Here is a 144,179-nt window from a genome sequence, read left to right as displayed (position 1 = left end):
TAAACTGGAGAATAGAGAGAGAGGAGAAGGGAAAAGAAAGGATGAACATGATGCTTAAGGGCCACATCGTTTGACCACTTCATTTCAGGGGCTGCTGGCTTCAAGCCCTGCTTCTTGGACAAGGATTGCTACTCCTTGCACAGACAGATGGAAGGTGCAATCCTGCTCATGTCTACTCAGAAGTAAGCCCCATTGAGTTCATTGGGACTTACATGTACATGTAGAGGACCATCCTTTTCACACTTAACTTCAGCTCGATGAGGCTTACTTTAGTGGGCATGTATAAGACATGTATAAGTCCATATAAAATATTCTCCATGTTGCTGTCACAGATGCTTCCAGTTCAGATTACTTCCAGATGAAGGTGCATGACAAGCTACACCTGCTTAAATGGTAGCTTCTGAATGGCTACGAAAAGCACAGGAGTCCTGTTCTCTTTTGCATCTGGCTATCCTATGTATCACTTCCCCTCCAGCTCTTGGAAGGGATGGAATTAGTATGTGCGCCAGTATGTTCAAACTGAAGCTTGCATTGTGCAGTGTTCCATCTAGGAGGCACCTTGCCAGAAGCACAAGCTGTAGGTCTCTTGTTTTGTGGCTCTTCGCCTATGAAACAAAGCCTGTGGCATGAAATGAAAATACATGAGCCCTAAAGTTCTTGAGGGGAGAAGCAGTAGAGCAGTTTCATCTGTGTTCATCTGATCAAAGCACTATATAAATGCTACATATTATTTCCAGCAGTCACTTAATAGTGGTAACAAATACAAAATATTTAAGATTCCCAGCAATAATTATTTATAAATGAATAATCAAACTGTGGCAAACCCCATTAAATCTGCACTTAAATAATATGTTTTCTCTGTTTGAAAAACAAGAGAGAGAGAGAGAGTATACAGATGTTTGAGAGTCAAACCAAGAGCAGTAAGAGACAAACAACAATTGCTTAAGTAAAACAGATTGAATAACAAGTGGGGGAAATGTTATGGCAGGAAACTACTGCAGATAGGAATTCCAAAGCCCAACAAGTGGGGGGGGGGGAAATGACAAGAGAGGAAGGAAAAAAAAAACCCATCAATTTCCTGAGACTTAAAATCAGGCTCATAGAAAAGGGGTGGGGAATCTTTTTCAACCTGAGGACCACATTCCCTTCACGGCAAACATTCAGGGGCCACAAACCAGTGTTGGGCAGCAGAACTACAGTGGTGCCTCGCAAGACGAAAATAATCCGTTCCGCGAGTCTCTTCGTCTAGCGGTTTTTTTGTCTTGCGAAGCAACCCTATTAGCGGCTTAGCGGATTAGCGCTATTAGCGGCTTAGTGGCTATTAAAGGCTTAGAGGCTTAGCGGCTAAAAGGCTATTAGCAGCTTAGCGGCTTAGAAAAGGGGGGGGGGAAGCGAAAAAAATCGCAAGACTCGCAAGACGTTTTCGTCTTGCTAAGCAAGCCCATAGGGAAATTCGTCTTGCGAAGCGCATCGAAAAACGGAAAACCCTTTCGTCTAGCGGGTTTTTCGTCTTGCGAGGCATTCGTCTTGCGGGGCACCACTGTAATGTAAATATTACCTTTGTACAGTAGGCTAGTTTCTTCACACACTCGCACCCAACTCTCTCCAGCATCCAGTGAAACAAGGGACATTATTAGAATTCAGACTAAAAGAACAAACAAACCCATGGCTGTGGAGCTTGCCAGACATGGGCACCACCACTGCCGGAACAGGACTGGTGTTAGGGGCATGTAGGACTGTGTGGAAAGAGGAGTGGCGAAGTTGGATGCTTGATCCATCTGCTGTCTAAAGTGGAACGGTTTGGTGTCTCATTTTTCAAAGCTGATTGGATAATTCTTGGATTTGGGAAATCCAGATTTACAGAGGGAAACCAGCAGAATTTTAGGGGAATGACATGTGAATGACACTTTTTAAACGGGAATTCAAATAGCTTCAAATACACATTAAACTCAGTTGTGGACAAGTCCTAATCTTCTCCAGTGTACCTATCGCTCTGAAAGTTGGCTGATTTCATTGTCCCAGTAAATGCAGGCATGCCTGCCAGTTGCATCTGATTGTGACCAAAAATAAAAAAAAAGGTTAGAGACACTTTCTTTAAAAAACAAAATACAAAAAATGATAAGGGTTGCCTGCATGAACACACCAGATGGATTTGCCTGCAATTTGGCAGGAATAATCCATTTGGAGGCACTTCTTTGCCTGCAAATTTTATCTGCTTCTGTGAAAAGGAAAAATGGTATAGCAATTTTTAGTTTTCACATAATCAATTGGGCAAAGGTGGGGAAACAGAACTTTTGATTAAACAGATTTGATCTGGTTCCAAATAATAAGTTGAATCAGAAAGTCGCAGAGCAAATCTAAAATAGATTGAGTTGCTTTCCAACACTACCTATGCGAAGTGAATTGGAGGACTGGAGACAGCCAATTCTCATAACTAGTACAACGGTAACTGCCGTTAAGTATTTTCAGTGTTTTCATGGGGCTTTCTTGTATATTGGGGCAGTAATTGAATAGTCATGAATGACAAGTCATTGTGTACCAATTAATTTCTGGGAAGCCTCTTGTTGTTGACATGGGCAAAACAAATATTACAACCATGCAACATTCTACTAGATGCCAGTTGCATTTAAAGAAAAGTTTCTTTTTGACAGTCCTTCAGGCCTTTTTTTCTTTTCTTTGCATTTGCCTTCTGACTTATTTAAGGGATGAGGCTTAATTCACATGGATGCTCATAGACAGCTTGCTCTCCTGCCACACAAGTGTTTGCTAAGGATGCTGGCTGCCTGGCAATCCAAGGGTACAAGGATCATTAATCCCCACAAGACAGCAGAGACACAAGCAATTAAATGAGCCACACAAGGACGTGACTTTGTGTTGTGCAACTGGGACCACGGCGGAGCTGCTTTGTGAATGAAATGAGACAGATTTATGTTTAAAAGTCTCTGCAAAGCTGGTTGTGAGTATCAAGCATTTCATTCATATCAGGGAGTATAAATCAAACTTCAGGAGGCAACTTCGTAAAGTTCCAAACAAAATAAATAAACACACTGCTTATTCTATACATCTGTGTGCCAGTGGCTGCACTTTGTACACATATCAGTTTGATGTACCAATCAACAAAACATCTTCGTTAGGTAAAGGTAAGGGTCCCCTGGATGGTTAAGTCCAGTCAAACACAACTATGGGGTTGTGGCAGTTGTCTTGCTTTCAGGCCAAGGGAGCCAGCGTTTGTCCACAGACAGCATTCTGGGTCATGTGGCCAACATGACTAAACTGCTTCTGGCGCAACAGAATACGGTGACGGAAACCAGAGTGCATGGAAACGCCGTTTACCTTCCCGCCACCATGATACCTATTTATCTACTTGCACTGGTGTGCTTTCGAACTGCTAGGTTGACAGGAGTTGGGACAAAGCAACGGGAGCTCACTCCGTCATGGGGATTTGAACCTATGACCTTCCGATCAGCAAGCCCAAGAGGCTCAGTGGTTTAAACCACAGCGCCACCCGTGTCCCAACATCTTTGTTAGCCACATATTGAACACCTAATTCTCAGGTCCAGAGATATGCTGCAAATATGCTTAATTTTGTGCATGCTGCTTGCAAACAAGAAGAATGGAAAGTCTATCCCATCTCAAGTCTGTGCATCTCTTTTTTAAAAGGAAAAATCCCTTTTTAAAAAACCACCAGTTTCCTATATTTTCAACATATTTAAATTACTTTGGTCTCCACCGTAGCATTTCCACCCTAAAGATTTCTTGCACTCTGCAAACCTTGAGGTACCCCCCCAAACATTATGATTCCTCCTTCTTTTGCATGGTCAATGCCTTTTTGCCTACACTCTCCCTGTGAAGACTGCAGATGGAGGGAATGATACAAGGTGCAAAAAGATCTGACAGTGGAAAGTTCATGGTGGTGGTAGCACCAGGTGGCAGAAGCAAGCTGGATCTGCTGACTCTTCCCCTTTGAGCAGGCAAGAAATTTCAGATGTTCAGATGCACCCTTCTGCTTTTCATGCAGAGCTCTTGAATGCTGAAAAGGCATTCTCATGGGCAGTGGGGACGCATAAAGATTAGCACAGGGATGATGAGGGACAACACTGACTAGAACTGACTGCCAGTCTGGGTTCATCTTAAACGGCCGTGAATGTTCACCCAGAGGTTTTGTCAAATTTCAGGCAACTGGTCACCTCTTGCAAAAACTGTACCTGCATTTCTTCCCTCGTATTGAAGGAGTTTGTCATGTAAACTTGCCCAAGAAATCAAGCCTTCATCACTTACCGTATTGGCCTGAATATAAGCCTCACTTTCCCCCCAAATTCCAACCATGAAAAGTTAAAGTGTGGCTTATATTCGCGACCTTATGGTATGCAGCCAGGAGTGTGGGGCAAACAGCACCAGAAGCATAGCAAAGTGGCGTCTGCCCCACATGTAGTTCCCTGTCCTCTCCCCCAAGGCTGGAATGGGAGAGAGTGAGGAAGGAAAGGGGAAAGGCTGCTGGCAACGCAGCGTGTCTCCCTGCCCCCCCAGTAGGCAGCCAGGAGCAGCAAGGAATGGAGCAGCTTATATTTGGGTATTTTTTCTTTTTTTGTCCCCCCCCCCCCAATTTTAAAGGTGAGGCTTATATTTGGTTGTGGCTTATATTTGGGTCAACACGGTACATTTAATATTCCAGGATATCTCCAAGAAGTACCACCACACACCTCCAGCTGAGGGCACAATTATTTCCTTACAGTCGGGGAGCTTCACAAAAATGCTCCTGGCACTGATCTTCTGTGCTGATACACAATAATTGAAATGTTCTGGATCTGAGATTAGTTTTCTGACACTTATTATATGTTAGCTGTAGGTGACAGTGATATCTTAAGGCATGTTGGATTCCTCTTCCTTTATGCTAATGAGACAACTTTTTGTTTGTTTGTTTGCTAGCCAAGTAACGATCAGGTTTCGGTTTCTCAGCATGTTCTTTTTACGTTCCAATTTTTATCCATCAAGTGAATACGTTTTGAAAGTTTACTTCAGCATCGGAAGGTTCTGAGAAGTGCTTAGCAGCAAGACAGCTAGGCTCTTTCTCCCCAAGAGTCCTCAGACATAAATTAAAATGCAAAGGGAAGTGTATCTACAAAGAAATACAGGAGGTGCTTAAAATGCATGAAATAGATAAGCACTGCAGCTTGTGAAACCTAAGAAAACAATTATTGGAGACTGGCTGTCAGGTGCATCTTATTGCCTTAAGTAAAATTGCTTTCTCCTGCTCTTACTTTTCAGCTGGCGTTCTTGAGATGCCTTCATGACATCCCCCTTTCCAAACATACTTGAGTTTTCCCTTGCCAAATGGCTCATACCTAGTCTTACTAATTAGCTTTACGGAAACTTTTGCTGGCAACGAAAGCCCCGAACGTTGTGAATAAGATATTGTTCGTGCAGGACAAATTGTTTTTGCCCTATGGCAAGAAGCATGCCTTCATGAGCTGTCAGGTCGTTTGCATACCCGGTAGGGAGAATTTTGTTTTGCTTTGTTTTGGGCATTATAAATTCAGATTACTCCCACCAAAACATAACTCCTGCTTGAAGCAGAATAAATGATGGAGAAAGGGGCCAGAGGGCAAGAGCTGGCAGGCACTCACTCCAGAAAACATTGCCGGTGGAGAGGTTTGAGCAGGGCTTCACAACTATGCGTCATTCTAACTCAGAGAATAAAACCGAGTGTAACTAGGATTGTACAGGGACTCCTCTGTTTTTACCCAACTGCAAGGCAGGTGGAAGTTCAACCAGTGCAGGATTCTTCCACACAGAGAGGTGCAGTGACTGGAAAAAGGGTTACCTCCTTACCGGTAATTTGTTCTGTAACTCTATGCATCCTTTTTTAAAAATGCATTTTATTCTTTGTAGTATGAACCTGTCAGCCAACAAAATTGATGTTAAACGCCTTTTCGTATGTACATTTTCTCATCCCTTTTTAATTCCTTAAGCCCTCTCCCTCTTTCACTCAAGATACCCTTTTCATTCTTCCCAATTAAAATGATTTTTACACAGACACCCATCATTTCAGGGCTGGCCCAGCCAAGAGGCAAAGGGAGGTGCCTGCCTCAGGTGGCAGGATCTACCAGGGCAGCAATCTTTCTTTCTCTCCTTGTTCCTGATGTAGATTTTCTCTTGCCCCTTCTTCCGTGGCAGGGGAGAAGGGATGCTATTTTGGGGTCTGCCTCAGGTGCCAAAATGTCTTGGGTGGGCCAGCCTTGAACCATTTCCACCACCACATATGCTACCAAGAGATAAATGGGCAAATAAACAAAATGGAGAAAGAAGAGACAAAATGGTGGTGTTGGGGTGTGTATGTGAAGAAAGATGGACGTAGAGAGGGAGGAGGGAGGCAACAGGTAAATAAAACAAGTGCATATTTGTAAATACTCTAAAAGGAAAAGGACAGGTAAAATTATCAAATGCTTTACAAGTGTCTAATAAGACAATCACTATCATTTTACTCCCTTCCATGGTTTGTGACATTTAATATTCCTCAGAAGGGATCTGATTTTCTTTTTCAAATAAATCCTACCTGATATGTACATATATATATTTGGGGATCATACTGACCAATCTCTGTAGCAATATGTTTGCAGACAATTTTGCATAGATTGAGCCCACTATTTCCCCATTTTTATCTGGTTGTGTTTTGTTTTTTAAAAAATAACAACTGCAGTTGGGGTGTCCTTCTATGTAAATGGAATACACCCTCTTGTCATAATGACATTGGTCATGTGAAATGGGTGGTTTGGCTATTTTTAGGCAGATGCATCCTGCATTTCCTCAATTGGGATGAGACTATTATCACCTGATATTACTTTGTCTAAATATTTATGTATCCTGAGTTAGTTGTTGCTGGTGAATATAGCAGCTGGCAGGGTCCTGATGACATAACGGTTGCACTAGGTCTGAACTAGGATCACCCAAGAATGTAATTTGGTGATAGGAATGACAGTGATGGGGGCATTTTGCACAAAGTGAATAATTTATATGAAAAATATGCTGAGAACTGCAAGAGAAAACAAAAAGAAATGAAAGGTAGATCTCTGGTGATCTCCTTGTTCTTCCAAAGAGGCTTATCAAAGCCTAAATGTAGTTGTCTTGAACTACATTACAACATATTTTACATGCTCTTAAAATGCATTGCCACATACACTTTTAAAATAATAGGTTTCTCTTACGTTGTACATTTTATTGAAGATTGGGTTTACAATGCTTTATTGCAGATAGTAATGGAAGGGTTTTTCCAGATAGTAAGCTTCTTCAGGTCTCTTAGGAAAAGTGGGGTAATTCCCCCCCTTCCCAATAATAATCTGTTCTACCTTAAATGTCTTCTCTGTTTCCTGCCATGCCAGTCCTGGAAGCTAGTGCTGTTGGAAGGAAGCAAAGAGATAGGCAGGCACCCATCCATCTTGGCCGCCTGTGATTATCCATCTTTATACTCTTTTTAGAGCAAGCGACTGTTCCGGTGAATGATGCCATGTTGCTGCAGGTTGAGGGGCTTGAAACAGCCAGGCACATTCCCCTTCCAAGCCCGTCAAACAGTTCATCACCGTTGCACCAACATAACAAAGTGCTTTTTACCTCCTTAAAAAAACAATCCCATTCTCTTTTTGTAGCTTCCCTTTGGCCAAATTCAATTTTCCATAGAGACTATTTACATTCTGTTTCTCCCATACTTTATTCACTTGATTTCGGTGTATTTTTGAGGAGCTGCAGCAGCTCCACATTTGCATTTAGAAAAGAAACCATGAATGGACAGGAAATGCACATTCATGAACAGTTTCCCCCCCTCTTGCTTCACCCAAGAATCAGTGTTGACACACAAAAAACTCCACACACAAAAAAAGCATTTTCAGAGACCAAGTCGCAGTTCCAGTCATAGTCCCACCCTTTCTGTGCAGTGACTATAGCTATGCGTTGCTGGTGGACCAGAGTGGAAGTATCCAGATCGTGGTCTGCCAGTGAGGCTCCACCCATTGGTGAGCTCCTGATTGGCCCATTCAGATTAGAGATTTTGGGGGGAAATACCACCCTGCAATGTGGTTGGTTTGATAGATTCTCAACAGTTGGCCAAGCCTGTGCATCCCGGCTGTTGAGGATGGCGGACGATCCGTGAAGGGCCACTACTGCCACCCACCCGGAAAAGGAGCAAATGGCCATTATAGCTGCTGAGACACCGTTCTGCCCGGACACTGAGGTCCAGCGCCGAGGGCCTTTTGGCGGTTCCCTTGCTGCAAGAAGCCAAGTTACAGGGAACCAGGCAGAGGGCCTGTGGAGCGCCCTCCCACCAGATGTCAAAGAGAAAAATAACTACCAAACTTTTAGAAGACATCTAAAGGCAGCCCTCTTTAGGGAAGCTTTTAATGTTTTAATAGGTTATTGTATTTGAGTGTTTTGTTGGAAGCCGCCCAGAGTAGCTGGGGAAACCCAGCCAGATGGGCGGGGTATAAATAATAAATTATTATTATTATTATTATTATTATTATTATTATTATTATTATTATTATTATTAAATCTTGTTGAAATGCTATATTTTAAATGGTTAATCAAGATGATGTTATTCTCCTGGAGAAGGGCTGTAAGATGTTTTGCACACAAAAGGTCCCATGAGTAGAACTCTCACTGGCAGACAGAAGTAGATAATAATTTTTGATAATAATAATAATAATAATAATAATAATAATAATAATAATAATAATTTTTATACCCCGCCTATCTGGCTGGGTTTCCCCAGCCACTCTGGGTGGCTTCCAGCAAAATATCAAAATACAATAGTGCGTCAAACATCAAAAGCTTCCCTAAACAGGGCTCCTCTTTGTCTCAATAGCCTACTCTGCCCCTGAAATTCTGCTCCAGAAAACTCTGTAGAACAGCCAAGGAAGTGGTGTCTGGGGTTGCATGGGAAATCAGAAAACCTTATCTTTTTCTCCCTTCTATACCAGCAGCAACCCCCACTGGATTCACCGTATTTTTCACTCCATTAGACGCACTGGACCATAAGACGCACCTAGTTTTTAGGGGAGGAAAACAAGAACTAAGAAAGCAACGCAAAGCCTCTTGAGCAAAGAGGGAGCGCTCCTCCCTCTTCACTCAGGAGGCTTTGCGGGGCTATCCCTGAAGCCAGGAGAGCAAGTGGGATCGGTGCGCACTGATCCCTCTTGCCCTCCTGGCTTCAGCGAAAGCAACCCTCCTGGCTTCCCCCCCACCTCCCGCAAGAGCCGCACGCTCTTTAAAGGGGGCTTGGGTGGGGGAAGGGACAGAGCCGCACGCTCCGTCCCTTCCTTCACCTCCCACAAAAGCCAGGGATAGCCGCGTGAAGCCTCCACAGGGGAGCGGGATGAAGGCTCCCCACTGCCCTGTGGAGGCTTCGCACCACTAAGGCAGAAGCTAGAACAGCGAGAGCGAGCGCTGCACAGCACTCCCTCTCGCTGTTCTGGCTTCTGGGATAGCCTCACAGCCTGCATTCGCTCCATAAGATGCACACACATTTCCCCTTACTTTTTAGGAGGGGGAAAGTGCATCTTATAGAGCAAAAAATACTGCAGGTCCATTCTGTGAGTGGAAGGGTCCAAGCCCAAGATTGCTGGACAGCAGGTTAGGAAAGAGATGCAAGAGAAATAAATCAAACCTTTCAGATCACACATGCCATGATGTGATTGTAGCTGACAAAGCAGCTAACACCACTTGGAAGCGGAAGTGCTTTGGGTTAAGGTCTGAGTTTATGAAATCCAAACTGCACCATTTCTTCAAATTTCCCTATGAGAGTAATTTCAAGGATCAGGGCAAATATTTCACACAGCCTTTAAATTCAAAGTTGAAAGAAAGTGTGTGAATTGTTCTCCAACTGCATCTGCTGTCCAAACCTGAAAGCTATCCAGAACGGTGAAATGGATGAATCCAGGAAAACAAGTTAAGAAATAAGGACCAGCTGCTTATTATTCAGTTGAAAAGCATCGTCCAGCAGCATTGAAACCAGATACAGGAGATCATGAAACTTCATAAAAATGGCTCACAATAATAAAGGTTTAAAAAACCAAAATATAACAAGACTCTGTGATGCTATTAGGGAAAACAGCATCAGAAAACTGAGTTACAGCTACTCAGAAGCAATCCCCACTCAGTTCAATGAGATTTACTCCCAAGTAAGTGTGTATAGGATTGCAGCCTAAAAGGTTTCTTCATGGCCAAAATTTCCATTATTTTTGTACCACTGAACTGTGAACTATTTCTCTCAATATAGTTGACTCTGCGGTCTTGTAGCTCCACTGTAGCAAAGCAAACCCTCTCTCCCGTCAGTTCTCAGCCATGGATAGACTTTTCACTGTTTTAAAAATGCACCTTTTATTTCCCTTACAAAGGAAGCTCTTGTCTTCAAATATGTGTGTATATATGTTAAATATAGAACGTGCGCGTATGTAGATCTCACCCAGGAAGAGAAAAGCAACGAAGCATTGTTTTCATTATCTAGAACTTAATAAATGCTTGTGCCAAGTTAGTATTATAAATAGCTTGTTGCAATTGGAAATTGATGTAAATTTTTCCATGCTGTGCACGCAGCAACTGCTGGTTATGGGTTAAAAAATCAGGCAGAATGAGATGCCAGGCATTGCTTACCATGGCTTCTGGTCAGCTAGCTGAGCATCAGTTATACAACAATTGGGCCAATGGCAAGAGACAAGTAATTAATCATTTAGCTCTAACAGAGGAATGCCTGGCAGCAGAGAATCAGTAGGCTGCAGACCAGTAATCTACGTGAGATTAGAGATCAAATACTAAGCAGCAATCTTCCAAGAGAAGCCCATAGTACTCAAGATCAATTTTAGAATGCAAAATGTGTTCTGCTCTACTGAGAACTGTTACTACCTATTAAAACATGACATTGTGGGGGTAACCCAATTGGTTTTTATTCCTGGCTTGGTGTTGATGTGGTTGGATGCAGGATAAACTGTAAGAGAATCTACCTACCTACCTACCTTCCTACCTATGAATGAAAGAGTCTTGTGCACCTTAAAGAGTAACACCTTTATTTTTATTTTAAATGTATTCATTCATTTTTAAATTATTAATTTATAATATTATTCGTACATTCACTTTAATTAATCATTAATAATAAATGTATTATTATTAAAAGTGCCACAAGACTCTGTTGGTTTAGCTGCAACAGAGTGACATGGCTACCCCTCCAGAAAATACATGTGTATCATTGTTATTTTAAGAAATCCAATAAAATAATGATGATAATAACAGTGAATAGTTTTCACTTCCTCCACTGATTTGTAGTCTGATTGGTTCATAAAATGAAAAGAGAGTAAGTAACGTGGGGGATGGACATGAAAGAGCAAACCTGTTTTTTTGTTGTTTTTTTAAAAAAAAATATGTTTTTTTAGGTCACTGGTGCATTGATTGTGGTTCGAGGACCCGATCCCCGCATAGTGGAATGAAACACAAGGACACGTGATATAAGGTTAATGGGCAAGAAAAGGCCACAACTTTATTGATTACAGCAAGTGAAAAGGTATTGGCTTAGGCATTGGATTACGACAGCTGACTCCACCCCCTCGGAGGGGGGGGTGAGTCTAAAACAGGGGGGTTTATTCACCAGTAGGTGGAGCCTGTTGATGCTAATCCAACTATAAGCTCTCCCCTGATGTCACCGAGGGTCGTGCCATGGCCTCCCGCCAAGCAGGCATCGGACAGAATACACGACCGCCGGATTCCTTTAACGGAATACCCAAAAAATGAAGGCATAGGCAATGGCCACACCTAGCCCTTCGACACCACAACACATTATTCCAATGCCTAACCGCCACCCGAGCCCAAAAGGGCTCGCCGCCAATACCCTCACAGCTGTAACCAATCCCTAATGCTGCTGATAACGCGACGGGACGACGAGGAGTGAGGCTGAGGAGGGGCTGGCGCCGCCCTATTAAGGCTGCTATACACGCCCCCTCGGAGGCACCTGGTTGGGTGCCTGCCGATGGGCGTGGGCACCAGCCAGGTAAGTGGGAGGCAGGGGGCTAATGCCCCCTGCTAGAGGCGGGGCTCGGGCTCCCACCCACAACCCCTCCCCTCTCTTCAGGAGGGGAGTCTTTCCCCCACTCCATGATGTAAACAACCCACAAAAGTGTGTGTTTTGAAGCATACTGCAATATACCACACTTGTTAGTCTCCCCAACCAGACAGGATTTTTAAGCTTTAAAGATTTGGCAGACAGTGAGAACTCCTTGATACGGATAAGTAACTGTCCAATAAAGAATATGGGGCTAGACAAATGTTATAGTCAGTATATCGAAGAAGCATTAAAACAGACAAACTAAATGGAACTTCCAAGCATAAGGCTTAAAAAGTGCTTTTTCAACAAAATAAAAAAGTAAAGCTGCTGGACTTACACAAAATACTTTACAAACTTTGGAACTATCACCAAGGAAAGTTTGTTCTTTATCTGTCAGCAAAAGTTGGCAGCTGAGCTATAAGAGAAGGAATCTGGCACTAAGGTGAAAAAAAGGACATCTCTTGCACCTCTAATTGTGTGGAAGATGGGTTTGTCAGGCAGAGTAAACCTGCTTAATTTCCTTAGGGTAAGGAAAAGGACCTAGAAAAAAGCTAGAGGCTTTAGTCAAGTGGACAGCCATTCGAGGAAGAAACAGTTCTAATAGAAACAGCTCTGTTGTCGGGAACTGTAGCTAAACTTTTCGTCTAAACCTGAAACAGCATTTCTGACATAAAAGAAGCACTGTGACCCTTAATAGTGAAACTAGCAAGCTTTATCCCTCACTGAGTGTTCATTAATAAAATACAATTTTGGTTTCTATCATGCCTCGGCTTTAATTTATACCTAGTTCAGAGAAGAAGTCTCAGGAAGCCCAATACAGCGGTACCTCAGGTTACAGACGCTTGAGGTTACAGACGCCGCTAATCCAGAAATAGTACCTCGGGTTAAGAACTTTGCTTCAGGATGAGAACAGAAACTGCACGGCGGCAGCGGGAGGCCCCATCAGCTAAAGTGGTACCTCAGGTTAAGAACAGTTTCAGGTTAAGAACGGACCTCCAGAACAAATTAAGTTCTTAACCTGAGGCATCACTGTATCAAGAGTCCTTGCTGCATATTTGTATTTTTCTCCATCACATATAGAGAACCCCCAAATTCTCAGATATAAACGGGGTGACCAAGGATCAACCACCCCAGCTTATATTCTAATGTCAATAGCAAGTGTGCAGGAGTGAGATCCAAATAAAAACCAGGTAAAACAACAACCACCACCTACACTCTCCCTGAAGTGCAAGGGTTCTGATGAAGATCAGGCTTCCTGTACACCCTTGTTAGAATTCCTTTTAGAATCTGTTCACACAATCTCTAATGATCAGCAATTGCTAATTGCGTAGATCGCATCTCATCTAGTCTGGCTTTTTCAGTGGGATGCCTGCCAGCTAGCAGCTGCATGGTAGTTAAGCATACTCAGAAGTGACAGAATAGTATTGACTGCTCTCGCAGAAAACAACTTTACTAGTTTAGCTAGACATTAGGCATCTTTAATGGGCTTTTGGGAGACTGTTTACAAAAAAGAAAAAGAAAAGAAAAATAGCTGAAGACAGCGGATGAGTAACATTTGGATCTAGGCATGAGGGTCTGTTCTGCAGTGAGACCAACAAGTTATTAACAGCCCCTTAAACCAGAGGTGGGGAAACTGTGGTCTCTCCAAATGCTGTGAGACTCCCAACTCCCATCAGTTCCAGCCAGTATAGCAAAGGGTTAGGGAGCTGTAGTCCAGCAACTTGGATAGCTCAGTTGGTTAGAGCTCGATGTTGATAGCGGCAAGGTTGCAGGTTCGATTCTCATATGGGACAGCTGCATATTCATTCCTGCATTGCAGGGGGCTGGACTAGATGATCCTCAGGCTCCCTTCCAACTCTACAATTCTATGGTTTTATATGAAGAAAGTAAGAAGTGTAACTTCTGGAGGGCCATAGGTTCCCCATTCCTGGTAAAAACAAAAACATGATTTTGTCCCAAGTATAGTTTTTATTATTTATTTATTTATTTATTTATTTATTAAAATATTTATATACCATTATTCAGTTTAAACAACAACAACAATACCAGCGTGGTTTACAACACTAACCATACAATAAAAACCACACACACACACACACAGAAAATCAGTTCACGATTATGGAAATATGTATTCTTAATTGCCTGCATGGAACAGATACATTTTCAGCAGGATGTTTGAAACAGTTGAAACAGAAGGCACCTGCTGAATCTCTACTGGCAGAGTATTCCACAAGACTGGGCTGGTGATACTGAAGGCTTTATTCCTTGTTATGATGATAGGAAGGTCTTCAAACACTTCTTAAGGCAAGCACTCCCCCCCCCCCCACTTCAAATGCAAAGGTGTAGATCTCAGAGCATACTGTATTACGGTTTTGAAAAACAAAACAAAACAAAAGCCATTCCTTGTAAAATTTGATATTGGTGGAGAAAAGGATTTTTATTTCTCCATCAGATAAAGAAAGCAATCCCAATGAGCTAATTTGCTGCTTTCATTTAGTGTGGCTGAAGAGAATTAGTGCTGATAAGTCTAATGGAACAAGCATTACTTCTAGACAAGTGCTAGTGAGAGCAGGAATGAGGGTGTGCATTGGGTATAGATCATGGGTAGGCAAACTAAGGCCCGGGGGCTGGATCTGGCCCAATTGCCTTCTAAATCCGCCCAGGAATCAGCGTGTTTTTACATGAGCAGAATATGTGCTTTTATTTAAAATGCATCTCTGGGTTATTTGTGGGGCATAGGAATTTGTTCTCTCCCCACAAAACAATATAGTCCACCTCCCCACAAGGTCTGAGGGACAATGGACTAGCCCCCTGCTGCAAAAGTTTGCTGACCCTGGTATAGATAATACAATTTAGTGATCAAAAGCAGGTAGTTGTGCTGGTCATTAGGAAATGTACAGAGAGCATAAGATTGTTCTTATTAGGACAAACCAAGGTTCATAATGGAGTATACAGATTTTCAGACACATCCTGTGGATTATTACTTCAGTGGTAAGGTGAAAGGGAAAGGGAAAGGACCCCTGGGTGGTTAAATCCAGTCAAACATGACTATGAGGTGCAGCGCTCATCTCTCTTTTCAAACCGTGTGCATGGATAAATACGTGCACAGCTGGAGTGGTGTTTTTAAGTTTCCACTGCTGCCAAACAGCAAGACACTTCTCCATTTAAAAACCAATTTGCCAATTCGGCTGACAAGTAGCTGTGGTTGAAAATGCAAAGGCATCTCCAGTTGAAGTAGCAATTCTTCACTGGGTACATATACCATGGAACCATAGAACTGTAGAGTTGGCAGGGACCCAGAGACTCATCTTGTCCAACCCCCTGCAATGCAGGAATCTCAGATAGGTAAAAGGTAAAGGACCCCTGGATGGTTCAATTCAGTCAATGGTGCCCATCTCGCTTTTCAGGCTGAGGGAAATGGTGTTTGTCCACAGACAGCTTTCTGGGTCATTTGGCCAGCAGGACTGAACAGCTTCTGGCACAATGGGACACCAGGACGGAAACCAGAGTGCACAGAAACGCCGTTTACCTTCCCAATGCAGCAGTACCTGTTTATCTACTTGCACTGGCATGCTTTCGAGCTGCTAGGTTGGCAGGAGCAGGGACCGAGCAACGGGAGCTCACCCTGTTGTGTGGATTCGAACCACAGACCTTCTGATCAGCAAGCCCAAGAGGCTCAGTGGTTTAGACCACAGTGCCACCCGCTTCCTCCAACTTCAGTGGTACTTGCTACCAAGCAATTGCAAACAGAATCGCAGCCTTTGAGTCACAGGGTGCAGTGAGAGGTCCAGTCCTTTCTCCATTCTCCTTGCCCCATTATCTTTTTGTCCCATCCCACTTCAGCAAACCTGCCCCCCCCCCATTATTTTCCTTGGTTTTCTCCACCCCACCTTTCTTGATAAAATTATTCTAGCTCAGGGGTGGGAAAAAGTTTCTTTTCCTGAAGCAGGCCAGATCTTCATCTGCCCTGTGCTTTTTGGGCCACATTTGATTGGTGGTTGTGGCGGCCCACCTATTAGTCACCTAACACCACAATGACACCAGGTGATGAGCCTTTTTAAAGGTGAACTCCCAGCACACCTTGAAATAAGGTTTGCTCTAGGATCAGGAAGTGTTTGCACTTAACTCCCGGCTGAAACAGTTGTTTCCCTGTGTCATGACATTTAGTTCACAGCAGCACCTGTTTGTAGCCACACAAACTGCAGCATGATGATATTCTTATACTTTTATTATATATACAGATATCTGAGAAGCATCTGTTTGCATGTAAATGGAAAGCAGTACTTCCAACTGTCTTTCAGTGTGAAAAGAAACAAAATGCTGAAATAATGAGTGCAAAAAATTGCCGCTGCCTGCTTTATGTGTCAAAGATTTCAACTTATATCAACTTACAGAAGTGTGTTGCCTTTAGAAAAATACTTCTGCAAGAGATAGAATATTTAGAAAGTGACAAGTTTGTGCATCCTTCCAAGTGGAGAAAAACAGTGTACCTTTAAATGTGACACAGTTTAACACCGAGATTGTGAGTACGTAGTTTGGAAAACCAACCTGACATCTCATGAATAAAATGAATACTCTACCAGGCTTACATGAAGCGGCTCAATCCTTTGATTTATTTCTCTTGAATGCATAAATTTCTCCCATCTAATTGGCCAGAATGATAGCATCAGTGTTACAAGAAAAATGAAAATTCCTAATAACATGGGATGATCCCATGTTTTCCAGTTTACAGTTTTTGGCCCTAAAGTACTTACTTCAGAAAAACCTTCTGAAAACTCCTTACTCCTACCTTTTGCTGATAATTCAGTAGCTAGTTTTTACACCTCTGCTACTCATCTCCAGGTGATTACATCCCTCTCATTCAGGGATAACTGTGTGATGATGGTATGCAATTAATCAGATTTGGCTATTTGCCCATTTATAATGAGGGCAATACTTCAGGTCTCTGACAGTTCTAGCCTAAATTGACTGAAATATATGTTAGTCATTTAATAAACCCATAGTCTAAGCTATGGCCTCTGAAATGAGAGGTTAATTCAACAACTCATGAACTTTGGCAGTCTTGAACAGTATGACAATGATTCAATATTTGAATATAATCACTGTTAATTGATTATATCATTGCTGAAAATGTTTTTGTGGGGGCTTTTTGCCAACAGCCAAGTGGCAGCCAAGTGGCCATTCTACAAAAAGATGTATTTCCTTGGCAGGCCATTAGCATTCCAAATAGGAGAACTAACCCAACATTAAACTTGAAAAAGAAAAGTCAGTTTTGTAGCTCAGATTATATTTTTGATCTGACATGATCTGGGAGGAAATTTGGATGGCAACCAGCGATTGTCCCTTTTTTCTTTTTTCCTTACTAAATAATACAGAAGTGTCTCGGCCACTTCCAATCCACAGTCTATGCATGATGAACAAGAATATGGAACCATCACTGCAACCATGGTCATCCTGTCTGGTCCTTGGCACTTACTGATCATTCTGAGAAAGAAATCATTTGCTGCTTCTGCTGTTGCAGTCACTTTGAAAGCAGCTACTGTGAGAGTAAATGACAACAGCAGCTTGCCTGCTGAGACAGGTGCAGCTGACTCTTTCTAAATCAGACCACTGGTCCATCTAGCCAAATACCAGCAGCATCTCAGTCAGGAATCATGTGGCCAGTGTAATGATGGAAAATTGCACATAGCCCAGTGATAAGAGTACTTGCTTTGTATGCAAAAGACCTGTGGCTCAGTCCATGGTATTTCCAGGCAGGACTGAGAAAGAGTCGGGTCTGAAACTCTGGAGAGCCACTGTCAATCACTGCAGACAATACTGAACAAGACTGAGCACTGGTCTGCCTTGGTATAAGGCAGCTTCCTATGTCACCACGCTATAAAGCCAATCATATGTTGCTATGTGCTGAATCACCAAGCCTCACTCTTAGATGGCTTTGTGACAACAGCATCTACCTAATTAGATATTGACATGTGATGACATCATGAAGCCAATTCAGAGCTGTAGCAATCTGAGTTGGTATAAGGAAGGGGCAAACATGTAGGTGATTACTTCCACCCATGTATGCAGCTCTACCCCATGTCATAATATGCTATTCCCCCCCCCCCATGGAATGTTTGCAGATATAGCTGCATAGAGTGTACTGCCTACAGGCTACAATAAAGGAAAGCTGGTTCCAATGGACATTTATGTTGCTTTTTTCCAGAAATGGCAGTCCTCCCCTTCCCAGCCCGCCATACACACACATTTAGAAACAAAAGAGAGTTTTAAAAGCACTTTAAGCCTGCTATTGAAAGAATAAAGGGGGGGGGATCCACTGTGCTAGCCCACCTCATGAGCCTAAACAGCTTTTTCGTTCCCAGCTTATGATTCGACGTGTGCTTTTATTTGAAAAGGTCTGGGCATGCTGCCAAGTCCATATGGCTCCGTGAATAATGGCTCCGTGACTTTGTGAAGCTAAGATGTGTAGGATATGGATCAGGATTAACATTATCTTGCTGTGTTTAATATGAGGAGGACATAATCCAAAAGGCTTGGCAGAGCTACAACGGAGTTGACACAGAAAGCCATTGGTACTGACTATGCTAACTTGCATAGCTCTCCAGGGTTTCAGGTAGAAATCTTTCCCCAGCTGTCCCTGGAGATGAAGGGGAATAAACTGGGGACCTTCAACATGGAAACATGTCCTCTGAGTTACTGGCTCTTCTATGTATCACCCCTCTGGGGAGGAAGTACTTTTATCTATTTAAGTAGAAAGGTACATCCATGTGCTTTGACATCTGCTGTAGGCAACAATAGGTTTCTGCCAAGGTACAAGGACGTTCTCTTTGGAGCTCTAATTTGCAGCCGTCCATTCTTCATTTGAAAAGTGTTAACCCTCTGGTACAAACTCTACGGGCTGACTGTGTTTGTAGGCTCTTTCCATTTCTGATGACCCCTGTGGATCTGACTGCATGAAGGGTGACGTCTAAAGGGGTTTGGGTTAGGGGCCCCTATGGTACAGGCAGTCGGCCAGCAGTAACATAATGTCCCTCAAATGGTTCTCAACAGAATGAACTGCTTTACTGAGCAAATTGGAAAACTGGGGAGAACACCTTTCTCCGCAGAGCAAATAGCAATATTAGAACCTGTGACATTAATGTAATTTCCTATAAAGCAAAGAGCTAATTTATTGTGGAAAGTAAGAAAGGTCTTTCTCTTTCCTTTGATATAATGGATTTAGGATCAAAAGGAGAAACTATTATATTTTGTAGTTGTAATTGAAACACTCGGGGATTAGAATAAAAGGTGTTGTTTCATACTTCTAACTTCCCCAGGTCAGTTGGGCATTCTGGGATCTCTTACTGGTTCAGAGGTTTTTTTTTGTAAGTACAGGAGAGACTTTCTGTAATATCTGTTTGCAAATTTGCAAGTTAAACGTGGAGGATCAGGCACGCAACCAGGCAAGCCTATAAAGTATTGCTAGCTCCCTTCCTCCTGAAAAGAATGCGGCATAACCTTGGCATTCCCATCCAAATATCCTTTTTGCCAGCTACCTTCTAAAACACAAGATAGGAAGAGGCCATAGGTAAGTGGTGGCATGCTTGAAAAGATCCCCAGGTTCATGGTGCTCCCTTCCCAGAGTCCATTTTTCCAGCTTCCTTCTAAAATAGAGGTTGGGTAGAGACCATAGCTCAGTGGGGCAATGCATGCCAAGACTCCCAGGTTCAAACCTAGGTTCATATCCAGATAGAACCATGTGAGGCCCATGCCTGAAACTTTGGAGAGATGCTGCTAGTTGATGCAGTAGACAATACTAGGCTGAATGGACCAATGGTCTGATTAGGTATGAGGCAACTTGATGTGGATTGTTTCCTCCCCTACATACATTCTAACTGCCAGCTGTTAATCTCTGAGCCGGGTGGAGCATGGTGTTGTTTAGTCGTTTAGTCGTGTCCGACTCTTCGTGACCCCATGGACCAGAGCACGCCAGGCACTCCTGTCTTCCACTGCCTCCCGCAGTTTGGTCAGACTCATGTTTGTAGCTTTGAGAACACTGTCCAACCATCTCGTCCTCTGTCGTCCCCTTCTCCTTGTGCCCTCCATCTTTCCCAACATCAGAGTCTTTTCCAAGGAGTCTTCTCTTCTCATGAGGTGGCCAAAGTATTGGAGCCTCAGCTTCACAATCTGTCCTTCCAGTGAGCACTCAGGGCTGATTTCCTTCAGAATGGATCGGTTTGATCTTCTTGCAGTCCATGGGACTCTCAAGAGTCTCCTCCAGCACCATAATTCAAAAGCATCAATTCTTCGGCGATCAGCCTTCTTTATGGTCCAGCTCTCATTTCCATATATCACTACTGGGAAAACCATGGCTTTAACTATACGGACCTTTGTTGGCAAGGTGATGTCTCTGCTTTTTAAGATGCTGCCTAGGTTTGTCATTGCTTTCCTCCCAAGAAGCAGGCGTCTTTTAATTTCGTGACTGCTGTCACCATCTGCAGTGATCATGGAGCCCAAGAAAGCATGCTAGTAGCCACCACCTATGCAACCAACATTCACTTAAACAAATATCTGCCAATCTTCAATGCTTATCAAGGAATCAGCTGCAATAATCTTATAGTGCAGCTTCCTGGAAAGGAGAGAATGTGGCATAATAAGAAAACTGCATGGGCCCCTTACATAACAAACCAGCACATGTTTCTTGGTTGTTGCTGCTTTGTAGTGTTGCCACTGGTTGCAAAGAGGCTGAAACACGCTTCCAAATCTGACTGCATCACAATATACACAGAAGGAACAGCATAAGGGCAAACAAGTTCCATTGAGCTGGGAATACGAAGTACTCTTACCACCAGCAAGTCTTTAGTCCTGCTAGTTTTCAAACAAAGCATTAGTATTAATTATAAGAATTAGAAAACTTGCCAGAGACTAAGAGGAAAATAATTTCCAAGTAAATTATAGCCAAGAGAATAATTTGAATAAGGTACTAACTATTAACTGAAAAGTTTGCAAATATTATGGTGCCTACATGCCCTATAAGGGTATTGTTAAATGTTTAAAATTAATCTTGCTCTCTCTTTGGCTCTTTTAATTCATTTTGAATTAAATAAACCAGCTTGAAGTATGCCCCCTTCCTGGAATGCAATCAGGCTAGTATTTTTATAATATGACTACCTGCAGTGTAATATATGACAGTACAAAAAAACATTATGAAAACTGGAGCCCAGAGCCATTTGACTCCTGGGTTCAGAAAACACTTTCCCCTTTCTTTCTCAAAATGAGAGGAATGCTTGTCCATATGTGCATGCCCATACATGCACAGATTTTGTGCTGCTTTAAAAAAATAAACATCTCACATAGCCACAGCAGGGAAAACTGCCCTTTGCCACATTATTTGCTTTTAACCCTTTGAAGCTTATATGCCAGAAATGCAGTTTCTCTTCTCTCCCTCTCTTCTATCTTCCTTGTCTGGGAGGCATTGCAGGAAGTGAAACATTGACATTGGATGATGGGCAACAGGCAGATGCGGGGACTGAGGTTCATCCAATATTTTTGAAGAAAGTGTTGGCCTTTTGTTATTTGGCCCACTTATGAGTTTCATTAATTGTAGTAACTGAGTAGTCAATAGTGCATGAGTGGAGATGTTGTCATAATATTAAGTGTGTGCACCACTGTGGTTCTGACACAGATTTGCTGCTTCACCCTGAGGCTACCCAATTCACTTTTGAATACATTCATGTTTGGTTTGTTCTCCCCACCGACCCTTTTCACTATTGGGAAATTTAAAAAATGACTAACATTTCCCCCTTTTGACAAATGTGGATGAAATTTGCAGGCATGCTAGTTTCTCCAGGGTGGATAAAGTCTGGAAAATTGCAGACAAACTGGTCTTGGGATGTTTGTGCTTGGCCATATGTCTATATGCCATATGTCCTCTTTTCTCAGGACACGTTCCCTTTTTCATGATGAGAGTCTCCATAGAGAGCCATAGTTAAAAGAAGAAGTCAGCATGTATGTCCTCTTTTTTGCTCTTCAAAATATGGCAACCCTAGATGCACACCTTTAACATTTGATTGATTGGGGTGTTGTTGTTTTTAAGGAACTAGTTATAATTCTTACTCAGAGTAGACCTATTGAAATAATTGAACAAGACTAAGTTAGGTTTATCAATTTGGATATGTCTGAGTAAAACTTAGTTGAATACCATCCAATCCCCTATTTTAAAAGAAGTGCTTGTAATTTTCAGTCATACCATGTTGGATAAAGCCTGTCAAATTAGAAGCAAATAGTTTTAGGGACTTTAGTTGTGGACACCTTTAATTAACTATAACTTTTCTACTTCTAAGCAGAAAGATCACCTTGTCATGAACAAGGTTTTTCCAGAGAGAAGATGCCACACAAACTCCTGTTCTCTTATTATGACTGTGTTTGGAACCTTTAATAAAGATTTTCAATCATTCCAAAGGGAAAGTGGTGGTTAAGCTAGAAGCACCACTCTTTGGCTACCCTCCTCCCTGAAAACATTTGAAATATCTTTTATGGCAGCATTCTGACATATATCCCTTCATAGATTTGATTGTGTCAACGAAATCCTGCAAGAAAAGAGAGAAAACCCAAACAAACCAAGTCTTGATGTTATGTCAAGGAAAATGTTGCTTTCTTCCCTCATCCTCTTTGTCCATGACATGTGCAACAACTTTGAAGAGTTTGCAGAGAAAACGAGTCGTCAAGTGGAACCCACACATTCAGATAAAAGATCCTCGCAGTGTAGAGACACAAATCTGTTTCCCCAGATGGAAAAAATAAGTGACTGCCTGCTTTCTGGAGGAGACAAATCCAGGTTGGAAACATTCTACATTATCTTAGACAAACTTCAAGTGCTTACAGAAAAGTTGTGGATTTATTTGGGTTCCTAGCCATTATCGACCCATTCTTCCCAAAATCGTGGTACACTGAAAAGTGATGCAGAGTGAGAGCATAATGTATGAAACATGAAAAGAGGATCCCAAATGCAGAAGGATTGAAGGGGTGCTGCTATACTGCAAGCATATTCAGCAGTTCTTTGGTTTTCAAATTTTAGGCACAAAATCTTAACATACTGCTTCTGGTGTGAAATACAAATTTTTTGGACAGGATTATATGTATATATTTACTATTTCTTTCTACAGCTGTGGGGGAGGGCACCGTACAAAGTGCATTGAGGGGAGGCGGACTCACATGAATATTTCCCCCCTGGCCTTCTCAGTCTTTAAAAGGCCCTGCATGCAGCTAAGTGCTTCTGGAGACCTGCGGAGGTAATTGGTTGCCATTCCCAATGGCTCATTGCATTCAATTCATTCAGAGAATTTGTCTGTTATTATACCAAAAGGAACATAAGAAGAGCCTTGCTGGAGCAAGCTGAAGGCCAATCTCGTCTCATTTCTCACAGTGGTTAACCAGATGCCTATGGGAAGCCTGCATGCAAAACCTGAACCCAACAGCACTCAACAATCACAGCTATCTCGTTTGGTAGATGAATTTGACTGTACTGCAAATTAAACACAATTTCCTTGAGAACTTCTCTCCAGCTGAGTATGTTAAATTCTGTACACATGTAGGCAGTGTTCGGTGGACCAATGGCCCAAGCCAGCTTACTTGCAGGTGAATGCACCAAAGTTTTTAAAGGTCAAGTCCTTATCCTTGCTGAAACATTTGTAGATTGCTATGAACTATGTGACTGGACTACCCAACCAAGCAGTATTTTCCTATCTGGATTAATCACATCTCTTGCTTTTTGCAAATATTTTATGTAATGATCAAACTCTTCCACATCCCACCCTGCCTCCATATCTAACACCTGCTTCTATTCGAAGGTACGCTTGTTTGGGGGATGAATTTCTAAACAACACTTCACTGCAGGTGAAATGAAATGGCATTGCTTAGTGGGCAAGATGATAAAATGCATACGAATAGCACCGTCAGCCTCACATACACACAACACCATGTTAGGAGTTGAGTCAGGTGCAGGGACTCATCTACTATGAAAAGCTTAAGCTCCAGGACCCCTAATTCCAGAGGTGCCCCAGAAGCTAATTTAGTCCACGTTGCTTTTTAAAAAATGGGTGTAGTAGACCCGGTTTGAGTCACACAACTCGAATTGATTAATGTTTTTGTTGCATATATGTCAACAATCCTAAGGTTTGAGAGTCAGTAGCACAGATGTTGTACAGGTGTGGTGATCTGTTGTGGAACAATCCAGTGTGGTGTAGTGGTTAAGAGTCGTAATCTGGGGAACCGGGTTCGCGTCTCCGCTCCTCCACATGCAGCTGCTGGGTAACCTTGAGCTAGTCAAACTTCTCTGAAGTCTCTCAGCCCCACTCACCTCACAGAGTGTTTGTTGTGGGGGAGGAAGGGAAAGGAGAATGTAAGCCGCTTTGAGACTCCTGAAGGGGAGTGAAAGGCAGGATATCAAATCCAAACTCTTCTTCTTCTTCTTCTTCTTTGGATAAGATAACAGTGGCTACTCAGACCTTGTTGCAGGTTGTGAAGGTGCCCCCATAACAGGTTGAGCTTCAGGACCCCAAGAATGAGGGTCCGCCACTGGTCAGATCAGTTTTTTTCTTAAATGTTTGTCAAGACATTTCATGAGTACTGAACTGATTCTGACTCGAGCTGAGGAGACTATGTGCCCACCATCCTCTCCCTTCCCAAACAAAGCACCTGGCTGCTATTTTAGAAGGTCACATGAGTTCAATTTGGTATGTGCACATGACGTTTACCTCATACAGCCAGAACAAGCCAGGATCCTCATTAGCACCAACTGCTTCAGTGCTAGCTGAATAACAACTGCCGGCCTATGAATTTGTTATTTTCCTGTCAGATGTCAGGCATATCAAATGCAAGAAACTTGGTTTTCAGCAGCAGAAAGGAAATTGCTAACAAGTCGTCCCAAAGAGAAATACTGTGGTACTGGAGTTAAAAAAAAAAAGGGCACTTAAAACAAGATTTGCAGGGAAACAATGTGGTATTCTACTGAGATACAGGGCCTAGCTTGAAGAGAAACATGTATAGACAAGGAGGAAAAAATGGAGTGGGTGGCGGAAATGCACAACCCAAATCCCAAACCTCAGAAAAAGGATAAAAAGAAGCCCTGGCAATGAATCACCAACTTAGAGGATTGGCTGTTTTTGTAAACAAGGCAGTCAACTCTAGGGACACTGAGACATCATTCCAACAATATCAATAACTACCTCTAATTTACTTGAATCCACCAGACACCCATCCACCCCAACTGAAAGAATGAAAGTGATCAGGCTTTACAGAGGAGGCCTGGCTTACCATGAGGCAAACAGAGACTCTTGCCTCTGGTGGTAGATTGGGAAGGGCAGCAGAATGAGGACACCACCTTCTGCCTCCTACCTATGCCTCCCTGCATCACTGAAATGAGTGTGCCTTCTTGCCAGCTGCAACTTTCAGCCCCTCCTGCCAGTAGACTTGTCTGGTCTAGCTAGAGCCATCAAGGAATTGTAGAGTTAGAAGCGACCCTGAGGATCATCTGGTCCAACTCTCTGCAATGCAAGAATACACAGCTGTCCCATATGGAGATTGAGCTCACAACCTTGACGTTATCAGCACCACGGTCTAACCAACCAAGCTATTCATTAAACAAAATACAGATGCTCAAGTTTGTTTATTATAATGATAGCCCACCTTTTGTCCAAGGAGCTCAGGGTGGCATACACTCTGGCCACTCACTTCATTTTATCTTCACAACAACCGTGTGAGGCTGAGCGACTGTGACTGGCCCAAGGTGACCCAGTGAACCTCAAGGCTGAGTGGGGGTTCAAACCCCGGTCTCCCATATCCTAGGCCCAGCATGCTAGCACTCTAGCCATGATGTCTCACTGGTCATGTATTCTACTTTAAAAGGACAGGCCCCTATCTGAAGCACTGTCAGAGGACATTCCTCCATTCAAGAGCGATCTGGCTCAAGTTTAAAGGTGACAAGAAGAAAAGCATAAGAATGGAGAGCAGGAACCTCCGGGCCCATCAATAGTTAGTTACCTGGACAGCAGACTAGCCATTCTTCCCCACTGTGGTGAGATGTACAGTCGTACCTTGAAAGTCAAATGGAATCCGTTCTGTAAGTCTGTTTGACTTTCAAAACATTCGGAAACCAAAGCGTAGCTTCTGATTGGCTGGAGGAAGCTCCTGCAGCCAATCGGAAGCTGCAGAAGCCACGTTGGATGTTCAGGTTTCAAAGAATGTTCGCAAACCGGAACACTCACTTCCGGATTTGCGGCGTTCGGGAGCCGAAACATCCGAGTACCAAGGTGTTCAGGATCCAAGGTACGACTGTATTTTGATTTAGCATGTTCTCCCTCATGGAGAGTGCGTGTTGCGGTGGGGTCCGCCAGGCCACCCCTCTGTTGCCAGGCAGGATTACTAAGGAGGCTGGTGGCAACGATTGGGGGGCTGGGTTGCTGGGGTAAATTCTATGTTGCAATTGGGTGGGAGGGATCAGTGGTTTTAAATCCTGTGCACACTGCTTGGTGCTTTCTCTTTCGCTGCGTGCAATGGATCACTCACCCTAATTTTATGGGTTTTGTGTTGACCTTGCTATGCCTGTCATGGGGTCGTCTACCGTTGGGGCAGGGGCCTGGTAGGAATTTTGTCCATCTGGCTGATTGGCTGGGCCATTTGATTTTTGCCTACTGCATAGCAAATCGTCACAACTTGTAAGGTTGCGGTTAGGCATTGGTTATCAATTGGTTGGAGGAGGGCTTAGGATTGGCTGGGCCTGCCCCTCCATGGTTGCTTCGGAAAGGGAATTCCGTTAAAGGAATCCAGGGGCTTGCCAATTTTTCGTCTGAATCCCTGGAATGGGGCTAGGGCCGGCAAGCCCTGGGGAGCATGCGGGGAGATGTGAGGGCCTGTGGCTCAGCTCCATTTCTCCCCAATATTGTTTTCCCTTACTGACTTTCATTGGTGTCTGGAAGTCAGTTCTGCCCCCAGGCGGCGGCGGCGGGGGGGGGGGCAGATAGTCTTAACCACTCACATTTATGCATTTCAATAAAGTTGTGGCCAAAATTATGCCAAAAACCTTAAACAAAAATTATGCGTGTGTTGCGAGTTATTTGAGGGGTGGCTTGGGGACCTCAACACGCAAAAAAAATAACCTCACATTCTTGCAAATCAAGCTTCTGGCTTGGGTATTTTGAATATGAAAATCTCACATCCTGCAGGAGCTGTATCTTACGTTTATTAGCTCAGGAAAAATAATAAAGCAGAAGTAAAAGGGCTTTCCAACACAACATGATATTCCAGAAAATATTACTTTGTAAGAGGTGGGATGCATAAACGTGCAGCAGGCACACAGAAAAATCCTCAGCCTTGTTTTTGTACAAAACACCTTTTCTGGGTTTGGTGTCAATACCGTATAAGTCTGAGGTTGCCATCACCCCATGAACTGATCTTGTTTTATTTATTTGTTAAATTTATATCCTGCCCAAGGACCACATTGTAGTTTACAATATAAAAAACAAAAAATGCATCACATAATAACAAAACAAAAGAACAACACTCCCCCAACACATTTAAAATGCCATAGATTGTTTTATGGGGAGAAGAGGAATATTTTCACCTGGGAAAAGCATGTTCCACAAGCAGGGAGCTACCACTGAAAAGGCCTGTTGTGTTGTCAGCCTTTCATGGAGGGGGCATAAGAAGAAAGGCCTCAGATGATGATCACAGGGTCCAGGTCGGTTCATATGGGGAGACATGGTCCTTGAGGTATCGCAGTCCTGAGCCATTTAAGGCTTTATAGACCATTTAACTGGGCTATGAAACTAACTGGCAGCCAGTGCAGTCTGGCCAGGATTGGTGTTATATGCTCAAACCATCTTGCCTCAGTGAGCAACCCGGCCTCAGCAGAAGACATTTCTGAACCATCTTCAGATATAACGTGTTGCAGTAACGCTTTGCATGCCTTGCTTCCATGACAGGATGAGAGAAACAGCAAATTGTGCAACACCCTTGCCCAAAAGAAAAGAGAAGCAATGTTGTCCCCCCCCCCAATTGTCTGCCAAGCAGTGAAAAGATTCCAGGGAGTCCCAGGCATTCCCCTAGGTTTTGTGGTTTCTTTGGAATTGAGGCACAACAGATACTATAGTGTAATTATGAAATATGGCTTACTTACACGCAAGCATTCACATCTCAAGAGGGGCTTGCCCCCTGCAGCAACATAGAAATGGATTCAAAGGCACCCCAAATGCTATCTCCATGTCTCCCTCCTAGCTTGTCTCAGGAGGCCCACCAAGAGTTCTGTTGTTGTTTAGTTGTTTAGTCGTGTCCGACTCTTCGTGACCCCATGGACCAGAGCACGCCAGGCACTTCTGTCCTCCACTGCCTCCCGCAGTTTGATCAAACTCATGCTGGTAGCTTCAAGAACACCATCCAACCATCTCATCCTCTTTCGTCCCCTTCTCCTTGTGCCCTCCATCTTTCCCAACATCAGGGTCCAAGAGTTCTACTGGCCCCCTTTCTCTTGTGCTTTGAATCCTCTCGCAAAAGGCCCCATTTTTTCTTGCTGCCTATGTCATTCCTCATGGTAACCCTGGAAACTCCTGGCTTTCACAGACTCAAAGATCTTCCCTTGATGGGTTGATGACTAGCCATTAGCACCCTTGTTCTTCTTAACATCTCTCAGGGAAATGCCGGAAAAAAACAGCTTCGACTGCATGTTTACACTACTCAGCTGTCCAAGTGAAGACTCCAAGTATCTAGTCATTTCTAACCTATCTCTGGGAATTATGGAGAGAATCAGGTACCCAGGAATTTTAGGGGATCTGCTGGGATCCAGACTAATTATTTCATTCACTTTTGATGTGAAATATCTTTTTACTTTGTCATTTTAATGCACATAATATTTCTTTAGGAGTGTTGCTAGTCTAGTCACTATGTTAATGACTCACAGCTTTAAAATAGTCTTTGGTGAGTGCAAGGATAAATATGAATTTGCCTGTATATAGAGGTTGTATAGCTATCTTGAATGCAAAACCCTCATTGAGCCAGAGGTGGAGGATTCCAAAGCAAGCCCAGAGTCCAAAGTACTGTGTTATTCATTTTGTGTCCAAGACCTTTGGACCTCTCTTCTCCAACAATCAGTCTCTTGCTTCCCCGTGCTCCATGGCAAAGTGTTTCTGAAAATGAGAAACTAATTGGTGATACAGATTGGGGTTTTGCTGTTCAGAGGAGGTGGGAAGTAAAGGGGGGAAAATGCTTTGGGCATGTTCGAGCCTTGTGATCAAATACGGTAGTGCTTTGCATTCCAGTCAAAGCTATCCTTTGCTTCTGAACGTATACTGAAATGACTCTTGCCTTTTCTTTATCTGCTTTGGTGAACTCACCTTGATCCTTTCTGCTCACCTGGGACCATAACAGGCAGCAAGAGCCGGATCTCTTTACCCCCCCCCCAGCTGATGCTGCTATTTACATTTTATTTTAGAAACGATGCGTGTTAATTCCAGTCACATGATTAACCTAGTTTGGCCTATAATGAATAGTTAGTACTTTGTTTAATATCCTGATTTTTCAAAGGCCAATTCTCCCGGCAAACTTTTAAAAATATACAGGAAAAACTGTTAACAAGATTGCAAAGGAAAATGAGTAATCTTTCTGGAATGTGCCCTGTACGAAGCCATGAGCGCAAGGGGACGGGCAAACTAAATGTTGTGTTTTAATAACTCTAAAGGGCCGCTTCAATTCCAGAAGAGACTAAGGCTTATCACAGTAAAGACCAAACAGTCCTTACTTAAAGGCAGTTCACGTACAAAAAGCCAAAGTGGCACAAGACGCCTCTAAATTCCAATAGTAAGCTTGCCCTTTACTGCGACAGTCAATAATCACTGTGCCGGCCGATAGCCTACCATGTCCTTTAGTAACATAAAGGACAAGTTTCATGCATTCATACCTGCCACTGCTAAAACTCTTCCATATTCTAGAACCCGCTACAGTTTCACTTCAATTGATTGGGCAGCAATTTATTCCAGCATCCTCACATTCCTCTGTAAATGTCACATTCACTTTGCAGATAGATTTGCCCTCTTGCTTTCTCATTGCATATATATATATATATATATATATATATATATATATATATATATGAAATAAAGATAGAAAAAATAGGTAATGTTAATACGCAACTTTACTATGTATATCTGTTTTAAAACTTCATGTTACTTACATTTTGATATACTTGGTTTTAACATTTATCAGTATTTGCAATTGCTATTTTATATCCTTTCATATAAACTGCTTAGAGGTTTTCAGTTGATTAAGCAGTAAAAATTTTGCTAAATAAAAATATTAAATTTTACCCTTTACCTACTTTGAAGCTGAAGTATGACCATGGTTTTCTTGTCAGTTTCCCCCCCTTTCTTTCTATAAAGAATTTACACCATTAAAACAATGTTTTTGCTTGGAGTTTATGGAAGCTAACCTGTTTTCTATAGAAAGGGCTGGATAAGTCCCCCTTCATGGTGATTATCCATCAAGGAAGGTCAGAACGACAGGCAGTTGTCAAAGGGTGTTATTCAGAATATGGCATGAAGATCAAAGAGGGATGACAAAGCAGTGAGGGGGTGTTGACCCTTGTAGGGACTTGAAAGGGGCAAAGGAAGGAGATTCAGTTTCATGGGAGAGCTGGCAGAGAAGGCGAACTGGGAATCTCTGCATTGTTTTGTATTCTGGTGGATAAGCGGCTTGAAGCTGATTTGAAAAGCTAATGGAGGCCAGGCAAGAGATTAAGCTTTTGTGGGGGGAAAACATGGTGTGAAATGCAGCGGATGAAGCTGCTCTTGGCAGTAGGATTTGGGAGGCAATTATAGTTGCCAGATTCAATACACAAACGGAGCTCTTGTGCCTTTAACGAAATGCAGGCTGTAAGGGAGAATTTGCAGAGGCAAGAAAACTGGACTGGCCAAAATTTTACCCAGTCATCAGGGGAATCCTGTCCCACACTGAGTCTGGAAACCTTCCAGTGATGGAGAGCAAGTTGAGAGATCCAGACTCTGGAAACAGGGATAAATGGAAATTGAAACTCTAAGGGGCTGATACCAGATAAAGCCTCATTGAAGGAAGCAGCAATAAGCTGATCCTAAATTTGCTGACATGGAATCTGTCAGAGAAAGCCATCTAAAATGAAACTGCAGAATCAGAAGCAATTGCTCCCAAAACAGCAGAGTATTGTGTGGCACTGTAAAGACTCTACAAATTAGTCACGGTAAACATTTTCATGGGCAAGAGAATCCACTTTGATAGATGCATATTTTTGCCACAATAAATGGGTTAGTCTTTAAGGACTCGAAATAAAATTGCAGTTTTGCCATTAGCTTTGGCAGGTGTGCGTTGTACCCACTGAGTGAACTCCAGTTCTCATCTTGCCTTGCCTGTCTGTGGCCTCAGATAAGTCGATCAAGAGCTCAGTGGGCATCTGATGAGATTTGTGATGCATGCCCTGCATGTTGGGTACGGACAATAAGGACTATGGTTTGTATCAAACAAATTCCTTCCATATGCACAAGGATTTCTGCTTGCACATGGATCCATGTGTGGATCTTTGCACCTCGGCGCTGCATATGCTAAAGGTGGCCCTGATTTTTGTCACATGCGTAGCAACAGCATGATCATGAAAGCCACATGGAAATCACAAAGCAAACTCCCACAATTTTGCTAGTTAAGGGATTCTTTTCTGGAAACAACGAACATGGAAAGGAGTACTAAACTTCTGCTAGATGCCATAAGATTCCCAGGAGTGGTTTTCAAACTGTGCGAAAGATCACATACAACACAAAAATTAACAAGTAAGGAAACACTGGGAAGATGGAATAAAGTGCCTTCTGAACTCAACCTTGCTAAATTGAGAAATAAATGCTTCGAGATTAGGGCAATGTGTCTATGACTAGAATGATTGCACAGAATGATTACCGACTGCTTCACATTTGCAATGCCCCATTTTGTGTATGTATGGGGGAAATCATTTGAATATATTGTTTGATATGGACAGATTTTTCCTAAGTTTTCTGGCAAGAGCCTTCTCCCTTTCACATTCCAATCAAGATGATCATAAACACTACTCTTCAGGTCTTGGCTTCTTCCCTCCCCAAAAATAAATGTATGGTGCCATCAAAACCTGATGAACCATGAAGGTTGTGTGCTTGCAGATAAAACCAGGAAAATACTATTTGCATTCTCACACCAGAGAATGAGACAAACCTTGAGAATATTAAAGAGTCTGAGGAGCGTTGGGTTCACAGAGTCGGCACAGTTCACTGCCCCAGAGAGAACTTCAGATGAGCCAGTAGAGCACAGTCAAAATGCTTTTAGGCAACAGTCCACAAACCAATTATGTGAGGGTTGATTTCAAAAACTGGACCAAAATGCATTAAATACAAGTACTCTGGATTAGCTGGTTAGTGGAATGCACTGTTAAAATGCATTATGCAGCCATTCTGTAAGACGATTCTATAACAGATGTGCAGTTGAGTCATTTGATCTAAAAGGCTGGTTTTATAACCAGTACATCCAAGTAGGGATGGGATAGAAATTTGGCTTGGTTAGGATTTTAATGCAAACCCTAGTACCTATTTTGCCCTTTCTGAAACAATATGTGAACCGAAACATAGCTAACCTTCAAAATTTGCGCTTCCCTGAATTTTGTGATGAAGTCCTTCCCCCAAATAATGTGTCTATTTTTGTGGATAGACATGCATAGATTAGTGAAAATAAAAGACATAGATGCATTATATTAAGGGACATCGCTTGCAAAAATTATTTGTCAGGCAAAGTTGCAAATGAAATGTGTATATTAGGAGACATCTGCACTTGAAGGAATGGGTTTCCAAAACCCAAAAACTGACTGTGCAGGCAGTTTTTAAACTGCACCAAAATCCCTATTTTTCCTTAGCTAAAATGCATAAACTCAAGCCATTGAGTAAATCCATAACAAGAACAAAGCTCTCTCCCTTATCAGTCCGTGGCGGCAATGAGTGACCTTGCCAAGTTCCAGTACAGCAGGGATGATGCGTGTGTGCCTTATCTTATGTGCTGACCACAAAGACGTGCAGACCCAATCTGGGAACATCGCCAGAGCATGTTCCCACAGATGATGACCTATTCTCCCAGATAAGAGTAGGAAGAGGAAGATCCTTTTATGGTCAGGAGTGCAGGAAGGAAGATCCTTTTATGGTTGAGAGTACCAGTGCAGGAACATATGTGATGTCAACCTCCGTATGTAGGCCGACGTGGTTGGGCTCCTAGGGGAGGAGTGAGAGGGTGCCTAGAGGATATATAAACTGCATGAAACCTGTCATTTCTTTGGACTTGCTGGGAACTAATCACGCAAGTGCCTTCTGCTATCCGGAGAGCAGCATAAACTCTTTCTTTCAACCAACCTCGGTGTCATTTTGACTTCCTTCCTCCTGTCCCGGAGCAACGCAGACCCAATCAGTGAACTCCAATAAGGCTACACACTAACATTTTATTTTGTGTTTTTATGCTGTGAGTCACCCTGAGTACTCTGGATGAAGGGCAGTATACAAATTTTAGAAATAAATAAAATTACATGCTGGTGAATTATCGTAAGTATTTCCTCCCCTGAAAAAATGCAAACAGATGTTGAAATACAGAGAACTGAACTTGAGACTGGAAAAACGAGAAACTGAGAGAAATGAAAATGAGTGGCTCATTCACACACATTTTAGATTGGGGGAGGCATACATGCTTTGCTGGAAAATGGTCCTAGGATCAATCCCTTCTGGTAAAGACTCAGGTGATGTTCTTTGTCTAATCTGAAAGGAAATCTATTTTAGTTGCTTTTTTATTATTGCTTTTATTGTTTTATATGTTGCTAGTGTCCCTGTGTGTGATGAGGTACAAATATGAAAATTAGAGCCCCTTCTTCAAATTGCCACAGCAGAGATAGAAGTGGCTGTGTTTCTTTGATGTTAGCTATGGCTCCATAACTATGCTGATTTATACTGGCTGAAGGCCTGGCCTGTTTCTCTCACCAGCCAATTGCCCATGATTGATGAGGGTTGGCTTTTTACAAATAAACACTTTTCATCACACCATGGAGCCTTGGAGGATCAACATATTCTCCAAAGTGTACTGTTGATTGAGAGAAGTATTGCTGCACAATTATCCACAGACTGGCCTTTTCAGTTTTCATTTGCATATCAGTGGACCGCTGAGATTTTTTCTTTCTTTCTACACATCATGCCTCCCTAAAATTTAGCAGCAACTCATTCAGTGTGACACACCAGAAATGTCAGCTCCAGTCTGGAGCTTTTTGAAGGCAGCACTACTGCGAATAACTCAGGATACCTCTTCCTGCTTCACCTCCATGTCATTCTGCCTGTTTCTCACTTCTAAGTAAACAGAAATGAGACTTGCTGTATTCTGAAGGACAGCTTGAGAGTGTTCAGAAAAAAACAGGGAGCAATATAGGATTAGAACCGCTTAGTTCAAACAGCACAAACCCATCTTCCCAACAGGAACTAATTTGTTTACAATCTCCTGTCTATGCAAAATGTGTGACAGATAATAGCCAGAAATTGGAAATCAAATGACGGGGGCATGAAGCAAGAGTGGCTTAATATAATTTGTCAAAGCAAATAAGAATAGCAAGACAAGAAAATGCAGAGGATGATTTCTATGGACAAAGGTATTGGATCACGATAAGGATTATTCATTTGTTATTACAATTTATTAATTTCATATCCCACCCTTCTTCCAAAGGGGCCCTTTCTTCTGCAGTATGGCTCCCTTTTAACCACTCTCAGCTGGTTCCTAGTCCAGGGGCAAAACTAGGCTTTATTTTACCTGGGTCAAAGATCCAGTTTGGTACCCTGCCACGCACATTTGTGTACAGTGGTACCTCGGGTTACAGGCGCTTCAGGTTACAAATGCTTCAGGTTACAGACTCCGCTAACCCAGAAATAGTACCTCGGGTTAATAACTTTGCTTCAGGATGAGAACAGAAATTGCGCGGTGGCAGCAGGAGGCCCCATCAGCTAAAGTGGTATCTCAGGTTTAGAACAGTTTCAGGTTAAGAATGGACCTCCAGAATGAATTATGTTCTTAACCCAAGGTACCACTGCGCGCGCGCGCGCGCACACACACACACACACACACACACACACAAAGACACAGGCTGGGAGCCTCAATGGCGACCCTCTGGAGGCTTCAACTGGGTCAAAAAACCCAGGTAGCTCCCTTATAGCTATAGCACTGCCTAGTCATCTGAGTAGCACAAGGGGGATTGCCAGGAGAGGTGCAAATTTTCCTCTCCCACAATTCTGTTGGAAATCCATTCCCCCTCACTCTTGGTGCTGCTGTTAAATGCAGGAAAATGCATTATTGGTGTGGGCATCACAGGGGAGGGAAGATTTAAATTTAATAAATCATCCTAATAATTAAATAACAGCACTCTTTGTCTGGTCGCAGTTCCCTTCCCGAAAATTCCTTTTTTTCATGCATGGTGCCCCAAAAGGCACTGTTTTGGGGCACTGCGCAAGATCCCAGCCTTAAAAAAAAACAAAACTTTTTTGGGGGGGGGATCATGTCACAAAATCATGTGAGATCACAGCAACAAAATTGCTGCTGCTCTTTCGTGACTAAAAATGGGATGTCCCAGTTTTCTTGGGATGCTTGTGGGGTCTGAGCTTTAGACTACCTAGTTAAAAGGCATGGCTGTCTGCAGTTCTGAGCTCTACACCTTTCTGATTAGAAATAAACCAGTTGCTTGAGAACTACACCTCAGATCCCTTCTCCATCGTGACATGGCTGAGGGAAAAGCAACAAAGAGGACTTCTGACAAGTAGAGCACTGTGACAATCCCGTCAGCAAACCTTTTCATGGGGTTTGCCAGCGCTCCTTTGAGCCTTGTAGCAGCCCATCAGCTTCAAGGATTGAGGTTTATTTCAGGCCTAGGATCTTTATCTGCTGCAGTGATTTACAGGAGAATGTGTCTGTATTTCTGGATTCCTATAGACCTGAAAGGGACGCGGGTGGCGCTGTGGGTAAAGCCTCAGCGCCTAGGACTTGCCGATCGCATGGTCGGCAGTTCGAATCCCCACGGCGGGGTGCGCTCCCGTTGCTCGGTCCCAGCGCCTGCCAACCTAGCAGTTCGAAAGCACCCCCGGGTGCAAGTAGATAAATAGGGACCGCTTACTGGCGGGAAGGTAAACGGCGTTTCCGTGTGCTGTGCTGGCTCGCCAGAGCAGCGATGTCACGCTGGCCACGTGACCCGGAAGTGTCTCCGGACAGCACTGGCCCCCGGCCTCTTAAGTGAGATGGGCGCACAACCCTAGAGTCGGACACGACTGGCCCGTACGGTCAGGGGTACCTTTACCTTTACCTTTTATAGATCTGAAGAATGCAGTCAACCTCCACTATAGAGTGGAGAAGGTGTTTTTTACTCAGGCACAGATGTTAGCATCTTAGCTAGCAAATCAGAATAGCTATTCTATGAGCAATTAATTAATTACCAAAGAGACCAAATTACTTCCTCACGTCTATTAAAGCCTCCCTTTATTGCCCAGGAATTTAATCAGCGTGATTTATTTCTTTATTATGCAAAAGTTAAGTACTGAATGGAGACAATAAATCGGATTTCCAGCAGGCAATGCTGACACAAACAAACTTTTACACATAGGTGCTTTCAACCTGGAATGGGGTTTGTTTTTAAGATAATGTAGAAGGGGAGATCCTTCTCCCCCGCTCCTCCTCGCTTTGACTTTGATGTTTCAGCAGAGAGTAATTTTGAGCTCAAAAAATTACTCATTGCAGTAAAAATCAGGTAAAAGGATATGTAAATGTTCTTGCTATTTCCTCGTAACATTCAAAAAACTAAATAAAAATAAATTAGATGTAGGAAAATGCACAGTTAGGGGGAAATATTAAAAGCATCAAGGCACATTTTTTTTCAAGGAAGAGAAAAAGCAGCAGAAGCCATGACAGAGAAAATGATCTTAGCAAATATTAACAGGGTCACAATAGGATATATAGTACAAACAATAAGCACAGTCACAAGACACAGATTGATTCACTTCACTTGCCAGAAGAGCTCACAGCAATTGCTTTTCAGGCAGAGAATGCAGTGGGGAGCAATGATGCAGCCTGGCCTTTGATCCGATGTGATTCTCCTCAGGAGAAGCTGTATCTCTACTTATTGTGAAAGTATATATATATATATATATATAACCAGAACAAATGCTCTAACTATACTGCTTTTGGGCTATTTATGGCACAATTTTACTCAGAAGTACTCACTGCAGCTTTATCAGGAATATATCCAAGGGTAGGCCTTTGAAAGGTGCTGTGAAATATATTAATATTATATTAATGCCTGATATGATGCCTGTGATACATGGCTTGCAATAAAACAGGGGCTGACAACCTAGCACCCATGGGTGCCCCAGACTCTGAGCTTTCATTTTTTAAAAATGTATCTGGCACTCCTAGGAAGCAAATGAGGGAGCAAAATTTGCAGGTACCCTGTGAGCATGTCCCCTGAGTGGATCCCTGATTTTTGTCTCTGTGGAGGAACTGCAAGGGTATAAAGGAGAGGGAGGGAGCGGAGAGAGAGAGAGAGAGAGAGAGAGAGTTGTGTACTGAAGTTCTCACCCTGGGCCAGCAGGGGGATACTGTAGATAGCTTTCACTCAGGTCCACATATGCAAATAAGGAATTGAAAGTGACATTCAGTGATTGGATAGTTACAGAAAGTTGTTACTGTTGCGTTCTAGTGGAGCTCTATATAAGCAGGCTGGCTGAACCCTTCAGTTCAGTTCTGTTCTGGCCTGTGAATAAACAAGAGCTGTCTGAAGAATTGCTGTGTCGTCTGATATGTTCACCCACAACTTACCAGAGAGGACAGCAGGAGAGGGCAAAGGATCTAATGTGGAGAAAAGACAGCAAAGTTAAAATAATTTGGTATCAACCTACAGAAAAGACATGCAATGGAAAGTGCAGCAAAACACATCAGAAGTTGCCTCAGGTTGTCATGTTTTCAAGATGGGTACCACAGTCTGAGGGATAAACACTTGATTATCTCCCAGACATTCTGAAGCTTTTGTGTGCAAAGCTCTTTCTAGAAATGGATGGGTCCAAAACAGCTGGCTCAACTGGAGAAAGGACAATGTGCAGCCATGACCTATAATAGCTCCTCTACAGCTTGTGCATTATAATCTGAGATCAAGTTAGCTGATTGATGCGGTTCATTAAACTGATTGTTGCTCATCATACAATGAGGTGTGTGTGGGGGGGGGGAACCCCTGAATGCAATACTGTCACTGTTATTGGTACAGTAGTACCTCGGGTTACAGGCACTTCAGGTTACAGACTCCACTAACCCAGAAATAGTACCTCGGGTTAAGAACTTTGCTTCAGGATGAGAAAAGAAATCGCGTGGCAGCTAAAGTGGTACCTCAGGTTAAGAACAGTTTCAGGTTAAGAATGGACCTCCAGAATGAATTAAGTTCTTAACCCGAGGTACCACTGTACTGATTTCACTAATACACCTGAGAGTATGTCTGTTGTTCTAGCTGCAGAAAGTGTAGACCATAAACATGCACACTCTTGACAGAGAAAATACGTATCATGGGATATGGATTATTGTCATGATGACACTTGCAGTGAAAGCAGTGAGTGTTATCTCCAGGCATGAGAAATTTGATAGGGACATAAAAATTATGGTGAACGTTGATATTTATGAGTACAGAGCAGCAAAACGTTTGTTGAAAAATATAAAAGATTATGTACTCCCTCTGCTGCTAAGCACTACCAGGTCAGCCTGCAGCAGATGTCATATTTGTTCAAAACATCAAAAATAACAAATTGGTTCAGAATAATGCAAGCCATTATGATCATATGGGAAAAGCTATTGTTGCGTTTCCCCCAGTCACTCATAAGACCACATGCAACATATCCTGTATCTTCTACGCACTGTCATTTCTGGAGAACCTGAGACATAAACCACCTGTTATTGCAGAAGGCTGATTATTCGAAATCCTTTATCACACCTAAATGTTTGCCTCTGACAACAGCAGCCACTCAAAGTCTTCACATATACTTCCAAATCTTACCACATAAGCCAATGCAACACGTATACAAGAATTGGGGTTAGTATGTGAAAGATCAGAAGCATTGGCCAAAAATATCTGATATTTCCAGACAGTTCCAGCTCCTGAATCACTTCTGAAACTGAATCAGTGCAACTTCACAACACAATATTCAAATAGCTTGTGGTAATTGCTAAGTCAGGGGATATGACAATAGTTCACAGCAGAGTATGAAGTCAGTGATTGTGATGAATAGGTTCATTGGAAAGGTTTTGCCTGGAATAAGTTTTATTATTTAACTTAGTTGTGTTAATTTAATATTTATTACCTATTATTATTTATTTTTATTATGTATAAGAAATGCAATACCAGGTTTCTGGATCCGCAGTGGTTACTTCTTAGACCTTTGCAAATTAATGACCAGCCACTGAGGCATTAAAAATATAAAACAAAAGTTTAACAGGAAATTACATTATTAGCACACCACCTTCATTTTAAAATGTGAATTTTAGGATGTCCCAGTGCTTCGATTTTCTTAGATTTTAGATATGCTAACTAGTGGTCATTTCCGAGTGGAACTGTTTCAAATTTTCCCATGTCAAACCTGTTTTTTTTTAAACATAGAATTGTTTTAAAAACTGCTGGTTTTATTTATATTTTCATAAAATCTTATGTTTACTTCTTTTCTGATGTTCGCTTTCATTGATGTCTTTAATGGATATTTTAGATTGTCCTAGAGGCTTTTGTTGTTTAAACAGGAGATAAAAAAGGTAAAGGGACCCCTGACCATTAGGTCCAGTCGTGATCGACTCTGGGGTTGCGGCGCTCATCTCGCTTTATTGGCCGAGGGAGCCGGCGTATAGCTTCCGGGTCATGTGGCCAGCATGACTAAGCCACTTCTGGCGAACCAGAGCAGCGCACGGAAACGCCGTTTACCTTCCTGCCGGAGTGGTACCTATTTATCTACTTGCACTTTGACGTGCTTTCGAACTGCTAGGTGGGCAGGAGCAGGGACCGAACAACGGGAGCTCACCCCGTTGCAGGGATTCAAACTGCCGACCTTCTGATCAGCAAGTCCTAGGCTTTGTGGTTTAACCCACAGCGCCACCTGCGTCCCTTAAACAGGAGATAATTTTTGTCAAATAAAAATATTTCCTTAGATTTTTCAGTACATTGTCCATTCCATGGTTGTTGATTGTGTACCCCTCTCTGTACAGACATCTCAGAAAAGTAACTCGTCAAAGACAATTGAATCGTATTTCATATCTGTGGGGGGTGCCTATGCCTCATGTTACTATTTGGGATGCTTTGGTCTCCTTGGCCTTTTAAAAATAGCATAATGGTGGAGGGCAGCCAATCCCTTGGTTATTTGCTACATGTCTGACATAAATCATCATCACATCAAAAGAAATGACATTCACAAGTCAAAGCTGCATGTATTGTCTTTACTCAGCCGCTCGAAGTTACCAAAATGGGTTTTCCTGACACAGCACTGAGCAATTTATTCAGGAACACAAAAAAGAAAGAAAGATAAAATAGAATGCAAATTGTTCACGAACAGGATGTCCACTATTGCTTTACTTGGATAAAAATAGGGCCCAATACATACAAAAAAGGGCATTCTATTGAGGTAACTACAGAGAGGGCAGCCTCTAAAGAAAGGTTAGTGTTGTCAGCTCTGATAATATTAAGCATATTTTAAGGTGGGGAGTCTGATTCTAGGAGTCCCATTTTCCTTCTCTCTGACAAAGCCATCAGCAATTTCAGAACTAGCATTGTGCTTATTATGTTCCCCTTATACTCAAAGATCACTGGATCAGGACCATTGTGGTAATACACTATGTGACAGTATTCTCAACCTTTTTTGTGTGGAACATAATGCACACATAGCCAGGCTTGCAATGGATTTATGGAGACAGAGAGGTCAAAAGAGATAATCGCTTTAAGGGTGGGTGGGGGGAATCTACATAATTTAGTGCTTCTGCTGAAATGATTTGTAGAACTAATTGACACACTTTCTCAGGAATAATTGAACATGAATTTATCTGCTGCCTTTAGCTTTAGCTAGTAGCGTTTTGCCGTCACATTATTCAATTTGACCTCATTACTTCATAATCATTGTCACATTAAACAGCTGCCACAATCAGTACAATAGTTAATGTCAAAAGAGAACCTCTAGCCCCATGATCATGTCTGAAGTTGGAGGTTTAGAGACCAGCCAATTTTTACTCACCTTCTCTCAGTGAAAATGGTGCTGGCATCTTGAGATCTCTGGAGCTGTAGACTGGTACTGGTGAGTAAGTGATACTGAAATATACTCAGAGTCGCAAAGTGATTTCATGCTCTTTATTCAGCTCATAGTGGTGAGGAGGAATGAATGAATGTCCCCTCAAAGTATCTGCTTTATATACATTATTTACACAATGGGCTGCACATGATTGGCTAATTCCGGAATTCTACTGTAAGCCAATCAGCTTGTGGATTCACTTCAATCTGGAGCATGATTGGGTGGTTCCTTCCAACCAATCATACTGCTGCATTGTTCTAGGACCAATCAGACTGCTGCATTCTGAATCCTATTGTTCTAGGACTAATCAGACTGCTGCCTTTTGGATCCTATTGTTCTAGGACCAATCAGACTGCTGCAGTTTGGAGCCTATTCAACTCAGTACATAACACCCCTCCCCTCTAAGTTCCCGTCCTGCCCGGGAGGTCGCATTCATAGTCCTCGAGGTACGCTGGCGGCCTACATGTGCGTTGCGGCCTGGGGTGTTCCCTGGTCCGGGGTTCAGGTTCTGGCTCGTGTTCCAAGGATGCTGGCTGTGATGGGGCTGTCTGGTCTGGCGCAACCGGCTCGCTCAGTCGTGGTTCTGGTTCCGGTGTCCTTTCGGCCTCGCAGGTCCTCTCTGTATTTACTGATTCTGCCTCTCCTGCTGGCCCCTCGTGCTCTATGGGCCTCACTGCCCCTCTGTTCCCTTGGGACTCCTCTGACCTTTCCTCCTCCTGGTTTTCTCCCGGGAATCGTCGCCGTATCTGGTCGCAGTGGCGGCGCCAGCATTGCCCCCCATCTGTTAGCACCTCGTACGACACGGGGCCAGTGACCCTGGTGACTGTGGCGGGTACCCATGCTGGGCCTGCCCCAAAATTCTTTGCGTACACTGGGTCCTGGGCCTCGAAGGTCCAGGGGTTCCTGCCTTCCCCCACCACTACCTCATCCTGAGCTCTATCGGGGTGAAGGCGGTCCAATCTGATTGCAAGGCGCCGACCCATTAGTAGTTCAGCGGGGCTCCGGCCAGTTGTTGAGCTGGGGGTGCTGTGCTGTGCTAGAAGGAATGTGGCAAGGCGGTACTCCCAATCCCCTTGCGTCATGCGGCGAAGGGTGTCCTTGGTGGTCCGCACCATGCGTTCTGCTTGGCCATTGGTGGCAGGATGGAATGGCGCCGAACAGATGTGGCGGATGGCGTTTTTGCGCTGTGAAGGTTTGGAATTCTCCTGACGTAAATGCAGTCCCGTTGTCTGAGACGAGAGTGTCAGGGAGCCCGTGGGTTGCAAACAGCCTGCGTAGTACCCGGATGGCTGCGGACGTAGAAGTGGACGGTACCAGTGCGACTTCCAGCCATTTGGTGTAGGAGTCCACCACTATGAAGAATGTTTTCCCCTGAAAGGGGCCAGCGAAGTCCACATGCAGGCGTGACCATGGTGCTCGGGCGGACTCCCAGGACTGGACTGGGGCCCTTGGGGGATCTGGGCAGGATTCTTGGCAGGCCTGGCAGTGTTTGACCCAGGCCTCTATCTCTCCGTCGATCCCCGGCCACCACACATAACTCCTGGCAAGGGCCTTCATTCTTACTACCCCTGGGTGTGTCTCGTGTAGGGCTGTGAGGACCCTTTTGCGGAGGGGCTGGGGAACAACGACCCTGCTTCCCCATAACAGGCACCCCTTGTGGGCCGACAGTTCATGTTTGCGGGTTGTGTAGCCGGTGAATTCTGGCCCGGGGCTGCTGCTGGGCCATCCCCTCCACACCCAGTCCAGGACCCGGGAGATGACCCTATCTTTCTTGGAATGGTGTGCAACTTCTTGTGCCTGAATGGGGCGGTCGGGAAGCAGCTCCAGGCTCATAACCTCTTGTGCAGGTGCTGGGTCGGGGCCTGTTTCCGGTAGTGGTAGCCTGCTGAGGGCATCCGCATGGCCCATCGCCTTCCCCGGACGGTGAATCAGTGCATACTGGTAGCTGGCAAGGAAAATTGACCACCTGAGGACGCGAGGAGACAGCACTTGGGGGGTCTGCTTTTCAGGGGCAAATAAGCCAAGCAACGGCTTGTGGTCAGTCACCACGGTGAAGGGCCGCCCGTACAAGAAATCATGGAATTTTTTTACTCCCTTCACGATTGCCAGACCCTCCTTGTCGATTTGCGAGTAGTTCCGCTCGGTTGCGTTGAGTGTCTGGGAAAAGTATGCCACCGGTACCTCTCTTCCATCCGGGAGTTGGTGTCCCAGGACAGCGCCAATTCCATAGGGCGAGGCATCGCATGCTAGCACCACCGGCAGCCTCTCGTCGAAGTGTGCCAAGACCGAGTTTGAGACAAGCAAGTCCTTGACTGCCTGGAATGCGGCCTCCTGGCGCTGGCCCCACACCCAAGGGGCCCGCTTGTCCAGGAGTCTGTGTAGGGGCTCTGCTACCGCCGCCTTGTGGGGAAGGAAGGAATGGTAAAAGTTCAATAGTCCCAAGAAGGCCTGAAGTTCAGTCTTGTTCTTGGGCGCTGGGGCATCACAAATGGCCCGTACCTTGTCCCCAGTCGGGTGGACCCCTTCTGCGTCCACCATAAATCCCAGAAAGTCCACCTGAGGCACTCCTAGTAGACATTTTTCCCGCTTCACCTTGAGACCCGCCGTCTGGAAACGGTGCAGAACGGTGCGGAGGCGGTCCTCAAACTCCTCTGGTGTGGGCCCGGCAATCAACACATCATCGAAGAAGGGGGTGACGCCAGGAATCCCTTTAAGTAGAGAGTCCATTAGATTCTGGAATATGCCTGGTGCCACGCTGACACCGAATTGCAGCCGCTTTACCCTGAATGCTCCTCTGTGCGTCACAATCGTCTGTGCCTCTGCTGTGGCCTCATCTACTGGCAGCTGTTGATATGCTTGGGCCAAGTCCAGCTTGCCAAAAATTTTCGACCCAGCCAGGGTGGCAAGAACATGGCTGATCACTGGCACTGGGTATGCATGGGCCGTGAGGGCCTTGTTTATGGTACATTTGTAGTCTGCGCAGATGCGGACTGAACCATTAGGCTTGACGGGCGTGACGATTGGGGTTTCCCAGGGGGCATTAGGCACCGGCTCCAGCACTCCTTGCTCCACGAGCCGGTCCAATTCCTCGTCTATACGGGGTTTCAGGGCGAACGGGACCCGGCGGGCCTTGAGCCTGACCGGTCGTACTGCGGGGTCAAGCTGTAGAGCAATGGGGGGGCCCGTATACTGTCCCAATTTCCCATCGAAAACCCCCGGAAATTCCTTGCATATGGCGTCCACGTCCACTTGTAAGCTAGTGTGGTTCACCCCGGTGACGGCTAGCCCCAGTGGTCCAAACCATGCCAATCCCAGTAAGCTAATGTAGGGGCCCTTGACCACAAGCAAGTCCAGTTGCCGCGTCCGCCCTCGGTATTGCACCCTGAAGGTCCCCACCCCCATTGTGGGGACCTTACGTTTTTGGAAGTCCCGGAGGGTGAATGGGGCCGGCCTGAGTTTGGGACCCCCAGTAGGACACAGTTTCCTTAAGGTCCTTGCCGAGATTATGGATAGAGTTGAACCCGTGTCAAGCTCCATGCGGCATGGGGCCCCCTCTATCTGTACGTCAACATAAATTTTCTCTACGTTGGGGTGGGGCAACTGGTATACCTGGAAGTCCGTGAGCTCTGTCGAGTTGCCTTGGTGCGTTGGGCCCCGGGACCTGGGGCTCTTGGATTGGTCATCTGATGCCTGGCGTCGGGTGGGCCGAGCCCGACACACCCGGGCGATGTGTCCCAATTTTCTGCACTGCCTGCACTCTGCGTTGCGGAAACGGCAGGTCCTCCTCTCGTGACTTTCTCCACAGCTTGCGCAGCTCCCTCCTTCTCGTCGAGGCAGCTGTGGTATGTGGGCTGCTTGAGTGCGCTGCTGTACTCGGTGCACCTCCTCCCTGTCGGATCCTGAGTCGTCGGTGAGGTCTTCGTGGTGGACCCTCGGTTGGGACAGCTGGCTCGGCCGTGCCTCTTGCGTCGACCTCTCGGCAGCTTCCGTTGCCAGGGCCTCCTCCAGAGCGACCTGGAACGTTAGGTCCTTCTTAGCGTAGAGGCGTCGTTGCAGCTTCTCATCCTTCAGGCCACCGACGAGGCGGTCACGAAGCATGTTCTCCAGCTCTGAGAAGTTGCAGAACCGGGCGGCTTGGCGGAGAGAGGTCACAAACCCAGTTATGGTTTCCCCAGGGGCTTGCCGCTTTGCGTAGAAGGCATTTCGACGAGCCACCACTGAGGGCTGTGGCGAAAAGTGCCCCTTCAGCTGTTCCATTATTGTTTTGTATGGAACAGTAGCGACGTCTTCAGGCGCAAGGAGGGCCCGGGCGATTTCAAACGTCTCCTCTCCGCAGACGCTGAAGAATATCGCCCTCTTCTTGGCGTCTTCTTCGTCGGTGACCCCTTTGGCTTCTAGGAGGAAGGTGAAACGGGAGGCGTACGCTTCCCAGTCTCCCGATGCTGGGTTGAACGGCGAGAAGCTGTTGTCGGTTGCCATTCTGAGTTCCTTGTGTCCCGGAGCTGAAGCCTGGATACACGGTGCGAGGCAGCGGTGCGGCAGGTGGCGGTGCTGCGGTGCTGTGTGTGGCAGTCAGCTCAGCGGGATCCCACCTTCGTCGCCAGTGAAATATACTCAGAGTCGCAAAGTGATTTCATGCTCTTTATTCAGCTCATAGTGGTGAGGAGGAATGAATGAATGTCCCCTCAAAGTATCTGCTTTATATACATTATTTACACAATGGGCTGCACATGATTGGCTAATTCCGGAATTCTACTGTAAGCCAATCAGCTTGTGGATTCACTTCAATCTGGAGCATGATTGGGTGGTTCCTTCCAACCAATCATACTGCTGCATTGTTCTAGGACCAATCAGACTGCTGCATTCTGAATCCTATTGTTCTAGGACTAATCAGACTGCTGCCTTTTGGATCCTATTGTTCTAGGACCAATCAGACTGCTGCAGTTTGGAGCCTATTCAACTCAGTACATAACAGATACACTTTTGCACAACCAGGTGCTTGTCATGTAAATTTTCTCGCTTGTCCATCAAAGTGTTGGGAATGGTAACAGACTTCTAACCACATAGCAAATGAACTCAGAGCATGAGATTGCAAATATTCACATATATTTATTCATTCAGATTTTAAGGCTGTCCCATCTCAAAAGCTTGAGACAGATCACAATGCTTGAAATATATACATATATATTCTATTTGTAACATTTCTAGTTCACCCTTTGGCTAGACAGCTTAGAGTAGCTATGTGGTTCCTCCCAATGTGGCCAAGGCAATTAGGCTGAAAGATGGTAACTGGCTTGAGGTCATCTACAGATGCAGAAACTTGGAGAGGGGTGGACCAAAAATGGTTGGGGTTTTGTGAGCATTTCTTTGAGTACTAGCAAAAGCTCAAGACTTTTTATTCCATTGATTTGAATAGGTGAATCTAAAGATGCAGAAGCTCTGAAAAAGCTCTGGAGGGGGTCAGAAACCAATTCATTGATGAAGATCCTTGTGCCAAGTGTCTTCAGCAATAGGTTGATATTTGTGCCATTGCAGCCATTGTTTGATGGCTTTGCTGCCACATATCTTTAGCATTTGGCGATCAGCCAGCAGAATCAAGGCTGGAGATTGTTCAGCATGTGCTGTGTCCACCTTGATTCTGTTGGCAATAATTTAAATGGGGATATTTGCCCAGTCTCTAAGATCAATTTGTGACCTACTTGGTCAGCTGGGAATTTAAAGCCAGGTCCCACTGGCTCTAAGAGTATACTAGTGCAATGTGTCCCTTAATATTCTGACACAACTACAGATTTTGGACATTCAGTGAAGCCTGCCTCATTATAGTCTAGTTTGACTAATTCTACTGAGGTTCAACACAGCAAAACCTTAGAGTGCCTAGGAGAGATTGAATCCCAGTGGTTTAACTGACCATCATTATTCCAATCTTCTATGAATTTATTATCTGCTGGCTTGGTGAATAGCACTCACTTGTTTGTCAAACTTCTCCAAAATGGGAAATTGGATGTCAACTACCTACAAGCAGAAGAACAGACAGTTCAGCACCTTGCTTTCACCAGGGTGTTCTGATTGTTGCAACATGCAAAGGGGGCTCCCCCCAAGCATGCTTTCAATAGCCAGGATGTTCAAAGGCCCACTCACATCTGTGAGCTTTTTGTTTTACCTGCTAAAATTGCCTGAAATTGATCCAAACATAGACCGAGCCTCCCTCCCCACCTCAGGTGATGAATTCTGCAAAACTGGAGAAACAGGTGTATTCTTCTCTCCCCACTGCTCCAAGCAATTGCAATTTCCCTTGGAGTTTTAGCCCTCTCCCTTATTTCTACATAGTGCAATCATTTCTTTTCAGGACAAGCGATAAACATCGGAGTTGATGTAAGGATAAGATCACTGGCTCTTATCAAAGATTTAGAAGAGGGCTCTGCATAAATAACAGACACTCTACCTTTGATGATCCCATTCCTAGTCCTTGCTGTCTGTCCTGTGAGCCTAAGGCTGACTGCCACATGCAAATTTCATGTACTCCAGGGCTTACTGTGTGATACATGCAGTGAGCCATGCAGATGGAAATCTGGCTAACGGAATGCAATCAGAAGATGAAAAAATAAACAGAAGCACAGTGAAAACAGAAACTAGCTGAAAAATGTATTGCTAGTGTGGTTAATAGGACTGTGCTTAGCATTTAGATAGTTTAGAGGTTTCAAAGTACTTCACATGCATTATTTTCTCAGAACCCTGTAGCAACTCAGAATGATATGCCAGTATTATTACTCCCACACTGTAGATGTTGGAAGGAGGATGAAGCTCAGAGTAGCATTTCTAAAACCACATTGTGAATTCCTGGCAGAGGTGAACTTTGAATCAGGGACATTCTGATTTGTCACTCAGTCTTTTAGCCATGTTTATATACCACCTCTAAGAGTTTACACCATTTACCTAGTCATTAATAATATAAAGATTGAAATCCAAAGCATACAAATGAAAATTGGATGAAACTGCAGTGGGAGAAACTAAAAATGAAGAAGAAAACAGATATTCAGGAACGGTGAAGGCAGAAGTGGGAGCTGCCCATAAGATAGCACCATAAAATAGTAGCACCATCAAAGATAGCATCATCAAAGTAGCCCCAAGAGGCAATCCAAAATAATAGGAAAGACTAGAAAGATGCAGTGTCCAGGCAAACAGAACAAAATTGACCTGGCTCTGGAAGGATAACATTCAGCACCAATCATAGTTCTATGGCTCAGTCGAGACATTGTAACCTGACTTCAGACTGCAGATTGGCATGTGTGTCGTGTTTGAATGCTCTTCCACATTTAACTTCTTGCAGGGGAAAAAATAGCATCTCAATGCAGCACATCTTTTCCACTGACTTGCTTGTTTTCTATGTGCAGGAATATTTTTATCATTTGATAATTAACACTTATAGTGACTGTGTTAACCGGAACCAAGTAATGTATGCCACAAGCAAAGTTTTAACACAATTCTTATAGACTATATATAAACAAATGGGAGATATATTGCAATAAAAAGATTGTAGTGGGGCATGGGCAGGGGAGTCAGATAGACTCACAAAGAGCACCATAGAGGTACACATTTACCTCCCTGGTTAAAAGAAATAATCAAAAGAAGGTTGGGTAAAAAAACCCAAAACAGCATTAATCTTACAGGATGATGCACTGACATCTCAGAAAATGTGTAGCTTCTCCAATTCTTTCCAGCTTTATTGAAATATTGCGAAGGAGTCAACAAGAAGTGTCAAAAACGCTTACTCTTATGTACTTGATTGACATGTGCTTCTTTACGCTGCCTGCTGCAATTATCACCTTAAGTGACTCTTACACTATGGTGCAAATTCATTTAAGAAGATTTCCCTTCCTATTTTGAGCAAAGAATTAGAAGTGTCAAAACAAACTCTTCAGGATTAGACTTGAGTCATTTCACTTCTGGCTATTTAGTATCTCAATTTTGATGGAATTCTTTAGTTGGGGGAAATGAAAAATGAAAATGTTCTCCTGCTCTGGAATATCAATAACATTTGCAAGAAAAGTTTATTCTGTGTTGTAAAGTGTATATATTTGTAAAGGTATTTAAATACCCCGCCTCTGCATGGCACTTACATAATTCCCAATGTTTTTGTATACTGAACTCAATACATAGGCCAAGAATCTTCTTACAGCCCAAGCATATTCAGAAGCAACTCCCATTGTGCTGAATGGGGCTTAACCACTAGTTACTATTCATAGGATGGCAGTCATAATGGGTTGGTGTCAGTAGGGCAACACGGAACAAAAATATGCAAATTCACAGGAGAGTATAGCTTCAAAGAATGAACTTCAAAGGTAGTAGAATTGAGGGCAGGGTCTGGAACTGGCACTTGAAGGATTTGGAGAGGAGGACTGCCATAATGAGGAACGTGAGAGGAATGACTCCCTAGACGAGGGCAGCAACAGTAACATTACTGGAGTGGAGAAGCCAGGTTTCAATTATCCTTTGGCTGGAACAATTGGGCGAGGAGAATATTGCGAAGGGATTTTGCTTTTTGAGTGAAGGAGTGCCAGGTCCAGAGGAAGCCGGAAAAAGGAAACGGGGAGGGTGGCAAACAACAGCTGGGGTTGAGATTAGGAGAATTTAAGAAGACCCCTGCTGGACCAGAGCAAAGGCTTATCTAGGTCAGCATTCCGTTTCCTACAATGGCCAACCAGATGCCTATGGGAAGCCTGCAAGCAGGACACAAGCTCTTCTGCTCATGATATCCAACAATATAGCCATTATGCCTAGGAGCCATGGGTAGCCTCATCCTCCATGTCAGACTAACCTGATCTCGTTTTTTGACAGAATTACAAACCTGGTAGATGAAGGGAACGCAGTGGATGTAGCCTACCTTGATTTCAGCAAGGCATTTGACAAGGTGCCCCATGATATTCTTGTAAAGAAGCTGGTAAAATGCGGTCTTGACTATGCTACCACTCAGTGGATTTGTAACTGGCTGACTGACCGAACCCAAAGGGTGCTCATCAATGGTTCCTCTTCATCCTGGAGAAGAGTGACTAGTGGGGTGCCACAGGGTTCTGTCTTGGGCCCGGTCTTATTCAACATCTTTATCAACGACTTGGATGATGGACTCAAGGGCATCCTGATCAAATTTGCAGATGACACCAAACTGGGAGGGGTGGCTAACACCCCAGAGGACAGGATCACACTTCAAAACGACCTTGACAGATTAGAGAACTGGGCCAAAACAAACAAGATGAATTTTAACAGGGAGAAATGTAAAGTATTGCACTTGGGCAAAAAAAATGAGAGGCACAAATACAAGATGGGTGACACCTGGCTTGAGAGCACTACATGTGAAAAGGATCTAGGAGTCTTGGTTGACCACAAACTTGACATGAGCCAACAGTGTGACGCGGCAGCTAAAAAAGCCAATGCAATTCTGGGCTGCATCAATAGGAGTATAGCATCTAGATCAAGGGAAGTAATAGTGCCACTGTATTCTGCTCTGGTCAGACCTCACCTGGAGTACTGTGTCCAGTTCTGGGCACCACAGTTCAAGAAGGACATTGACAAACTGGAACGTGTCCAGAGGAGGGCAACCAAAATGGTCAAAGGCCTGGAAACGATGCCTTATGAGGAACGGCTAAGGGAGCTGGGCATGTTTAGCCTGGAGAAGAGGAGGTTAAGGGGTGATATGATAGCCATGTTCAAATATATAAAAGGATGTCACATAGAGGAGGGAGAAAGGTTGTTTTCTGCTGCTCCAGAGAAGCGGACACGGAGCAATGGATCCAAACTACAAGAAAGAAGATTCCACCTAAACATTAGGAAGAACTTCCTGACAGTAAGAGCTGTTCGACAGTGGAATTTGCTGCCAAGGAGTGTGGTGGAGTCTCCTTCTTTGGAGGTCTTTAAGCAGAGGCTTGACAACCATATGTCAGGAGTGCTCTGATGGTGTTTCCTGCTTGGCAGGGGGTTGGACTCGATGGCCCTTGGGGTCTCTTCCAACTCTATGATTCTATGATTCTATGATTCTCCACCCCCTCCCTTTAGACTTATCACCTTTTTTACAGCCTTATTCTTCGTGAGAGTGTGAGGGGAGGTGTTGTGATGTTGAGAGCAAGTACCAGAAAGCCAAGGAAGTGGCTAGGGCAGTCAGGTGTTTCGGACGGGGAGGAGAGGAACTCACCAAGGGTAGCAGCCTGGTCAAAAACTAGCACCCAACAGGCAGAGATGCTGTGGCTTGCTGAACATGTGCTAAAATGGGACTCCCTCCGATCTGACCTCAAATGAAGCTGGGAAACTTACTTGGAAGCAGGAATCCCACAAGCAAACACTCATATGCAGATGGAAGGTGGGAAATCATCTGGCTGGCTGGCCACATTGATATGGAAGCTTGAGCTAGGCCCCACTCCCAAGATGATAGCTTACATATAAGATGCTATAAAATCTTTTGCTCTTTGCTTAAATTCAGCAGAGCTGTGGAACTTGATTTAGCTTTTTTCAGAGGCCATTGATTGATTGATTGATTGATTTTAAAAAAGTGTATTCCATTTTTGGTACACTCTGTTCATCTCTCCCTGTCCTATTGGTTGTTACTGTTATATTAAAAAAATACAGCAAGTTTCTAGAGTGTTTTACTTAAGATGAGGGAGACCCTGGTTCAACTCTTTCATCCACCAAGCTTACCTTGAGCTGCCATTGAGCCTATCCTACCTATACACGAGCTCTTTGGAAGAAAGTTAGGGTAAAAATAGCACCCTGAATAATCTGTGACTACAACATACAAGATACAGATGAAGAACTGGCACTTAAGGCTGGGAAGATGAAGAGTTCCGATGCTTAGTCTGCAAATCTATGTACATTTACTTGAGACAAGAATCCAGTGGGACTTACTTCTGAAAGGTTGCAGTCCTGCACATAGACTGCTTAAATTCTGCTGTGGGATGGATGGCTTCCGAAACCACAAAGTGCTTCCTTTGTGTGAGGAACCTGCTCGACGGGCAAGTTTCTTAATACTGTGAGCATTAACAGTGGCATACATAATAGGTCTGTTGTAAAGCCTAAGTGGTTTTAATAACAAACCAAGGACTTTCATTCATTCTTTACAAACAACACTTTTAAAGTTTAAAAATGCTTAAATAAAGGATTTTACAGGGCAACCAGCTATTAGTGGCAAATGGAAGGTTTTTATAAGTCCCCCAAGCTAAAGATTAAACTCCAAATGAATAAGCTGTGTCAGGCAAACTATTCAAAAGCTTGTCTGCTAGAGTGTCTTTTAGAAAAAACAATAACTCCAAAACAGAAATTTTATATAAAAATATATATCTAGCAATTTTATATATTTTATATACAGACCTTAGGGCTGCAATCCTATGTTCATTTAGCTGGGAGCAAGCCTCTCTGAACTCAATGAGACTTATTTCAGAGTAGACTGCTATAGGATTGCACCATGATACAGGAAAATTCAAGACTGGCCGAACCAACAAGCATAGTTAGGGGTCTGCTTCAGATAGCAGATGAAGGGGAAAGGGGAGTAGCAACAAGCAGTTGGAAGGCAGAGTTGTGTGCACCACATAGCCTGCCCTGCGCCCCCTGAGCTAAGCAAGCCTGCTGCCCTCAGGCATGGCAGAGGTGGAGAACTTTGATCCAGTTTGCAAACTTACCTAATTTGCACTTTCTGAAACAGTATGCAAAATGAAACAAAGCCACCCTTCAAAAATTTGCACCTCTCCAAATTTTGCAATGGAGCCAAGTAACGTGTAGAAAAAATGCATCTAGGCAGGTGAAGTGTGCATATAGATGCATGCGTTAGTGAAAAGAGTATACAAAAATGCATTATATTAGGGGGAAATGGCTTTCAGAAATGTGTATATTTGTCAAACCTGCATACACAATGTGTCTATTAGGAGAAATTCACACTAAAGTTTCGATGAGTTTTCATGAGGATTCTTTTGTTTAAAAATTGTGAATTACTGCAGTAATGCGAGAGCTAAATTTAAGATTATAAAAGAGAGAGAGAGAATTGAAATTTACAGATTCATCCATCCCTAGGTAGAGACAAACGTTGTTCAAGTGAGATTAAACTGCAGGTCTGCTTGGATTCTGTGTCTGGAAAGGTTGAGGTTGAGGCTGGGAGAGGGACCATGTTGTGCTTCGCCTCAGGCAGTCCAGTATCTTTTTCAATAAAAACTATCAAGCTGGTTGATAAGCAGTGTGTGTCTGAAGAAGGCCACTTCTGAGCCAAGTCTTGTGCTAATTTTTTCCTTACTTTGAGCAGGAGCTGGCAATGCTCATGGAATCCCAGACAGCTACCACTAGCAGAGCAATGCCTGGTTGCCGCCTTTTCTCATCCATTTTACTTACCGGTAACTAGTAGAATGTTAGCAAACATATTACTGCCCCCATGTAGAAGCTGCCTGAAAGGTCTTTCTCATAGCAATTTCATTTATAGACAAGCTGATTACTGTCACTGCAAGAAACTGGAGCCAGCATGGATTCTTTCCACAGGATGGTGGCAGATACATGTGATCAAAGCCATCTTTACCTGGAGGTGTAAGGGGTGCGGGGCACCCGGGTGCCGAATTCAGGGGAGCGCCAAATGTATACCTACTATACACCGGTCCCTCTCAAACGGTGGCAGTGAAAAGCAATGGAGCAAAAGTTCCCACCCCATAGCGTCAAATATTCCCAATGAGTCGGGGAATAAAAGCAGTTTTTCCCACTGAGGCGTTATTACAGGTGAGTAATAAAAAGGTCAATAACTTTGGCTTCCCCCTCCCCCCCAAAGCTCAATAAAAGTTAATTTGGGGGTGCTGGGCGAATCTTTGCATCCCGATGGCGCATATGCTAAAGTTGGCTCTGCGTGTGATATGTCTTTACTTGCAACAGAAGCTATATGGAGTTGCAAAAGGTTGCCTTCACAGTTGTGTCCGCCAATAAATTTATTTCTGGGACAAGTAGGTGGCAAAGTCTCTCTTTTTGATCCTGCGCCACAACTTGAAATTATGAAGTTCTTGAACCGTAAGTCTTTGGGGAGTGTCGATGTTCTCTAAAGGTCATTATGTTATTTTTCTTTCAAAAAAGGCAATTTGATGACTACTGAGAATTAGTCAGAGAGGTGGTTTGCATCAAAAGGTGAGCCTGTGAGAGACTGCCTTTTTATGGAAAGCATAATTAATTATGCTCATTTCTTTTATCATTCTGAGAAAGACTATTCCAAGAACAGAATACTTGGGGGGGGGGAGGGAATAGCAAGTTTGTGTTCATTTTTTCCTTTGCTCACCAGCAGATGTTTCAGGGAAACATTTTTTTTATTGAGTAATTCAGTTGAAGAAATAATGGCTTTATATCCATATTTGTTCAGCTTTTCCTTATTACTGGGAATTATCATCTGATATGATTCAATATTAATTATGATACTAAAAGCAATCTACCTACCCATGGTTTAATCACATGTATGAGCACAAAAAAGCATTTTTATTCAACGTTGTTCATAATACATAACTAAAGTGATTTCAGCATGAAGCTAGATAATGAAACATTTTTTTAAAAGGTATGTCAGTCTAATGCTATTCTAGACTGCATCAACAGAAGTAAAGCGTCCTGTTCAAGATAAGTAATAGGCACGCCCTGCTCTGCCTTGGCCAGATCACACCTGGAGTACTGTGTCCAGTTCAGGGCACCACAGTTAAAAAAAGATGTTGACAAGCTGGAAAGTGTGCAGAGGAGGGCAACCAAGATGATCAAGGGTCTAGAAGCCTTATGAGGAACGGTTGAGGGATTTGGGCATGTTTAGTCTGGAAAAGAGGAAACTGAGAGGAGATACAACAACTAACTTAAAATGAAGGGTGGTGACATAGAGGATGGAGCAAGCTTGTTTTCTCCTGTTCCCACTAGGACCCAAACCAATGGATTAAAGTACAAGAAAGGAGTGTCTGTCTAAACGTCAGGAAGAACTTCCTGACAGTAAGAGCTGTTTGACAGTGGAACAGAGTCCTACAAGGGGTGCTGGACTCTCCTTCCTTGGAAGTTTTTAAGATGAGGTTGGATGGCATTTGCCATGTATGATCTAGTTCCTGCATTGCATGGAGTTGGACTGGATGATCCTCAAGTTCCCTTCCAACTCTCCAGTGTTATGATCCTTGGACAGCAGTCATTCACTTACATATCTATAAATCCCTTGAATTTAATGGGAAAGTGCAGTCCTCATTCAGGACAACACTCTTAATTTTCTAAAATTAAGTAATGTGGCAGTCCAATTGTCAAGCCATGTAGGACAGGAGCAGGGCTGTCTTAAGCATATGCGGCGCCGGAGTGCAAAGATCCGCCCGGCGCCCCCCCCAGGTGCGCAGAAGGGCGGAGCCAGCCGGCCGCCTCAGTGTCTCGCTGGCTCGGTCGCCCCTGAACTCATGGTGCAGAGCTGCCCACAGCAGAAGAGCCCACTACAGCGCTCTGAGCGACGGACGGGCTCTAACCTGGACTCAACTCTCGGGCCCCGGACTCTTGGCCTGGCACCCCTGAGAGCCCAGCACCCAGGTGCCCCACACTTCTAGCACCTATGGGTAAGACGGCCCTGGACAGGAGTAACTAAGATGATGCCCTCCAGATGTTGCTGGACAATCAATCGCTCCCATCATTCCTGACTGTTAGTCCCAAATATCTGTAGGGTACCACTAACTGATGGGACGTGGGTGGCGCTGTGGGTTAAACCACAGAGCCTAGGACCTGCCGATCAGAAGGTTGGCGGTTTGAATCCCCGCGACGGGGTGAGCTCCCATTGCTTGGTCCCTGCTCCTGCCAACCTAGCAGTTTGAAAGCACGTCAAAGTGCAAGTAGATAAATAGGTACTGCTCCGGCGGGAAGGTAAACGGCGTTTCCGTGCGCTGCTCTGGTTCGCCAGAAGTGGTTTAGTCATGCTGGCCACATAACCCAGAAGCTGTACGCCTGCTCCCTCGGACAGTAAAGCGAGATGAGAGCCACAACCCCAGAGTCGGTCACGACTGGACCTAATGGTCAGGGGTCCCTTTACCTTTTTTACCACTAACTGACACTTAATAGTTTCCAGCTTCCAACTAGTTAAACCTCTCCCCTGAAATATGTTGGGCACTCCTCTATGTGTGCATGATGTCCACGTAAGAATGCCCCCTCATTAAGGTGACTGTTCACAGGATTAAAACAGTAAACTTAAATGGTTTCTTGGATCAGACTATTGCTCAAAAGCATTACACAACTAAGCTCTTAGATTTTGTGCCCCATATTGCACGATTCATTTTAATGAACATTTAAATTTTTAATATCAGAGCTCATTTTGTTTATTCAGGATATTAAAGACAAAGTTCCTGCCACACAAAGAAGCACAATGCTGCGAGATGCCTGCCCAAGTAATTTTTTGCTACCAAAATGAGGAAACTGCATTGCCTTTCAGTGGTGAACCTTGCTCAGTCGCTGCCTGCCTCCCACTGAGCTCCATCATGAATTGCTACAAAGCAAAACAGCTTCTTTCACCAGTTTGTATTTGTGCTGCATTCAGAAGAGTGCCTGGTCACCATAAACAAATTCAGAACAAGGGGAAATCATCGGAGAGGTGAAAAATAGCTTGGTCAAGTTTCTGGAGAAACATATTCTTCTCTTATTTACCAGAGCTTGAAGTGACAGCATTCCCCCTTTCAGTCCTTGCTTTGAGATGCTGTTCCAAAGTTATACACTGAAATGAAGTATTTTTGCATTGTCTATTGTACTTGGCTTGAATCTACGAAGAAGAAGCCCCTGCAAAGTCAAGACAGCATCATCAGTGTAAACTGTTTTGAGGGTTTTTTTAAAAAGAAAAAGACACAATCAAGTAGCATGTAAATTGTATGACTGAATAAATTTATAAATCAAATATTGGTGTGCCCAGTAGCTTACAAGAAAGGGACGAGACTTGGTTCATACACGTTACTTGGTCTCTCATTATTCAGCACTGGGTGATTCATAGCTGAATGTGTGAAGAGTTTCAGGTGATAATAATAAGCTCTGCCTTTGATGTTTGATCTACGATGTCACTCACAGATGGATGTTACCACTCGATGCTAGTGAAAAATATGAATAGATGAAATAGCCCTAAGAAAACTCATGCTCAGTGTTTGCTCTGGGGTTATTTTTTTTGGTTGAAGGGCACAATATTTCTTTAAAACAACTAAATAAAGAATGTGCCAATTATTTTGTTTTTGTAAAAAAACACTGATTCGGAGTAGACAGGGCATAACAGACAGATGAAAGGGATTCTATAGAAAATGCAGCATATCTTGGGATGTTAATTTGCACTGAGATATTGCAAGAGATAGGGGGTGTTAATTTGCACTGAGATATTGCAAGCAGTTTGTTGGCAGCAGGTTCTTTAAAATGTTGTTTATAGATACATGCCCAAATGTTTAAATGTGGATTAAAGGGGGGGTGAGGTATATAGGCTTAGGATTTGGGAGGATCCCACATCAATAGTTCGGTCACCAATAATAGTGGATTAGTAGCAGATTTATTCTCCTTTATTCTGTGACGCTTCCCCAATGCTACTATGTTATCGCTGTCTGGAGGGGCTGTTTGTGAAAGGAAAGTGGGACGAAAATAAACCAAAAAAGTTGGTACAAAAAGTGGCAGGATATCGTCAGGAGGTAACACAATAGGAACTAGAAAGGAATCAGTGTGACTTCTCCTAAACATTTACAGGTGCAAACAGTCTTGAAAGTGAGGTTGCACGTGACTGTGTTGATAGCATTATGAGCACAAACCACCACGAAACTGTATTAAAAAGAGTAGCCCATAGACATGCACTCATTCATGCAGGCTGCACACCTGACTCTGGAGCTCTAGACAAGGGTGGTTTTCAGCCGATTGCTCTGCTTAGGTCCTGCTCATTTTACTGGCACTTCCACAGGTCTTTGCTCCCCTCTCACGTTTAAAGTACCACTTAATAATAGCAAAGAAATTGCTCAAGTACTCAGATATTTCCTTCCTCATAGATACTGTGAGCAGACATGACACCATTTTATTCAATGTAAGGTACAGACTCTGCAGCTGTTTGGCCGTAATAATAAACATTCATTCAGACCCTGCAGCAAAAATGTGAGTGGATATTGAGGCATGACATGCTGCCACTCACACTTGCCAAAGAAAGCATCAAGAAGCTACAAGTTTGAGTAGGAAAAGCGTTTGCTTAACTCTTTCCACTCTGTTTTCTTGTTTGAAATATCCTCCCTCCACCAAGGAAAAATATATGGGTAGCAGCATAACAACCATGGTAGGTTGGATGAACCAAGTTCCATGCCACCATTTCCTTTTATTTCCAGGCCCTTTTGAACCACATGCCTAAGCTGCAAATGCAATGCTTGAATTTACCCTAAAGGCTGTCTTTGAGATGCTTTCTTTAAAATTTAGGGTGTCAGTGGGGGTCAAAGGTGACAACTTATTGTCAAATGAGACAATTGCTAGAATTTATACATTTCTGTTAACAGTACAGTGGTGCTTCGGGTTACATACGCTTCAGGTTACAGACTCCACTAACCCAGAAATAGTACCTCGGGTTAAGAACTTTGCTTCAGGATGAGAACAGAAATTGTGCAGCGGCGGCGCAGCAGCAGCAGGAGGCCCCATTAGCTAAAGTGGTGCTTCAGGTTAAGAACAGTTTCAGGTTAAGAACGGACCTCTGGAATTAAGTACGTAACCAGAGGTACCACTGTATGCTTGTGTATTTCAATTACACACTCGTGTGTTAGAATATTTATCAAAAGATAACAAGAAAATACATAGCATATATGTTTGAATAGAAATACCGTATTTTTCGCTCTATAAGACGCACCAGACCACAAGACGCACCTAGTTTTTGGAGGAGGAAAACAAGAAAAAAATATTCTGAATCTCAGAAGCTAGAACAGCAAGAGGGATCGCTGCGCAGTGAAAGCAGCCATCCCTCTTGCTGTTCTGGCTTCTGGGATAGCTGCGCAGCCTGCATTCGCTCCATAAGACGCACACACATTTCCCCTTACTTTTTAGGAGGGAAAAAGTGAGTCTTATAGAGCAAAAAATACGGTACGTTTCAAAATGCTTACTTTTCTTATAGGAAGCTCCTGATTTTGGTTTATCCTATACGAGTTTGTGCATACTCATTTGTATTATGACCCATAAATGAATGTTTCAATCCTCCTTGATACCTTCTCCTTGTTAAATAATAACCAAGTGCAATTACTAGCATTTCTTAAACACCTAAAAACAAGATTTTGGTCATGTAATTAATGTTAAAACCCTGCCTCCAGGCCAGCAATCGAAACATCATTAAAAACTTCTTCACGATGACTTTCTTCTTATGATGACTACAATTTACAAATTAGAAATTGATTCGGTATCAGTCAAGTACACATTACAGTATCTATACCCTTTTAAACATATTCATATTCTTGTAATTGTACCTTATAATCTTTTTTAATCCTGCTACATATTCTTGTAGGAGGACACTGTAACAGTAATATGAACTTGGGAGAACAATCTATGGAAACCCATGGAAATTCAGTAGGACCAGATAGATTATAAAACAAAAGTTATGGAGGAGGCTTGCTGCCTGCCCAACCATAGACAAACGAGAAGCTAAATAAAAATTGCCCAGAGCATTATCACAGGCTGCTCAGCCAAGGCATAGAAAAATGTTCTAAAGTAGCATGAAATGCAATCTCTACAAATAGAAGCAGCAAACCCCATCAGGACTCAATGGAAAAAGAAAACCTGCATGAATCTAAGGCCAAATATAGTATGTCAAGAGAGAGAGACTATTCAATGAGTGTAAGACTGAGTTGTGATGGAGGCATAAGCTCATAGCTCATGTACTTAAATACAATGCTAAATAAACTCAAAATTTAACTGGAAACTAACATTTTATTCATTTCCTTTGATTGTGTCCTGAATCTTTCATCATAGAGGTATTTATAAAAAAATGAATAATTTGGGGTTTTTGGGGTTTTTTTGCAAAGTCCTGCCTTGTGGTAGCCTCTCATTCTAGCAGTATACCATATCAACTCTCTTTTAATTTCCCCAAACACTCCAGCATTAACAAAGTCAATCTTAGATTCTTGGTCTACATAATATAAACATCCAGTTTAACTAGTATGAAGAGGAGCCTTTTAATTCATTTGTCATTTATACACTTTGTGTTTGAGACCTTACTAAGTATCACCAATTAGGTTGCTTTCCCATTAAGATTTACTTCATGGAAAATGGTCTTTCTTCATTCTAACAGATACTTTTGGGGTAAAAGCAAAATTTAGTTCCTCAATTTGTTGCCAAGAAACAAGAAAATGCATCATAAAGTGTCTACTTTCCAGTTCTTGGAGGAGCTTAATAGAACATATGGAGAAGGATCTCTCAGCATATCAGCTCCAGACTTGAAACCATGAACTGACAGCTCTCAGATATGATAGAAAATACAGAATATTTTCCGATTTAGTCCTTAGCTAAAGAGATGGCTGAGGACGTGGGTGGCGCTGTGGGTTAAACCACAGAGCCTAGGACTTGCTGATCAGAAGGTCGGCGGTTCGAATCCCCGCGACGGGGTGAGCTCCCGTTGCTCGGTCCCTGTTCCTGCCAACCTAGCAGTTCGAAAGCACGTCAAAGTGCAAGTAGATAAATAGATACCGCTCTGGCAGGAAGGTAAACAGCGTTTCCGTGCGCTGCTCTGGTTCGCCAGAAGCGTCTTAGTCATGCTGGCCACATGACCCGGAAGCTGTATGCTGGCTCCCCCAGCCAACAAAGCGAGATGAGTGCCGCAACCCCAGAGTCGGTCACGACTGGACCTAATGGTCAGGGGTCCCTTTACCTTTACCTAAAGAGATGACTACTGCAGCAAGATAAGCATTATGGCAGAAAAAGATATACAGAGTCTTGCAGCACCTAAAGGATTAGTCCATTCATTGTGGTATGAGTTATCTTAGGAAAAGTATCATCCTCAGGCAGTCCTGCATGTTTGTATGATTTCCAAGGGTACTAAGGATTTAGTCGCAGTCATAGGCAAACTCATCCCTCCAGATGTTTTGGGACTACAACTCCCATCATCCCTAGCTAACAGGACCAGTGGTCAGGGATGATGGGAGTTGTAGTCCCAAAAACATCTGGAGGGATGAGTTTGCCTATGCCTGGTTTAGTCGATATTCTTCCAAAGTATTTCCCATGACCCCATTTGCTCTCTCAGCTGTCAGTCACAGTTTATTAAGGTTTTAGAGTGATGTGGTTCAAACGCTCCCTTCCCCAGTAATGGTTTTTGCCTCTCTTTCATTTCCCAGAACCAGTCTTTTGTGGAACAGCTGCTCTGGGTGCAAAACAACAAGTGTGTAAGTGAAAATTGGCAATCTGAAATAGATGGGGCTGGTATGGCATTGACAAAAGACTTCCAATCTGAATTCCTACCTCCCCCCCCCCACATGCCTGCTATGGCATGCAGTAGGAGTTATCCAGCATCGAGGACCCAAAGTGTTGCAAAGCTAAAACAGGGAGCAGAAATTTCATTTTGCTGTGAGAGAACATCGTCTCCTGAAACAACCAGAGAGTATTAACTTTCTGAGATGATAAACAGTTTGAAGGAGGCTGCACTGTCAAACGTGACCAAGTGCAAATATCTATCATATTTTGGAGCAAAAGGGGCATTTCAGGTCTGAAAGGAGCATATTTCTTTAATCTGGGGGAGTGGGGTTGTATCACCCGGGGGAAAATTGCTTTTAGTGTATTCCTCTACCCCCACCCCCTGCCTTTGTGTTAAACCACCAAGTAGGAAGACTGGCAAATAAATTGAGTGATTCTTGCTTGTTCTGTTTACTCATTGATTATGAACACTTCATTTCTACATTTGAAGCTGCTTGATCTGATCCCTCGAAAAAGAACAGGTTTAGACAGATTCTCTATATGATACAGAGAAAATATTAAATAAGGGAAAGTATCTGGTAAATCTCCCACACAGCTTCTCAGTCACACTTCAAAAACTGTTTGTCATGGCACATATTGCAAAATAACATTGGCTGAGGCAGCCAAACTAATTGTCAACAAAAATGATAGTGTAAATGAATAAAGAATGGAACCATGCCAGAACAGTTACAGTGGCCATCTTTCAAGCATTTCCCATTTTTCACTTAGCAGCTGCTGCACACGGTATGGCTGCCACAGGGAGGCGGCTTTCCATTGCTCCGTGCAGCATGGCAAATTCTTCCCATGTAAACTGAAAATGCTATACAGTGGTACCTCGGGTTAAGAACTTAATTCGTTCTGGAGGGCCGTTCTTAACCTGAAACTGTTCTTAACCTGAAGCACCACTTTAGCTAATGGGGCCTCCCGCTGCCGCCATGCCGCCAAAGCACGATTTCTGTTCTCATCCTGAAGCAAAGTTCTTAACCTGAGGTACTATTTCTGGGTTAGCAGAGTCTGTAACCTGAAGCGTATGTAACCTGAAGCGTATGTAACCCGAGATACCACTGTACTGGCTCATTGCTTGGTGTCAGCTTGAAATGAGGATATTTAAAGCAGTCTCTTTTTGCAGGCCATACTGCAGGGGTTAACCAACGTGGTGCTCTCCAGGTATGGATTTATTCCCCTGCCCAAATAATGCATTCAGATGTGTCCTCTCAGATTTATCCCTCTGGGCGACATTGGTAATCTGTTTGATAATGGCGAACTATGTGGCAAGGGATGCAGTCAGGCAGGAGACATAAGAACAGGGGAAAGACCTGCGGGTATAGGGCGGCATACAAACAAACAAACAAACAAACAAACAAACAAACAAACAAACGTACTTAACAGTTGCACCCAACCAAACATTTCTTTTACGGTGACAGCATTACTGTATTGTGCTACGGCATGCCCCTGATATGATCACACACCTGTTGCAGGGCACTCAAGTTTCATGACTATACTGATAATAGTTTATTGTCAACTGTAAAGGCTGGCATGAAGAAAAAGACTATTTACTATTTTTGCCGCAGTAGCAGTTGCAGCCTGGCCTAGTGCAGCTGCGGGCAGCGAAATTCCTTCCTGGGTGACCAACCGACAACGTCATCAGCCTCAGCCAGTCAGCAGGACTATCAGGGATTTCCCACAATTTTAATTTTAATGGACCAATCACGGCCTAAGAAGGCGGGACTTGAGAGTGGACCTAGATGGAGTCTCCAACTTACATAAGCCAACTGCACTTGGAGTCAGCTCCATTGGCTATGGACGTCCCACCCACCCTGTATAGTTTGACCTTACCTGAAGGCAAGCAGGCAACTAATGTGCATGTCCTTGCTATGGAATTAATCAGTCACCATATTAGGGGCCAGGGAAGAATTTGCTGGTCTGAGGTTTTTGCCTATGTTATAGGAACCATCAGAACTTGCTGGTAGAACAAGGCATTGGGTTGCATTTTTATTCTAAACAAAAGAGGGTGGGAAGAAGCACTACCTTCCCTCTTCATAAACTAAGTATCAGGGTACCCTAGTAAAGGGGTCCAAGGGGAAGGTTCTGACCAAATGCCCATATGGGGGCTAACATTCTTGCAGTTCCCTCCCTGCGAGAAGTGAGGTTACAGGGAACCAGGCAGAGGGCCTTCTCGGTAGTGGCGCCCACCCTGTGGAACGTCCTCCCATCAGATGTCAAGGAAATAAACAACTATCTGACTTTTAGAAGACGTCTGAAGGCAGCCCTGTTTAGGGAAGTTTTTAATGTTTGATGTTTTATCGTGTTTTTAATATTCTGTTGGGAGCCGCCCAGAGTGGCGGGGGAAACCTAGCCAGATGGGCAGGGTATAAATAATAAATTGTTGTTGTTGTTGTTGTTGTTGTTGTTGTTGTTGTTGTTGTTGTTGTTGTTGTTGTTGTTGTTTTACTCCCCAAAGTGGGTCCTTGAGGAATCACCCTATTTGATGTGTGCCATGAGGAATCCTTAACCCAGGATCAATCCTGATGAAATAATCAGTCAGTAATTGAGCTGGTCAATTCAGGATACATATCCAGTACCTCTGCCAATGCCTACTGACATCTGTAATCAATAAAGTTGTGGCCATTTGAATCCCAAGATGTTGCCATGTTGTTTTTGGTGCTTCCTGCTTCCTGCTTCATGGGCCCGCAAATGAATATGAAATGTTGGGATAATTCTCACCACAAAAATAGAATCATAGAGTTGGAAGTGACCCCAAGGGACTTCTAGTCCAACCCCCTGCCATGCAGGAATCCCAACTAGCTCATACATGACAGATGGCCATCCAACTTCTGCTTAAAAACCTCCAGTGAAGGAGAGTCCACAACCATCTGACAGAGACTGTTCCACTGCCAAGCAACTCTTACATAGAAAAGATATCCAGACCAGCAAATGTGCTTTCCCTGTCCCACCCGCTGTGTATGCAGATGAATGCACAAAAGCAATAACTTATTTTCGGTCTCTGTTGCAAACACTGTGCAATATGAGCAGGAGATAATAGTCATCCATTTCATTAATTCAGATTATTAAGATCTCTTTAAACGACAACCTGGTGAAATCTCATTTACAAAGCCATAGCTAAGTAGGAAAAAGAAGTCATGTTTATATTTTCATCATCACCAGACTAGAAATTTATGAACCAATCATTCTACATTTTATGGTAGCTGATATTTGAGGGCGATGGATGAAATATGTATTTCACACGTCAGTTCTGAAGACATATTGAATCACCTTAAAATAAATATAATGGACTGTCAGGTCTGACAGTTTATTATTTTTAAAGGGATTTGATGTATATCTTCAAAAACGATGTATGAAATACATATTTTATGTCAGAAAACTGAGCTATAAAACAGTTTGCTGCACAAATTGCACCTCAGAATGAACCACAGAGGAATTTATTTTTTAAAAAAATGATGATTATTTCAGACAGGGCCATACCATAGAATGGTCCACAGAATGAAGGAACAGAAGGAGAGGGGAAATAGTTTCTGCCAACTTTCCCACTTCTTCCTTCTGAGGAATGTTTTTGCTAGTGATCACCTTTATTTAAAACCATTCCTTCTCCCAATGTACTGAACTAAAATCACTGAGGGAAATTCTTTCAGAATGCAAAATAAAAAGACAGTGTTTCCAAAATCAAAAGAAATCTAGTCATAGGATGCATGACTGTATGTACGGCGTGAACCTTTTTAAAAGAATTGCTGAGGCTTCTTAATGGTCTCTGTGCAACCATATGAGTTCTGTACCTGTGCAGAGCCTCATTTGGGTACTGCAGCCTGGTGTTCTCCTCACCAGTGGACCAGACTGGAACCCCGCTGCTCCAGTGAAGCTCTGCCCAACAAGCTGCCCGTAATTAGGCAGTTCAAACTACGATATTTGGCGCACATCCCCTCATAAAGCATGCACTATTCTTGATTCAATGTGCTGCCCACTTCATTATTTCTCGCCTAAATATTCAGAATCATCTCTTTGTAACCTCTTTGTACAGATGTTTATGTTTTGGAAATCAGAAAACCAAGGGCATTTGATGTCTCTCTAAAAAGAGGCATGATTTGCGGCAAGCATCTTATTCATTTAATGCAGGAAAGAAAAATAACAGAAAGCCAGTGTAATCATCCTTGCCCTGGGGAAAACAGAGTAGAACACAGGATAAATTTCATGTTTGTTCAGCCTTTTCTTTGACTTTGGGGTTAGATTTTGAGGCAGTGGGAGGGAAATGTTTGCTTTTTCTACATCAAGGTGGGAGCCAATAGCAGTCCTCTAGGGCTCCCTGTCTGGTCCTCAGGATTCCTCCTAGGTCTTGCTCTCCCCCAAGCATTGCCCCATCTCCACTGGGCACACCAGACCTGCTCAAAGCCTTCCTAAAGTGCTTTTGCACCTGTGATAGTGTCATGTGCATGCCCTGATGGAAGGTAGAGATCATATGTGTGCATGAGCAAAAACCTTTCGTTTTGCTGGAATGTAGCCTACTATAGAAAGATAGGAGCCTTATCCATTGGCCCACCCACTAAAAGGTAAAGGGACCCCTGACCATTAGGTCTAGTCGTGACCGACTCTGGGGTTGCAGCGCTCATCTCGCTTTATTGGCCGACGGAGCCGGCGTACAGCTTCCGGGTCATGTGACCAGCATGACTAAGCCGCTTCTGGCAAACCAGAGCAGCACACGGAAATGCCGTTTACCTTCCCGCCGGAGCGGTACCTATTTATCTACTTGCACTTTGACGTGCTTTCGAACTGCTAGGTTGGCAGGGACTGAGCAATGGGAGCTCACCCCGTTGCGGGGATTTGAACCGCCGACCTTCTGATCGGCAAGTCCTAGGCTGTGTGGTTTAACCCACAGCGCCACCCGCGTCCCTTGGCCCACCCACTACCCCTGAGCTAAAAAGGGTTCCTCAGCCCTGATCTTCATCCTTGCCATAGACAGCAAACCCATTCCTCACAGGAACCAACTGCTAATTCAAATGCCACTAAAAATAAATTTGCAAAAAATAAATCAATCGAATCCAGTCAAATCCTTACAAGCAGAGCCCCAAATGGGAAAGTGGAAAAAAAATTAACTTGATGTCAATTAAATCAAGCTGTGCTCCTTTCTTGTTTCGTTCATGCAGACGTTAGATACTGCAGAAGTCTCCGGGGAACAAACCTTGTGAGCATGGAAAATCAAATTCTGAACGGAATATTAAGATTCTAAGTGAAATGACAGGCATCTGAGATATATGTGGGGTGGGTGGCTGGGAATAAATGGATTGAAATTCCTCAGAGGTGCAGCAGTCCAGGAAGCTATACCAAACCGTATAGTTCAGAGTAGCTGAGAAATATTTTGCCAAATAAAATATGCAAGCAATTACTTCTTTTACTTCAAAAGGACATTGAAAAAAACTCAAATAGATTTTCCTAATCTAATTTCAAACCTGAATTGATTTGGTTGGTGATGGGGGCTAGGAGTGGAGAACCTTTCCTTCTTCTATTTCTCTCTTAATTGGTTCATTGCTGATCCTGCAGCTCTCAAATATATATAAGAAAGACCTGCATACTTTTAATTCTTTCATATTAGCCTACCTTAAAAGTACAAATTCAAGGTGCATCAAGGGTCAGCCTCATTAAAACCTTGCAGTCTTATACTTGGAAATATTTCACCGACCTTGGTAGTTCTAACTACAGGGTATGTAGTATAGGGATTAGAATAAAATTCCCCTCGCCTTTCTTGAAGGATAAATGGCTTAACAATGGGAGAGCAATGTTCAAAACAACATAACCTATAATGTTGTGCAAAACTGTGGTGCTGCTCTGGTCCAATTATATTTTGAGAACTGGAGTTAATTACGTTAATGTGGCACCGAAAGCAGTAAATTTCAGAATGTAATAACTCAGAAGGGAGTTCTAGGCTGTACAAGAAAAACAACAGCTCAATAGTTCCCTTGTGTTGCTTGCCTTTCATTAAATACTCCTAGCTACAGTGGACATATACACAGTCATACATTGGTTCTCAAACGCCTTCATACATGTACATTTTGGCTTCTGAACGCCCCAAACCCGGAAGTAAGTGTTCCAGTTTCTGAACGTTTTTCGGAAGCTGAACGTCCGACACAGCTTCTGCTTGAGTGCAGGAAACTTCTGCAGCCAACCGGAAGCCGCACCTTGGTTTTCGAATGGTTTCGGGAGTCAAACAGACTCCTGGAACGGATTAAGTTCGAGAACCAAGGTGCCACTGTACTTGGGTATCTATTTTGAAAAGCTCATCAGTGTAGCATTTACAGTATACAGCATCTTGGCTGTTGAATCTCTTTGCGGTGGTGGAACCGGCACAGGTACCCACAGATACACAGACCACACACTCTGTGATAAAATAATTTAGTGTGTACATACTATTTTGCAAGAGGGTATAAAGCCATGGTTTTCCCAGTAGTGATGTATGGAAGTGAGAGCTGGACCATAAAGAAGGCTGATCGCCGAAGAATTGATGCTTTTGAATTATGGTGCTGGAGAAGACTCTTGAGAGTCCCATGGACTGCAAGAAGATCAAACGCATCCGTTCTTAATGAAATCAGCCCTGAGTGCTCACTGGAAGGACAGATCGTGAAGCTGAGGCTCCAGTACTTTGGCCACCTCATGAGAAGAGAAGACTCCCTGGAGAAGACACTGATGCTGGGAAAGATGGAGGGCACAAGGAGAAGGGGGCGACAGAGGATGAGATGGTTGGATAGTGTTCTCGAAGCCACAAACATGAGTCTGACCAAACTGCGGGAGGTAGTGGAGGACAGAGGTGCCTGGCGTGCTCTGGTCCATGGGGTCACGAAGAGTCGGACACGACTAAACGACTAAACAACAACAACAACAAGAACTACACCTGCAATTAAACCTTCAAAGTCCTTGCTTCACATGTTCTGCATCTGTGGTGGAGTGGACAAGCCTTCCTCCTTCTCGTGTACAAAGGGCTTCAATGGGCTGGAACCAGCCCAGGGGCAAAGTTGGCAAACATCTTCCAGAATATATGAAGGAAGAAAGTGTTAACTAAACTTTGGAAGAGGAGAATCAGGCTCTCTCACAGATGTTTAAGCAAAGAAATCTCTGCACCTCCTTTTGCTAGCATTCCTTACTTGCTCCAAGTAATTAAGCATGGAAATTATAAAACAACAAAAAATACTTAAATGATGAAATATGCAAATAGTGAAGCTCTCTCTCATAATTACACATTGACTTTGCCAGTCATTGTTCATTTGCTATAATTTGCTATTTTATATCAAACATTGCAAAGGGAAATGCAGCTCATGCTACTCAACAAGATTCTTCCATTTGTGGAGCATAATTAAAACGTCTTTTGACACTGCAGCTTGAAGGACCAAGTATGTATACTGCATGAACTCTATATTAGTACCATTAAAAAGAAGTCAGTGCAGCACACCTCCGTGTCTACTGCTGAATGTGTGTAGATCAGGCATAGGCAAACTCGGCCCTCCAGATGTTTTTGGGACTACAACTCCCATCATCCCTAGCTAACAGGACCAGTGGTCAGGGATGATGGGAATTGTAGTCTCAAAACAACTGGAGGGCCAAGTTTGCCTAGGCCTGGTGTAGATGAACAAGTGCTGTACACACAATATGTGACCAAGCTCTACATCCTTTTGGGACCAGAGAGTCTGTTCTCCCTTACAAAAGTAATCCCATTTCATTCAAATATAGTGAAGAAAAATTTGGAGTCTGCATATATCAGAAGCATTATCTATTTGAAAACTAACCTGCCAATTCCACATTTTTTGCCTCTTAAAGCAATTACCTTCTTCAGCTTGGGAGCTGGATTCTCCCCAGCTGGGCAGCTTGGATGTCAAGAAACCCTTGTATGGAGGCAGGTGAGCTGTCAATTATAAAGAAATAATTTGAGATGCTACCTCTGCACTGGAGTGACTTTAAAAAATACCTGGAAGTAATCCTCCTTATGGCATATTTTTTAAAGATAACGAGCAAAGACACAAGGTACTAACCATGGGTTATGATTGCCATAAGGTATTATCCTAACATGTTGAAACATAGCAGAGGAAATATGGGAGGGATTCATCACAGGAAATACAAGTGTAGGTTAGACGTTGCCAACCTGGTGCCCTCCTGATGTTGCAGAAATACAACTCCCATCATCCCTGACCATTCGCTATGCTAGTTGGGACTGATTGCTGTACAGTGGTACCTCAGGTTAAGAACTTAATTCGTTCTGGAGGTCCGTTCTTAACCTGAAACTGTTCTTAACCTGAGGTACCACTTTAGCTAATGGGGCCTCCCGCTGCCACTGCACGATTTCTGTTCTCATCCTGAAGCAAAGTTCTTAACGTGAGGTACTATTTCTGGGTTAGTGGAGTCTGTAACCTGAAGCTTCTGTAACCTGAGATACCACTGTAGTCCAAAACATTCAGGAGGCATGAAGTTGGGGGAGGGTGGTGCAGATTCTAAGGAGACTATACAATATCACTGCATGCCCTCCAACATTCCTCAGATGAAAATAGGGACATTTCTCACTCCCTCCTCCCCACAACTGACCCTCCTTAACCACCCAATCTCTTATCAGATTTCTTATCACCAATGGGACACAGCACACATGCCCTCCACCATTCTGAGAAAAACCCCTTTCTCTTCTCTTCTCTTCTCTTCTCTTCTCTTCTCTTCTCTTCTCTTCTATTCTATTCTATTCTTTGGTAGGTTTACAAAAAGAAAGACACACACCAACAAATAAATTTTAGAAAAGGGCAAGATTAGATGCAGACGCACAAAGCATTTAAAAAACAAGAAGAAGACTCCTTGCGCTCCGTTCCCCCTTTCTTCATGCCCAGGGCAGCCCTGCCCTTGGCCTGCATCTCACAGCCAATGCCATGGGGCAGAAACCTCTCCTCTTCCACAGCCATGGGGCAGAAACCTCTCCTCTTCCTAGCCTGCTCTCCAGCAGCTGTTAGGAGCTGTCCAAGTGATGAGGCCAGCAGCAGTGGTGATAGAGAGGTCACAGAGAGGCAACAGGATGCTCTCTTGCCACCACCACTTGGGACAAGCACTGGCTCATTCTCCTCCCATCAGCAGCACTGGTGGGGGGAATAGGGACATTCTGGGATCAAATCAGAAGCTGGGATAGCTTTTGTAATTCTGGGGCTGTCCCTGGAAAATCGGGACACTTGGAGGGTATGTCAGTGGCTGGCATGCCCTTGCTCCAAGGAACAATACATTAACGCATCCTTTGACTTTTCCATATTTGTAGAGCTATGAGATAAAGAATAAAACAACCCCCTCCCCGAAACTGTGTGTTGTTTTTCAGGAGAGAAACAAATGCTCTTTTCAATTCATCCCCCCGCCGCCCTCAATAATCCTGCATGCCATACTTGAAAATATCACTTGAAACCTCCAGTTATTCCTCACTGACTCGCACACTGTCACACAAACTTAGTTCACCAACCCAGCAGCTGGGCTGCAGGATGTCCTAGGCTGATGCTTTGCTTCACTCTGGCCTGCATGACAGATGTCCCAAAATGACCCGAGTTGTGGCAAAGACTGATCCTTTATTTGTCAATTGGAGAATGTGCTCTGGCCTAGCGTGAAGTCTGCTAGGCAAGGGAGATCGCTTACCAACTTAGTGTTAACAGGGAAAATTCGACAGGGGAAAAAAGAACGCCCCCCATTTTTTTTTTTTATGGATAAAAAGACTAGATGGCAATGAATATATTCGTTACTCAGTGGTAAATAGCAGAAGCTTCTTAACAATAATAGTGCATCTCACATTTTTGCACTGTGAGGCTTTTTGAACAGAGGAAGTGAGGTATGAAGTGTCAAATTTCCACTTGCTGCCCTGGAAATTGTGCTTGAGATTTTCCTGGTGAGCAATGGCCACAGCAGTGCTAGAAAACAGTAAGTGAAGATTGTTTATTCACTTCTTATTTAAAGTTTTTCTATGTTCGTTATCCAATATCACTGCCATAAAATCAAATAGAAAAGGACATTGAACTTATTCCAGATCTGAAACAGGCACTATATGTTCTTCTGTTCTTCTGTTTCAATACACTTTTCATTTCTTCTACTAATTGCTTTATGTTTTTGGCAGCTGGTTCATTTTATTGCCATTATCATTTGTTTCTATATCAAACAATCAAGTTGAAATACAGCTGTTCTAGGTATTGTTTGCCATATTTTAAAATTATGAATAGTTATTACAAGTTCAAGTAACCCTGGCCTCAAGTATTTCCACTAAAAACGGCACTGCAATAAAGGTACGCTTGGGGTACAATACTGTATTGTTGAAGCAGAGGATTTCAGGATAATTTTTCTCATTTATCCCCAATTAAAATTCTATACTCCAGATCTAAAGCAAACTCATCCAGCTAAAAGCCATAAAATCTTATACTCATTAATGTACAATCAAGACTTTCTATCTTTTTATTCTGTGTGGAAAACTACAGCAGTCGCAACATCGGCAGGGAGTCCTATAACGCAACTGTAGAATATTTTAGAATGATTAATCTATTGCAGCAGTAAAAGTCTCCACAAGGTTATTAATTAAAAGAACTAATCTTGCATTTTGGGACTGCACAAATAATTGCTAGTAAATCCAATACCTCGGCTCACCAATGGGAGTTTACTTTAAATAACCTCTGAAAAGTATCTGACAAAGTTAATTGTGGTTCAGAATTTCCAATTTATGTAGAAGCAGCTAATAAAAAAGAATTTGTGTTATTTATCACCACTGTCCTAAAGCTGTATTAAAATCCTAGCCACAGCCAGTGTTTAGAACTTTTTTCCCTGTCATTCTTTTGTACAGAAGTGGTTTGCACCTGTTCTATTCAGTTACCACTGCTTCTTCCATCTTTCTGTTAGTCCATAGGCACCAGCTCCTAGGGGCCAAAGCACTTTTGGGGACCCCAATGTATGTGTGTGTGTTTTTAGGGGGCCATGCCCCCAGAGGTATAGCAAGGTCAGGTGGTACCTGGTGTGGAAATTTTTTGTCACCCCTCCGCCTGTGACTCCTTGGCTGCTGGCCAAGCAGCCCCCTTTCCCCCAGCTCGCTGCAGGCTTGGGAGTCATGGGTGGGAAGACACCTGTCCTCTCCCCTGCCTGCCTGCCTGTTTGCCTGCCTCCTCCACCAGGGAGCGTGGGCAGTGGGGCAACCCCCCTGCCTGTGACTCCCAAGCCTACAGTGAGCCAGGGCAGAAGGGTGGAGCTTTGCTGCTTTGCCGGTGGCCCCGGTGGCCCATCAGGGCCGCCGCTTGCTGTAGGCTTGGGAGTCATGGGCGGAGCTGTGTGCTGAATGTCACCCCCCTTCAGGATGACACCCAGTGTGGCCTGCCCCTACAGCACCCCCACTGCTCCGCCCCTGCAGGCCCCCTCAGTGTTCAGAGGGTTTTAGGCTCTGGTTGAATGCTGTGTGTCTGCATTGGAAAATAGGAAAGGAAAGGGGCAATATTCTCAGGGCTAAGAACAAACACAGTGGTACCTCGGGTTACAGGTGCTTCAGGTTACAGATGCTTCAGGTTACAGATTCCGCTAACCCAGAAATAGTACCTCAGGTTAAGAACTTTGCTTCAGGATGAGAACAAAAATTGGGTGGCGGTGGCTTGGTGGCGGCGGGAGGCCCCATTAGCTAAAGTGGTACCTCAGGTTAAGAACTGACCTCCAGAACGAATTAAGTTCTTAACCCGAGGTACCACTGTACAGTGTACACACACACACACACACACACACATACACACACACATCTCACTGCCCCTTACAAATCACAAAAACCTGCTAGTTTTCACTTGCCCTTATACGGAACTAGATTTTCTTATCCCTCACCTGTTTTAAGCTTTTCTCTTCCCCACAATGCCTCATGGCCACTTTAAAACAGTAGAATGTGGAACAAGAGCCAGAGGTAAACACTCTGAAGCCTAACATTCCCCCAGGGCTGACTTGAACATTCTCAAAGACTTCAAATGAATCTTGCTTTCATATATAATATAAAAAAGTTGCACTATGTTCTACAGTTGAACCTTGTCAATCTCTTTTGCTTTCCAAACAGGCAAGGTGAACCAGTTGCTGATGGCACGGCTGCCACATGTAACCTTACTTTGTTTCCTGCAAATCAACACACATCTGTGCCTCTGAATCACAATCCATTTATCTGAAGCAAAGGAAATGTTCTGTTGAGACTTTGATATGCAATTCTGTGTGAAAGTCTTTTCTGCAGCATTTTTGACAATCGCTTTTATGATTTAAAAGGAAACAAAGGCCAGAAAGCGAGAGGGAACTTTGGGTGTTGGTTCTGCAGCTTCTTCTTTGGGAATGGAGAAAACGATCACTTTTCAGCAGCTGACTGTTTATATATTCCCCCTTGTTTGCCAGTATCACTTGCATTATTGCAGGGAGAGGAGTTGGTTCTTCTGAAATTCTTAGGTGAATAATTCTGACTATGGTTGTATACGCACAAAACTCTGGAATTGTAATCATTCCCTGGTTGACTGGCAGAAGAAAATTCCCCAAGGGACAATCTCAGCCTGGAAATTACCTCCCAACTCAAAAGCATCTAAACTCTTAAACCGTTTGGATGTAATGATGATTTCAAACAATAATTTCTGAGGCAAGGCTCTTTGCAAATAATTTCCAGGAGCAAAATGCACCAGGAGAATTGCAGTGCAACAGGCTTAATCTATGGAACAATTGTAGTGATCATTATTTAGGAAACAAATGAAGGCTGTTCATGCAAGACAGACTACCAATATAGCGATAAGTTATCTGAAAGTTCTGATGAAATGTTTCAGTTGGCTCTGGGCTCCAAGAGACAAACAGGAGTTGGTAACTTGGCACTAGTTTTCATAGAGGTGGAAAACCAGTGACTTGCCTGTAGTCTTTCAGACTGCAGGCGTGAGTGGGTGTTTGTGGGGGTGTTACTTGATGGAAAGCTAGCATACAAGGGAAAAGGTTCCGTTAGCCTAGTTTTCTATATGAGGGGCTGGTGGAATATGAATTACTGCCTGCAGTCTAAATTGATACAATCCAGACAAAGGTCTATCAGGGATATAACAATGGTTTGGGCACAATGATGGCTACCATTTTAGGAATGCAAAATCAATAGGATTGTGTTTTAAAATTCTTGCCTCTTTTTTCCAGGACGACCAGGTGTATGCCGAAAGCCAACTGGGATCAATTTCTACATATGACAGCTGCCATAATGATGAAGGATATATTCCCTTTCATTTTAAATTCGATTAAGGTTAAATTAACAAACAGCAAATGCCGGCAGATTGCACACATATTCCTATAATAAGTAAAGAACTTTCTATGCCCAAGATGTTATCCTTTTATTTTTTGCTATTTTAAAAATGGACAATACATTTAGAGCCCGGGGTTATAATTGTTCGACCTTATCGGGTTAGGAATGGCAAGGGATCCTCTCTCCTTTCACTTAAACCAGTACACCAATAAAAATATACATTTTACCCAGAATAAGTGAACAGTGAAAGTAACTGCTTTGGCCATTGTTAGCCATGTGAAATTAATACTTGCTTTTCTCTGGTGTAAGCCGCTGTCCACTGTGTCCATACATTATAAATGGAGGGCACTTTAATTTGCTTCTAACTATGGTATTTGCAGCAGATCCATTTAGAGCTATAAAATGAATGAGCGTGAAAAAGAGATGAAACCACATTTCTCTGGAATAATTTGTTTTTGCAAAGAAGCAGGTATGTGGTATAATTAAGCAGGGATGTCAGTGAACAAGGCAGGGACTTTTAACAGGTGCATCTTAATTATCCATAACCAACGAAGATTAAGCAACAAGCAAATGATCCCCTGGACTGATGCCTCTATGAAATAGGCTGTGCTTATTTGCACGAGACACAGCTGTCATTTCTTAATGACAACCGAAGCACCAAGCTGCATCTACTCATTTTAAGAAAGAGAGAAATGTGGAAGGAGAGAGGGAGGGAATTGCCAGAGTCGGGAATTTAGCATACAGCCTTACTAGCTTATTTGGGGCAGATGTATACATCTGCCAGGGCTGCTTCCTTATGAGGGCCTTCAATCCAAGTCAGTGATTTTCTTCAAGAAAAATAAGTGCTGGACCTCACCATGAAGTTGTTACAGTAGGTTGCAGGGCACCTCTCATTCCCCACCTCTCATTCTCTTATATTCAGGCAGATGGCTAGGGCTGCATGGAAGGGCCCTTGTGCAAACGTTTGTGTGTGCATCACTATAGGCCTGGTTGGAAAGCTTAAAGCCTTCCTTTGCTTAATGGGAGACGGATTGAAGGAAAGGAAATACGATTTGGTCATGCCCCATATTTTACAGCTAGGAGCTAGGTGGAGTCATAGTTCTTTTTAAAGAAGTGTAAGAAGAAGAAGAGGAGGAGGAGGAGGAGTTTGGATTTGATATCCAGCTTTATCACTACCCTAAGGAGTCTCAAAGCAGCTAACAATCTCCTTTCCCTTTCTCCCCCATAACAAACACCTCACCTCACCTCTGCGAAGTGAGTGGGCTGAGAGACTTCAAAGAAGTGTGTCTGGCCCAGGGTCACCCAGCAGCTGCATGTGGAGGAGCAGGGATGCCACCCGGTTCACCAGATTACGAGTCTACCGCTCTTAATCACTACACCACACTGGCTCTCTTGCACACGCTGGCCAACTTCATTTTGGCTTGAAATGTTCTTTTTGGCCTTCTCCGAAGTACGTAAAGTTTTCTATGGCTCACCAGAAGTCAGACTGCAGACTTCATTTCCCACTATAACCCTGCCGTGGTAGTGCTATTTTGGTGTGGTGTGTGTCAGACTCACAGCTGAAAACCCTCTAATTTTAATTATTTATAAATTGTATTCTTATTAACAACCAACAAGACGAAAGAAACTACCAAATAGACTTGTGCAATTCTTAAATACAGTTTGCTACAAAAGAGGTAGCAAACCACTTTTGTATTGTCAGCAGGTTTAAAGAAATGTTTCCCCTAAAGATGGCAGAATCAAGGCTTTGGAGACAGATACCTCCAAAAGGAAACTAACCCATTAATCATATGTCTTCCCTTCGCTGCGGCAACCCTCATTAATTGATGGTTCCCACTTTCCAAAGTTCTGGGAAGCGCTTCAAATTCTCCCTCTGGAATGCAAAGAGAATCAATGTGCAGCCCAGTTGCCTCTCCTGTCATGCCATTGATGCAGCTGTATCTTGCCGACGAGTTGTGTCTCAATGGAACATCTCAATGGAACATCTTAGTGGAAAAAGCCCTAACACACATGCTCTCCTGAATGGAAAGCTACATTCTCACAGACTGTTGATAAAGAGATCCCTTCTCTTCATGAAATCCATGTCATTGCTTCTTCTGTTGAATAGAAAACACCTGAGTTTTCTGATTAAGGTGTCATCCTCAATTTCACCATACATGAAAGCAGAGCAGCGAGCACCCACTCCTTGGTTGCACCCAGCTGTTTCTAATCCTGCTTTCTTTCCTAGAATGCCATAAAACTATTTCTTCGTATGAACAGTGAAGATGTAAGAACCATTTATCATCCTCCTCTGCTGGCTGCCATGATGCATTACTTTGTATATTTTTCCTTTAATCAACAGAAGTCATTGGCAGCCAAAGCAGGCTGGGACCAACAACAGAAAATATTATTGAAGAAACTCCTTCTGTGATCTTTTGATGAAATGTAGTATACTATTGCTGTTACTACTACTAATAAACCAAATTAACAAGGTGGGGGGGAAATATCTCAGATTAGAATACAAACTGTAGCTGTTAGAGTGCTAAATATATTGTTAAAACAGTGAGCTACCAAATGAGAAACCAATTCTCATTCTCTCTCTCTCTCTCTTTATCTCTCTCTGCAGTTTAAGAGCTATCCATATCAGTACTCATACCCATGCATAATGGCCAGATTTGATTATATTATTAATTAATTAATTAATTAATTAGTTTGTATACCACCCTTCATCCGATGATCACAAGGCAGTTCACAACATAAAAATACAAAATTAGAACATGAAATACATAATAAAACAAAAACAAGCCAATAATCCCCTTCCCACAAACACATTTAGATTGTTTAATCAGCCAAAGACCTGGCTATAGAGAAACATTTTCAGCTGACACCTAAAGATATGTAATGCAAGTGTCAGGCGAGCCGCCTTGGGAAGAGCATTTCACAAATGTGGGGCCACTGCAGAAAAGGCCCATTCTTGTGCTGCCTGCCTATGGACCTCTCATGGAGGATGCACACAGACTAGGACCACAGATGATGGCCACAGGGTCTGGGTCAGTCCATTCCAGTTCTCCTGCTGCAGCAACTCCTAGGAATTGTTCTATTTTAAGTCATGCTGTTAAGGTCACAGACAGAACTTCTGACAAGACTGAGATGCTTCCCCATTGATTTCTTTCCCCTATGATGCTTCCATTTGAAACATCAGTTCTTAAATCACTGTCTTCAGCAGTTGGGTTCTCAATGAGTACTTTATACCACTTGACATTCAGGAAGCTGGCAGATACTTTCCTACTACAATTTCTTAGAGACCAATCTAGAGCAGGACTCGTCTACTAACTTGAAGATTAAGCACTCTCTGCAGAGGTTCACTTTCTGGATATCTGCCTCAGTTGCTTCCACCTATTACGTGACTATGATATGATCCACTGATTATCATCACTGAAACACACAGAGAGGAACTCAACGAAATGCTAAGGCCATTGTTCCAGATTCAGGAAGGTAGCTGTGTTGGTCTGATGCAGCCAAAATATAATTTTTTTTAAAAAAATTGTCCAATAGCACCTTAGAGACCAACTAAGTTTGTTCTTGGTATAAGCTTTCGTGTGCATGCATTATCTTCAGATACAAAAGAGGCAGAAAAAGAAGTGGTAAGGTATTGAACCACAGGAACAAGTGAGCTCTCCAAAATTTGGCTTGGACTAATTAGTTAGCCAGTCCCCTCCCACCCCCAACCAAGAAGAGATTGTTTTTCTGATCCCACCTCCACATAGCTGCCAACTTTCAGATTTGAAAATAAGGGATCAGCAGCCTCAAAAATAAGGGATCAGCAGCCTCACCTATCCCGGGGACAGTCTACGGGATATCTAAGAATCTGGGATAGCAGCGGAAAGCAGCGGGAAATGGCGCTGGAATAAGGGAAATTCCTGCAAAAAAAGGGAAGGTTGACAGCTATGCACCTCCAGACCCCATTGCCCAGAAGCCCCACAATGCTGAAGCACATTCCCCTTTACTTTTTTAAAAGCTGTAAGGTGTGGTGGTGTGAGCAGCAAAGAAATTCCCTCCCTCCCTTTCTCTGACACTGCATGGATTAGCAGTGTGTGTGTTGGCTCATAGGTTACATAGTTCCTTCCAGAGGCGCCAGCTTCTCCAGAGTACTAAGGAGGCAACAACGCATGACTTCCTGATGTTGTGAGAAGCCAGGGGGCAGAGCTGAACACCCTCTGAAAATTGAGGGGGCCTTACTCCCTCAAAAACTACATGGGGGACAAAACCGCCTTGGTCCCCAGGAGTTGGTGCCTATGGTTCCCTCAAAGACTGCTGCAAAGGGAGGAAGGCAGGGGGCGGATGGGAAACCACTCTTTTCTCTCTATGGAATCTCCTGCCTATAGACAATCCTGAAATACATTTACAAATCTGGTGATTTAAGCACAGCTGAAAGGTGGCATGGAAGGCTCTCTTTTGGGCACCTTTAAACTTCAAGTACAATAGCTCTCCAGTGTCAAGGTGAAATCTATAACAGCTAAATCTTTATGACAGCATAAAATCTCAAGCACCACAGTACCTCATTGGCATGCTGCAACTCACCAGCAAATCGACTGACTTCTCCAAAGAGCAGGGATATTCTGAGTTTCTTGATACGCTGCATCATCCAGTCAGAACAAGGGCATGGGACAGAGATTCCTGCATCTGAAACGGAGTAAAAAAAATATCAATAGGCTTCACATCATTAACGTTTAACTAGGAAAAAGTAGCCGTAAGTTAAATAAGAAAATGCACTGGTACCCTCAGAACATTTATGAAACACTCAAAAATGATGACATTCTCAGAGTGAGAGAAATAAGGGTAAGATTAATAAGAAATACAAGTTAGGATTGCTCCAAATATTCTCCTGACTTGGTTTTTAAGCAGGAAACAACTATCTGGGCTGAGGGGGGAAGGAGAAGCATTTCCCAAAGTGGAGTTTAATTTTGAATATTTGTTTTTTTCAGTCCTGTTTTGTACCATCATTATTGCTAGCTAATAGTGCAGGAAAGTCATTATAAAAATTCAGTATCAGCGCTCTTCCCTCCCCTTCTAGGATTAGTCACATTGGTGATCCCTGAGTGAATGTGTTGAAGAATCAGCATCCTATGTAGTCAACTGGGTTTGGCTACGCCAAGGGGCAAACAAAGAAAATTCAAAGAGTGTGACACAAAAGAACATGTGGCGATTTTTGAAGCAACTGCAGAAAAATTGTCAAAGGGTGCAGTGGGAAGTTACTTTTGGCCACCTCCTAGAAAAAAGTAAGTACTTTCATTTTAGCCCTAATCCTAATTACAAGAGTTTGAGGCACAGATTCAGTACATAATCTACCTTTGCTAGATATTAAAGCATGAATATAAGAATTCTAGGCAGTTCCAAATTAATACCTCACGAGTCATACTACTGCCCACTAGGGCATTAGACATTCCTCTCTCTCTATGCCTTTGTCCTGTGAGAAAGCCCCTTCTGAAAACTTCAAAAGTCATTTACATTTCAGCTTGGGGAACTGTGTTTCAAAGATAAGTTCAGAGGTTCAGCTGGACATGTACAAGCCCTGAGGCATACCTAATGACCTCTCTGGAGTGTGACCACTGTTTTATAGCAACAGTATCATCCCTAATTCTTGTTTAAACCTTGGACATGTCCCAGATTGGCAGCTTCTTGCTCCATCAGCTTCCAGTTTTCATTTTTTAAAAATGAAAGGCTGCTTCCGTCTGTTCCCACTGCCCATGTCAGATCTGTGTCTCATCTTTTACACCGGGATTGTTCTGCCTTGCCAATGGTTGAAGGAACAACACTTTTCATAGGTGAGAGAATGTGAGAGTGAATAAGCAATTAGCTATATGGCTGGTGTGATGTGCAGCAATAGCACTGCTGGAATGGACAATAACGTGTGTGTGTGTGTGTGTGTGTGTGTGTGTGTGTGGTGATTCAGGAATTATTTTAGTGAGCATGGTTTCTATCAAAGGTACAAAAGTTAAGTGAGTTGGGCTACCCTGCATCGTGCCTGCACAAACTGATTAGATTTTACCTACGTAACCAACTGTCAATACTTGACATTTCACTGCTAAAGCAATTAAGTCTGTCAAGGAGTACTGTTCACAATAATACAAAGTGTCAAATATGTGGTACAGTTCACAATATCACACGGGAGACCTTTTCATATTAAATACATATATATTAGAATCCTGTTGCAGACTAACTTGGAACTTTCCTGCTTTGAATTATGATTTTATAGTCAAATAATTTTTTTAAAAAGGAAATCACATTTGAAAGATTAAAAGGATTTTGTGCTAAAATATTCTGTGATGATGCCTGGGGTCTATTCACATAATTCCTAGAGCTTTGAAAATGCAGCATCTGTTGAAAGAGGTACATTGTTACAAATAAAGTAACTGAAAGAATACCTTTCACAGAAAAAATACCTTACCATTCAACTCCTCCTGCTTCATCTATTTTAATTGTAAGACAAAAAACATGAACCAGTTTTTAAAAACAAACAAACAAACAAACAAACAAACAAACAAACAAACACCTTGCTGGCCTTTTATCAAGTTTTAGACTTGGAGAAGCAAGCAAACGAGCAGTTTATGTGAAAATGGCAAACTAGCCAAAATGAAGGATGGTTTTTAGTTTCACTTTTTCCATTTCAATACCTTCAGGGTTACAGTGTGTACAAAGCTTTAGAAGGTCACAGGTTCACCATCCTTCATTTAAGGCTTTAGAAAGGTTAAAACCAGCACTTCAAATTGTGCACAGAAACAAAAGCCCCTTTCTCCAATAACCTCACAGTGACTAGACCCTGTCAACAACATGGCTGCCATGTTCTGAACCAGCTGATGCTCCCAAAGTCTTGACTAGATATTACTTAATTGTGGCAAGGTTACAATCAGCCAACCACACCTACAACCAAGCAGGCTCCACTATTTATTTAATTTGGTTAGAAAGATTGGTGGCATAAATAGTGTTACTTCCAAGAAACCATGGTTGAGGCACGGAAACATGGATGGAATTTCAACAAATTCAGCAGCTCTTACAAGTGTTCACAAATGTTCAAAGGGAGCAAGAAAAGGGCTGAGGCAACTACAAAGCTCCCCTCATAGTTCACCTCATCCCATCTTGTTAAAAAAGAAATCCTAGCTCTGACCTTAATCCATCCTGCATCATCACAGGTGTAAAGGGAATTGGGGGTTGCTTGTGCGTAAAGGGTGCTGCAGCTCTAGGCAACGTTGCCTGGCTAAACCTTTCCCTGGCTGGACAGCCCTTTCTCCATGGCTGTGTCAGTCGCTGGCAGAATCCGTCAGTGGGCGTTTTCTGAACTTCTTCCAACATAAAAATTCTTTCACCCCAAGTCTCCGCCTAGCCTCTCTGCGCGGAAGTCTCCTGCGCAGAGTGGGCGTGCCCAACGGAGGTCCTGGGCTCTCCCCGCTGCTCTCTGTGGAAGAGTCTCGGAGCCCTCCCTCCGCAGTCTTCCCTTGCTTCCTGGTGTCCCTCCTATTTCCTTCTTCAAAGGAAGTTTGCTCTCTCTCCCTGCTGGTCCCTTCTCCTGCATCGTTAGGGAGCCTTACCTCCACTCTAGGCTCCGATGGCAGTTCCCTGACAACAGGGTTAGGACCTTTTTCTCAATGTTAGTGTGTTCCTGCTGTTCAGCCACAAGCCTTCTGCTACTGTAGCCCAACCCAGATTATCGGACTGAAAATGTGCCCACAAATATTTGATTGATGTATTTAAATATAGCTTTATGTTTTTATCTATGCAGAAAAAGAACATTTCAGCATGAAAGGAAAGCTAACTTTTATACGGGGGCATTTATAGATTTTTGTTTTTTAATGATACAATTACAGAGTTCCCACTAACGCTAGTGTTTGATTACATGCCTAGAAGCAGAAGCTAAATGTTGTAGCGGTAAGTCAAGCCAACATTACCACAAGCAAATGTTTTGACTTGTACTTAAAACAGATGAAAAAGATCGCTGATGGGAAGAGTGCAAGGAGGAGGGATGTAGGGTGGGAGGAAAAATATCAAAGTTAATAGCCAAAGGATGAAATAAAGCATGAATAGAATTTGAGGGATGGAGTCAAAAAACAGAAATGGGGCCGGGGGGAAGAGGAGGAGAAAAGAAAGCTCCCAGTTAAAAAAACACATGATTTCTTTCATATCTGGAAGTTAACCAGCAGATTAATAGAGAATGGCATCAATTCTTCCATCCAGGATGGCAAATCACTCACATTACAAAGCCTATATGGTCAGATTAGGTTCTTAAAAGTGCATGGGAGGTTAAAGGAGTTACTGTGCTCAGAACAAAACTACCGTATTTTTTGCTCTGTAAGATGCACCAGACCATAAGATGCACCTAGTTTTCGGAGGAGGAAAACAAGAAAAAAAATATTATGAATCTCAGAAGCCAGAACAGCAAGAGAGATCGCTGCGCAGCGAAAGCAGCAATCCCTCTTGCTGTTCTGGCTTCTGGGATAGCTGCGCAGCCTGCATTCACTCCATAAGATGCACACACATTTTCCCTTACTTTTTAGGAGGGAAAAAGTGAGTCTTATAGAGCAAAAAATTATGTTACATGCAATGTGAGAGACAGCAACTGAAACCAAATACAGTGATATCTTGGTTCTTGAACGGAGTCAGTTCCAGGAGTCCGTTCGACTTCTGAAAAGTTCAAAAACCAAGGTGCAGCTACTGATTGGCTGCAGGAGCATCCTGCTCTCAAGCGGAAGCCGCGTCGGATGTTCGGCTTCCGAAAAATGTTTGAAAACCGAAACACTTACTTCCAGGTTTTGTCTCCCCCATTTTTGCATTCCTAGGCAGTTAAAAAGAGGACCAGGATATTGTCAAGGACCTGGAAGGCCAGAATTCATGACTGGTGAGTTGCTTTCCACTTGGTTGGCCACAAGTGGTAAACAGGCCTGAGTTTTCAGCCGCCCTGGTCAGCTTGCTGACTTCCTGCCACACTAGCTTTCAGTGGGTGGCTGTGCAAATGCTGACAGCTTGACAAAGCACACAAAATAGCATTTACATGGCACCATAATCTGTTGAAAAGCTGTTCTCCTGCTGGGATGTCAAAAGGCACCAAGTCTGGCACATGCCACTGGCATTCCTACAAGCAACTGAGTGTATAGCAACTCCAGCTGGAAGTCACTGCTGACTGACTGAAAACCGCAGCTGTCGCACATGGAACGGGTCATGAGAATATGCCCTTCAGTGGGAAAAAGGCCAGCTCAGTCTCTTGAGCAGGAGAAGGCCATGCCAACAGTTTTGCTTGACTTAAAATCACAGAATACCTCTAATATTCACTTTTATTGTCACTTCCTTAAATAAACTTGCATAAAGACTATTTTAGAAATGTCTAATGGACACTACTACTTTGAAGGAGTTATTACAGCCACTGCAAGTCCACCATGAATGGAGGGACAGCCAGACATTGTTTCTGAAGACTAAACCCCTGTGAAGCTAGCATGAAAGCAACAGGATTGCTCCCCCAGCTTGGAAGTGCAAAGGAGGAATGAAGCATTAGCCTCACAGTTATACTGGACCTCAGGAGTACACATCATGTGTAAGAGACAAGACCCTCCCATTCCCCTTTCCATCTTGCTTATCAAGGTGATCCTTCTGAGAGAGACTGGAGCTGGAGTGGTAGGCCCATGTTCTCTTCTCTAAAGCAGGGCTGGAAAACCTTTCACCTTCCAGATGTTGTTGGGCTTCCATTCCCATCAGCCTGAGACAGCATGACCAGAAATTAGGGGTGATGGCAGATTTAGCAACACCTGGAGGGCCAAAGGTTCCTTAGCTCTACTCTAAAGAAACACTGGGATTAGCTCACATCTTCTTATAAAGGCCCACTAAACACAACAAATGCTGATCCAAACTTCTAATAGTTGCTTATTACATTTCTATCCCACCTTTCTTCCAATGAGCTCATGTGGTGTATGCAGAATTATCCATCTTAGTATCTCAGTAACAATATGGGGATGAGATTGTGTGACTGCTCAAGGTCATCCCGTGAGCTCCATGCTGAGCAAACATGTGGATCCAGGTTTCCCCATACAGATAGTCTACATACAAACCACACTGGCTTTTCTACACTACAGTGGCTCTCAAGCATGATGAAGTCTACTAATTTGCATCATATTTCCAGTTTTGGCTCCCAAAACACATGATCTACGTAGATTGATTTGATATGATTAACCAAATGGAGTGCGATAGCCTGTCAGAACAATGAATATAAGAACAGAAGGTTCATTTCAAAAACAGTCAGGCCTTCTTATTTAGGTTCATAGGTCAAGCTAGGCAGTCTTCCCCAACTTGTTGTCCTCCAGATGTTGTAGAACACAATTACCATCAGTCCTAGCCAGCACAGCCAAGGGTCAGGAATGAGGGTAGCTGTATTTCAAAATCACTGGTGGACACCATGTTGGGGGAGAGTGAGCTAGAGTGTCACCAGTGAAAATAGCTACTTGTTTTATTCCTTCAAAACTCAAAATATATATTTTGAGAAGCAAGAAAATCCCCATTCTCTTTACATGTTTTTCCTAGAGGGTCTATACACAAATGGGATTCTCTGTTCATTCCACTGAATACATTTTTTGTTTCTCAGAAATGTGGTTCTTTAGGCTGTCACTCATCATTACCCGGAAAAGTTCCATTGAGACAGATATTAAAACACGATCTTGTGGAATTAATGAAGAAGGTTATCAGTCAAATGAAATCAAATGAGAAGAGCTTTAACTCCCCTTCTATTTTCACACAGAGAAGAAAATGAACTGCAGACAAATTTTTAATTGTTATGGGCTAGACAAGATCAAGACGACAGACAAGGAGCACCACAGTGCAGGAAAAAAAGAAGACAGAGCCAAGGTTAACAATAAATAAATCAGACATGCAGTCCCTAACCCTCTTTGTACTTAAACCTCAAGGATCACAATTTTCATTAAACAAATGATGCACCAAGCATTTTGCAGGACGGATTCAAACACATACTAGAATTGTATGTTTGTGTATCTGAAGCGGATTAAAATGCACTGTCGTCCTAGCACAACATATGGACTTTGGGCAGTTTGAAAAGTGATGGGGAAAACAAACCATGACCCTTAAGTCAAGACCCAACCTTGGCTACAGCTTGTAGTTTCTATAAGGGAGACAAGCCACAATCCTGGGTTTGAATATCACGCCAAGCCAAACCATAGCTTGGCTCCAGGCAGCACAACAGCAGGAGGACCAGGAGAGGAGAGGAGTGAAGAGGCTGCAGTTTTTATTGCAAGGATCTGCACCCTTGTGTGTTTATGCTTAGTGATGGTTTGACTTAAGTGCTAAGTGTCAATCAGGCCACTTTGTATTCAGTGACACAGTAACTATAAGAAGAAGAATAACAAGTGTCATATACGTATCACTTCTAAATCTCATAGCCAGTGGCGGAGCAAGTTGGTTGGGCTCCTGAGGGCAGGACACTCCAGCCAGGGCGGGATGCTCCGCGGGGCCTCCAAGGAGTCTGCCTGCCTCCTCCCATTCAGCTGCCCTACAGCTGAGGGGGAGGCGGTGGGTGGACCATTTGGGGCAGCACGGAGCCTGTGTGCATAAGCCACTGCGTCTCTCCCAGGAAAGACGCGTGGCTTAGGTGTGCTGCAGGCCCCACGGTGAGTGCCGCCCGGCATTTTGTCACCCCCCTCAGTGGTGACACCTGGGGCAGACCGCCCCGCCACACCTCCTTCCTCCGCCCCTGCTCATAGCGCTGGCGCTGTGATGTTACCAAGTTTCAGTTATTATTTCAGCGAACCAAATCACAATTCTAAACCTTTAAAGGTAAAGGGACCCCTGACCGTTAGGTCCAGTCGTGGCCGACTCTGGGGTTGCAGCGCTCATCTTGCTTTATTGGCCGAGGGAGCCGGCGTACAGCTTCTGGGTCATGTGGCCAGCATGACTAAGCTGCTTCTGGCAATCCAGAGCAGTGCACGGAAATGCCGTTTACCTTCCCGCCGGAGTGGTACCTATTTATCTACTTGCACTTCGTGCTTTTGAACTGCTGGGTTGGCAGGAGCAGGAACTGAGCAACAGGAGCTCACTCTGTCGGGGGGATTCGAACCGCCGACCGTCTGATCGGCAAGCCCTAGGCTCTGTGGTTTAACCCACAGCACCACCTGCACTGAACCTTTAGGACTATTTAGGACTATTAATTAATTTAGGACTACTAATTTCAGGACTGCTATCTAGGTGGCTGACTGCCTGGAAGTCTCATCCGGTGAGATAGTATTTGCCCATCATCTGCCAATGACCAACAAATTCTGTTACACCCATTGAAATTATGTGGGAACTCATTACAAACCAGATTAAGCCATCCATACTAGTCCACATATTTAAAATATGAGTGGCTTCTTAATGGGGCAATTTGCCTTCTGATCTAATAACATGAGGAGAGAGAGATCATCCCTAGGTTTAAAGGAAAATATTGTTCATGGATTCTAGCTAAAATGGGCCTGTGGGCGTAGCTAAATGACAAGACCAAGGTGACTCTTCCCAATTTCCAGACTCTACAGTAAACACAGAGTGGAGCTCTCAAAGTGTTCACACAATGTAAAGGTCATAGGAGCCAACTCCTTGGGGCAGTGGGGGCTTCGGCTCCCACAATAAAATATTTAATAAAATGGCCAAAATATTTAAAGGTTCTGTGTCTGATGGGCATCCCTTGCCAGGGATGCAAGCAGGCAAACAAACTAACACCAACTGCACTGATCTCCTTAGCAGAAGCGGTACAAAATTGGAGTGATGTAGCTTCCAATTACCTTCCCTCTTTAACAGCACATTTGCAAGAAAATAGTTGAAAATTGCTGAAATTAAAGCATGTGGAAAAAACCTAAAGGGTATTTCCAATGTTTCGTTCAAATCAGTCAACTACTAATCTAAATATGGCTACTTCAGAGAAAGAGAACAATCAAAGGAGGAATTTTATGTTAGCGCTTTGGAGAAAGAAAGGCAGATGGCTAGGAATGATAAAAAGGTAGCATTTTACAGGGAATGGTCTGATGCAGTACAAAGTATGTGGGTGTCCCTATTTGTGCATTTTTGGTTAAAATATGGCAATAATTTGCAAAATAATAATAATAATATACAAATTCAATGAGCTGTACAGCACACTGAAGATGTTTGTCTAGTACTTGATAATGAGCAAGCTTCACATCCCAGTTGCAAGGAGGGGAGAGCACTATTGTAAATACATATCAAATATTCACAAAATAATCATCTCAAGTAGAAAAAGGACAAAGAGAACATATTGGAAATGAAGGTGAATTCAATGGTGCTTATTTAATAAATCCATTTTCAAGGGAGTTGGGTTTTTTGTTTTAGCTTTAAACACTACTACCAGGACAAATTACTATATTTCAGGTTGTATTTGCCACTGGAAAAGAGTAATATTTATGAATAATTCATCTAAAAATTAGCTTTCCCTCAATGCATTAAGCAGCCTCTCTTGATAAGGGTGATCTGAAATTGAAAAAATACTCAAGCAGCAAGTATTTTTAAAGGCAGGGGCATATGAATGCCAATAGTGATCCTGTTTCTACTATTCACAGGTCTTTATGTTATTCATAGCTATGCAAATTCAGTTGTTTTCTTTTATCTGAAAAAGGGACCACAAGCTTGAATAACAATTATAAATATTAACATATTAACTAACCAAATGACATTAGTGCCAAAAAAAGAAAAGAAAAGCAACAAGCAAAAGAAAAAAGGAAGGACTTCAGGAACTGCATCAACACTAGAAGAAGAAGAAGAGTTTGGATTTGATATCCCGCTTTATCACTACCCTAAGGAGTCTCAAAGCGGCTAACATTCTCCTTTCCCTTCCTCCCTCACAACAAGCGCTCTGTGAGGTGAGTGAGGCTGAGAGACTTCAGAGAAGTGTGACTAGCCCAAGGTCACCCAGCAGCTGCATGTGGAGGAGCGGGGAATCAAACCCGATTCACCAGATTACGAGTCTACCACTCTTAACCACTACACCACACTGGCTCTCCACACTAGTATCCAAAGTGCATCCATAGAGTCCCCCAACCTTTGGGGGCCTCTGGGCAAAACTTGGAAATCTAAGAACCGATAATGGGCAGTAAAATTGTGGTGCTGCAGTTCCTGTGGAAGTAGCTCCATTAGGAAACCATTTCATAGCCCCAAACAGTCAATGCCCAGAATTTTCCTTCCTTTCTCACTTCCCCAAAACAGCCCCCACACCCCAGCAAGAGAGAAAAAGAATGGGAGGGTTCTCCTTTGCTGGAGGTATTTGTTATATATTCAGTGGTCTGTTTGCCTGAGCTTGAGTCTGGACCAAGGATTCAGAGCCCCTGTGTTCTGATTCGATACATGATACCCAATCACAGAACATTTCAGGATTTGGGCCTCTGCCATTGGCCCTTATACTCTGAGTTATGATTCACAGCTTGGAAGTTTAGGCAGCCAATCACGTTGTGAGTGGGAGTGGCCCAGGCCTTCAGAAATGTATATAAGCAGTTGCTTTGCCCCTGTTGTCCAGTTCTGTTAGTTCAATAAAGGTTCTCACTTTGTCTTGCCTTGTGGGAACCCACCTACACTTTAATATTTATGTGGCAGCCACAATCTATCAAGAATGTTATGCTTGGATCCTGCATTGTAGTCCCTGTGTTTATTTAGCAGCATCCTGTACTAGATGACCTCTGAGGTCAATGATTATGGGGCCACACTAGTACCTTTACCTCGGGGGGGGGGACGACAACCTATGTTTGTCACATTTAAAACTCATTCAACATTAAGATCCTTTTCCTCCCTGCACACCAGAGCACAGTCTGACTTTTTTTAAAACATTGTTTGCTCTTTTGGCATTTGTTCTCCTCTCTGAATCTGCTGGTCCTCCCCTGTCCCCAAACACTCAGTTTCCACACTCCCTGGGTCTTTAGCCATCCTCATTCATGTCTCCAGACTGGCTTTTTGTGCTAGTCAGAAAGGAAGGCTTTTTAAGCATTTCCCACACATTATCTGTTTTAATCAGGTTTTAATTGGCTGCTTTAGAAATGCATTTTTAACTAATTGTTACACACACAGAGCCTTTGGGACCTACCCACAATTAAAAGCTTTAAAATCCCAGTTTCGGAAAAGAAAGAAACAAGGACTGTAGAGAAAGATCCTCATAAAAAAGGCTCTCTAATGAGCCAGCTCTCATGTATTAAGAAATTTAAAATTAGAAATAGCAAGTCAATTCACAGCACCTCCTTGTTATTGTCAATTACAGCTTTCTGGTCCTCAAAAGAGTTTTAACAACTCTGGGCTTGTCACATCTCTTTCAGGTAACCATTAGCCGCTCCAGTAACAGAAAATTAATTCGCAAGCTGGTTCTTTGGCTTGGCAGTTTCAAAGATTAGGGAGTTCCAAGTTTTGGCCTGTAAAGACAGCAAGCAGGTTTCTTCAGGAAACTTTTGCCATGAAGCAGCTGAAAAGGCAGGCTAACTTGCATACAGCGTCAATGACCTCGGCTGCTTCCAGATGACCTGTTTATTGAGCATTCACCCCAGTTTATTTGCACAAGGTTTGTGAGGAGGTATGGCGACATCAACTATTTATTGAGCGTTCATTCTGCTTTGTTTGCAGGGAGGTGATATGATGTTGCATCAAGCAGTTGTTACCCCCTCCCACTTTGGTGCGCATTTCACTGTCACAGCAAAAAGTTTGCTTTGTGGAGCAGGGGAAGCAGGGTTGTGGCACAAGATACCAAATCAGCTTTAATTGCACTTCCTGAATTTGCCAGTGTGCGCCTTGAATTCCACCTGAAAACAGCGACATTAAAAAACAAAGAATATAACATTGGACTGTTTTTGTCTTGCATGATGTTATTCTTAAAATGCCATTGTTGTATTTGAAATGATGCTTTTGGAGGCTATGATGCTTGTGAAATAAAGTCTTCAACTTCTCCATTTGCATGTTTTTCAAATGACATATATATTTTTACCTTTCAGAAGTGTGCACATTAACGGTGCACGCAAAAGGCTTCTCAATGCTTGTGATTGTGAGTACAGTCATACCTCGGGTTGCAAACGTGATCCATGTGGGAGGCATGTTCGCAACCCACAGCGTTCGCAACCCGCAGCACTGCATCTGCGCACGTGCGTGACACAATTTGGCGCATGCGCGTGATGTCATTGTGTGCTTCTGCACATGCGCGAGCGCGAAAACCTGGAAGTAACCCATTCCAGTACTTCCAGGTTCGGCGCGGTCCACAACCCGAAAACACGCAACCCACAGCGTTCATAACCCAAGGTATGACTTGTATAGCAAGGCTGGGTTATTGATGCCATTACTTACTGCACATTGACTCAGTCTTTATCACTTGAGAGGTAGCTATGAACACAAAGTTTTCCCATATAGGTGCCCTGGGAGATTCCTCCCCCTGACCCAGGTTAATTCTTTACAGTTATTTAAAGATTCTTGTGCCTCAGTTTTTAATAGAACCATGGCTAAAATGTGTGTTCCAGTAGCCTTGGGAAACACTAGCATTTAATTCATGTCACTATAGAGAATAAATCCTACTTACCCCATTAACACAAGTCAACACTAAATATAGAAACACCCCCAAAGCTCTCTCCAGGTAACTGTTCCACCTGGGAACATATGCATTCTACGCTAGTCTGATAGCCAAACCAGATGTGGCATTACTTACATGAATATATTTAAGGTGGGTTTGGGTTTTTGTTATGCAAATAGCAGCCGTGAGGAAGCCTGATGGGGAAGGCAGAGCTTAACACATACTCTCTCAAATAGCAACTTCCAAGAGATGATTTTGTCTGACCATGGCATGGAGAGTTATGTTTTCTTTCCTCCTGATGCCCAGGTGTTAATTTACATTTGTGCAATTAATGTCATGTCTAGGTACACTATGAACCTACAGCTTTGCTACTGAAGCCCTGCCGCTGTATATATTTTATTTGTAGCCTGTGTTTCTTCCATCTTTAAACCTCAAGATGGCATACAAAGGGTTTTCAGGCTATTTCCTTCCAGACATTGAACAGTCCTGCGAAGCTTCAGCAAGGCAGCCGCATTGTGTGCCTTGGGTCTCATTGCTTTGGGAAACTGGCTTATTAATTCCAGTGACAGGTATGGAGAAAACCATTTGAACAGAAATGAAGTCAAAAATTAAAATAAACTCTGCTGGTCTCTCAAGGCCCATTATGCGCTCTCTCGTTATTATACGATAACGCCAGAGACTGTTTTTAGATCTAGTGCTCTTCAAGGTAATGATCGCTATTTGGATTGTACTGTTGTCTCTAATAAAAAGGCAGATGGGTAGGAAACTCATTTAAGTTTAATACAATTAGCAGGCTGTAGGCATTTGTGATCCCTTTCCAGCTCTCCCTGTGTGTTTCCAAATAATAGTCCAATAAATTTTGAATGTTTTTTAGTTGGTGCCACTGTTCTGTCATCTTATAGGATATTCTTAAAGGCTGATCCGAATGTGCCTGACTTTCTCAGTCATACCCATAAATCCTCTTGAGACTCAATTAATTTAAGCAATGGAAGCTCAGTGGCTTTCAACTTAAAAGGCACTGGAGAGACACATTAATCTATTTTTAAATATTATCCATCCTTGTGCTGGGTAGCTCGCAGAGTGGCAAGAGAGCCAGCTAAAGTCACCGAGACTATTCACCACCTAAGGCAATTCATTATATCTGTATAGAGCAATTCCACATCTGCAAACCAGCTTATTATTAGTGCTGGGCAAACAAACAAACCAGCATGAAAACTTACTGAAGACAGAGCTTATGCCACCCCCTTTGAAATGACACCTGCCCAACACCTGGGAAGATCCTCTTGCTTATCCAAGGCACAGATTCAAGATTAGAGCACTATAAAGGTTCTCAGTTGTCAGCAAGGTGCTGTTTTTAATATCTCTGATAAAAGTTATGCATAATACATGAAAGAAGACTAATTGCCAGTTCACCACTCACTCCCGAGTGATTTATATTGTGGGTAGCAGTTTCATTTTTGAAAAATAATCCAGTAATTAAAAAAAATCCTATTATTTTTTAAAATATATGAATACTTCTTTTAGCCATGAAATAATGTTAGCCTGAAGACATATTGAAGAGTTTGAGTGAGGAAGGTGTAGAAACATGAAAAGGTAGCATTCCTATGCACAGTTGCTTTTGTTCCAATCTCCTTTAAACTCAGTGGGATTAATTTCAGAGTAAATGTGAATTGGATTCGGCTGCACGAGTGTGATCTCTAGGCAGTCACAAACTTGGCAAATGGTTTTGTCTGTGTGGTAGTGTTTGTTTTAGGGTGTATAACCGTGTTTTGACTGGTTTTTGTGTGTGGGGAGAGGCATGTGGGAGGCAGAAGATTAAAGATTAAGGATTCACTTTTGGATATCACTCAGTGTTCAGCTAAGGCTAATTTCAGCTGCAACATGCACCACCAAATAACCATTTCAGAGAAGAAAAACTAGGAGTGTGTACTTGCACAATAATCTCTGGCCGTCCCAAAACATAAACACACACCTCCAAGAGAACACCTTCCTTTGAGGCAGCATAGAAGTGTGTCCAGCCTAAGCACTGCCCCAAGGTTTATTGCACCCCTGTATACCCCAGGTTCCTTATTCCACACTGGCAATTCTTAGCCAGGGGCCAGGTACCATGCCTGGCTGTGTCTTGTGCCAGACACAACTAAGAAGGCTGTGATGCTGAAGTTTAACAGGTGGTGATGCTGACACAGCACAGGAAATTTACAAGATTAGCTTTAGGGATACTACCAGCATTTTGTCTCTCGTAATTGCTGTTATAATAAATGGCCCTATTAGACATTTTAATGTTTGAAAAGCTGATTTTCCAAAAAAGAGCCCATTTGACTCCCCGCAGAGATGACATATTATATACAGTACTCTCACTTTCCAGCCATTTCCAGTAATAATTGAAGATGGGAGGGAGCTGGGCATTGCCATTGTTCGCATGTTGTTTCTTTTCTGGGTCCTATTGCTCTCTCAAAAATAGTTTCTTTTGCAATTATTTTAAAGTTTAACCTAATTATTATATGGCAAATTCATCGTGATTGGCAGGTGACATTAGACAAGGTTGTGTCAAAGCAAGTGTTATCCCACACTTTCTAGCACATTTCCCTCTTATGTTTCTCATCATAAAAGTCCAATCTTTTGGAGAAGTGGGTTTGTTGAGCAAGACCTTCCAATCAACTATAACTGCGCGACCAGAATTTACTGCTATGTGACTGGCATTGGCTAGCACAATAAACTTATTGATGATGGTATGTGGTGCAGTGGATAGAGTGTTGAACCAGGACCTAGGAGAACAGGGTTCAAATCCGCACTTGGCCATGAAGCTCACTGGGTGACCTTGGGCCAGTCAGTCACTCTCAGCCTGCCCTACCTCACAGGGTTGTTGTGAGGAGCAGGGGGAACCATGTAAGCCACCTTAAGCTCTGTGGAGAAAAAGGTGGGCTCTAAAAGAAAGAAAGAAAGAAAGAAAGAAAGAAAGAAAGAAAGAAAGAAAGAAAGAAAGAAATTCCACCTGAAAATGGTGCCCCCCGGGAAGTGCCCAAAGTCACAGACCCCAAGTGCACTGAGGGTCGGAGGCAGGCCTATACTCTGTGTAGGAACAGCTGACCTGACAGACAGCCTCCCTGGCTCTCTGGTTAAGTGAAAAGGAAGAATTGAGCCCAGGAAGCCATGGAGAATATTGTCTCCAATTAGTGTCTTACCAGCAGCCACAAGTCTTTGTTAAGAGGCCTTATATCACAGCAACGCTGAGGTTTAATGTGAACCGGGAATACTCTCGCCATCGTTTTCCAACAGTAGGAAAGAGTGGTTCTATCAGGTGTCTCCTTATAAAAATAAAAATCAATGCATATGCCTAGCTTTAGATAGCAATTGTCCTATTACTGTGACTTACTGTCTAGAAAAGGTTGAGATATTTTTTGTCACAGACTTTTAATCCAACGGCACGATATGGTGAACCTCTCATTTGCGTCTGCTAAATATCACCACTCCAGACATAGATAACCAAAACAGAGATATACTTTTACAAGCAAAGATTTAAGGAAAGAAACAATAATAAAAAAGTGACTGGGACATTTTTCTGAGAAATGGAAAATTGCCATAGGAGTGAATCAAAACAGATGAATCTCTTTTCAACTCCTGCTGCCTCTCCAGTTGTGCATCTTCAGTATCTCGGAACAGAGCACCTGTTTGCCTCAGTAAAATGAAGATGAAACTAGACTTAGAATTACTACATTAACTGACACCCACAGTTATTCTCAAAGTATAACTCATTTGGTACTACAACATTCTCTTTCAAAGTTTCAAAACGGTCTTAGTGACATCCATTTAATTGGTTTCCCAAAAAATAAAATAAAAATGCAACTACTACCTAAGCCATGACTCTTAAATCTTTTTTAACAGGTGTTCAGTGGAAACACACACAAATTTAAAGGGGTAATGAAGACTTCTGAAAGAATTTTCCTTGTTACGCTATAATGAAAGCCTGAGGAAGCCTCTTACAGTGTTTCATAGACTGCCACTACAGTATTTCAAAACGGCAAAAGTATTTTCAAATGCTGAAGTTCCTTAAAATTCTCAGCATATGTAACTCAAAAGCTGAAGCTACCTGCATTTATATTTCTAACCCTTGAGCTGGCGTGGAAGGGCTCAACTCTCCTATGGGGTAAAATATCTGGCATGAGCTAATCTTACAACTCATGCATAATATGCTCTTTGAGCAATTTTCAGATCATGCCATAACTGATGCTAATAGTCTTGTTGAGCACCCAGATTGTCAGCGTGCTCATTAGATGGCTTGTAATTTTCACAGACAGCTACCAATGAGCACACTAGGAACTCTGAGACGTGTCATTAGCACTTCTCAATTATGCAAGTTAACCTCCACAAGATCAAAACCTGCACACGCTGGCTTCATTCCTGTCACACAGCACTATGATGTCCCATGACTGCTGGCAATCCCCAGTACGGTATGCATTTTGCCCCTGCAGGAGCTCCATTACAGGGTCACTCATTAATGGAGCTCCCTGAAGGGTCTGGGGCTAGAAAGAGAGGGTGGGGAAAGGGATAGAAGACCAAACTTGCCGTAGAGTCCCTTGTGCAGTCAACCAGAATATGCCCTGGAATGCAGCCTGGCAAATTAGCAGCCCTCTCTCACCAAAGGGCTGCAACAGAAGCACCACACCATGCCTTGTTCCCAGTTCCCAGCCACTCCAAATGCTTGCCTTGCCACAAACAGTAATTCCATGAATATGTAAAGGGCGGGGGGGGGGCATTTTACTCACTCTGTTGAGATGGTTGCTGTTCAAAACAGTGGCTACAAGTCTTTCCAGAGAGACTTCCAGATTCTTGAGACACTGTCCCAAAATCTGTCCAACTACATCTGTGTCACTTAATCACTTTGTTCTGACTCAAACTGCCTGAGTCATAAGATGTGAAAAGTTGAGTTCTGGAAGAACTATATGAAGCAACCAGGTCACTGAGCAATTTAGAGATAGAGTCAGATATTGTGGAGGAATTCCTTCCACATTTTTTTCCAAGTCTGTTCTCAGACCTCCAGCCTATGCCAGTTCAAGGAAAGGTTGTGGGAACTGCACATGAGAAACCAAGGACTTGCTTGTTATGGCAAGTCAATATTGGCCATGCAGAAACATAGCCTCTGCTGAAGGTAGGTAAGGTTTCTAGTGTATCAGCTATATACCTATTTGAGGTATTGTATCCAGAATCATCAAAATGGCCTAAGCACAGCTCCATATGGGTAGGTAGCAGAGCATCACCTATGGAAGTTGGAATCCCTAAAACACACAGTGAGCCACTGTGTTGCAGTAGGAGCAGAGTCAGTCTTGCAAATGAACATAAAACCTCAAGAAGACTCCTGCTGGATCAAGCCAAAGGCCCATCCAGTTCATTCTCCTGTTCTCACCATGGCTGACCAGATGCCTATGGGAATCCTGAAAGCAGGAGCTGAGTGAAAGAGCACCCACCCCACTGGTGACCTCCAGCAGCTGACATACAGAGACATACTGCCTCCAACAGTGAAGGTAGAATGGTGATACCCAGGTTCAAATCTCTGCCTAGTCATGGAGCTCATTTGGGTGACTTTGAGCATTGAGCTAGTTACTATCTCAGCCCAGGATATCTCTTTTGGCTGTTATGATGCTCAAATAGCCATTGATGTGAGGAATACAATCCATATACTGTATGCAACTTTGAGCTCCTTAGAATGGCTCCTGGTGGTGAATCTGTGGGCCTTGAGATGTTTCTGGGAAACAACTGCCTTCTTCTCTGATCTTTGACCATGCTCACTGGGGTTGATGGGAGTTGGAGTTAGGGTTGCCATACGTCTGGAATTTCCTGGACATAACCGGCATTTGGTCCTCGTAAACAGCATCTGAGCAGAATTCGCTGGAATGTCCAGGGAAATCCAGACATATGGCAGCCCATGTCGGAAGTGTAGATTTTGGTGAATTTCATTTTGAGATTTTGCAAATATATATATATATATATTTATTTATTGAATTTATATACCACCCTATACCCAGACTGGATGACAGCCAACAAACTGAAGCTCAATCCAGATAAGACTGAGGCACTGTTAGTGGGTGGTTCCCTAGACCAGCTGGGTGGGAGATTACCTGCTCTTGATGGGGTTACACTTTCCTCCCTATGTTAGAGGAAAGGAAGGGTAACAATGCAAATAAAGTAACAAACCGAACAAAAAAGTGAAATGTCAGTCTGTCCCCCACTGGGGGGCAGATAGTCGCAACCAATGCCTAAGCAACCATAGAATCATAGAATCATAGAGTTGGAAGAGACCACAAGGGCCATCGAGTCCAACCCCCTGCCCAGCAGGAAACACCATCAGAGCACTCCTGACATGTGGTTGTCAAGCCTCTGCTTAAAGACCTCCAAAGAAGGAGACTCCACCACACTCCTTGGCAGCAAATTCCACTGTCGAACAGCTCTTACTGTCAGGAAGTTCTTCCTAATGTTTAGGTGGAATCTTCTTTCTTGTAGTTTGGAACCATTGCTCCGTGTCCGCTTCTCTGGAGCAGCAGAAAACAACCTTTCTCCCTCCTCTATGTGACATCCTTTTATATATTTGAACATGGCTATCATATCACCCCTTAGCCTCCTCTTCTCCAGGCTAAACATGCCCAGCTCCCTTAGCCGTTCCTCATAAGGCAACGTTTCCAGGCTTCACCACTCACATTTTTTGTATTTTAATACAGTGGTGCCTCGCAAGACGAAAATAATCCGTTCCGCGAGTCTCTTCGTCTAGCGGTTTTTTCGTCTTGCGAAGCAACCCTATTAGCGGCTTAGCGGATTAGTGCTATTAGCGGTTTAGCGGCTTAGCGGCTATTAAAGGCTTAGCGGCTAAAAGGCTATTAGTGGCTTAGCGGCTTAGAAAAAGGGGGGGAGCGGAAAAAATCGCAAGACTCGCAAGACGTTTTCGTCTTGCGAAGCAAGCCCATAGGGAAATTCGTCTTGCGAAGCGCATCGAAAAACGGAAAACCCTTTCGTCTAGCGGGTTTTTCATCTTGCGAGGGATTCGTCTTGCGGGGCACCACTGTAAAGTTGTGGCCAAAATTATGCCAAAAACCTTAAACAAAAATTCTGTGTGAAGTGTGAGTTTTGGGGTGGCCTGGGGACCTCGACATGCAACACATGTGTTTGCAAGAACATATGATCCTGGGGGGCAAAAGGCAGGAAGCAAGAGCAATCCATTGCTGGCAAGTTATGTGCACAGTGAAGGAAGTTGCCACTTGGTAAACAGAGGATGCAACATATATCTTAAAAAAATAAAAAATAACTTCAATATAAAAGCTGAAAGTTTCAAGAAATTAGGCTTGCTACAATTCTTAGCTGTAGAAGTAATGAAGGCAAACATGCAAGAAAAGGTCCTTTTCTTTTCACTTTGATCTGACTGAATTAATAACTTAAAAGGTGTTCTGAAGTAAAAGGAATACTCAAGAAATGCAGCACAATGGATGAAAAGCAAAAGTGGCAAAAACGCTTTGAAAACTGGATTGCACTTCAAACAGGATGTGATTTTGTAGGCTATGCCTCGGTGACAGTGTGGTTTCAGAAGCAACTCACTAACCATCGCAACTGCATAAAAATAAAGATTCTCTGGGAATATAATGTGTTAAACACTGACCCTTCCGTACACATTCTAGGCACCTTGATGCAATGGAGGAAGGGCAAAGGTTTGGCACCTGAGGAAGAAATTGTCCTGATTAGCGCAAGTAAATGAGAAGCTTGAAAGGAATAGCCTTGTGATCCCCAGCACCTGGTATTCAGAGGCATGCTGCTTCCCATACGGAGGTATGGGAAGCTATTAGTAGCAACTTATCTTCCATGAATTTCCTGGCAAGAGAGACGGCTGTTCCATCCTTTGCTTAGTGGCTTAGCATGGGAAGACAGGCTATAGTTGACTTAATAGATCAGAGATGTCCATAGTCCAACCTTATGGAGATGGAGTAGGTTACAGAAAGACTTGGGTACCACAGCCAGTGGCATTAAATGCCAATTACATCCGCACACAAACATACCCCTCTAGCTACCTATCCCTCTATTAAGAGAAAATTTGCAGGTGAAAAATGAAAATGAAAACATAAAATACGTTTTATGTTTGAAAATTATTCAGTTAAGCAAGACATGATGTCCAGAGTTCATTCAAAATGGAAATTACCAATTTACTATTTTCCAAACAGCATCCAGGAAAAAAAGTTTGCTTAAGAAGAGCTGCTGCCTCAAATGAATACCTTCAGCTTCTACAGCTTCAACTCTTGACTTCTGCTTGGAATCCTGTCCAGATACTATTTTGGACATGCGCTCTGCATATTATTCTTTGCTGCTTTTATCTGCTGGCTTTGAGTGAATAATCTCTAAAGCCAGCACCAACTGTGAGGTTTTCAAGTACCGCATCACATCTTTATCTTTCATTTCTGTAATAACAACAACAAAAGCAAAGCCATATTAGGGTGCTTCACCCTAATAAAAAAGTTATTTCCTGTGTTTTATTCATTTAAAGGAAATAATCCAGAAGCAGATCAGTTTTCCTAGCCTGGGCAAGGCTTAGATCAATCAATGAGTGCAATCTCCAGCAGCAAGAGGAACGAAACATTTATAAGTAGCATCAATACAGTGTCAAAAATAAAATGTAGTCTGACAGTTTGAAAGCAATTGTGTGTATCACAGGATAATAAATATTTGCTAGCAGGTGGAAGCCTTGCTTTGGTGAAGCTATAGATGCTATTTCAAAAATAATAAAATAATAAAAGTTTATAAAAAAGAGTAAGTTTGTTTTACTTAAACAAAGTAGAGCTTAAACAGAGTAGAGTCATTGAAATCAATGGAACTAACTTAGTCATGTTTGTTAATTTATGAATAAAACTCAGTTGAATTCCATCCATTGAATTAAATGGATGTGTTGTTAGAGAGTTCTGGGCTTGTGTCTGAGTCCATGGATTGTGACACTAGAAATATGTATGGTGGTAAGAATGTGCTCAGAGGCACCAACTTCTGAGAAAGAATGGAGAGGGGTGCCAACCGTCGCATGACACATGACATCAACATCCCAATATTCCTCCACCCCTCCAATACACACCATTTGCATTTTCATAGGGCAATTCCCAGAATGTCTGGTTGGAGTCTCAGTTATCTTGTGGACATCACCCCTTTATTCATCAATTAAGTTTGAGAGAAGTGAGGGAAGGAGGCTGGTCACTGAATAAGTAGCACACATGGTGACAACTCCATAGGGCTGAGGGGTCTTCAGCACCATCAAAGTCTGTTGGGATGGGACTGAGCCCCCCAATCTTGAGAGTCTGGGGCTTTCTGGACCTCACAGTGGTTAGCCTTGCCGCCAATGTTGGGCAGAACTTGGCTTCTCTGGTAGCCCACAATTTTCGGCTATCAAGCAAGAGGGAGAGGAGGAATAGAATGGAAAGGTGGGTTAAAAGGGAAATAAGATGCGTACATGAAAATCCTAAAGCTGCAACCTTCTGTCTACTTATCTCAGAGTTAGCACCATTCCACTCAATGGGACAAGGCATGCAAAGAGTTGCATTACTTACTAGTTTGTGTAGGGGGCTAAAGAGTTTAGTCAAAGTCCCAGCTCATCAAGGGCACTAATCATAATACAGCTCAAGACAGTGACTTTGGATCAATACAAAATTATATCTACACTTGTGGGTTATGGTAACAAAAAGTTTGGAAACCACCAATTCTGCAGTCCCGGAAATCAACTGCTGTACTTTTGCTTTGTTTCCCTTAAAAATACTATCATGAAGAGCAGCATGATCTATCCAGTGCTACACATTGATAAACAGGCTACATTTTCCAAGAAGAGATTTATTCATGTCGTCTCCTGTTCAATATTTCGTTTCACCTACCATTCATTTTAGAAGGGAAATGGAAGTAGTTGTCAGTTTTCATTTACTGCTTTCCTGCAATATATTTTAGTCTATTGTTGCACCAGTCAAGGAGTTAAGGGCGAAATCTTCCAGTGCCCATCCGGCATAGGGACCTTGCATCAAAATTGCTCACACATTCCCAGGCTCAAGGTCCTTTCCTGCAGGGCAGTTTGCCAAGTTTTTGCATGGGACTTTTGAGCTTTGCCGGCAGAGCTCCTAAAGAATCAGAAAACACAGCCGCACCTGCATTTTTGCAAGTCCTCCTTGAAATATGTGACATCCAGTCTACATGCAGCTGGGAATGAGGACTGTGGTTAGGTTCATTAAAAAAGAAATTTAGCTATTTGTAGAATAACTAAACTTACTGCTCTTACCTGCTTGGCTGTGTGTGTTTTGAATGTGTGCAATATATTGAACACATTTTCTTTTTCTCTAACCTTTAATATTGTTATCATTTTTGTTGATAGTATCAGTAATATATATGTAAATATGGATTTGTATGTTAAAGACCACTTTCTTCTGTTTTTTCTTGTTAACATATCAATAAAAAAATAAAATTTCATTTCAGCTACAGACTCCACATCTACACATAGCATCAGAGAGTTAAATAAACTGGGGGGGGCATTTATTCTTTATTTTTTTACCTAGTCTAATTTTATTTTTGGATTTCCTGTATCCTCTCCCAGCTGTCCCTACAACATAGCCTTTTAATTTAAGAGAAGAGTATAGCTACCAGTCCAGAGTGAAATTCCAGGAATCAGAGTCCTGTGGTCTTAGACGCATGTTACTAGAGTTCAATCTGGTATTGGTAGTCATGGTATCCTCTTCAATTAAGCTGAAATACACCAGCAGAAGACCAGTGAATGCATTACAAATATGTACAGTGGTACCTCAGGTTAAGTACTTAAATCGTTCCGGAGATCCGTTCTTAACCTGAAGCACCACTTTAGCTAATGGGGCCTCCTGCTGCCGCCACGCTGCTGGAGCACGATTTCTGTTCTCATCCTGAAGCAAAGTTCTTAACCTGAAGCACTATTTCTGGGTTAGCCGAGTCTGTAACCTGAAGCGTATGTAACCTGAGGTACCACTGTATTTACAAACATATTTTAGCCCTGCCTGGTCAATACCCTCTCACCCTTTGGAGCAATTTAAGAATCTGATTCTCATTGCACATTTGCTACACTAAAGGGCAATCATTTGAAAAGTCTCACACAACACAACTTCAGTGGCAAATATTGGAGGTGGCTTTGATTAACACCACATGCTGACAGAGGAGAACTGTCTGGGAGTAGGGGATAGGAGATGCAGGCTTTGATATTGGTAAACTGAAATGGTGAAAAGAAAATTAATGGGTACAGTAAGGTGGTGGAGCTACAGCAAACTGTTTTTAATAAACTATTTCCCCATATTTTAGAATAGGGGTTCCCAACCTTTTGGGGCCTGTGTGCACAATTGAACATTTAAGAAACCACTATGGGCACAACAAAATACCCATTTCATACAAAGAGAAAAGGAGAGATGCTCCATAACATCACCCAAAACAAGCAAAGGATGTTTGTGCAGAAACACTTTCATGCCTCAGAACAAATAAAACATAGTAAAAGAAAAGAGAAGCTTCCCTGCACCCAATCAAAGAACTTCTTTTTAAAAAAATGGTTCCAAGGATGCCATTGCAGCAGTAATACACTTTAGCAGCAATCTTATGGGAACCTTTGTGGGAGTAAAATTCGCATTGAAGTCAGTTGGTGGGATTCACCTAACGAGCCTGGCCAGCAGAAGCCCTGTGGAAGGACTTCCACTTGCACAATGGGGCTTCCCCCCTCTTTCTACCCCACCCCCTGAAATCGGCTGAGAGGTGGGTCAGGAGAACCCCCAGAATGTGGTGGGGTGGGGATAGGAGGGGGGTTGTTCTGCTTGGCAAGGTGAAATGCTTACACAGGTGGCAGATTTGTCATAGTGAAACACTGAATTCCATCTAGTGGCTTTTACTTTTGTGTAATCGTGTTTAGATAGGTAATTTCAATTAAAGTTGCAATTCGAAGCATATTCTCAGGAGTTATCCCAGTGCTCAGGACTGTACTGCCATTTATTGCTGCAACCAATTTAACTTTTCAGCCGGTGATTTCCTGATAAAAGTCACTGCTCTACAGCTTGCAGAGCTGAACGTAAAGCCTTATGGTACTCCACAACACCCACTTCCTTTAAATACACTTAAATAAATTACTTGAAACCCTTCTTGCACATCAACTGGGGGGAGGAAAGGCTATATTGCACAAGCATCACATAACTGATTCAAGCATGACGCGCAGTTTGTCCAAGCAAGCTTATTCGATACAGAGAAAAGAAATAATATACAGCTCCACTGCTAACATTTGTTAGCAAGAGAAATTGGAGCACCAGTTCAGAGTCACTGACATTTCTTTATGAAATCAACAAACTCAGGAAGCATAGCATTTCAAGGAGCAAAGCATCTCAGAAGAGGTATTTGCTCCAACCAGATGAAAATATGAATGACAAGTGAGCTGTCTGTAACACGGACTTCAGTATTTGCTCTCGGTTGCAACACTAGAACATTTAATTGCACAGGCCCCTGTAACATTTAATGGGGAATACCCAGTTTCCATACAAAGCTATGATTGCCCCTCCCCATCGTCATTTTCCACTCAGGGACAGTTTGCAGGTGAAAAGGAACATCAGCTCAGCTTTTTCTTTAAAAGTACAAAAGTGCTTTTTATAAAGCAAATTAGGAATATGCAATTGTAAAAAATAAATACATTTTGTTCTAAATAGTCTGTGGCAGACAACATACTCTGCATGAAGAAAAGCCCTCCCAGGATTCATCTCAGGCATCTTCAGTATAAGGATCTCATGTAGCTCCTGGAAAAGCCTTTACAGTGGTACCTCGGGTTAAGTACTTAATTCGTTCCAGAGGTCTGTTCTTAACCTGAAACTGTTCTTAACCTGAGGTATCACTTTAGCTAATGGGGCCTCCTGCTGCCACCGTAGCACGATTTCTGTTCTCATCCTGAAGCAAAGTTCTTAACCTGAAGCACTATTTCTGGGTTAGCGGAGTCTGTAACCTGAAGCGTATGTAACCTGAGGTACCACTGTATCTGAGTCTTGGAGAGCTGCTGCCGATCACAACTCACAGCACTGAGCTCGATGAATCAATGGTATCTGATGGTACCATTGGTCTGTCCATAATAATCCACAATGAGTTCAGTAGATAAGCTGGTTGGGTTTACTCACCTCTGTCCTTCAGGCTTCTCAGCATGGACAGAAGGACCAAGGTGTGGGGTGTCCTAGCCTTCCAGGAATTCCACTTTCCTTGCTAGTTGGGCTAGGGACTAGGAACAAGGGTTTTGCACCTGGCAATGGGCCAAAGAGACAGCGTGCGGATTCTGCTGTGGTTCTGCCCATCCTACTGCCCAAATTTCTCCCTCCTTGAGCTTACTTATGGATATGATCATGAAGGTGGGGTTGGAAAACTCCCAGAACGTGGTCCTGAGGAATTTCAACGTTCACATTCATGATCCCCCATCCTTCCTGCACTTTAGGGGGTGGATTTTAAAAAATGGCATTAAGGGCAATGCTGTTTAGAAAGGGAAGATGAGTCCTAGACAAGAGAGATAGATCCTAGAGAAGGAAATGGCTAGAATACACAATACGGATCATAACTAGCCAAAACAGCTGAATGATAGGCCATCTGCAAGTGGTGAAGCTGCACTGCTATTAAAAAGAAGAAATTGGAGTTTTTAATGAGCTGTAAAAGAAAACTAAAGCTGAACAGGGAAAATAGGAGAGGAAGAAATTTAGTTCACAACACTCGGCTGTTCTCTCATAAAATGTAAGTGAACAAAGTATAACTATTCCACAATAAATGCTCAGTGTGGAAGCAGCCTAACTAAGTACAGGAAATGGAAAATTTTGCATAGTCTCTTTCTCGCTGCCTCCACATTGCTGTCCTCTTCTGCCATTTCCAGTGCTGAATTTCAGATTCGAAACTCTTCAGGACCAGCACTCTTTAAAACACAGCGGACACTAATAGCACTATATAAAAAATAAAAATGAATAGCTCTGTCCATTAAACTATGCGCAGAAATATATCTTTTTAAATTACATATTACCTGAACTATATGTTAAGTCATGCAATGACTGGCAGCTGCAATCCTATACACAGTAGGAGTAAGTCCCACTGAGCTCAGGAGCAGACAAATTAACAATGTAGGATTCCACTGTACATGCCATTCGGCTGGCACACAATGTCTCTTAACTGTGAAGGTTGGTGACATTACAGTGTTACCGCTGTGGGAACAGCTGTGAGGAATCTACAGGGCCACTGAATGAAGCACAAGAAACTTGACAGGCCTAATGACAGCTGAATGACACATCTTTCCAACTTGCACCCTCCTGCATATATTCATAAAAGGTGCATCTTCTAGGAGATGATCATTTCTTATGCTCCGGCTTCAAAATATAGGAGAACAATTCTCAAACTACCCACCTCAGCTTTTGTGATGCAAGGCACTTTCAGAGATTTCAAATTAAAACATCTTAGGGGGGAAACTTCTCAAACCCTTCCAGTGCTAGGTATTATGACAGAGTTTCTGAAGCTGAAGAAAAATGGGGTGAAATCTAAGGTTAGGATTTGAAATGCAGATTCAATCACATCCCACAGATTGATTCTTGCTGAATTTAAAGAAGAATCGTGCGCAGGGGTAGTGCTTTCACTGCTTTGTAATAATTACTCCCGAGTTCCCATTTCCTCAACATTTCCTCTTGTTTCTAGTGCTGAGATGACAAAATGTGCAATGCAGTTAATCAGCCCAAATGACTAACTCTGGCACATGAGCTACCCAAGGCAACAAAAAACGTATTTTTTAGTTCAGCCACATAAAAGAATTGCTCCTCCTTTAGTGGGAATCATCACCCCTGCTCCATTCAATTCCCCACTCTCTGCCTTCTCAACTTTCCTTCCTGGCTTTGATCCCTGCTCCCCATCTCAAACCCTGCCCAGATAACCAGCTTTCTTCTATTATTAAAGGTTTACTTTGGATCTTTACTGAGCAAGATACATGTGGAGTCCCCAGGGCTCAACGCTGCGTTTACCTCAAAGGCAAATCAACAGAGATGATCATGGGTGTTCATCTCGCTTGCCCTTCTTCTCTCCTCTGTACTGTTGAGCTTAGCTACAGGCTATACTAACGGAGAAGGAAAAGATCACTCAAGTTGTTGAGCTGAAGGGACACACTTTCCCCAGTCCGGCTATTAAATGGCCTTTTAACTATTCAATAAACCACATACAGCCCCAGTAACCAGATTCTGGGCTAAACAGAAAGCAATAACTGAATTACACAGGGATTGTGCTTGTCTGCACTCTCCCCCCATCCCTCCCCAGTTAAAATCTGTCATCTCTCCAGTGCTAGGAAAGAAAGAGACAGACACGTATTCAGACTAGCCATATTGCCACCCTGAGTTAAACACAGCTCCCTGCTATGGTACCTGTAGATGGCTATCAGCATTCATGTGTGCTTTTGCCATTTCAGGGATCACCTGGAGTAGCTGCAACTCAACCCAGGAAAAATATACCACTCTTTTTAGCTCATTTAATTTACTTATATGTTTAGATGTTGTTACAAATGTATATTCGTGTGCATGTGCATGAAAGTGTAAGAGAGAAGTTACTTTGCTTTTGATTTTTTTTTCAAATTTTCAAAAAGAAAACATATTTTTTTAAACACATACATATACACACTGACATTTACACTTATTTTCACAAAGCCATGTTCATATCAATACCTTTATGGGGTTCTCTTAACCCCAGGACTTCCTCCCACTCCTTCCCTGGTTTCCAGAATTCTTCCCCTTTTAACTGCCTCTAATTACTTTATCTTAAAAAGCATCTTAAAAAGCAGAGACATCACCTTGCCAACAAAGGTCTGTATAGTTAAAGCTATGGTTTTCCCAGTAGTAATGTATGGAAGTGAGAGCTGGACCATAAAGAAGGCTGATCTTCAAATTGATGCTTTTCAATTATGGTGCTGGAGGAGACTCTTGAGAGTCCCATGGACTGCAAGAAGACCAAACCTATCCATTCTTAAGGAAATCAGCCCTGAGTGCTCACTGGAAGGACAGATCCTGAAGCTGAGACTCCAATACTTTGGCCACCTCATGAGAAGAGAAGACTCCCTGGAAAAGACCCTGATGTTGGGAAAGATGGAGGGCACAAGGAGAAGGGGACAACAGAGGACAAGATGGTTGGATAGTGTTCTTGAAGCTACCAGCATGAGTTTGACCAAACTGCGGGAGGCAGTGGAAGACAGGAGTGCCTGGGGTGCTCTGGTCCATGGGGTCACGAAGAGTCGGACACAACTAAACGACTAAACAACAACAATTACTTTATCTAACTTTGCAATATGAACTTCTTGCTGAGTTTTAAGGTGGAACGGTGAACAACAATTCCTCTTCCCAATGGCAGGCAGCGCCACCATTGGCCAGCATTCAGTCAAATGGATGGAAAGGGTTGTGTAGCAGTAAGCCAGTGGTGGCCAAACTTGGCCCTCCAGCTGTTTTGGGACTACAATTTGGGACTACAATTCCCTGACCACTGGTCCTGTTAGCTAGGGATGATGGGAGTTGTAGTCCAAAAACAGCTGGAGGGCCAAGTTTGGCCATCACTACAGCACGCAAAGGCAGGTTTTTTCTCCCTCTGTCAAACCCGATCTACTGGCGCATTTCCAGGTCACGTTTTCTCCTCCTCCCATAGCCTTTCAGAACCCTTATGTGTGAAAAGCCCTTTTGTACTTCTGATGCAAGTGAAAATCAGACTTTTCAGTTTTCATTTCAGTTGGCCATGGGAGGCAGTGGTGGGGGGAATCAATCTGTTATTTCTGCATGACTTGACCACCCCTTTCCTGGTAGGCCTGTTTATTTCTTGGAGCACATTTCTCTTATGCTTTATCTACTCAGCAGCAGGTTTCACTGAGTTCCATGAGCCTTACTCCCAGGTAAGCGTGTATAGGAATACAACCTAAATCAGGCATAGGCAAACTCGGCCCTCCAGATGTTTTGGGACTACAATTCCCATCATCCCTGGCTAACAGGACCAGTGGGTCAGGGATGATGGGAGATGTAGTCCCAAAACATCTGGAGGACCAAGTTTGCCTATGCTGACCTAAATGCTAGAGATTTCTTGTTGCGAACAGATACATTTTACTTTGCCAATGTATTGTTTTCTACTTATTTTTGGAGGAGTTGTTTGGTTAGGTATTAATAATATTTATGTCTCAACTTCCACTCATCTGCAGATACATAGTTCCCAGGAGCATTCTCTTCCAGGGACTGACCAGCCCCACTTACTTTTAGCAAGTTTGCTGCATCATCAGACTACACCAGGGATTCCTAGAGACATTGATATTGAATCTCTGGGGTCAATGGGACTGTGCCAGAGGGTAAATAAAAACCTTGTCAAAAGAGGACAAAAATGGGCCTAGAAGTTTGCAAGGTACAATAATCAGGAACTATGAGCCTCAGAAATTAAGTACATGGGCATATACAGAGTGCACCTCCTTTGCCAATGAAGAACCTATGTATTTATTATAGCATAGTTATTATTTTCACTTCTTTTTATTTCTTTTTTATGCTTTATGTTGCGTAGTAATGGTGATTGATGATTAATAAATATTAATTATTTACTAATATTTCTTGACTTTTTCATATATATTCCTAATTATTTGGGTTGGGGTCAGTGATGTCTTTATAAGCTCATTGGAGGGTAGCAATAAACTCAGACATTTGGGAAGCCCAGGTTTATATCCTGGAACATTATTCTGCTCCAGATTTGATTTTAAGCTGTATTTTAATCTATTGATGCTAGCCGCCCTGAGCCCAGTCCTGGGTGGGGTATAAATAATATCATCATCATCATCATCTTGATACACTGAATTCTGCAGGATTTAATTCTAGGTATACATGGTTAGTATTAAAAAGCTGGATAGCACCATTTAAATAGAATAAACACAGGTGGTTTTTAAAGCGTTCTAATCAAAGGCCTCTTTGTTCTTTATTTCATTCCAAAGCCTTCCCAAAAACATATATGGCAAATAATTGACCTTTAAATAGGGAAATCAAATGGAAGCTTTTGATCCTGTTCAGAAGACTATGACCGCAAACCAACAATCAGGATGAGATTATACACTGCAGATAATTTTATTCATTCATTCATCAAAGTTATTTATTAGTTGCTTTTGTGGGTCAAGCCTTACAAACTGATGCCTTCGCTTCTAAAACCAGTGGTGTACAATGAGGCTGAAACTAGCTGCTTCTATCTCTCTCTGGTAGTTGCTAGTAAACTAAAAGTTGTGATGTAGCAGAATTGATGGTGAATTTCGTCATCCTCATTGGCTGCCGTTTGAAGGAGCCAAGATGCTCCCAAGTGTGACAACACATCAGTTGTTTTAGTACTTGACATATAAATGCCACTTAGTTCAGTGTCCAAACTGTCCCAATATCATCTAGCTTCAGCCAAAGTGATAACGATTATTCAGTTAGTTCATTGTTCAGCCTTCGTTTTCTGTGGATACAAATGAAAACTTGAAGCGCCCCCACGGTGCAAATAATGGAAAATTTGACCAATAACATTCCAGATACAGCCGTGAAATGATTTCTGTCCTAACTGTCTTGTCAATTAAAGTAGCACAGGAAGATGACAAATTGCTTACAGGTTGTGCTCTCTTGCTGTCCTGCACAACAGTTACCAAGAAATTGACCCATCATTTATAATTAAAGTGGCATGCAGTATGCAGCAGTAATAGGCACATTTTTCAAATGGGACTGTAGAGTGACGCAATTAGAATAATGCAAAAAGAATTCCAATAAAATTGGTTTAATTGGGGCATGTAACACAACACTATTTTTCTCCATAATAAATAACAGCATCAGTGGGGCAGCTCTACAATCAGGATGGATTAAAATCTGACCGGCATTGCCAATTAAGCACCTCCTACCACACAGCATCATCTAAGAACCAAGAAAATTGAAGAGCCTCTTTTTCCAGAAAGAAATTACACCCCACAGATGTATTTACAATGAACAGATTACCCACCACATCTGTTTCAGTGATTTAAGACACAAGCATAAATGCTGCCTGGCTAATACCTCTTTTTATGCAAACGCGCTTCCAGGAATTTTGCCAGGAACAATTATGATACCACATCAAAGTTCAACATAGAGCTCACAATGAAAATAGAAGCTAAGATATTCCATTAGGTAAAAGGTAAAAAGGTAAAGGACCCCTGGGCGGTTAAGTGCAGTCAATGGTGACTATGGGGTTGCAGCGCTCATCTCGCTTCCAGGCCAAGGGAGCTGGTGTTTGTCCACAGACAGCTTTCTAGGTCATGTGGCTAGCATGACTAAACCACTTAAGGCGCAACAGAACACTGTGGCAGAAACCAGAGCGCACAGAAATGCCGTTTACTTTCCTGCCACAGTGGTACCTATTTATTTACTTGCACTAGCATGCTTTCAAACTGCTAGGTTGGCAGGAGCTGGGACAGAGCAGCGGGAGCTCACCCTGTCATGGGGATTCAAATCGCCAACCTTCTGATCGGCAAGCCCAAGAGGCTCAGTGGTTATTAGAGATTTTTGTGAGCTATTTTGAGCAATTTTGGGTGAGAAAAAAATGTGTGTTATGCAAATGTATGTTATGCAGTGGGAATTTTGGTCCTGACAATCTGTTGGGATATAACGGGATTTGTAGTGTAAGAGGGCCTCCAAGCATGTTCTCAGGGCTGCATGCATGATCAGTAGTAACGCAGGGTGGGAAGGGGAAAATGTGCAAATCCTATTCAGAGAACATACGCGTCTGCCAACACCTGGCAATTATAACTGAATCAGAAAGGGGGAAAATAAAATAAAGCTTCAATCCTAAACATGATTACTTAAAAGTTAGCTCTTAAATAATAAAAAATCCATAGGACTTATTTCAGAGAAAATACATTTAGGATGGGAGTCTTACTGTGAAATATACTGATATTTCTTTTTTCTGAAATCCAGTGTCTGGGATAAAATTCTCTCTCACACAAACCCTGAAATACACTCTTCTGTCTTTCTTTGCCCCCACCCCCATAAATAAATTTATTTTATAGTGCTGCAGGCCTTTATGTCTACAGGAGGGAGGATCGCAGCAGCTCAGGAGATGAGTGCTGCCTTGCTGTGCAAGGACTGCCATATCAATATATTGCTATTGTTGCCTTTTTGAATGGGTCACCACCACTACTGCTCTGTTCAGTTACTAAGTCCCTGAGAAATAGTGGCAGGAACTTTGTGCTCCAGCTGCAGGGGAGGAAGATAAGCGAAGGCAGTTAGTTCACTGGTGTTGCTTCCTTGGAACCAGGGACTTTATGGCTTTATAGGGAGAAAGCAGCAGTGGTCCCAGATATTTGGAGGGGGGGCTCAGCAAAGAGGGAAGGGTAACCAAAGCAAGAAATAAACAAGGACATTTGTTCTGTAGTTCAGCAATTACAAGGCTGTAATTAACAAGGCCATAAACCTGAGGTGTTTTATGCGACTAGGGATTGAGAATAATTAAACCAATCCTCCCTTGTCCTCATTTGCCAACCAGAAAAGTCAGTCTCTCCATCATTGTCTCGTAAGGATATTTAACTTTAAAAGAATCTGGAATCAGTGAACAGCAACAGTACCTCTTGCTAATAGCAGCAGCTTTTAAACTAGTAATAACAAGAAAAGCATCATTACTACCAGGGACTTACACAGATAAAATAATCCACCTAAATACTCAAACCAACTTAATTCCTATTAAAGTAGGTAAAGCAACATCTTGTTAGTATATCAGTTTGAGCTTTTTTTTGCCCTGTTTATTCCTCTTCTCCCCCAAAACCCACCAGCTGTTATTTTCATTTTCGTCACTGGTTGTCTTTGCTATAGCTGATCATTTTAGCATGCTTTGGAGTCTTCAAATATCTTAAGGGCTGTCACATGGAAGATGGTACAAGCTTGTTTTCTCCTGTAGAAGAAGAAGAGGAGGAGTTTGGATTTGATATCCCACTTTATCACTGCCTGAAGGAGTCTCAAAGCAGCTAACATTCTCCTTTCCCTTCCTCCCCCTCAACAAACACTCTGTGAGGTGAGTGGGGCTGAGAGACTTCAGAGAAGTGTGACTAGTCCAAGGTCACCCAGCAGCTGCATGTGGAGGAGAGGGGAAGCGAACCCAGTTCAGCAGAATACGAGTCCACTGCTCTTAACCACTACACCACACTGGCTGTAGGACTTGAACCAATGGATTCAAATTATGAAAAAGGAGATTCCGGCTAAACATCAGGAAGACCTTTCTGATGGTGAGAGCTGTTGAACATTGGAATGGTCTCCCTTGGGAGATTATGGACTCATTCGTTGGCTGAGAGAAGAGACGACAAAATCACTCATGGTCAGCGGGAAGCGATGCTCTGAGGGAGCACTATTTACCATATTTTTTGCACCATAAAATTTACCGTATTTTTTGCACCACTCACTTTTTTCCTCCTAGAAAGTAAGGGGAAATGTCTGTGCGTGTTATGGAGCGAATGCCTACGGATGGCGGGGGGGATCTGCTGCAGTCGTGAGCAGAGGATCCATGGTTCCCCTTCCTTCCCTCCTCCGTGGCTCGCTTTGAAACAGCAAAGCGGGAGAAGAGCCGCTGAGTGGGGAGGAGAGAGGGACAGAGAGCCTGCTTCTTTAAAGGAGCAAAGCGGGAGAGGAGCCGGTTACACGAGTGTAAGCAGCTCCTCGCCGGTTGGTTCCTTTAAAGCAAGCAGGCTCTCTGTCCCTCTCTCCTCCCCACTCAGCTCGCTAAATAGCAGCAAAGTTTTTCAGCTCGCTAAGCCTGCTTGCTTTAAAGGAGCAAAGTGGGAGAGAAGAGGAGTCTTCTCCCCTTATACCCCTCTTCTTCATTATTAGCAGCATCCTTCTCCACACACCCCACGCGTGTTCCTTCTCCCCTTAAACCCCTCTCCTGCATTATTAGCAGCATCCTTCTCCACACACCCCATGCGTGCTCCTTGTCCCTTGAGTGCTTTTCCTTTCCTCCCCACTTAAAACGTGGCTACAAAGCATGGATCCACATGGATCCTCAGGATTTTTGCACTGGGTCACCCCAAATTCACCGTCAGATCACATAGCATGTCCATGGCTACATCTTGCACCAAAAAAATCACGCACCCACTGTTGCCTGGGGCCACAGTGGTGCAAAAACGTGGTTACAAAGCATGGATCCACATGGATCCTCAGGATTTTTGCATTGGGCTACTCCAAACTCACTGTCAGATCACATGTCTGTGGCTACAGCATGAACCACAAAAATCATACATCACTATTTTGTTTAGAATATTTTTTTCTTGTTTTCCTCCTCTAAAAGCTATGTGCGTGTTATGGTCAGGTGCGTGTTTTAGAGCGAAAAATAATTTGCCTAGTGATGTTGGAGCAGAATAAAGAAAAGAGCTGGTATTTCTGGAAAAGTGATTGGTATATGCTGTGCATGTTATATATCAGGGATGGTGAACGTGTAGCCTTTCAGATGCTGTTGAACTCTGACTCCCATCATCCCTGACTATAAACCATGCTGGCTGGGGCTGATGGGAGTTGGAGTCCAACAACAGTTGGACAGCCAAAGTTTCCTCATTCCTCTTACTCTGGGATTGTATGTAAAAAGAACTCTTGACAACTGCTTATATGAGAGAATTGCTGCCATCTCACCCAATATATTATTTTGCTCGCTGAAATTACTGCTCTCTTTTTAATGAAAGATAAACATTTTGATTAATTGTTCTTCAGTACATACTGCGTAGTAGATTATAATGAATTTGTAACTGTCTGTGCCTTGTTATGTTGATAATTACGATGACAGAAATACAGTTGAAATACACGCAAGCTCCTTTGATCTCAATTTGCAATTCTAAATGGATGTGTTGAACTAGAATGCTCATGGAATAATGAAATGTTTCTCTGGCAACTTTTCAGAATATCCAGATAAGGCTACAGCTTTCCACTCAGTTGAATTCTAGTTAAAATGTCTGAGAGAATATGGGACATAGCACTTGCCACTAATCTAAGAGCAAAGCACTCAGCCAGATTTGAAAAAAATAATTTTCTCTCCAAAAATTTTATATATATATAGATATATATGAGGAAATAGTATTCATTTATAGAAGTTGCCTCTCTGCCCAGATAGCATCAGTATATCAGTATAATCTTATGCCACTCTACTTGAAAGTAGTCCCACTGTATTCAAGGAAGCTTACTCCTCAGTATTTGTACATCAGGTTGCAGTCTTAAAATATTTATAAACAGTAACACAATTCAATTACACTATAAGCCAGAGATCAGCTAGTGTGTGGCAAGTCTTCTGCGCTCTCTCTCTCTCTCTCTCTCTCTCTCTCTCTGTGTGTGTGTGTGTGTGTGTTCTACATATAAACGGCCTCAGTCCTGTATACCTGACAGAGCGTCTCCATCCCCATTGTTCAGCCTGGACACTTAAGTCCAGCTCTGAGGTCCTTCTGGCAGTTCCCTCACTGCAAGAAGTGAGGCTACAGGGAACTAGGCAGAGGGCCTTCTCGGTAGTGGTGCCCGCCCTGTGGAATGCCCTCCCATTAGATGTCAAGAAAATAAGCAACTATCTGACTTTTAGAAGACCTCGGAAGGCAAGTTTGATGTTTGATCGTGTTTTTAATGTTCTGTTGGTAGCCTCCCAGAATGGCTGGGGAGGCCTGGACAGATGGGTGGGATATAAGTAAGTAGTAATAAATAAATAAATAAATAAATAAATAAATAAATAAAATGTTATGGCAGAAGATAATAAATAAGTTTTCTGAGTAAGAATAGTGATGTGTGTAGGGTTGTGTGCCGCAACACAGAAGAGGAAAAGCACCCAACTAATGGAAACCACACAGCAGCAGCTTACAATACAGACAGTGGTAAGCAGGGCTATAAACAATGAGTACTCTTTCAACAGAGAGAGAGAGAGAGAGAGAGAGAGAGAGAGAGAGAGAGAGAGAGAGATTGCTCACATTGCACTAGCCATTGCTCACATTGCACTTAACAGGCTGTAACAGATGGCTGTAACAACAGCACTTCCTGCAGGATGAATTGCATCTTCCAAGAAATGCACACTGCAGTTTTGAGGGCTGCTGAAAATTAGTCATCTATGTTCCTGAAGTGCATGCTGTAGGAACTTCAAATGTCTAGATATGCGCAGCAGTCAAATATGTGTGTGCTTTTCCTGCACAAAGAAGAAGAAGAAGAGTTTGGATTTGATATCCCGCTTTATCACTACCCTAAGGAGTCTCAAAGCGGCTAACATTCTCCTTTCCCTTCCTCCCCCTCAACAAACACTCTGTGAGGTGAGTGGGGCTGAGAGACTTCAAAGAAGTGTGACTGGCTCAAGGTCACCCAGCAGCTGCATGTGGAGGAGCAGAGACGCGAACCCGGTTCCCCAGATTATGAGTCTACCGCTCTTAACCACTACACCACACTGGCTTGTCTGAGTACGGCCAGAGGGAGCCCTATTCAGATGTTCCTTTCCCCACGTGATTAACACTGGGGAGAGAAGGGTTTGTGCTCAGGCTCTCTTCCTGTTCCCACTTTCCTCTCCATTATCTTCCAGGCGTTGGGGCAGGTCCATCTGCAGCATAGAGCTACTCTACTTGTCTAGGCTGCTTGTTTTAGAACCTTTATTTACCCAAGTTCTGGTAAATTGCTCTTTCTCCACAGACTATTAAGGTGGAGAAGAGAGCTGTGGAGCTTACACCACATTTTACCAGGTTCACACTTTGTTAGGGAATATCTTTGCAATACAAGGCCAACTCTCCTCCCCCGCCCCCAATTTTTATATTCGCACAGAAATCACATTTATTAAAATGAGACAAAGGCAAACAACCAGAGGAACCAGTTCTATGTCAAGATAAAGCACATGGGATTTTGCTTTTAAAGAACGTACGTGAAACATATTTTAGCTGGTTAAAAACATCCTTTCCACACCTGTATTTATATATGTTCACAGCTGAGCAGATTTTATTTCCACTCACTCCCACAAAAACGTTCTTAACTGGGCAGATGATAAATGAGAAAATTGTGTATATATGAAGTAGCATATTCTGGAAGAAAAAGCTATAAATGCCAGAAAACAGAATCTGATAAGAGAGAGAGAGAGAGAGAGAGAGAGAGAGAGAGAGAGAGAGAGAGAGAGACATTTCAATCACACTGTAGCTACTGCTTGTGACACACTATGAACTGCAAATGTTATTAACTTGTTTCAATAGACTGCATAAGCACTTCTGTTAACCTTTTGTGCCGAAGGCCAGGGGGAATGCGGTCTTTAGAAACTGTTCCAAACAAACAAAAACAACCCAATTTTACAAGAGATACCAGGCTTGAATGTAACAGATAGTTGAAACTTTGCATCTTTAAGTAGGGCTGTGTATACATTACCAGCTTGAAATGCAGCTACGTAATTCTTTTTCTCAGATTGGATCGGAGCTGGTTTGTGGAGAAAGCTATCAAAACACAGCATTTCATGAGAAAGTACAGGATGCATATGGATTGTAGCTAAAGTCATGTGTTCTCCACATCCCAGACCAACAGTGGAGGTACTGTAAATGGGAATGCGTACCCAATTCAGTCCCCGGAATATGTGATTGAGATAATAATAATAATAATAATAATAATTATTATTATTATTATTATTATTATTATTATTATTTATTACTTATACCTGGCCCATCTGGCTGGGTGTCCCCAGCCACTCTGGGTGGCTTCCAACAGGAGATTTAAAATACATTAAAACATCAGTCATTAAAAAAAATTCACTAAACAGGGAAGATCACAAACAGCAATATAAAGCTATAGCTGACAAAAAATTAAGATCCACTTCTAGTCAAGAGTCTATGAGGACTCAGCTTTCCAAGCTTGTAGTACCAGATGTTTAGTAATAGTACAGCACACCAGACCAGACTTTCTGCAAACCACTTAAAGCCCACATTATAGGAATTAAGGTTTGTTCACACACTCACACACCCACACCCACCAATTGTTGCTTTATAGTAGCAGAAAGCATGCCTGCATGCGGAAGCACCCAGTCTTGCATCAGTTTCCCGTGACAACTGCGGGGCTTCATGCCATATATCACAACTGTCCCCCAAAGTCTTGGGGCAGCTGCCATGGTATGTGTGTGGCTTCCCACCTTGTGAAAGCATAGATCATAGAACTGTAGAGTTGGAAGGAGCCCTAAGGATCATCTAATCCAACCTGCTACAATGCAGGAATATGCACCTGACCCATACGGGGATTGAACCTGCACCACACTCTAACCAACTTCAGAGACTGGAAAAATATTGCCGTTCAGGTGCTGGTACTGCAGTTCCCATTTTCCCTGGCTATTGACCATGCTGGCTAGGAGTGAAGGGAGCTGCGTCCCAACAACATCTGGAAGGCCCCTGGTTCCCCATTCTTGCTCTAGTGCAAAGGTCCCATTGGAAACAGCCCCAAGTCAATTATTCCATTTTTTAAATTCCAAAGAATGAGCAGAGCTCACAGTAGAATTATTTTGCTGTCCAGACATTTTCCCAGAACCCTTCAGAAACATAACATGTGTCAGAAACGAGACAGGATACTAATTGTTAACAGCTACCGGACTCCTCCTGCACATCTGCCTCAAAAAAACGACACTTCTCTTTTCTGTTGGCTATTAATACTCATTTACTTGCATGAGGCTCTGACAATCATATCCAGTTATTATTTGATCTGATGGCTCATTGGACCCTAAGGGACCATTCCATTTTGCTCTTTCAAGGATGCAAGAGCTATGTCACATTTCAAGGCTACAGTTTTACTTGCATTCACTTAGCGAGGAACATAAAAGACGAATTCAAAGGAACCAAGAAAATCATTTTGTATAATGAGCAGTTTAGGAGTTTGAAACAATAATCTCCATTATTCCACACAATTAGATACCAGCATCTCTGTTAAACTACTGATAAGCCACCTAGATGCACACACACTGCAGATCTTGCCAATTTCCTCTTAACAAAGTTTAGCTGACATGGCTCATATTCTGCATAGTGCAAAAAGGTCAGCGCAGCAGTATGTCTGGTAATGCCGGGCTTCCTTGAGTTATTATTAGTTTATTTTGCTTCTGACTGGAAAAGAATGCAAATGCAAGGCATAAAGATATAAAAAGACATACAGGCTGAGTTCATATATCTCTGCTCAGAATTCCAAGTCCCACTATCTTTATGTACATCAAGTGTACATTGGATTTCAGTGTTAATGCAGCAAGTACATTTATGAGCCTGTAGCATGGAAGTGGGGGGCAGGATTTGACTGGTGGGCCAACTCCTGGCTTCCTCCACCACATGGGCCATTTTGACTGCCTGGCAGGACTGCCTATTGGCCTGGTGTCGCAATGACATCAGCTGACCCAAAGTAAGAATCTTCCTTTGTGGGTGTGGCTTGAACCATGCTTGCAGAGAAACATCCTTTCATCACCAGTTTCAGCTGAAGCTGGTGAAGAAAGAAATATTTGCCTATTTGCTCTATGTGCAGAGTGGGTGGGCATAGTTTGTGGGGCAAATTTGGACCCATGCAGGGCCAGTGGTTTCCTACCCCTGCACACAGCTTTACTTCAGGAGAACAAAATGCAATATTTCTGTTTTTAAAGAGAGAGTCACCAAAACTTCTTCATCCATTGCCTCAGCTCAGCCAGTCCATCTCAGTGGCCTTATTGTCCAAAGTGCAATACATTAGAGTCATTAAAACCATTCAGAGATAGATTACTTAAAATGTAGTTTTATTTCCCCGCCCCTATAGATCAGTTTGAACATGGCTCCTTGATCTGTTGTCTCTTTGTGTAACATTCTCTACTGTCCTTTTCAAACCTTTGATGGGTTCTAAACCTGTGGAGGCCACTAGGCAGTTGACATCTTCCCTCCCCCCAAATTATTTCCTGATCCCTTTTTAATTTTCTTTCAAGATGAAATTAATATTTTTATCTGTTGTCGCAGGGCCCCTAGGAGGCGTGGGCCCATAGGCCGGTGCTTACTCTGTCTATTTGGTAATCCAGCACTGTTCTCAACACATCTTCCACATTAAATGTCCATAATGGCTACACTGCTCTTGAACTCGATCACTACAAACGCTCTGGTGAACTTTAGCCAAGTCATATTAAGAGGAGACCCAGTGATATCAACAAGACTGCTCTGCATATAACTAATGTCGGATATCACCCATACTTCAATGTTTCTTTCATTCAAAAGAACTTTTATTCTGTTTTTATTTCCCCCATGAAGAACAGAACAGAATCACTGAACTGTAGAGCTGGAAGGGACTGTGAGGGGTCGTCTAGTCCAAGCCCCTGCAATGCAGGAAACTTTTGCCCAATGTGGGACTCAAACCCACAATCCTGAGATTAAGAGTCTCGTGTTCTACCAATTGACCTACCTATGCTTCAACAGAGAAAGAGTGTGTGTGCACGTGTGTGTGTGCGCAAATGAATGAGGGTGAATGTATACATGTGCACATGGCTATGTGTTTTGCCTCCAACTCTGCAGTCGGACTTGTTTCTGTTTAGGCATGTGTAGGGTTGCACTGTGAATAACAACATTTGCAAACAGCCTAATTCTGGGGAGGAAAGTGATAGCCATGTTTGACCATGTTTGACTGAGGAAACAGCCCTCACATGTGAAGAGGGCAAGCTCTGCAGATAGGTAGGGGGAAGATGAAAAGAAAAGAAAATAGAGGAGGCATAGGTGCTCCAGCCCCCACAACATTCCCTATGAAGGGACCAGGGACCCACTTTTTTTGCACCAGGGCTGCACACACGACAGGGGCTCCCGCCGGCACGCACGTCTTATGTCAGCACACCCACCTACGTTTACGTGTGACCCACGGTCCTCAGGCCAAGCTGGCAGGCCTGACTGGAGGAGTACAAAAACAGCAACTTAAAAACTGTTGGGCCAGACAAATGAGTTTGTGCACACCATGAGCAACAATGGCTCTATCTATCATGCAACTTCCAACTCCGGAAAAGAAACCCCGTCTCCACCAGCTTCACTTCCCGATTGTAATTAAGACACTCGGTAGCATAAATTTGCAAAACTATGGGCTATATACACACATGTTTCATGCTAATTGATCTCATTACTGGAAGTTATGTTCTTATTTCAAACAATAATTTCAAAACCTAGGAATTGCATGTTGTTGCATCACTGAAACAAGGCATCACAAAATATTGTACTGTCTACGCTTATGCAAACTGAATATAGCTTATCTGCACAAAAGACCTTCATTATTGTATGGATTCCTTTGTTCACTGTATACGTGGCCCACTGTCCTTTTATTGTTCCTTTCCCTTTGTGATGGACACCTGATGGTGGAGATCATGTTTATATACTGCCTATTCCGTACACAATGCAACATTACCACTAAATGTATTGGAGAGCTGTTTGGCTTCTAGAAGTTGTTGGACTTGCATTGCTGAACAACTGCTCTAGCCTTTGCACCCAAACATTTCCAACTTTTATTTCAGAGTACAGAATCAGGCTGTTAGTGTAATTAAAAAACAGTACACTCTGCACGTCTATACAGGGTATGACTTGCAAAATTGTAAGATTTACCTTGCTGCAGTTAGCAGCTGCCTTATAATTTACTTGATATGGTACCGTGAGACATCAGCTTTGGCAAACAGCTTTGATTGATATTAAGTCATATGCACTTTACAGAAAATGTAAACACCGCATATGACCTGCTGAATGACTTGCAGGCAGATCAATAAGCAATGGAGTTAATTAGCTCCTTGTGCAATATACTTTTTTATTATGCTGACTTATTAATATTTAACAATCCTGCTGCTTCCGCTTGGTTTTGGTTTTGCTTGTGCAGGATTCTACCAGCAGCACACTTGGAAATAAATGCACAAAAATATATGCACAATTTTCCTCCCACTGACTAAAGCACAGAGATTTAAAAGTATTCTTTTGCTGTGTGAAATGGACTCCATTTTCTGCCTGTCCAAAAATATTCACATTGTAGTTCCAGTGGAGAAAAAACACAATCCAGTCAAAACTAAGTGTGTGTTTAACAGCCTCATTGACATCAATGTGACTTCAATTGTTTATTGTGCCCACAGTGTTTCCAGATGTCTCGGTTATGCTGTTTATTTTTCCCACTATACCTTTAAGCCGAGGTTTTTCAGAACTTTAATTATTTGTCTTTAATTTAAAGTGACCTAAAATGCCAAAATGATTTAAAATGCCAATTACAGTTCAGCATAACATTATTTTAAACTTTTAGAATTCCTTCTGCATCCCAGTAGTGTAACAGTTATTTCAATCTGCTCAGTGGTGCAGTTGGACTGAAGTCCAGTGCATCTCCCAGAATGATGGAGGTGATGGGGGCAGTGACAACACACACCTAGGTCAGCCTGGCTGGGCCATGGCCCACTGAAAAGATCACTGGCTGTTGCAGCATCTTTTCTTTCTTATTTTATAGTCATGGAGTGGCAGGCTGCATATATACACAGTAGCAGATGCTCATTTTATGACTTCCATAATAACTGTTGCTGCAAAAAGATGGTGCTTCTATCCAAATAAGCGTTGTTAGCATCAGGGGAGAGGAAGCAAACACTCTGGCTTATATCCAAGGTAGCCCAAGTGGCTATTTGCTTATGCAACGGGGCTTCTCTCCCCACCAACCACAAATCTCCTCTAAAGGAAGGAGAAGAGAAACTAGAAGTCCCATTGCAATGGTGGATTTGTGTTGCAAAGGTGGGTGGGCATTATTGGAGTCAGAGGTGGTGTAGTGGTTAGAGTGCCAGACTAGGGCCTGGGAAACTGGGGTTCAAATCCTCACTCAATTCACTGGGTGACCTTGGGCCAGTCACTGTTTCTCAGCCTAACCTACATCACAGGGCTGTTGTGAAAATCGAAGGGGAAGCCCTTGTCCTACCTGGAGCTCCTTGGGCAAATAGCACGAAATAAATGCCATAAATAAATAAACATTGCATGCTGCTTATTGGTCATTTCACAGCTGCTGTGAAAATGGCTGCATTTCTTCCAGGCACAGAATACCTGAAACAGAAACATATTGAAAGGTGTGATTTCCAGGGTCCTTATAACAAGAGTGGCTCCGCTATTAATGTCATCCTCTTAGGCCTGGTGCCAGATTCACACAATTACAGGAACGAGCTGAAAAAGGTCAACAAGGCTGACCATGATATTTAAGAGTTACGGCAAGGAACCGCTTTGGTATGCAGACTGCGCATTAGTTAGTGATGGAGGCTGCTTTCCTGCCCTTGTGGTTTTGCCATTTATTTCATCTAAAGGTATTGCATTTTGTTGATCGCTGAAAAATTGAGCACACTTGGTCATTATTTAACATATGCAGTGCTTTGTTGTATTATACACAGAGCCCACTGTTCTCTTAATTAATCCAATCGTAAGGCTTATAATGTTGATATTGCATGTTATGTAATTTGTTTGTTGACCCACTTCATGGTACTGGCATTAAGCTTTAAAGCTCTAAAGTTTACATACACAGAGGCCAGAGTAATTAAGATTTGCTTTCCACCCCCGTATGAAATTGCACAGGAGCTATGATTTACCCGTGAGGCTTGGCCCCTGTCCTTTGCCATTCCCATTAGTTGTATGTCACAAACCACATATTTTTTACTGGTGTGCTCAGAATTTGGAATAGTCCCCAAGAGAGGTCCACTTGGTCCTTTTGCTGGCTTTCTCAGTTGCTGGTGCTTCTGAATGAAATATGCCTGCTTCCATTTCTTACCTTTGATTCGGCTTTCCTTTACTGATCTGCTTTTTGGTTCCATCTCAGTGATGTATCCTGGGATCTTGCTTTCTTTATATCCTTGCATATTTTTATTAGCTTAGAATGTTAGCCACCTTGATTTCTAAACTAGAGAGGTGCTGCTTATATAGCCTGAACCTGGCAGCAAGTCAGTACTGTATGTTAAGTCCAAAGTTCAAAGACCAGGGGTCAATCCATGCAAACAAAATCCAATGTGCCTGGGATGAAGGGTGAAAATGGTTAACCATCACACCTTTCTCTCTCTCTCAACCTTCTTCAGATTCCCTCCAGCATAAACATGAACTACCTTGACATTGCAACTGTACCTCTTTGTACACAGAGAAATAATTGTGTGGCTGAGGTCTGTTAATTGCAAATGGAAAGTCACCACTTTAGGTAGTTGAGATGTGTGCACACAGTATCCATTTGTTAACACAACACTGCACAAGTCACTGCCGTCAATGGGTCTGAAAGAGGCAGTCTACAATAAATGGGGCTTTCGGCTCTCAACCCAAAACCCACTTGAGCCAGCCTATTTACATTTGACACTCCCATCTTCCTAGCACAGCTGCAAGAGCACAGCAACAACAGCAGTCTGTGAAAGCAAGCAAAGCACGAGTCTCCTGCTACAATGCTTGTCCATTGCAGTCCCATCATAACAGCTTTCAACAGTATATGGTTGTGTATGCAGTGCTTTTTTTCTGGCGGCATGCAGGGGTATGCATACCCCTAAACCTTTTGTGAATCTTTGTACTTTTGTCCATTTACTGTATTTGTTTTCCCTGATTTGAACTATAAAATGGGGATTTTCTTGAGTCAAATTGAGAGTACCCCTAAACATTTTTTAAGAAAAAAAGCACTGTGTGTATATGAATTGCTTAGATTGTAGACCTATTGGCTTCCACCTTTGTCAGTAACCCAGCCAGATTTCAGAATAGGCAGTGGGAGCCAGAGGTCCAAGAACGCTAGTGATAGAGAGAATTCTCATAAAGCTGACATCAGCCATATACACGTCATTTAAGTGCCAAAAAGATAGACAGCTGGAAAAGGGGTAGAGAAGGGCAACTAAAATGCAACTCTGTAAGGAAAGATTACCCTGTTTGATTCTTTTCCACTTAGGGGCTATAAGGGCATATGAACGGTGTGGAGAAATGCATATGAGTCCCCCCGCTGGGATCGTCAAATGAATGAATGTGGGAAGATGCACAACAGATAAAATGAAGTACTTCACACAGTGCATAGTTCACTCATGGATTTGCTACCACAAGGAGTAATAATGGCCACAAGTTTGGAAAGCTTTAAAAGGGGATTAAATAAATTCATGGAAGATAGGACTGTAAAAACTACTAGTTATGATGCCTATTTTGCTTCCTGTATCAGATGCAATGTACCTCTAAATACCAACTGGTGGGGATCACAAGCCAGATTGTGCTATTGTGCTCGCTCAGTGGCTTTCTTGAGGCATCTGGGTAGCAACTGTGAGGACAAGATGCTGATCAGAGACTCCTTTGATTTGATCCAGGAAGGGATGTTTATGTTCCTAGAGGTTTCAGAAATGAATGAAAATGCATCAATTATTTATTATTATCCTCCAAATTAAGACATGTCTCTGAATTGGTTGGTTTTTATGATGGAAATGTTTCCAAATCTGAAAAATTGTGGTCATTCAAATTAACGTATGTGGAAGCCTGTGTTTTTGGCTGTGATTGCAGATGTGAGATTTCTGTAGTGGGTATGAATAATTGTAGGTGCTTGCTTTTCCAACTTACAGGATGTGACATTCAGCAAATTTGCATCCTGTAACACATATAACATTGTCAAACTTTTCAGCTAATATCCTGTTTGGCTAGTCATTCTGCTTTAGAAGATGTCTCAGTTTTGCTAGGTTTACTTTGTGAAACACAACAATTGGATTCACAGTGGACAACAATGTCCACTGAGCACCTGTCCTATGCAAAGAACTGTTTGTCTGCAAAGATAAAAATACATGTGAGACCTTCCTCCCAATATTCTTTACACGCACATACCCTTGGCTGAGTGCTATTTTATTTGTATTGTTCTGTTTTGTCATCTTTGTAACTAACTGAAAAGGAACGTTGTAACCACCTAGAGATCAAAACTCAAATTCTAGAGCTCAAGATGCTTTGCAAGCTGGATTCCAACCTGTGTTGATTGGGTTGCAACTACATTTTGTTGTGAATTTGGTTTTTTAAAAAAAGTTTTAAAAAATGAACAGAGGACAAACTTTCCAACCATCACATTGCTGGCACAGCCTCCATACAATAAACTGGTCACAAGGACAAAGCTGCCCTGGTTTTACGCATGGTATTAAGTACTGCTGGAAATTGGTTACCTATGGAATACTGAAAACAATTGATGCTAATCAAGAGGACTGGGTGGCACTGTGGGTTAAACCACAGAGCCTAGGACTTGCCGATCAGAAGGTCGGTGGTTCGAATCCCCATGATGGGGTGAGCTCCCATTGCTTGGTCCCTGCTCCTGCCAACCTAGCAGTTCGAAAGCATGTCAAAGTGCAAGTAGATAAATAGGTACCACTCCGGCGGGAAGGCAAACGGCGTTTCCGTGTGCTGCTCTGGTTCGCCAGAAGCGGCTTAGTCATGCTGGCCACATGACCCGGAAGCTGTACACCGGCTCCCTCGGCCAATAAAGCGAGATGAGCACCACAACCCCAGAGTCGGTCATGACTGGACCTAATGGTCAGGGGTCCCTTTACCTTTTAAGAGGACTGGGGAATGTTTGCAGAATGACTCTCTCATTATTTTGCATAGCCAGCCCATCAATTCACCTGTATAAATCTGTCTCCATCACAGCAAAGCTATTCTCACCTTCCATGCATGGGATATTAGCAGATTGAAAGAAGACCTACAAGAACACGGATGGTTATTGTGCTTAGACTGTGCAGAAAGGGAAAACTGTTTTCTTCCCATACCAGTGTTGCCTTTGCTCCTGACTTGTTTGTTCTTCTCGTGAACATCTTTTGGAAAGGAATGGGTGATTTGGGTGAAATTGCCTGTTTCTGAACCCAGTCACTATACATACCTGGGTTTCTGTAATATGGCAGTAATGACAGTTAATTTCCCCAACTGCAGCTCTTAAATCAAGCAGGTAATTAAAAGTGCAGAATTCAAAATACAGGCAGATCAATTGGAATATATTAAAGTTTGCAGCAAACTCCTGGTCTGCAAATAAAGTAGAAGCCCAGTTGCCTTGACATTCATTAGGGACATAGTCAAAGATTTAATCAAGCTCTTGTCTTTAACTTTACAAAACGTTCTTTTCTTCTTGTCTTCCTTTGGTCTGTATTTTTTTCCATGCTAGTCAAAAGCCCTCCTATTCTTCCACCCACCCTCAGGAATTACCAGCTTTCTTTCCTTTTCAAGTTCTTTTCTAAAGCATATTATTCTATTATTTCTTTTCGCTTCCCCTTATGCATATACATCACTCTTTCCACCTGTGATATTCTTTTATTCAGCAGTACATTTTCATAATCTCCCACCCGGGCCGCCACTTTTCTGAGCGGCTGTTCTACTACCTCCACTCAATATCGTGCATGTTTCATCACACGTACACCCTTACTCTTGTTACGTGTGGCGCTCTTTTTATTAGCAAGGGCAAAACCTGGGGGCTGGTTTTGCAAGCCTATTTTGGTGTGGAGCGTTGTGGGTTACTGGGCAATAACAGCCACCAAATATTCAGCAAAGCAGCTGTCGCAATGCATCAGCAACTGTCCAGATCATGAGTCGCTACACCCTCAGAATCCTTCAGTGTCATCTCCATATTTTTGCATTCAGTTTCAGCCTGTCTGTTGACTTATGCTGCCCTTTGGCTAGGCATTGTCTTCCAATGTTCCTAAATGCGTACAAACAGCCAGCATAAAAGGGGCATTTTGTACATTACCTGTCAATGTTCATAGCTATATACTTTTTTCTTTCCTTCATGAGAAGAGGACATAAACGTATATTAATTTCTGAAATCTTTTCTCCCTCTCTTAGAGACTTAGAAATAAAAAGAAGAGTCCTCTAAGGTGTTCCCAGGGAAAGAGGCTGGGGAGGGGGGATTAAAAATGCAAAAGTTATGTCTTGTATCAAAATGGGCTGGTCTAGTTCTTGCCTTGAGCCAGAAAATAAGAAATAAATTATAAATATTCTCCGAGCTAAGATATGAACACGAGCAATTATAAGCTAAAATACTGTAAAGTGGATTTCTCATGGTAATGAGAGACTAATTAAGCAAAGATAAACATTTCTGTGACGGTGTATTGTAGTTAATCATGTTAAGTCTTAGAAGATACAACTTTTAAGAAGATGACACAGACAGACAGGCAGACAGACAGACAGACTATTTTTCAACTTTTAAAAAATAAACCCAAGCCTAGCAAATAAAAAACAATTAGTTCACCAGCACTCATTTTGTCTTATTTTGACAAACCTTTATTAGGCATTACAAATATAAGCCATCATAAAACATCCATATATAAAAATTTTGTATACAAATAAACAGCCATGTAAAATATGCATTAATGAGGATTTTTATTGGCATTTCTTCCCACTAAATAGTGCTATTCACCACTCTAAAAGATAAAGGGAAAGGGAAAGGGACCCCTGACCATTAGGTCCAGTCGCGACCAACTCTGGGGTTGCGGCGCGCATCTCGCTTTATTGGCTGAGGGAGCTGGCGTACAGCTTCCAGGTCATGTGGCCAGCATGACTAAGCTGCTTCTGGCGAACCAGAGCAGCGCACGGAAACGCCGTTTACCTTCCCGCCGGAGCAGTACTTATTTATCTACTTGCACTTTGACATGCTTTCAAACTGCTAGGTTGGCAGGAGCTGGGACTGAACAACGGGAGCTCACCCCGTCGCGGGGATTCAAACCACCGACCTTCTGATCAGCAAGTCCTAGGCTCTGTAGTTTAACCCACAGCGCCACCCGCCTCCTAGCGCCACCCACGTCCTAACTCTAAGAGATACTATTGATAAAAACTCAGCCACCCTTCCAGGTTAATGTCAGACAGACAGAATCTGATATTTTCGTTGTGCTGTGATGTTAGACTACACAAAAAAGGGGCATAGCATGTGTTTGTATAGCTGGTTGTACAATGGACAGTAGGAAATGATATGTTCTACAGTGTCCGGCACATTCAAAAAACATCCACAATGAAGCTGTGGGAGGGGAAATATTCAGTCGAGCTAAAGTAAAGGCCCTGCATTGGACTGGAATTATTACTTTTGAAGTATAAGTGCCCCTGTTATCTGTTGTATTTAAACCATAGAACTTGGGGGTGCAAATTTTATTTAGATTTTGTTTTTCAATGTCCCTTAATCTGATTTGAATATTACGATAAATATATTGTTCGCTTGAATTATACAAGAGTTCCAAGTCAATATCAATAGGTATGATTTTGCTATGTGAGAGTTGGAACCATCTGGATTTATAAGAGTCCTTAAATAAGTCAGAAAGCAGACTCGAAGGTTGGCAATAGAAATGGCAATGCAACAGTATTTTATAGTGCTAGCCCACACCCAGTATTCCATCGTGTGTATACCTAATTCTGCACACATTGTCTCATACTTGATTGAACTTGGGAGCCCCAGGATATGTCTCAAGAAACTTGAGTGTGACTCATTTTGTCTAAACCATGGGATTTCACTGTAAAACCTATAATGTTAATATACATTACTTTGATACTTCAGGGTGATAAGCTTACTGAACTGAATTGCTTTAGTGAATTTGCTGTTGTTGTTCTTTGCTTTATTTATATCCTACTGTGTTTGATATTATAATGATTGCAATGTATGTTGCTTTCTAATGCTGTTGTGATTCTTGTGAGCTGCTTTGAGCTCAACATTTGTTGTTGAAAAAGTGGAATGCAAATATTAAACCAAATCACATAAAGTATTCCTGGATTTTAGTTTTTTTGTTGTTTTGTTTTTTAATTTGAATAAGCAGATTGCTTTGTTCTGAATCCCAGTTCCCACCATATTTGAAAAATGTCTGTCAAAGAACTTTGGACAGTGAGGGCTCCATCCAATATGCGGAACTCTCATTCAGTGTTGGCTATTACTCTGGTTATTTAACAAACATTAGACCAGAGTTCCTTGTTTTGGATGTAATTACGTACTGTAGGTTTATAACAAGCTAGGATCCCTGCCCCGAAGCAGTCACCAAGGAGAGAAGGGATGAAAGAGGACCTTGCAACTCCTTCCTGGCTTCATAAACCATGGTTTAAGCTTTTTCTGATGCTCCTTCCTGAGTTCCTAAGGCAACTCATTGGCCTGTACTTTTGTGGCTTCATAAACCATGATTTATGAAGCCACAAAGGTACAAGCCAATGAGTTGCCTTAGGCAAGCCACTCTTCTCTTGAGCACCCCATTTGCAATATAGAAATTTATAACCTGATTATAATCCTGGCTCAGCCATCAGAGCTATTGTAATGGTTGTGGAAATAATGTGGTTTAATGTTGCATATTGTACAGAACCTAGCACTGTTGGTGACTGATAATTTTTATAGTCAGCAGGGGCAGCACATCCCATTTCACTGCTTGAGGCAAAATGGGAAGTGCTGCCCTGCTTGGTTCTGCCTTGCCCTGCTGCCCCTGCCACCACCATCATACCTGCTGCTGACACTAACACTGCCCACTCTGTTAGTGCTGTGTGCCCTGTCCGGTGGTGCCAATTTCAAACAAGATCATGCCACTTTGGCTGAGATCTCACACAAAATGGATGAAATCTTGCTCAGAAATGGTACTGGTGGTGGTGGCCACTGGTGGTGGAGGTAGCAGGGCAGGCGAGGCACCTGAGGGAGTTGTCACCTGGGGGTTTCTGCAGCCCAAGGCAGTGTCCTGACACTGTCCAATGGCTGGGCCAGCTCAGACAGTCAGAATACTTGTTGCAGGAGCAACTCTTAAACTACACAATTGAAGAGGTTATCACGGTCCAGTTCAAGGGCGATCGAAGTCCCAGCAGCGGACGTCAGAACCGGGGGCAAGATGGCGGGGTGGGAGCAGGAATGAGGGTCCAGAAGCCAGGAGTCAGGAAGCCAAGAGTCCGAGGGTCAGAAAGCAAGGAGTCACAAAGGCAAGGGTCTGAGGATCAAGAAGCAAGGAGTCAAGAAGTCAAGGGTCTGAGGATCAAGAAGAGGGGGTTTAGAAGCCGAGGTTCAAGGATTAGGAAGCAAGAAGCCAAACGCAGCAAGGCAGGAAGCGTGTTGTTGTGGCAAAGAGCCGAAGGGAAATGCTGACCCTTCCCAGCTCTTGCCACCAGGTGCTGTGAGTTACCAATCAGCCTCACCTGTGAGGCCACACCTTGTCTCTTCAGAACAAACTTAGGAAGGCCCCAGTCCTGCAGAGTCCTATTGGACACAGGGCCTGGCTCCTGCACGCACACCTGACAGAGGTTCCTTGCTGAATTTTAGCGGCAGTATTCACGTGAATATTCTACAGAATATTCCAGGGGGTGGGCCTTGCATCTGTTTTTAACTCAAAGAGCATGTATATCAACAGCTAAGAAAAGACTGTATTCAGCAGAAAGCCCATTAGCCGAGCTTCAAGTTATTCATTGTTTGTGAATATGTGGTATCCTCCTCCACACAATCCAGTTTGAATATAATCCTGCATCAAATGGTGTGTGTGAATCATAGAATTGTAGGGTTGGAAGGGACCCTGAGGATCATCTAGTCCAACCCCTTGCAATGCAAGAATTTGCAGATGTCCCATACGGGGAATGAACCTGCAACCTTGGCACTATCAGCACCATGCCTTAACCAACTGAGCTAGATCAGAGTCAATATCCAAACTAGTTTAGATATCCCCCAGCAAGGTTATTCATAAATACTGACATGGATGCAAAGCATTTAAAGTGGTTTAAATGATGGAGTAAGTGTATAGTATGTGGAGCTGTCTCCTTTGAGGATACTGTTTTGCTCATGATTGTGCCAAGAAAACTGAATGTTGGCTTTTTAATCTCTGATCCCTGATCCTTTCCAATGTTGCTTCCATTTTACTTTGACCTCACAGAAGTCTTTTAAGCAGTGTGGAAACTACTTCTCCCATAAACAGGGAAGTTTATGCCAGTATTTCATATGACTCACAGAAAGTCTCTTATTATTATTTCTCTCTCTATTCCTTTATTCAAATTACCTTTTAGATCAACATACTGGTGTTGTTAATAATAATGAGTGTGTGGTTATGTAAGGATTTTAGTGCAAGTATATCACAAGTGTTTTAAAAAATAATTGTCTAATTAAGCTAGTCACAGCATCGCTCTAATGTATATTTATAAAGGATTGTCTCTCCCACCAATGAAATGGAGTCAAATAAGGGTCAAATAAGGTAGCTAACACATGGCAATCGTACACAGAATCTAATGAAAGGAATGCAGTGCTTTAGATGAAAGGTTTCCTTACTAGATATGTCAGAATAGCTGGTGAATCTCTTCTTTGAGTGCCTTGGTTTTGGTTCATGTATGCATGCATGTCCCTTAATTTATCTGTATTTGATGTAAACTTAAGAACATAGGAAACTGCCTTCTTCTAAGGCAGACCATTTGCATGCAAAGCACATGGTACATTTCCCCAACTTGTATCGGTGCATTCACACATGCAAGTCACCACTTGATGTATCAGCCATCATGGAAAGATAAGTATGCATGTGTGAAATAGCCCTTCGTTCAGGAGCTTAAATCAATAGGTGCCTGTTTGTTGTGATTATGTTCTGGAGAAGCTGAGTCAGGGATGGTGAAGAAGACTTTGCCCTTCCCCCAGATGCAGGCTGAAGCAGCTGCTTTAATGCACACATGATGGGGCAAACGTCAAAAGGAGAAAACAAACAAACCCACCAAGGAGATTTGAGGCAGTGAGACAACTCCAGATTTCCTTCACTGGGCTTATCTCCCTTCTGGATCTTTGCCATCTCAACTCGTCTCTCTATGCTATGCACTCCCAGTTGTCCTATTACCCTGAACCAATGGTCTGACTCAGTAAAAGACAGTGTCCTATGTTCCTGCTTTTGCAGGCCAAGCCATTTTGACCCTTTGTAATAATAATAATAATAATAATAATAATAATAATAATAATAATAATGCTGCAACTGAAAGACTGTTCCTCAGCACAACTGTGTAATTATGCAGCCAGAAATCAATTTAAAACATCTGAAAGCCCTACAAAAGCCCCAAACAAACAAAAATTACACCAGGCGTCCTAGCATGCCCCCGATACTGTCCCATTCTCCCATTTCAGAACAACGGGGGGCGGGGGCGGTATTTATTGGATTTCTGTAGTTCTCCCGCGCCTAGTAAGAGATGTTACATGATCTGTGTGGAAAAGGATCACTCTAGTGGTTTCAAAGAGTAAATGTTGAAATGATTAGAATATATTTAACAAGTGTAGTGTCTTGCTGGGTTATTGTTCATCTAGACTTTTAGCATTTACCCTACATATCAAAGCAACATTTCAACCTTCGGATTCCCATTAAAGTCAATGAACGTCATGCTGCTAAAACACACTCAGTTCAATGGAAGTGTACCAGTTACCATGCTGGGTGCTTGGCAGTCATGGAAATGTCACAAAGGGGCAAAAATATGCTTGAAAAATATAATTAAGACGACAGTCTACAAAAGTCACTAGAATGGTACTATAGCTAGTAGCTATAGCAACCAACACAACACAACACAAGAGGGAAGGAGAGTGAGGGTGCAATATATTAGAAAGAAAAGGGGGGCATTTAATAGCTGAAGTACCATGCTATGAATTGCAGCAACCATTGTTATTAATTTATATAACCGTTTTAATGAGCAACTTGTCTTATTTTGCTTTGCATCACAATAACCCTGGGAAGTAGTAATTCCTAATATTTTTGTTCTTTTTTAACAGATGAGAACCCAAGGCTGGCAGATTCGCGTCCCAGTCCTGTTAAAGTTAATTGTGATGAGCTCACATTAAAGTCAATGGAGCACAGCAATTAATTTAAGCCATATTGTTTTCAACAGGATTGATGTTAGCAGGACTGAGGATCATGGCTTCTCTGAGGCCATTCAAAAGGACAATTTCAGAGATGAGGATTGAACACAGAACCCCTTTATTTCAGAGCTGAACGGCATATTACACTTAATATGTAGCCTGCACCTAAATCCCTGTTGGCTTTTTTCTTTTCTTTAATGGGTTGGGGAGGGTTGTTTTTTCAGATTGCAACAGATGGGAAGTCCATGGGGTTGACTGACAGTGGGGGAATGGAATGTTGGGTGGAGCTAGAGAGATTGGCAGGCTGGGAGCAGCAGATAGAAAATGACAGGTTAGCTCACATGAAGGCTAGAGCTAAAGGAGAGTTGAAACAGAGAGAGAGAGAGAGACAGGAATGCATATAGAAAGATTTAGAATACAGTGGTACCTCGGGTCACATACGCTTCAGGTTACAGACGCTTCAAGTTACAGACTCCGCTAACCCAGAAATAGTACCTCGGGTTAAGAACTTTGCTTCGGGATGAGAACAGAAATTGCGCAGTGGCAGGGGGAGACCCCATTAGCTAAAGTGGTGCTTCAGGTTAAGAACAGTTTCAGGTTAAGAACGGACCTCCGGAACTCTTAACCCGAGGTACTACTGTATGGGTGAATTCTAAGGCCATATTCATACCATTCATTTAAAGCACTATGATATCATTTTAAACAGTCATGGCGTCCCTCAAAGGATTCTGGGAGTTCTTAGGAGCAGGGGTGAAGGAAGGCTAACCGGCACCTGGTGTGGGGTATCGAGGTGGGGCAAACAGCCTGGCGGCACATGCGCATGCGACGCCACGCATGCACAGTACGTAGTGGCACCATGCATGTGCCACATGGCGGTTTACTGACGGTGCCATTTGAGCACCGTACAGACAGCGGTGGGATCCTGCCGCCACTGCAGCCGCGAGCGGAGGATCCTCCACACGCAGCTGCGGTGGCGCGATAATGCCTTCTTGTCCCCCCCCCTTAGAGATGGCACCTCTAGAAACTTACAGTGCAATCCTATACGCATGCGCACAGAAGCATGTCTCACTGAGTTCAGCGGGGCTTGCTCCTGGTTCAACAGCTATGGGATTACAGCTTTTTATGGCTGCTTACAAAAGCAAATTCCATCAGGATCTTGAAAAATTTATCTTATGGCAGTGACTTCCAAGCTGCTTGATGGACAGAACCAGAGGAGAACTGTTCCAAAAAATGCTGTATAACCCCCTGGTGGCTGAACCTGCATTTCTCCATAAATGAGTCTTCTAAGTTAATTAATTCCACTGGACAGGAGTGCTCTCTGCAGCTGTTATCAGTGGAAGGGCTTTCCAAAATTAGTCCATCATTTATCAGATGTTTTCTGGATCTGTGCCACTCACTTCTGCTGCCATTGTTGATACCTGATCACTGCTGTTTTCTTCCATTGTACTGAAGGCCTATTAATGCTGAAATAATGGCACCAGACACACGACAGGGGCAAGAGCAGGTAGGCAACAGACTTGGGGAATGGCCAGGCCGAGCCATCAATTACAGTCGGTTAACTGCAGCGGTAGCAACAGGCACCAGTTGCTCCGAAAAGCCAGGCTTGTGTAGTGAGCAGAATCAGAGGTTTGAACCTGTGAGCCATACTGTTAGCTGATCTCCTCTAGTTGGATTTGTTCAGCAGTGTCAATATTTCAATGCTGCCTTTTCCTATTGTGCCTTCAAACCATGGATTAGTTTTTCTTACATTTGATCTGTTTTTTTATTATTACAATATGTGTGTCTTTTCTGTATTTTTATTGAGGTACACAGCCCTGGAGCCTTATTTGAGAAAGGTGGCATATAAGATTGACAAATAAGTTGAATGAATATACAGAGCTACCTGATACTGAGCCAAACCAGCTAGCTTCAGATTCCCGCCTACTCCAAGTGACAAAAAGGTTTGAGGCAGTGGCGATCTCTGAAATCTCTGTTAACGTTAAGTGACAGGGATTGAGCGTAGATCTATCTGCATATAAAGGAAGTGCTCTGTCGCTGAGCTACGGCCCTTTAGAATCAAAATGATAAATCCATTTCTCTTTCGGAGGAAGACAAGGGTGGGAGGGAACTGGCCTGATTCCAGTCTTAACCAAAACCTACTTAAAAAAAGAGATTTCAGAACTGCAGCCTGGGGGACTACAAGGCAGGGAACCCAGTAAGAAAGTACAAAAGTTTCCTGCAAATAGATTGTTGAAAACTATTTTGGCAGACATACTAGCAACCTGCCATTCAAATAATAATAATAATATTCAAATAATAATAATAATGACAGAATTCACTAAACTGAAAATCAGCTAAGTAATAACGTGGGCGCATATCGCTTTCATGTATGTGGGAGAAATGATGCACAAGGAACATGAGATTAGGGTTAAATTTCTTTCTTTTTTGAAATAAAGTTTTTCTTTATACAACAAGAAAAAGTCAAAAAACACACACACAAAAACCCAAATACCAAATTACACACAAATTACAAAAATAACCATAGACACATAATTTTCTTAGCAAACAATAAAACATCTATTGGTCTTAACACTAAAGACCCAACCTCCCGTCTATTCCATATTTCAAAGTCATATTACTTATTGCCAATACACATTTTTTCATAATTAAACTTATTCTCAATAAATCTAGTTTCTTATATCTACCTTGCAACTATTACTGAAGTTCCTCAAATGCTGCAACAGAATTTAAACTACTATATTTATTTTTCAGATATTCTTTGAAAACCTCCCATTTAGAAACAAATTCCTGTTTTGATTTATTCTTTATTTTTTCTGATAAACCATCTAATTCGGCATATTCTGTCAGCTTTTGGATCCAATCTGGTATAGAGGGGATTTCATTACTCTTCCATTTTGCTGCGATCAAAACTCTTGCTGCTGTCGTCGCATATAAAAAGATACCCTTCCTCTTTTGTGGAATATCCAAATCTGTTATTCCTAGGAGGTAGGCCTCTGGTTTTTTATTGAAAGAGATCTTTAGCATTTTTTGCAGTTCTGCATGTATACTCTCCCAGAATACCTGTATTTTCCTACATATCCACCACATATGGTAGAATGTTCCTGGGTCTCTGCATCTCCAACAATTACTTGACACATTTTTATACATTTTTGAAAGTTTCCATGATGTTAGATACCATCGATGTTGCATTTTTTGAAAGTTCTCTCTAATCGTGTAACAATTTGTGAATTTCCAATTGATCTTCCATAAATTTTCCCATTGGGCCATGGTTATTGAATGACCAAAATCCTGGGACCACCTCACCATTGCCACTGTTACCTCCTCCTCCTTGACTGTCCAGTAAGTTTTGGAAAGAGTTTTTCTTTTAGAATTTACAAGATCAGATTCGAATCGGGAAATTTCTGTTGAGAACCCCTTTTGTTTGTCAGATTTAAATTTTTCAAATAACTGATTGTATTGGAACCAGTCTGAAATGTGTTCTCTTATTTCCTCAAAGTTTTTTAATTTTATTTGGTTATCTTCATTTTTTAGAAGTATTTTATATGTTGGCCAGCTTTCCTGAGTATTTTTCCGTTTTACTGCTATGGCTTCTACTGGAGAAGTCCACCACGGGACTTTAGGCTCCATCAGATCTTTATATTTTTCCCATACAGCAAAGAGTGACTTTCTTATTATATGGTTGGTAAAATTTTTGTGAATTTTCACTTTTCCATATACTAGGTAGGCATGCCATCGCCAACGTTGTCAAAACCTTCCAGGTCCAGGAGTTCCGGATCCTGCAACATGAACCAATCTTTTAGCCAGGTGAAACAGGCTGCCTCGTAGTAAAGTTTTAGGTCGGGTAGGAAAAAGCCTCCTCTCTCTTTTATGTCTATTAAGATCAGGTGTTTAATCCTAGGTTTCTTCCCTTCCCACAGGAATTTGGAAATTTCTCTTTGCCATATCTTGAGACAACCTGCTTCGCCCAGTATTGGAATCATTTGAAATAAAAAGATTAATTTTGGAAGCACATTCATCTTTATAATGGAAATCCTACCCAGAAATGTTAATTTTAGTTTACTCCAGGTTACAAAGTTTTTTCTAATCTCTAACCAAGTTTTGGTGTAATTATCCTGAAATAAGTTTATGTTCTTGGAGGTGATCCAAATACCCAAGTATTTCGCTTTTGAGGAGATTTTCAGGCCCAATATTTTTTCTAAGTCGTCCTTTTCTTCTGTGGTTACATTTTTAACAAGCATTTTTGTTTTTGTTATATTCAGCTTAAAGCCTCCCACTTCTCCAAATTCTTTAATCAATTCCAGCCCTCTTTTCAGACTTTCTTTAGGGTTTTCAGTCATAACAAGTAAATTGTCTGCAAAAGCTTTAATTTTATATGTTTTGTTTCCCAGAGTGATGCCTTTAACAAGCTGATCCTTTCTTATCTGATTGTTCAAGACTTCCATCACCAAGATAAATATCAGTGGTGACAGTGGGCAGCCCTGTCTGGTTCCCTTGTTTATTCCCTCAGTAATTCTTCCGTTGATGATCAATTTTGCATATTGTTCCGAATAGATGACATTTATTCCTTTACAAATATTTTCTCCCAGTCCGATTTCTTCCATTAATTTTTTCATAAACTTCCAGGACACATTGTCAAAAGCTTTTTCAGCGTCCACCAACATAATAGCTGCTGGTTTATCAATTTTAATATCCAAATATTCTACTACATTAATCACACATCTAATATTGGATTGCACAAATCGTCCGGGAAGAAATCCGGTTTGATCTTTATGAATTATCTCTTTCAGCACCATTTTTAATCTATTTGCAAGAATGTCTGCGAATATCTTGTAATTGTTATTTAGCAGTGCAATGGGTCTGTAATTGGCCATGTTTGAGGCATCTGTTCCCTGTTTGTGGATAAGAGTAATAAAACTGTCCTTCCAAGTTTTCGGTAGCTTTCCATTTGCCAGAATATTATTCATTAGGTCTTTCATGGGAAGAAATAATGCTTGTTCTAACTTTTTATAGTAATTAGCTTGGAGAGAGATTAGGGTTAAATTTCAAGCTGACAACAAATGAAGGAACTATGGTATATCTTCAGTATTGATTGTGGGCAGAGTCACTGTCAAGTAGACACTTCCCTGTCCGATAATTGCAAATATTTTGTACCTGAGTAAAAGTTGTCTGTACCTAGGTTCAGCTGCTCATGGGGAAAAGTCCACATGTGGTAAGTTTAAAAATCACTGCCCTTGGCTGTCCCTTGAAGGAATAGGCGTTTTCTTCTGTGTTTACTTGCCCAGCATGCACTCTCAAACATAGCTTTCATTGTGAGCAGTTTCTTCTCTAGGGGCAGTCCAAGTCTTTGTCCTATCAGCAGCTGCCACCTGGAAATGAGCTCAAGTTGGATAGTCAATTGCTGGAGCAGGAAAGAGCTTGGAGTTAAGAAGAAGAAGAAGAGTTTGGATTCGATAGCCCTCTTTATCACTACCCGAAGGAGTCTCAAAGTGGCCAACATTCTCCTTTCCCTTCCTCCCCCACAACAAACACTCTGTGAGGCGAGTGGGGCTGAGAGACTTCAGAGAAGTGTGACTAGCCCAAGGTCACCCAGCAGCTGCATGTGGAAGAGTGGGGAAGTGAACCCAGTTCACCAGATTACGAGTCTACCGCTCTTAACCACTACACTACCCGCTGTTCCAGAGGGTTTCTCAACCCACTCCTGAACCAATTTGAAGGGATGGAGGCACATGGGGGGGGGGGAGAAAGAAATGCTTGCTTGGGCATCCATCTTTCAAATCTATGAAGTTTAATATTTAGCAGTGAGCAGTGGCTGACAGCTGAACTGAGTGAAGCAGAATAAAAAAGACATATTCCAACTCTGGCAGGTAATAATAGATTGTAAACCGTTGTCTGACAAGTTGGCAATTGTAACTTCTACCACTTTCCCTGGTTTTTTACATTATGATAGAGGACGAAGTAACACCCTCATCTGACTCCTTGGAAGACAGGGTGCCGGCATGGGCAGGAAATATATTCTAGCCTAACTAGAGACCTGCTTCGTAATTCTTTGTAAAATTGCAGGAAGCTGCCTCATACTGGCTCAGACCATTGGCCCATTTTGCTTGGTACTATCAACAGAGCCTAGGACTTGCTGATCAGAAGGTTGCGGTTCGAATCCCCACAACGGGGTGAGCTCCCATTGCTAGGTGCCTGCTCCTGCCAACCTAGCAGTTCGAAAGCATGTCAAAGTGCAAGTAGATAAATAGGGATCGCTCCGGCGGGAAGGTAAACGGCATTTCTGTGTGCTGCTCTGGTTCACCAGAAGCGGCTTAGTCATGCTGGCCATATGACCCAGAAGCTGTTCGCCGGCTCCCTTGGCCTATAGAGCGAGATGAGCGCGCAACCCCAGAGTCGGTCACGACTGGACCTAATGGTCAGGGGTCCCTTTACCTTTACCTTTATCAACAGTGGAGCAGTTTCCCATGGTTTCAGACAAGGGTCTTTCCCAGTCCTATCAGGAGATGCTGGGGATTGAACCTGGGACCTTGTGTATGGAAAAGCACTGAATTTCAGCCCCTTCCCAAGACAACTTTTTAAATCTGCATTTCTTAGGGAGCTCTTTGATGAAGCAGTGAAACAATTTTCCTAAATAAAATAAATTATGGCATTCCTGTGGTTATAAACTGCCTTGGGTGCCTTTCTGAAAGATGAAAGGTAGGATATAAATATGTTAATTAAATAACAAATGTTTCACTTGTCTCAACTTTGGACATCTGGCTGTGGTGCTTTCCGAAGGAATCATCATCTTACCTGTACCCCGCCCATCTGACTGGGTTGCCCCAGCCACTCTGGGGCTTCCAACAAATATAAAAGCATAATAAAATATCAGACATTAAAAACTTCCCAATACAGGGCTGCCTTCAGATGTCTTCTAAAAGTTGTGTAGTTTTTATCTCCTTGACATCTGATGGGAGGGTGTTCCACAGGGAGGGTGCCACTGCCGAAAAGGCCCTCTGCCTGGTTCCCTATAACCTCACTTCTCACAGTGAGGGAACCACCAGAAGGCCCTCAGAGCTGAATCTCATGGGGGTGGAGATGCTCCTTCAGCTTTACAGGGCGGTGTCATTTAGGGCTTTAAAAGTCAGCACCAACACTTTGATTTGTGCTTGGAAACGTATTGGGAGCCAATGTAGATCCTTTAGGACAGGTGTTATATGGTCCTGGCAGCCGCTCACAGTCACCAAAACCAGGGCTAAAGAGGACTCTGAGAGGCATTTGGGGGGGTTGGGGGGGTCAGGCCCTGTCACATGTCTGGTAACTATGAATGCAGTTCTACATATATAGAGAACACGCTAATAAATAGCAGGAATATGTAAATGAAGGTCATAATATAGAAGGTCACAATCCTTATACACACATATTAGGGTGCAAACCCCATTAACACAGTGGATCATTTCTATGTAAACATATAATAGGATCGGGCTGTCTTTTTATATTCACACATAACGGATTCACATAAAAGTTAAGAGATTAATTCCCTGTTTTTTGCACAATTCATTTCTGTTTTAAAGTAAAGCTAAATGCTTGTGTTTTTGAATTGGGGGGAGATAGCTAAAATTGCAGTTGGCTTTGGAGTGGGTCAGAACAGATATGGTGATTCTTGCTAGGTCAGAGAATGCTGCTGGGGCTAAGTAATGCGGGAAAAATAATTCACCACTTGGCACATGAATGATGGAAGTTGTCTAAAAGCAATAGTTTCATAGAATTGATTTCTCTCTGCTCCAGCTTCCTGCTTTTGTAGCCTGCCTTTTCTCTTACCTGTCTTGACATTAAATATTTAGGCACAGACATATACCTTTAAAAAAGAAGGGGGGAAAAGAAGTCAAATTAGAATGTGTAAGTTGTTTGTACAAATTTTTGAATTTTACATTTGGGGAAGCTGAAAGAATGTACAAATAAGATTCCTCTCTCCCCTCCCCGTCTATTATATAGATCTTAAGATTTGCATCACAGTTTGGGATTAAAGGTTGGTTCTTGATCACCAAACAGTGACAGTAAGTGTTTAGCCTAAAAGGTGCTCTAGCCAATCCCACCTCTACCCCCGTCCCATGGTCACAGGGACTGAACATAGGGCTGGGATACAGTGACACCGCAGTGATGGATGCTATGGCAGGGATATGTCTCAGCAGCAGTGGCGTAGCGTGGGTTGTCAGCACCCGGGGCAAGTAATTTGTGCCCCCTAACCCATGGATTTACGCCCCCTAACCCGTGGATTTGCGCCCCCTAACCCTAACCCCCAGATGTTGCGCCCGGTGCGGCCGGCCCCCCCTGCACCCCCCACGCTACACCACTGCTCAGCAGCACTACCGATGAGCCGATGTCTTCGTCGTACTGCAAAGACTACGGTGACAAGGTGTCAGTGCAGCGTAGCATGAAGGAGGAGGGCCTCTGAGGAGAGACATTGGCGTCTTCCTGGCCTCTGAGGTAACACTTCGGGGCATTTGGTAAATGACAGTTAATCACCGAGCTAGATGTCAAATGTGGCCAGAGCTACCAAGACTTATTGAAGCAAATGTTCTTTCACAGTTTCTAAAGGTGATGCCATTGGTCCCTTTGGCTAGGCTGCCAAGTCAGTGCATGTGTCTGGACCAACATGTGTGTCAAGCACGCACATGTATTCATACATGCTGTACCCACAGGCTTAGGCCCTTTGGCTTTTCTCTTTCTTTTTCCTTTCTCCTCCTGTGATGAGGCTGCATTATAATGTTTTAATGTTGTATTTTAATCATGTTTTTAAGTTTTATTCATTCAACTTGTTTTTATTATTGCTTGTTAGCCGCCCTGAGCCTGGCCTTGGCTGGGGAGGGCGGGGTATAAATAAAATTTATTATTATTATTACTGCAAGGTGACAAGGGCTCTCAAAATGACATTGAGGTTTACCTGTCCAGTCCTCAAAACTACTTCACTTGCTCAGTACCTCACTGCCTGGGCTACTGAACCAAGTACGATACCTTAATTAGCTGTGAAACAAGACTTTCTATTTAGCTTCTCTTATGCTGTTTCTGATGCTTCAAATGGATGTGTTTGGGTAGGCCCATGCATGCGGTGGCGATGTGTGTGCAAAGTTGTTGCCACACTAAAATCAGTAGGGGAAATTGCACAAACATTCTGCCACACCACAACTTCCCTCCATATAGGAAGCTGGCTAGAAGTTAGTTGCATGATGTACAAATTTTGCACATGCTGGGAGAAGTTGGTGTGGGGAAACCTGCATTTGCTTCCCTGTGCATTTAAGGTGCCATTTGTCCTGTTGAACACATGAGCCACTGCTTTGGGAGGATCTGAATGGTCTTATATTGTTGTTGTTTAGTTGTTTAGTCATGTTCAACTCTTTGTAACCCCATGGACCAGAGCACGCCAGGCACTCCTGTCTTCCACTGCCTCCCGCAGTTTGGTCAAATTCATGCTGGTAGCTTCGAGAACACTATCCAACCATCTCGTCCTCTGTTGTCCCCTTCTCCTTGTGCCCTCCATCTTTCCCAACATCAGGGTCTTTTCCAGGGAGTCTTCTCTTCTCATGAGGTGGCCAAAGTATTGGAGCCTCAGCTTCACGATCTGTCCTTCCAGTGAGCACTCAGGGCTGATTTCCTTAAGAATGGATGCATTTGACCTTCTTGCAGTCCATGGGACTCTCAAGAGTCTCCTCCAGCACCATAATTCAAAAGCATCAATTCTTCAGCGATCAGCCTTCTTTGTGGTCCAGCTCTCACTTCCATACATCACTACTGGGGTCTTATATTACTGCAGTTCTAACTTTATCCTCTGAAGCGAGTAAGAGAGTAAAACTACTGTGCTCACACTACCTCTTTCTTTTATTGCCCCTTGATCAGTCATGTTTTAAACCTTGTATTGCTAGCAGAATTGCAGTGAGTGGTACCCAAAGATGGTTGGTTAGAACATGCTTCTCCAGCCCCAGTAACATCAGTAGCATATTCAGGCAGAAACTTTTAATGGTTGGAAGGAACAGAGCAACCTGAATGGGGAAAATTGACTTGAATCCAACTATTTCAGGATTGCAGATTCAGTGATGTACCAACTAAAGGTAACAAACCTAACAAAGACTGATTGCACGCAACCTTGCGTAAGACAACTTGTACATAAATAAATATGAAAGTATGAACTGCTTATATAACAATACAAGCATAAAATAGCAAATCACGCACATATTGAAAGACTCTAAGGGTGTCTTTCTATGAAACAGCAGAGCACGGAGGCATAAATATATGAATACCAAGTAACAGATGTAATAGTGGGATTTAATGGATCTTTTCAAAAGGTTTTCATATAGTTTATTTACTCAGATATATCATCTCCTTAGTCATTTGGCATTTCAACTAACTGGACTTTGAGGCTCAGCTAAGCTAGCACTACCTTGATTAATGAAATAGTTTGTCTAAGCAAATAAACTTATGACAGTCATTTTAACTTTAGTGTAGTACCAAAAGGAATGATTTATGATTTTCTTCTCTTGGCAACTTATGAAAAATAAAACAGATGCATAGCAGTACAATAATAAAGCCCTTGCACTTTGCACAACATAGTTTGATGCTAACAAAAAGCAATTTAATTATTTCCATAAATACTGTACTATATCTTGGCTTTATGGTTTTTAAAATGTTCTCACGAAGCAAAACCTCATATTGGTTGTCATGTCTGATGCTGTTCCAAATTCTACAAGGCCTAATTTAAATGAGACACCAGGCATTTGAAAGAAAAAGTTAACATGCAGCATTTCATAAAGACTTCACAATGAAACTGAGACAGCAGCTACACCAAGGACAG

At 42.8% G+C, this 144,179-nt stretch overlaps 1 protein-coding gene across 1 annotated transcript; it reads right to left on the bottom strand.

Annotated features, from left to right (window-relative positions):
- Positions 1 to 56,914: 56,914 nt before the first annotated feature.
- MEI4 (meiotic double-stranded break formation protein 4) lies at positions 56,915 to 100,067 on the bottom strand. Its single transcript, XM_053384010.1, is given in 9 exon segments — positions 56,915 to 57,063; positions 79,664 to 79,702; positions 79,705 to 79,718; positions 94,492 to 94,564; positions 96,088 to 96,160; positions 96,536 to 96,571; positions 96,573 to 96,679; positions 97,754 to 97,782; positions 99,814 to 100,067. Coding segments are annotated over 9 exon segments (774 nt in total).
- Positions 100,068 to 144,179: the final 44,112 nt, after the last annotated feature.

Source organism: Podarcis raffonei, chromosome 3 (genome assembly GCF_027172205.1).
Source record: "Podarcis raffonei isolate rPodRaf1 chromosome 3, rPodRaf1.pri, whole genome shotgun sequence".
Classification (NCBI taxonomy): Eukaryota; Metazoa; Chordata; class Lepidosauria; order Squamata; family Lacertidae; genus Podarcis; species Podarcis raffonei.
This window is presented reverse-complemented; position numbering and strand designations above follow the sequence as displayed.